The 142,652-nt window shown below is 48.6% G+C and overlaps 2 protein-coding genes and 1 long non-coding RNA gene across 4 annotated transcripts; 1 reads left to right on the top strand and 2 right to left on the bottom strand.

Moving 5' to 3' along the window:
• Nucleotides 1-44,441: 44,441 nt before the first annotated feature.
• RGMA (repulsive guidance molecule BMP co-receptor a) lies at nt 44,442-68,886 on the top strand. Its single transcript, XM_032195059.1, has 4 exons — nt 44,442-44,559; nt 50,742-50,857; nt 62,742-63,253; nt 65,703-68,886. Exons 1-4 carry the CDS (start codon nt 44,546-44,548, stop codon nt 66,411-66,413), a joined length of 1,353 nt encoding a protein of 450 aa, XP_032050950.1. The 5' UTR covers nt 44,442-44,545; the 3' UTR covers nt 66,414-68,886.
• Nucleotides 68,887-71,594: 2,708 nt separating this feature from the next.
• CHD2 (chromodomain helicase DNA binding protein 2) lies at nt 71,595-126,503 on the bottom strand. Of its 2 annotated transcripts, none has more exons than XM_032194555.1 (39): nt 125,714-126,503; nt 125,249-125,382; nt 111,843-112,074; nt 109,074-109,160; nt 103,581-103,642; nt 102,109-102,231; nt 101,671-101,820; nt 100,610-100,743; nt 99,719-99,944; nt 98,804-98,904; nt 98,132-98,176; nt 97,787-97,962; nt 96,952-97,076; nt 96,220-96,436; nt 95,547-95,636; nt 94,476-94,666; nt 93,246-93,434; nt 92,738-92,900; nt 92,200-92,352; nt 90,978-91,049; nt 89,755-89,904; nt 89,034-89,182; nt 88,427-88,523; nt 87,644-87,736; nt 86,995-87,168; nt 85,891-86,066; nt 84,418-84,459; nt 83,659-83,798; nt 82,822-82,960; nt 82,527-82,677; nt 81,120-81,242; nt 80,124-80,252; nt 79,232-79,372; nt 78,586-78,720; nt 77,005-77,183; nt 76,511-76,610; nt 76,064-76,280; nt 75,448-75,697; nt 71,595-75,306 (listed from the first exon to the last, which is right to left on the bottom strand). In XM_032194555.1, exons 2-39 carry the CDS (start codon nt 125,308-125,310, stop codon nt 74,973-74,975), a joined length of 5,517 nt encoding a protein of 1,838 aa, XP_032050446.1. In that variant the 5' UTR covers nt 125,311-125,382; nt 125,714-126,503; the 3' UTR covers nt 71,595-74,972. The 2 variants fall into 2 exon arrangements, with proteins under 2 accessions (XP_032050446.1, XP_032050445.1); XM_032194554.1 differs by having other exon boundaries at nt 125,718-126,503.
• Nucleotides 126,504-127,696: 1,193 nt separating this feature from the next.
• LOC116493420 lies at nt 127,697-141,966 on the bottom strand. The gene is made up of 5 exons (XR_004253766.1): nt 141,906-141,966; nt 139,235-139,306; nt 138,427-138,517; nt 134,403-134,455; nt 127,697-128,877 (listed from the first exon to the last, which is right to left on the bottom strand). It is a non-coding gene; the product is annotated as an uncharacterized LOC116493420 (long non-coding RNA).
• Nucleotides 141,967-142,652: the final 686 nt, after the last annotated feature.

Below are 142,652 nucleotides of genomic sequence, written 5' to 3'. Positions count from 1 at the left end.
TTAAATCTCCACTGCTCGAGGCCTGAGAGAGTCTCTGAAAAATAAATAAATAAAAAAAAAAATACAGAAGTGAATTTCCAAGTTGAATTTTCCAAAGAGAATTTCCCCATCACAAAAGCAGGATCTCCCACACAAGCTGCCGGTGGTGTTTACACCTCCCGAAATCCAAAGGAGGAAGCATGCCACCTACAAGTAACGGCAGTGATTTTAATTGGATTACGGCATCAGGACATAAATAAGCAACCAAAATAATTAGCGTCGTGGTTCCTTGTTTGCAAATTGGGGCCTGTAACACTTGCTCCAAAGTTCAGGATGTAAACCTGCTCTTCCCAAAGCCCTTTTGAACCCTGTGCCCAGAAGCAATGGGACCTTAAAAATTCTAGAGCCAGACAAAAGAAACTGTGCAAGAATTGGACTTAACCAAAAAAACACTTTAAAATGGAAAAAATAAACAAATCTGACTGCTGCTAGCTGTGGGGCACTCAGAAAATAGCAGTGCCAAAGAAAGTTTTGCTCTGTTAACGTACAGAAAAATAGCATAGTTTTATAACAAAGTGAAATAAATAGAATTAAATTAATGACTGATTTATAACAAAACAAACTGCCTCCAAAGAGCTTGGATTAATTAATAGTAGTGATCAACATAGTAGTTTTCCACTTTCTGAAGCTGTAGGTAGTAAAAACCAAGTATGCAAACTCAGATGCTTAAATCCGGGCTCCTGACTGTAGATTTGCACATTTAAAGTCCTTGTTCTAATTTTTCAAAGGATTTGTAACAGCTCTGAAACTTAGAACACCAGACTGCATTGTTAGTACTCAACCAAGGATTTTTTGAAGCTTGAGATTTGAAAGGCTATGACTAGAAATATTGGAAACAAACCACTAAAATATCATAAAGTACCCACTGACTTCCCTACTGGTATCTTTCAGCAGGTGAATCTGCTGATTACATATTGAACAGGGAGTCAATAATTCCCATTTCTATTTCCACCTCTGTCAATAAAACTGTTCGGGAGCATTTCTTCCAGGAAAGATCACCTTCGTATCCTTCCATACGGGATATCTGTTTGTCAATGTTGGCTTAGGACGGAGATCTCTGCGTTAATCAGAGAGAGGCAGCTGCTCAGCTGCTAAGTGCACGAGCTGGGTGTCAGGGAAGTTATCTCAGCACCCGTTGCCACTGTGGGCAATCCACACAGCTCCTGTGCTCCACAGGCTGGACTCTTTCAGACTATAAAGCCACATTTTGATTGCAACAGCTCGTTCAGGATACAAGCAAGTCTAATAAGACCAGCTGCTACATCTGTAATAGATAGCTATGAAACTATGTTCCTCCTTTGCATAAAATGCGAGACCCTTATCCAAGCCCACAGAAACATTTCTGCCCCCCCGACAAATACCTAACCCCATTCAAAGGTGCAGGTATGCATACATTTATTCCATCTGTGCACTCAAGCTGCAGATTAAATACCATTTTTCTGGGCTTGACAGAAAAGAGACCTGGAGAAAAATGTGAAGAAAAAAACACCAGGCAATGGCTAGGATCTGAAAGCTGCTTCCACCACAGGTGTCCCGTTTCCCCCGAGGGCCACTTTTGGCTGTTTGTCCCCCCTCGCCCCCACCCCAGAACATACAACCTGAAAAGCAGAGGGATGGGTTAATGCACTGAGGGGAACAAGTCACACTCTCCATCCCTTGCTGCTTTCCTCCTGCTAACAGAGGCAGGCCAGGCACCCCAGCATGGTGCCCACATCTACCTCAAGGTTCACAAAGCCAGTTTCACACCTTCCTCCTTTCTGCCCCAGCAAGGAGAGCAAGTGTAGAAAAGACTGACAAGGGCAGGGTGGGTGCAAAGACCCCATGCCCAGCCATACAATGCTCACAGTAATGTTTGGAATACCCCAGAGGATAGTTTTCACTGGACAAAATTATGAATGCCAAAGGTAGTAACTTCTTACCCCAAAGATGATGACCAGAGGAGACGTCATCAGTCCTACCTGGGTTTATGGGGACTGACATGTTCCCTGTAGAAGAGCCTTAGCCAGCAGGTCGCTCCCTGACCAGGGCAGTGCAGGGGCAGGACCCAGCATGGTCCCTTCAGAGGGACCTCGCTACCGCATCCAGACCCCAGCTGCTCCAGGCACCCCGAGATGCCTGCAAGCACAGTGCTATGGGAACAAGAAGGGGAGGCTGAGGTGAGAACAGGATTTTCAGCCTCAGGTGTTCAGGCACTTCAGGGGAAAAAATTTTAAAAAAAACAACTCCTTGCTTTAAGCATCAGGAGGGTTGGAGAAGGTACGATTTTCACGGAGACAAAAGGGAGAGACGGAGCTAGATCCCACATGTCCATACTTGCTCCTGTCTTGTAAGCACTGGGGGAGCAGAAGCCTTTTGGAGCTGGTCCCCATCCCCCAACAGGGGGTTTTCCAGCTCCTTACCTCTACAGTCACACGATGTCCATGCTGTCCCTCAGTGCCCAGCCTACCCGGACAAACCTCTGCCTCATCTCCCTGAGGGGCTCCTTGTGCCAAGGGTTCTGCAGCATATCTTCCCTTCCCTCAGCTCCTCACCCTGCTAAGGAAGAGACAGAGCAGTGCTCTGCTTCAGAAAAACAAAGTTGTCGTTGTCGTCGTCGTCCCTCAAAAAAAAAAAAAAAAAAAAAAAAAAAAAGCAGATAACTGCTTTTGGTTAGCAATGTGGAAACGGGAGGCCGGCCAGCTCTTACAAAATACACTTTTGACACTGATCTCCCCAGCAGGAACAGACTTGCTCAGACCGTAGGGACGCGTACGCACACCCACACGAGGGGAAAGCTCCAAGCTGGGCTCCAGCCACCAGCACCAACCCCAGCCTCCATCACCGAGAGAGGAGACCAGCCGGTGGTGCCATCAGCCTCGAAGGGGACCCACGTAGGTTGCCAATATTGCAAACACCTAGAAAAGTAAGAAGGAAGAGATCAGTCTACATCCATCAAACGAGGCAGCTAAATGAATTGCCCTTTACGAGAGCTGCGAGTGCTCTGATGGCAAATCTTTCAGAGTTTGTGACAATAAATCCCACCCCCCACCCTATTAATAACATATAATAGCGATTCTGAGAAGAATGGCCAATTATCTAACGTCTTAAAATGACAGAGCAATCAAAAGGAAGGTGAAATATAGGGCTGTGAGAAGCAGTTCCGGGGAGTTTGCAACCTCCCCTCACAGCGCACAAGCAGATTGCAATAGATTTAGTGGTTTCTAAGATAGAAAACCACCACAAAACAAGAGCCTCATATCCTAAAAAAATATATATAAATAATCCATCAAATGCACATTTTTAAACCCTTCCCGGTGCACATATGTCAATTGTTTGCAGAGCTCAGAGGCACTGCCGGGATGTGCCACCCGAGCCTGCAGGAGATGCAAGCCCCTGCCCTCCCACGCTGCAGCTGTCACGGGGTGACAAGCAAACAGGTGGCAGCGGGGACAGCGAGGGTGACGTTGGCACGTGTCTGGTGCTGCCACTACAAGGATGGGCCTGTAGCACCATTTTGGATATTTTGTCCCATGGGAAATATACAGAAAAATGGAATTTAAAGCCTGCAAATTAATTTGAGGTCAAAAGTTGTGTCTGATGTCTTTTTCCTTTTTTTTTTTTTTTTTCAGGCAAAGTATGACCAAGTCTACAGCTTGTTTTCAACTTCTTGATGCTTTTTTAGGAATATGAAATTTATGAAAATTGCCAAAAACTTTCATATTTTCCCCCCATTTCTTATGATTATGCCGTTATTCTTCCTTTCTCCTTTATTCTTTGTCTCTCCTCATCATCCAAGGGCCAAGTTCTCCAGAACACTGCTTTACTCAGTTATATAACCACTAACACACACACAAAAAAAAACACTGATCCCCCTCCTTGCATCCAGCCACTAATGCAAGAACTGCTTATGACTTAATGATGTTCCTCCACGCTTCGTTAGCTTTTATCAGGACCAAAATCAAGATTGGTTCCAAGTCCTGCAGACCTGTCATTCAAGATGGACGTGGGGGAACGGGATAACTTTCTGGCTTTCTCAGCACCATTGGGCTTGTTGCCATCAATTTCAGCGGTGTCAGAAATGTCACCCATGGAGATTATCAGCGATAGGCTGCTGATTCTGATCCAGCCCCAATTAGCAGCTGCCTGATAATTGTTGACATTGGAGAGCTATGAAGTAAATGGGGGCCTTGATCCAATGAACCATAAAAATAAATAACCATAAAACTACGTCTGCGCTATAAAATCTCACGCAACGATTGCCAGTAATGATTCCTGCTATTTATATGCGCTACCTGGCTGGGGAGGGCTCTGTGCTTAGACTCATAACAGAATCTGCCCTAGCCATCTTTACGAGAAGGTGAAGGGTTGAGCAGGCAGTGAACCTGCACCATTATCCTGCCTTGCCCCTAGTAAAACCCAAATCAGGGCTGCAATGTCGCGGGGAGATCAATCATCGTATCTCTGCCCATGGGGTCTTTCAAAAAGGCAGGTTTCGAGCACTTTTACAAAGTTCTGGGTCTCAGAGTCAGCCCCATCTCAAGCCCTAAACGACCCATTAAATGAGGTGGTGAGTCCAGGGGACAGCCTCAAATTTGCTTTGAGCACAGCTCAAACAAAACACGACCCTGCTCAAACAGACACCGGCTTGAGTTCACCTTTCCTGTCACCTCACCTTCGGTATTGCTTTATCATGTGTGAGCATATTAAAAAGAACATATCTGCCAAAAGCATTTTCATATCAAAACCTACCGAGTTATAATTGACTTTCCCCAGAGAACATTATGTGACAACTCACTTGTGAATCAACCTGGGCTTGTAAAATGATCTTGATCTTTGCCAAAGCCCAGCTGTGGCTGGCTCTTAATGAGCCACCAGCAGGGACACAACTTCGAACTCATTTAAAAACTCCAGCACTAAAAAACATGGAAACCTGGTCTGCTCTTAGCAGGTCTTCTGCCAGTCCTGCACAACCCAGTTAGTAGCACAGAGGCAACAGAAAAGCTTTAATGGCTTGTTTAGGGGTCAGTCCTACATAACTCTGTGTATCAAACTCCCATTGCCTTTAAACTGCAGAGGAAAAGCCTTAAATAAGCTTTCTTAGTGCTATTCTGTCCCTTACAAAAGAGAGATTTTAATACTTTGCTGCCTCTACCAAGCTTAATACATCATTGTTGGCCAAGAGCTGTGAGATCCCTTTGTGGAAGATGAGTACGAAGTTATCATTCGCAAACAGCCTATTGATGTTTTCTCCAGAGCAGCCAAATTAATACAATACCAACTCCTTGCCCACGTTCCACGTAATTAATTCAACACTCGGATGACATTTCATTTAATCAAGACGTATCATATCTTCTCTTTCAGATGAAAGAAACACTGAAGTTATAATGAAAACAGGTCGATATATCAACTACCAACTATTTTTCTCTGTATTTCTGCTGGACCCTGCAAGCCAAAAAAGAGCTGACTCCTTCCCTTCTTGATCAGTTCCTTGTTTGATATGCCAGTGATATGAGAGTCACTCTTAAGCAATGAACTTCTCAAAATACAAAAACTACTTTTTCATTATGTTTATTCACAGCAGAGCTGGTAACAATTCTTCTTTCCCCACAAACAAAAGCGTGTTTTCATTTAAATAATAATAATAAAAATAAGATACAATTATCAAACGAGACCTGACCATCTGGCTTTGCATCTTAACTCCGATGGGGATCAGCTCCAGCTGTTCCAAGGGAGTTTTTTCCCCAAATCCTCTGTAACAAGCCAGTTTGCATCCTGAAACAAGAGGCTTCGATCTGCTCCAAGCTCTTAAGAGAGAATTTGCAGCTTCCCAATTTCCACCCCCACCCCTGAATTTTTTACATTGTGCTTTCAGAAGGGTAGTGCAGTCAGGAGTCAGCTAGTGAAAGAACTTGATTTTTGCACTCCCTAAGTATTTACAACCTTCTTTGACATGTTTAACAGAGAAAAGCCTTTTGCCATACCAGGTATTTCCATATTCTCCGTATTTTGGCCAAGATTTCATGAGATAGGTTCAGCTGCCTTCGTATTGTATGCAGCGTGTTGCAGCCCCCTTCCCCAGGGACTGCTGGAGTTGCCTTTCTGGGTTCCTAACGAGGGAAGGAACTGGAATGCTGTAAACTCACAACTTTGTCCGCTTTGTGTAAATCAAAGCACAGCTGCAAAATTTGGGAACAGAAAAAAGGGAGGGGAAAAAAAAAAAAACACTCCAACCACACACATCCAAAATATAAATACTCCTGGCTAGTAAATGTCACTTGACACTCTCACGTCAAACCTGTCATCAGCTCCAGCATTTCAAGGAAAAACACTGTTGGGGTTGAGTTCACAAATCTGTCCCTAGTTCTAATTTACAAGTAACCCTTTTATATCAATTATTCCTAAGTACGCCGCAATGACACATTAAATTTGCATGCAAAATTCTAGTTAAAGCCTGAACAAGCCAAGACCTCTGAGAAGGCGCTGCACATAAGAGAAATGTATTGTTTTAAATAACTACCTACTGCTGAGCTGGGGCACAGAACATATTTGGTAGCAGTAAAACTGCTGGAGAGAGGCAAGAATATTTTGAAAACAATACATTTGGGTCCTGCTAACACAGGAACAAATGAATAAACATATATTAGGGAAGGTATGGGGGGTTCAAGTTGTTTTTTTTTTTTTTTTTTAAGCAAATAAATACAAGCATGTATTTGCATAGGCTGCTGATCCTTGGAAGTGGGAGTTAGCCTGTCATGGTCACAGCTGTAGCAAATGCATGGAAAATGCAGGTAGCAGAAACCATGCTAATTCCCAGAGGCCAAGCAGTTGCAGGGACTACCCGCAGTTCAGTGAAGCTTTAAATCAAGTTAGCGAGCACGGGCCCCGTTGTGATTTGCATGGACCTTCCCACAGTGCACCAGGATGTTTTTACCTCATAGCTGATACCATCAATGCTAAGCAAATTGCTTGCATAATTATACATATTTGCACGGTGCCGTCAGCTGCAGCTGATGTCACTTGCTGATTATCTTTCTCCCAAATTTTTAGTCAATGGAAGCCTGTGGGTGGTTTGCTTTTTATATATTTATTTATTCTTTTTTTATTATTATTTTTTTGGTGTGTGTGTGAGAGAGAGACTCACTGTGCCATGCTGGGCATACTTTTAACACTATTGCTCTATTGCCACAGATGTGTTGTTTCAGATGGGGATGGGGTGGGAAAGGCATCTGGCTGAATTCTCCCTTCCCACCCCATGGAATGTCATTATTAATTATAATTTACCTTTCATATTAATCACATGATCTTCATAAAGCAATCAGTCATCCACATACCACAGTCATAAAAGGATCACATCTTATCTTGCCCTGATGAATCAGTGCTCAGTACGTTTTAGGTTTCCCATAATCATCTGGTGAAAGCATTTGTTCAAGCCCTTTATTTTAGATTAATAATGGACATCAGGACCCCATAAAGAGAAATAGAGGGAGAGCCACTTCTCCAGAAAACTGATCCCAGAACAAAAAAGTCTGCCCTTAGTGGGGATGGTCACAGAAAAAGCAGTGCAGAGATAACACCTAACTGCTCATTACATCGTGTCACCTATCCAAAAGAAAAAAAGAAAAAAAAAAAAAAAGCATAATATACAAGTTTGGCCCCATCAGAGCATCCTGCTGTGCCCATGTTGTCAAGGATGCTTCCCCAGAACATAAATTCACAAGCTGACATATAAAGCTGTCCAACGGGTTGGCAGGAGGCCAGGAAGGCTGGTGGCACACATTTAGTGAGATGATATCCGAGAAGGGCTCCAGGAGATGGTGGGCTGATCAGATCCACCACCAAGTAGAGCTTTGGCCAAGCCCTGACAATTTGGAAAGTTGAAGGATGAAGGAGCTGGAGCATTGTGAGGTGCGTGGCTTTCTTTTTCCCACTTTGTTAGTTTTAAAACATGAAAATCTAGTATAAAAGCCAACGTATGACAATAAGGTGGCACTCAGGAGCTGCTTGCTTGGCTCCAAAAGCAAGCAGCCACTGAAAGCCAGCCCTCAGCAAGGCTGTACCTGTGGTTTGCAGACATCCATAGGCTTTATTCTCTGGGGACCAAGAAGGGCACAGAGCCTTTGACCTGGAGGTCACTGGTTCAAAACACAGACAGATTTTGTGAGCAATCAGAAGTGGGCAATGTGCGATGGCTGCTTGCTTCTTCAAGTGAAAGACGGGAAAGGCCCACTCCAGCTGCTCGCAGCCCGACAGCCGCCTCTCAGCACTGAGCAGCAAGATTGCCAGGGCTGCCCCATGGCCTCAGGAGAACAAATCCTACAGGGAGAACAAATCCTGCAGCCCAAGAAGAGGCACGCATGGGTCACCAGCGCAACCGCAGCCATAAAATACTTCCCCCAAGCCGGCTTAATATCTACAGTAAGAAACCAAAGGGCAATGTTATAATCCTAAATGAAGTAAAACCCAGGGAAAGAGCCCATCCAGGCAAGGTGAAGCAACACTGGGGACATGGTCCCAGCCTTGACAGCTCCTAAGCCTTCATCCTTCATCATCAAATTGATTCCTCCAGCACTGAAATGGGAAATGCAAGGTGCTGGCTATGTCTTGGGAACCTGGCTACCCCTTCATCACCACAAACCTGGAGCTTCTTGTAATAACCATAAATATCTACAGCTCGCTTATTTTGAAACCCAAAGAAGAAAGGAAAACCCTTGCTGCTCTCCCACCTCTCCTCCTTCAGAGAAAGGCACGGACAATCAGGAGTATCTGTCAGTAAGGCCAGCAACAAATGGCTCTTGTGGCTCTGAACACACATCCTTTGGCAATTCTGGAGTGTTTGGGCAATATATTACTCCACAGCAGGCTCCCCCCTATTTGTTTACCCAGCAAGCACACTTAATAAGGAGCCTGCTCAGAAGGCCATGGTTATAGCGCAGCGCTGCTCTGTCGAGCAACCAGGCTGGGTTATGTTGTTGATCATTAATTATTAGGGGGAAAAGAAAAAGCAGGCTTAAATTAAAAGCAAACCCAGAGTTTATTAGGCACGTAGTAAACCAGGCATAAAGACAAGGACACTCAACTCCTCCTACTCAAGAGCAAGGCTCTCCTGCTCATTTCTGTGCTGCTCTCCCCCAGAGAGCAGATGCACCTTTGTGCTCTGTGCCCACAGCATCCATGCAGCCCGTGGCACCCCAAAACTGCAGCCACTCAGGGAGGACAAGGCACTGATGTTCAGGTGTAATTAGGTGAAGGCAGCAGCTGCATGGACAAGATTGGCAGAGGGATATGTGAGGGGTAGTGACACAAAGAGGAAGGCGTGAGGAGATGCAAAAAGGAGACAGGAAAGGAGATTGGAGTACAACAGGAGAAATGTGAAGAGGTATGGTTGGGTAAGAGAGGGGGAATTGGGAAATATGGGAAGAGGACAAAGCTGGGGACACAGCTGGAGATACAGATTTGGAAGAGGATCTCTGTGCCCAATGGAACAGCTTGCCATGGGTCAGCACACCAGGGCAGGAAACCCTCTAAGGAACAGAGCCCATCGAGGACCCTGTGCTGAAGCAGAGGAGCAGCAAAAAGCTAAGAGGCAGAGGAGAGGAAACAAGCAGCATGGAGGAACATCAGAAAGACAATGTTATGTGCTGAGCTTCACCTCGCTGAAGAAGCAGCATCACAACGGGCACTGAGTTTGCAGACACTGCACAGGTGTCGGAGCATCCCAAACACAGGGCATGCGGGGTCTGACCAGTCAAAAACACAAGTACTTCGCTGTACATTGGGCAGCATAGAGTGTGCTAGCGAAGCTCTGACCTCTCCCTGGGTAATTACAAATTCAATCGCTTGTAAGGTTTATCCACCACTTTTTGGCCATCCTCAATGCTGCCTTCAAAATTTCTTGACTTCAGAAATTTAGCATGGGATTAGCCATACTCTGGGGAGAATCCCGCAAGCATACAGACCCGGTCTCTACAGCCTCAGTCAAGTGGACCTCATCACATTTCCATTGCCCATTCCAGTGGCCTACCAGCCAAACAAATTTGCCACCACCACACGTGTTTTCAGCATACACAGGTGCAGCACAGAAAAGAGACTGGTAATCAAAAATAAAACTTTAAAATTAAATCTTTTTTTTTGTCCAAAACCTTCCAAGAGGAGGCCCTGCAGAGCACTTCAGGCACACCCAGGTCTTTCACAAGCGGCCAGTCCAGCAAGGACATCTGGCTGATGAACAACTCAGGTCACCTCTGGCCAACCCTCACACTGAGGGAAGCCACTGACTCAAATCCGGGTTTCCTGACTGCTCTCCCCACCCATCCAGAGAACCCAGCCACTTTGTCATCCCTCTGGAGCTCTCTTGTACTCAGATCAAGCCTTCCACCCTGTTTTCCAAACCAAACTGGTCTCTTCCTGGCTTCTTCCAACAATAAGAAAAAATTTATTCAGCAGAAGTCCCAATATCCTAACATTTGAAATCAAATTTGCCTGCCTCAGAAGAGGACCCTCAGTCTCTGTAGACCTCATGCAAGATCTTTGCTGTCAAACCCCAAGAGAAGCTGAAGAATTCCTCATTTCAATAGACTGCCATTCTCAGGCATCACCTTTTCCTAGGACTAAGGGGGGAAATACAAAGCAAAACCACAGGCAGATTTTTGTCTCTGAGCTGCCAGATGTGAAAGGTTTAAAGGGAAGGATTTACACAACCGCCTTGCCAGGCCAGGCTCAGGTAAGACATACGAAAGATCCCTGTACCTCAGTTTCCCTGCCTGCTTTAATTCACAGATGGAAGAGCTGTTGACTAATTAATCTCACCTGTAAATGAGCTGCACTCCCAGGATAAGGAGTCTCCGGAACTGAAGGTGGGGTATTAACCCAGAACAAAGGCAAACAGACAGTAAGTCAGATAAGACAGAGCTGACTCCATTGTTTCTCGTGGAGTCTCTTACTTGCAAAATAACCCTAATTCACTGCACGTGTTCAGCTTGGAGGGGCCACTTTCCTCCTAGATACAGTCATGCAACTGCCTTATGTCCTGCCCATAAACGAGTGGCAGTAGAGACAAATTTGAACTGGAATTTAATGAATCTGGCTAATTCATTATTTGAAAGACTCTTATAATGTTTTTCAGTTTTATTTCATCCTTTTTTTTTTTTTTTTTTTCCTCCGAGCCAGGAGCACCAGATGGCCAATACCAGTCTCATTGCTAGGTACTAATCAGCCACTTCCATATGATATTTGCCATGAAGAATTAATACAATTAGGTCAGGATGTAAAGACATCATATTATTCATGGCAATAAGCCCAGATTTACTTTTTATTCCTCCTGCAACTGCCTGCAGCCTGAGTGAGGTCAGCATCCAGGTCCCTCTTCATTGCAGTGAGCTGAGCTGCTCCACATCTCGTTGCACAGCATTTCTCTTTGCAGCCCTGATCCCTGTTCCCTTTCCAGAAATTCAGTCAATCTCAGCTTCAGAAAGAAACCTTCCTGAGAGCTCTCCAAGTGCACGCTTAACAAAAGGACAATACCTTTATATTATCTCTCACCTTTATATAGATATATACATAATATAGAGATATATTATTTTTTTAAGTTTCATTTTCCTTTCTTTTTCAGTCACTACAAAGGATGCAAGCAATGTGAATTGAGAGCTGGTGACAATGCTGGGCAGCCAGTACAGAAGGGAGGAGAACTACCACCATTTTCTTATACACCCCATCACAGTGCTGCTCCCTGACTGCTCACCCAGAAGGAATTAAACAGTGACTTCATTATTAAATCATTGTGGGGTCTTGCCTTCCTTTTATTTTTATCTAAGTCACTCATAAGCAATTCATGCCATGGCAGAGGCTAGCCTGATAGGATGTAAGTTTGCCTGGGAAGGACATTTCCTATCTGCTCCCTCCTCAGCACTTGCCCCCAGTTCTCACTCACACTGAATTTCATTTACTTTAGTCCTTTTTCCTCTCTAAGGCTGTGAGCATAGATGGGATTGTCCAGGAGCATATGGCAGATCAAGGCTTAATTCTTCTGTCCAATAAATACATGAGACTTGCTTTTGGCCAAGTTGATTTTTTTCCCCCATGCCACAGTCTCCCTGTCTATCAAAAGCTCCAGCCAAAATCACAAACATTCACTGTGGCAGTGAATGGGGAGGCAACCACAGAGCAGAAAGCTCCCAGGCTGCAGGACAAAGCCAGCCTGGACAGCTGAGGCGCCGTGACAAGCGGCCAGTCCCAGGCAGGGATGCCTTGCCGTCCCCAGAGCTCCTTCCCAAGACAGGCACCACTGCCCCATGCTGCAGCCAGCATCCCAATGGGGCTGCCCACAAAGCAAAACCTCTCCTGCATCCTACGCGATGGCTCAGCTCTGCTTCCTCTGGCTACTTAAAATTCAAGACATCTGTGTTTGCTCTGTGACCCCTAACGAAGGATTGTTTTCCCTGGAAGGGCTCCATCACTGCCTCTCGCCTGGTGCCTACCATGTGTCCACTTATTTCCCCCTCTCAGGAAGATCTGCATGCTGCTATTTCCAGCACCCTCCCCATGTGCTAGAGGCATTTCATACTTTGGGACACATGGCAAGGGCTGCGGAAATATTTCCTGTTGTTGCAAGGAGAAGCTTCTCTCACTAACAAAAATCCATCACCGTGCTTCAAAGACCCGCACTGCAACGTGGCTGGATCTCCCCTTGCCTGGAAGAGGGAATTATTCTTTCCTTTAAAATCTTACCAACTGATATAATCTCTCCCAGCCTGAACCCCACTCTCAATTTTCTGGAGTCATATTTGGGTAGAGAAGTAGGGTGCAGAGCCCACCTGAAATCCAGCAATAGGATAATGTGGGAATGGGAGATTACCCATGCACAGCACAGTGCACTAGGCAGAGAGCGATCAAAAGCAATTTTTTATTCCTTTGTTGATAACACAAAGTGAATAAACTACTGAGAGACAGAAAGCTTAGCACGTGGGTCACACCACCTATCGCAACACAATTTCTAAGGCAAAATATATTCTGTATTATTGCATTTTTGTTACATGAGGGAACATGACCCATCTCTGGGTGGAGCAGACTACCCCAAATTCTCTGGACATGGACCTAACCCCCCAAACAGCTCAGCCAGCCTTCACAGCCAGTCCCATCTCCTACTATAACACAAGGTAGGGAAGGCACAGCCCCTTGTAGGACAGCCAGCCCTCACTCCTGCAGCTGAACACGCCTTCATTTTTCTCCTGTCTGACAGCAGGATGACCGAGTTGTCATCTCATCACCTCCTGGTGGCAGGACACCAAGGGACACTAACTCACTGACTGGGCCCAACCTCCTGAACTAACGTCCCTCACGTTCACATAAATCCTTTCTCACTCTTCCAGCCCACTTTGTGACCCCCAGGGGGGATTAAAAAACACAAGGCCAAAGCATTCCTTGTTGATACTATTATGGTATGGTGGCAGAGATGGAAAGGGTAGGAACTGGGACTCAGTGGAGCAGGATGGGTGGGAGAAGAGTTTGCGGGGTCGAGCAGCTCAGGGAGGACAGGGACCAATGAACCAGGGGTGGGACAGAAGCCTGCCAACCCTCACAGCCTGGCAGGGGAGGTTTGTTCCCGTCCTCTCCCTTTGGCCCTGCACTGACATTCCTCACCGCTGACAGCGAGGAGGTACCAGGCTGGGGCTCCACACAGGGCCAGATCCCCAAAGCAGCACGTGTGTGTGGGGAGGGAGGGCTTTGTAGGACGACAGCCTCAGGTGCAAGCGCTGACTGCAGACATTCCTGCGGAGCAGGGGCAAGAGATTTGTTACCTGCAGAGGGCTGATGCCTGACGAGTGATGTCTTCATCGAGCTGTCCAAGTGGGGGTTGCTCTGCCTGCAGGCAGCTTCTGCTTCACCAGGGCCAGGAGCCCACACGCTCCTAAGAGGCTCTGTAAGGTCCTTAGGATGTCTGGGAAAGAGGAGGGGGAAGAATTTGGTAGGGAATGGGCGCCTTCCCTGTTCCCATGTCAGCTGGGTGCTGCTGGGGGGTCACGGCAGGCGTTCAGCCTCCCGCCTGCTCGCACACTCCCAGCACGGGGCCTGCAGAAACGTGTTCCCCCTAACGAGCTCATGTCACTAATTTGGCAGCCTGCCCGCCTCAGGGGAGTGCCACGGCTCTGGAGAGCAGTGGGACACGTGGAGTTTTCAGTGCTCACCTGATTTCCAGACCTTTTTTTCCATGGAGCTGTGTTCCTTCACATGGAGAACGCTTGGCTAACGACGATATGCCTTGTTTTCTGAGGAACTCCTCAAAGACAACTTACAAAAAAATCAGAGGGAGGTTTATTGGGAGAGAATATTTGGGTATGTTGTGGAAAGGAGCAGGAGACTGAAGCTCATCCCACCACCCGGGACAGCCAGGCTCCTACATTTCATACCACCTGTACTGTCAGATGGTCCTGTGACTTCTGAAAGTGAGCGTGTTACTCCGTGCTTCTCTCCTGTTATCTTCAAATTCAGAATTCAGGCTGGCTCATTACTACTGCATTTCAGAGTGAGCACACGAGGTTTAATTTATTAGAGCCCATAAAATCCTTCACGTTGCAGGGAGGGAGTTTTCTGCAGCCCAGACCTCACTGCTCACTGCCTCCTGCTGCTGCCAGAGCACACGCATCACTTCTTAGTCTTCACCAGACCACAGCCATTGCCACCATGGGCCAAAGCAGGGCACTACGAGTGCAGGCTGAAGACTGGATAAGAATCAGATGAATAATATATATTACCTGACACTGGGAGGAACCAGAGAGGGCCTCACGCTCCTCAAATAGATTCCAGCTACAGGCTTGATCAAGTCCCATGTCTATTCCAGCAAATACATCTCTAGCTGATGCAATCCCCTCAGACACGTGGAGGCTCAGGCAACCAGAGGACTCCCGGGACTCACGCAGCTCACCCCAGGCCATCCTGAGGGGTTAAAAGGCTTCACAGATAGCCCATTGCTCTTCCTTTTATCCCCATCATGCCCAGCAGGCAAAGGAGATCTGGAGGAGGTGGGGAGAGGGTTAAACTTGAGGGAGGCAGGAAAAGAGGCTGGCGGTGGCTTTTAGCACAGCCTGCCTCCGGGGACTATTAAGGGACTATGGTGACTTTCATCTCCAGGTCACCAGTTCAAATCTGGTCCAAGGCAGGGACAACAAAGGTATTATGTGAAATTAATTGCCAGTCTCAAGTCCAATTCCTAGTACATGTGTGACCATCTCAGTAAAACTTGCAGCAGCCAAAGGCCACTCGAGCACAGGAGCAGAGCAGCAGAGAGCGATGAAGCTCCTGCCTCATCCCCAGATGGAAACCTGCCTTTGGCAAAGGTCAGCATGAGCAAGCAGCACTTGTCCTGTTCTCTCCGTTTCCAGAGGCATTCTTCTCACACCACATACACTTTTGTACAGAAATAATTTCAAGATGTGTCTCAGATTCACATACCCGAGATCAATAATTCAGAGTAAGAATTAATCCCTAATGTGATGCTGGAATTCTGCTTTCCAGGAGAAAAATGGCTGAGATAACAGGATGGAGTTAGACAGGGAGATGTAGAGGACACGAGCAGTCTTTTGGTTCTGATTTTGCATAGCCAGCAGCATAGCAGCCCCTGACCCACGAGTGCAGACTGAAGAGCCCACTCACTGCTTTGAGCCATAACAGGGAAGCACTGCTTCAGGCTCTCATGGGGGAACATCAGTGCTCTCACTTCAGTTTTCTCTCATTTCAATTTTCCATTGAATAAAAACACTTGAGATAAATCCAGGTGTTTTAAAAAAATAAAATTAAATATCAACATGTTTTTAAACTCATTTTCATGGAAAACTGCCTGAGCTGCTTTAACAGAGCTAGAAATTACTGGACACAAACAAGAGAGCCCACAGCAAACTGGAAAAAAAAATAGCAAACCTTGCCCTTTGGGCACCAGATGGTACCTCTGTACCACCACACGGGTCTAGGAAAAAAGAAAAAAAATAAAATAAAAAAAAAATGAGCCTGCCTTAGTTGTTCCTGGGGCATCTTTAGGGCTGCCAGAAAGCAGTGGTTCTGATACAAAAGGACATTTTGTAGTCTTCCTGGACAGCATGCTCCCAGACAAGGGCCAAGCAACAACTTCAAGAGCTCACTGCTTTTATTTTCCACCTTTAAACTGGGCCACCCAGGACACTGGCCAGGATCGTTGCTGGTGTAAGCAGTGGAAGGACTGCTCTCCAGCCCAGAGGATAGACTCATCCCCCACCACGCTCACCCACAATGAGCACCAGCTCCCTCACGCTAACCAGAAGCATTACCTTGTTTAATTTCTCAGTCCAAAATGACAGCAGATGGTCTCAGCTGGGAAATGCTGCTTGCCCCTGGAGTTACAGCTGCATCTCTCCTCTCCCAATTAGAAGCAAATCTGCCTCCTGTCAGGCAGGGGTTCATTTTGCACATACAGCCCGCCCCATATTGGCTTCCATTTAAAAATAAAAGATTGCCTTTCCTGAGCTGCTTATTGCTGCTTGCACTGACAATAATTCTGTGGAAATTGGTCGTTGCCACTGCTGATGACCATTAGCATGCTGACCTGCTTTGACTTTGCCATCAGCTTTGAATATCAAATCAGTGATTAATGACCCCCAGAAATGACCCTGCCAGGAGGATCCCTGTGTTTCTCCAGCAAGGTACTCTCTGAACTGGATCATTACAGGAGCTTGTCATTTGTCAGCAATTTAAAAGCTGATAAGTCAGCAGCGCACGCTCTGGGATGAGACTCTGCTGGCTTCCTTGATGTTTCTGCTGTACTTTGCTTTTTTCACCAGCAGAGGCACATACAATTAACATGGTTATGGCCCATCTTGTTTGGTTAACAGCATCTGAGAGAATACTGTGAGGAGAATCACTTCTTGCTTGCCCCCTTCTTATCCTTTTTTTTCCCAGAGCATCTATTATTTATTGCCTAAGGCTGTGACTCAAAACATTTCTTGCCACGGTTATAGCTCAAAGACATGAAAAAAGCAGCATGGAGTCTAATAAAAGCTCATTTTTCCAGCTCCAAAAATGGTGACTAATTCTAATAATAAAGTGTCTGTGTTGCCTTGGACTTCCTAGGTACTGAAGAGTAAAACCAAGTTCTGTGCACACCAATAGATGATCCAGTCAGACCTGTCACTGACTGGTCCAACACACAAAGCCAGCACGAACAATCATGGCACTACATCCTCAGAGGCAGGCTGCTGGGCAAAGCAGACCTTTGGTCTGCCCAGCTACCTTAGCTGTTCATAGAAAAATAAAGCCTTAACAGCGCAACAAAGGCCAGGCCAGAAAAGAGCATCAGAGGCAATATATCCCCCCTAACAAAAATATCCAGTCAGCCCTTTGATACTTTTACAAGGGCTTCCTAAAAAGCTCCCTGGAGTTGCATCAAGACCAAGCGCTACAGAGAGCAGGTGAGCCATGCTTGGAGGCTGCCTTCACATCTGCAAGTGCTTTATGGTCCTGGTGAGAAAAAGAGAAAGGAAGAGGGGGATCCTCTGTAATGAGGTTGTTTCCAGCGCCTGGCACCGCAGCAAGGCTGTATAATGCCTGCTGCATGCCTTCCTCCCACAGGAAAGGAAAACGCTGGGTGGGAAGGACTGAAAGGAACAACAAAGTCTCCACCAGCAGATGCACTTGCATGGCTGAAGACTTTATTTATCTGTCCAAGAAGAGGCTAAATTTACATTTGCTTGACTGTGCTTTGTTCATGACTTCTCCATGACTCAGTTTCCTTTTTACTTGCCTACGGTTGACTCTGACGGACTCAAGGACAAGCAGAAGACCGACCCTATTTTCTTTGGTCCCATCTATCCCTATAGTGAGCACAAAGTGAAACAACCAGGCCGCAAGATGAGGGAAGCCACCTCATTTTGAGCCAAACCTGCTACCCACACCAGCATCACCAGCGTTCTCAGAGCCCGCAGGAGGAAGCTGCTCTCCTGCTGACCCCATTTCTCCGTGTAACACCAACCCAGAGCCCTATACTTCACACAGCAGCAGCCCCAGAGCCATCCCAAGCTCAAGCAGGCATCCTCACCCTAACATACTGATTAACCATATCTACAACAGCACCTTCCCTGCCTCCTGTGGTTTCCCCAGGCAGCACCGCTCACTGTGTGAGCAGCAGAGCAGAAGGGGAGGTGGATCTCCAGCTGCTCCTTGCCAGCAGCTGAACCACGCAGCACCTGCCAGCAAATACTGTCAAGACTCCTTCTCCTACCTGCACCAGACAGCTTCCCTCCATGCTGAAGATATTTATTCTAAGCAGTTTTGTGTGCTCCACTGCAGCCCCATTCCCCACCCCTCACAGAGCTATCTTTTGGTTTTTAATTCTTCCACTTGCTTTGCAGCATATTTCTAAATCGTAACAGGGAAAAAGAAAAAATCAATAACCACAACCTTCCCCCCTTTTAAACAACAGCTATTTCCTTTCCCAGCCTCCTCAGTGAGGAGCCAGCACCCTCCAAGGACCCAACCAGAGCTTCTTCTCAATTAGGGTAATTGTCACCCAGCTGAGCCTGTCTCCCAATTGGGACCCATTAACACTCAATTAGGACAACCCCAGGCACTGCCATCCTCCCTGGCAGAGCTCTTCAGTCCACATGCATGGGCCTACACACAAAGCCCTCTCAAGGCAGTGCAGAATTGCCCTGTAGTTGTCCATCCATAGGATGTCTGGAAAGGCATGGATGATGTGGATGATGGTAATGAGTGTAATGAGCAGTTTGTGTTCTCAGCACATGGCTGCTCTCCTAGGGCCTGAGTGATGCAGTCAGCCTTGTCCCTATGTCCCCTCCCACCTTCTAAGGAAAAGGTAGAAATCTGAAAAGTGTCACCACACAGAGCTAGCTTGTTCTTGGTGACATCAGGCTGGGGAGCAGTCCCTGGTGCCTTCTGTTATCTGCTAAGTCCGATATATCACTGACTGAGATAACAGCACCTTGATTTCTCATGGCCCAAATCACCTTTTCAAGGGCTTTTTTTGTTGTGTGTAATAAAGGTCAGAAAGCAAACAATAGCAACCCAACACATGGGAAACAAAAGAGCTCGATAATATTCCTTAACCTTGGGCTTTCTTTAAGGTCTTGATACACTTCGGCTGGCTGTTTGAAGCTGATGTGTCGAAACACCTTCACACAGCCCGTCGAGGCAGGGAGCTGACCTGGTTGTCCTCTGTGTCCTTCCCTCCACTGCTTCCCGAGCAGTCTCCTCCATCCACGAGCACCTCCAAGGATGTAGCCCCTGTTCAGCCACATAACCTCAGGGAGAGGAGAAACCAGCCCTCTCCCCACTTGAAGCTGTCAGCATTTCGTTGCTCCCCCTCGAGCTACTCCCTAAACACGCCTTAAAAACCCTGTCAAATCCCCAGAAAAATTATGGATGGTCATTTTGCCCCTAGGGTTTAACCCACATCCACCTGCCTGCCTGTTCAGGCTGCGGGGCAGGAGCTGTGCCTCGCTCTGTTGTGTAGCCCCAAGCAAACCAAGGCTGCCAGGGAACAGCACACGTGCCTTCCTTTCTCCCCTCTGTGATTTATTTTTGTGCCACACATCTCCAAACAGCACGTGAACTTTCGGTCTACTTTTAATATATACATTAAAATCTCCATGTCTGCATTTCCATGTGTGTATAAAAATGCAGGGGGACAGGGAAAGGGAAATTTGTCAGATGACCTAGCAGCTCCAAGCCAGGCAGAAGGCATTACTTCTCCCATGTTTCTGAAAATAGCTGGTGCACAGTTGACTTCAAAGTAATAAACAGTACAGACATTTTCCAGCCATATTTATATCACTGTAGGAGGACTCAGCAGGAGGCTGGGTTACTGAACAAGTTTTTCTCTTTGCTGCTTGTGCTCTGGATGAAGCTGAAAGAGGATGTCCAGAGAAATCACCTGTTCTCAGGCGCAAATCACTTTTTCTTCCCCCACTCTCCTCTGCTGCTCAGGGAGGTTCAGGGAATACACATCAGCACCAAGCAATAGTCCTGCCATGTCACTGCTGGGACCCAGCTCACAGGAGAGGGAGGGCCTGGCGATGCTCTGACAGCTGGGTTTTCTGGCTTTGCCTGGTGTGTGGATGCCATCTGTCCTAAGTGTCTGAAGTAATTTACTTCTAATTTTCGAGGTGTTTGAACTGATGATACTAATTTATGCCCAGGGTATTAGACACCTAGTGATTCTTGTTGGGACTGACCTTGTCATCACTCTGCTAGTTAAGCCTGAAAATATTCTGCTCACGTTTTGAGATCAACCAGGGTATGCCTGAAGCCTACCACAGCCTTTGTGAGCAGTCTCCCAACTGCCACTTTGTTCTGTGCTTCCAGATGCCAGACATCCCACCAGCATGGGCATCACACTGAGAATGATCAGGCCTTCCCTAAGCGATGGTGAACCAGAGAGCTCATTCACAGGGAACAGACACCCTCAGATAAAACCCCTCTCAGGAATTTTGCACCAAACTGTGTCTCTGAGAGTACTAACTCAGGCCTTGTACAACAGGCCTGTGATCATCCCTCATCTTCATGGGCTCTGCTTTGTCCATCCTATACAAAGAACAATAAAAGATGACTTTATAGATGACTATATGTTTGTGCTGGCCTGGAAATCAGAATCTCCTGAGATCTATAGCCATCCTCAACACTTACTCTTTCAGCAGTCTCAGGAAAGCCATTTAACCATCCTGCCCCTGGTTCCTCTGTTGTCACAGAGCCCATCTATCACACCAAAGGCAGCAATCCAGGCTGTTCAGCAGGTGACTGAGGGATGCACCCTGCTTTGCCCTCTGCTGAGGCTGCCTGTATCAACTGCAGGGTGATAAGCATGGGAGGCTGAGCCCTCCTGAGTGGCACCGCTGAGTTTTAGCTTGTTTTTTAATGATGAAGCAGCAGCAGCTTCTAAAAGTCATGCCCTAAAAGCCAGCTGAATTATCAGCCAACCCAGCCACCAAAAAGGACAAGTTCTGCATAAGCTTTCCTCCCATATGTATTGCTGGGAGGAGGAATAATTCTGCCCCTCCTGCGTGAAGGTAGGAAATCATTTATAGTTTTTAATTAAAGACTTTTAAGTAGTTTTTCAAAAAGGAAAACCTTTAGCTGTTGCCGAATGGCAGCTATTTCTAGGGATAACTTGGCCAAAGAGCCGGCTGAGGACGCATCGCGCTGTTCTTCCGCAGGGCAGAAACAGGTGGAGGGGCCATCGGTCACCACATCAAAGAGGGGCTGGCCCCTTTGTAGTGCCCGTGAATGAGACTTATTTTGTCCTCCTAACAAGAGGGCCCTGGGCGGAAGGTGGCCACATCTATTCCCCAGCCTCTACTTTTAACGGAGGCGGCAAAACCAATCAACTTGGTGTCATCCACGGCTTTTGAGAGGTTGGCCAAGGATCTCCGGAGGGCGCAGGGGACAATACAACCTGGAAAGTCCTCCTTCCTTTCAGCCTGCCCTGCACTTCCCCTCGCCTTGTTCTGCCTCTCCTCTTTATTAAGCTGCCTTTGTGGGCTTTCACCCATTCTCTCCGATAGTGAAAAAGTCCTAGCGAGCGAATCGCCTCCTCCTTTTTTTTCCTTTTTTATTTTTTTTCCTTTTTCTGGCATCCTTTTTCAAAGGGGTGCTTTCAGGGGATCGCAGGGCTTTCAGCGAGCCGGGTCCCCGCCACGCCGCTTTGTTGGCTGCCCCAGCATTGTGCTTCCCAGGGCAGTGCAGGTGCAGCGGGGTTTTGTCTGGGTGTTAAACGCGGGCTAATTAGCCAGAGGGAGGGGAAGGGAGATTGCAGCATTCCTTGCACAGAGGCATTCAGGTTGCACAGGCCCCGGGATTTGCCTGGTTAGCGCGATTTCTGTCCCCACTGCAAGAAGGGAGAGCTTTCGGGAGGCAGGAGCACACCCTGCGTGGGCTCACTCGCTTCCTCCATGCTCTGCTATCAGGGATGGGGAGAATAAATTGCAATAGGCTCTCTGCAACACTTCCACGCCCCAGGAATTGCGAAACAACACATCAGCTCAGGCAGCTGGGGAAAGGAAAGCGCAGAGCCAAAGCAACCCAAATAACCCCTGCGTGAAAACACCGCGTGCAGCCCTGGCAGTGGGGGTAACGAGTGAGGGTCTGCCCGGACTGCAACAGGTTTTCTTCATAGGCTGTCACAGAAATAAATCTGTAATTTACACCACATGCATTCACTCCGGGTATTTGTTTTAAAAGACGAGCCCTACCTTGGCTTCATTCATCACTATAAAAGGAGAAAAATAAAGGGATTAAAGTAAGCAAAAATAGAAGCATTTCAACCCAGACCAAGAACACCAGCGGCAGCAATTTCACCAAATAACAAGCAGGATTTTCATCCCAGGTGCCAGCCTGTGCTAGCTCGGAGGCTCAAGGCAGCACGTGAGCTCTCACCAAGCAAAACCACAGGGACAGCCCGGGAGCCAGGGCACAAACCTCTGAGAGCTGGTAGAAAAAAAATGGGGAGCTGCTGGGATCAGCCATCCCCTTGGGCCCTCTAACCTCACATTTCCAGTGTGATGGTTTCTCTGTATTCACGTCTCCAGGTTGTGAGCCCAGCCAGGTCAGAGCAGATTCCATGTTGACTTAGCAGCATTTTATATTTATTTTGGACTCGCTTGGTGCTGATGCGATTAACTGCGTCAGTATCAGAGAATCAGGGGAGCAAAGATGTGCAAAGATGTGCAAGTGAAGCAGAATAAACCGTACCAAATCTGTAAGGGAACAGCTCCAAAAAGTCAGTATTTTTGATCTACAGAAATCATGCATCGGCATCAAGTCTTGGTCTAGGTAAAAGTTGCTAGATAACTGCCATGGGTCAGGTCACAAATTAAAAATCTCCTATTAGGCTTCCCCCGTCAAACAAAGGACAAGTTTGCAGAGATCATGTTTGTGGGAGTTTTCCACAAAGGGTTTCAGGCAACATAAAATGTTCCTGGCAGCACTTTCAGCTGTGTGTCCCAGAGACACTTAACTCTGTACTTAATTCAGGTTTAATAGGCTGCGATTATATTAAATAAATACCAGCTGAACTGATTATTTAATACCCATTATAGCTCCTTAACAGCCAAGCAATTGACTGTTACATCTCAATAAATGTACATTTTTCATCGATCACCTGGCATTTTATTTAACATCCCATAATTGGCCTCTGCAAGCCTCGGACCTTGGAAGCCCTGCTGGGGGTCACCCCAGTCTGCTGCATGCTCCCGCAGGTGGCAGCAGGAATGGACCCAATAACTTCCAAGCGACTCCTGGCAGGCAAATGTGCTTCCCCCTTCCTCTCCTGTGTGTTTTTTTGGGGGATGAAGGAGGTTTCTTCGCATCTCTCCCGACCTCATAGAGCTGCTCGGTGCCGGCAAAGCAGCTGTGTCCTTCCACCCCAGCGCTGGCCTCCCCTCAGGAAGTCAGAGATCATCCTGCTCTCAACAGGCTGTAAAGAGTTTAAAGCTTTGAGAGGCTCTAGAAATGGCTAATCCGGATTTTTATACTTTAAAATTCATAGTCCTGTGCCTGTTGGTGCTTTCAGTTCCCCGGCAGATATTTTTGTTTTCCCCTTCACTATCCTACAGCTCCTTTGAAGACGCTCACCCAGCTAGGAAGCATCTTTATTGCAGCGCTGTCAGGCATCTGAGATGATCAGAAGATGTCTAAATAAGAAGTTGCTTCTAAAACCTGCCTCCATTCGCTACCCAGCGAAGTGAATAACAAGCTGTTATTAAAAGCACATTTGCTGAGATCTGACAACTGCACAACAGATACACGCCGCTTCTGCTGCCGAGCTGTTTAACCCAACTAATCACTTCACAGCTCAAAAGGCAGTGTCAAAATACAAATGATATGTACCAGCATTTAATTACTTTCTGGTGTTGCTATGAACAAAACGGGGTTTTAAAGGATGCATTTTGCAGAGGCTTTTATCTGAGCATCCCCAGGAACTGTGAGCAGTGCCATTTCCAAACAGCAGAACCACCAAATTTCCGTGCTTTGTCAAAAATTCCAGGGCGCACAGTAAATAACAGGTTATTTGTCTGATTTGTGTGTGTCAGTGCAAGGTCAGGGAGCCTGAAAATATAGATGTCATTTGAAAAGTGAAAAAAAAAAAAGTGTTTTTGTTTTTTTTTTCCCCCCCCACTATTTAGTGCTGCCTACCCTTCCAGAATAACAAAGACAAACCTCTCCACATTGCTGGCTGGTGGGAGCTGCTCTTTCCTATTCAGACTGCAGCACTGAAGCTGGTAGTTATAAATGCTCAGGAGCTAATAAACACTTCTCAGGATTTAGCACTGGAGAACCACATGGTAAGGGATAGACAATTCGTTATCATCATCGTATGCAGCCCCCTTTCCTAAAATGCCCTGACATGACTTCTCAGGCAATAAATCAGCTTTCTTTTGCCAACATGCTAAAGCCCATCATAAAAGCATTTTTTTTTCCATATTCCATCTCCATGTGACAGCTCTATGTGCAAGCAGGCACATGTGCATGTAAGAAGAAAACACAGATCTTACATCTCTGATAAATCGTTCTTTTTGTGAGCTAATACTCCTCAGAGCAAGTGGAGAAGTCTTGTCCTCACCCAGCCAGCATGGTCTTCATTTGTTCTATATTTTCCTGACCCTGTCACAGCTCTGCACCATTCCATCATATGGTCGAGGTATTAATTCACTGTTTCCTGCATTATACAATCCCCACTTCCTTTCCAGTTTTCTCACTCTAATGATGCTATAATAAAAAACAGAGGTAATAATGAAATTGGAAAATAGTGTAATTTCTAGCTGGCAAAGGGAGTTGCTGGAATAGAGTGCAGCTCTGGAAGCTGCTTTGCTACTAGCTTATTAGATGAGGGGTTTGAACAGTGTTTGAATGAGTACTTGTGAACTGCCTCGATGACCTGCCAGAGCAGCATGCTGGATCCCCAAACCATCAGGTACAGAGCTGATTGCCAGCTAGAGCAAAGAAACAACAGGGCAGGTGGAGTTATATTCAACATGAACAGAGAAAACCCCTCAAATTGTTTCTTTTTTTTTTTTTTTTTTTTTTAATGAGGTTAAGCTAAAAGTGTTGCGTGCTCCCAAATGAAGGACTTCAAGATGCAGGGCACTGCTGTATCAGGCACAGGTTTTCTTCAGGGGAGCCACTCTTGATTGCGCTTGAATAAACAGGATCTGAATCAGGCCATTAAAATGAAGTTTTAATGAGCAATTTGGAGATAACGTTTCAGCACACCCAGAGACACACCTTCCCCTTATGCTCTGCCCCTCAGCTGATTCTTAACACTTCATTCATGTGCCTGCAACAATCCCTTGTACGGATGCCTGTTCCCAAAAGGAGTCCTCATGATGCAGTGACAGATCCCTATCAGCTGGCTGGCTTCAACTTCTAGAACTCCTAACACCAGGCAAAATGACATTTCAAAAGCTGCGTGCTCTTGGGAAACACAGCAATATCCTTCAAACCTTATTTGTGGGCTGAGTTTGTCATTGGAGAACTTGTCCAGACAATGTGAAATGCAAGGGGCTTGTTTGAGCTCTGGACGGGGGGGTGGCTGAAAGCTGCACAGATTGTTGCTGCAGTGTTATCAGCATGTCACAGAGAGCAAAGAATTTGCTGCTTTAAAGAAAAGCTGGACATTTCCCACACCAGTGGGCTCTCCTGCATGCCCTGAGAGCTCACATTGAGCATCCAGACTCATGTTGTGTCCCAGACAAGAAATCCTTGTTGGGAAGACAGAGGGAGAGCAAATGTCATCTGTCCCAGTGAAACAGGAGTCTGCAGCCAAGCCCTCAGTGAGCACCGCCTGGCTGAACCCCTGCTATCAGAGCACATTTGGGGGCAATAAACAGCACCCAGCCAGCTGCAGCACAGCCCCCAGCAGTCAGAGGTTGGGATCTGGAGGCTTTTAAAGTCCAGCAAGAGCCTATTTAACGGGAGCAGAATTTACACAGGTGATGGAGGGCTGCAGCTGGGCATGGAGGACGGGACAGCTGGGTGGGTGATGGAACAGAGGTGGGGACACCAGACCCCAGTGTCCATCTCTCTATGCCTACAGCATTCTCCAGCAGCATCAGGAAAGGACATCCCCTGCAAGGGGAAGCAGACCCCAAACCACAGCAGGTACTGGGCAGAGCAAACAGAAACATGCATTGCTTGTTTTTCCTCCAAAGGGAGTTTCACGGCATTGCTTCTGGTTTTTCACCCAATAGCTGTCACCTCAAAGTGCCAGAGTTTCCAAGCCAGTTACAGCCCCGTTCAAGACCTGCCAAAATGCCCCATGGATACAGGATCTGAGTGACCCGACCTTCCAACCCACTTCACCTCGGCTTTTCCATAGTCTGTGTTCAGATGTGGTGGTGGTTTCATTTGTTTGGGGTATGTGGGCAGATAGGTGTCTGTCAGCTGATGATATCAGGTTGCATAATTTGCTTTTAATTTATATCTGTCCTCGCAAAGAATATTTGGTGGGGGAATACAGAGATCTGAAGACAAAACAATGGCTGCAGGTGGGAGGGATGCATGGAATATGCAGTCCTCTCCCTGCAGCACAAATTGACCACTGCTAAATCCCTTAGCAGACAGCAACAGTTCCTGTGGGCTTCAGACCATCAGATAAGCTAGAAGAGGATGTCGGTAGCCTGAGTGGTTAGAGCCAAACTAGAACCGGTTTGAGAGGAGGTATCCAGAGACAGAGAAAGGCAGTTGTGCTAAAGCACAGGGCTGGGCTGCAGGGATGCTCAGGGGACAAGGACAAAGTGACAGGGGAGCAGCTGCAGCAAATGGCACATCACAAATGCACGAGTAACTGGTGGAGGTGCCCAATTATCTCTGCCAGCGATGGGGAAAGGCTAGTCCCAGTCCTGCCAGGCTGATCTGAAACTAGTTTGCCCAATAGTCTCCTCCAGACAGAGATTAATAAACAGTCTCCCCTCAGGATGCTTGTTAACTGCAGCTTGCTGTGTTTCATCTACAGCTCCTTCTACTCTGCAAACACAAGATCGGCCTGTGTTAATTAATCCCGAAATGCTATGAGTTTCCTCAGCCTCTGCACAGTCACACGACCACTGCATCCACAGAAAGACTGCCCCCTTTTTAATGTACTTACTACTAGATTTCATCCCAGCCTGCCTGCGCAGGACGGGCCCTCTGGAAGCAGCACGAGTTGTTTCCTTCCTCTGAACTTCTCCCTGCACCCACACCAGCAGCTCCCCTTCCTCCACATGGGGGAAGGGTTCAGCCCTGCTCCTTTGTGTGTGCAGCCACCACTTTTCATGGACATACGAGTAATGTCAAATCCAATCACAACAAGCAATGATCCTGTGCTGCTGCTGTCCTTCCAGCATCCCTGCCTGCTTACCAGAGCACTGGCTGCAAACAAATATCTGCATCTTCTCCATCCTGACGTCCAGTTACTCCAGTACATGAAGGGTCAGCTGGCTGTGTGCTTCCTCTATAGCTGCTTTTTAACAGCAGTGTTTCAATCTCAGCCACAAACTTTGTGTTCAGTTGTTGCTATGCACAAAACCCACTTACACCTGCAGTTTTGCCATGCAAGTCTTCGTTGGGCTTGAAATTCAGTTACAACTGGCAAGAGCACTGTACTGTTTTGGGTGGCAGCAATGTACCAGATTCTCATTCACATTTTGAATTAACTGCTCTGAATCCCAGTACAGACAGGGGAGCCAGCATGGGAAAAGCCCCAAGTAAAGCAAATGCTCCTCCAGACTGATTTCATTGCAACGCCTCCGTTCATATCAAGGCTTAGCTGGAATCTGCATGCTTATTGCCAGTGCAATAATTAGAGTAAATCTATCTCAAAGAGTCATGGTGAAGTATTCAAAGCCACCTGATAGCACCAGTGTTCCCTCGCAGCTCCATCCCCTGCAGCAGGAGGAGGACAAAGCCCTTTGCCTCGCTTGTCCCCACACAGTCTGGGGGCACAGCCAGGTCCTGCCAGCAAACCCTGTCCAGCAAGGAGAAAACCCATCACCGAACCTCGCCGTGCCTTCAGTAAGGGGTTTGACTCACCAGGTTATTGCCAAGGGCATGGAAGTCATAGCTGAAGGCAAGACCTGCAGAGAATTTGTGCTCCAGAAAGAAAAAGCTGCTTCAAAATGCTGTAAGTGTGTAGAGCACAGAACACCTTTCAGTCCTGAGAGCCAAGGCCTTGCCCTTAAGTACCAAGATCTCAATCTGATAAAGAAACAGAGAGATCCAGAGCAAGACCAGTTCCTGATGACCACCCATTGGGCTCTGCATTCCCGTTCAGCAGGCGGAGGCATCACATGGAGATGGGCTTTGCAAGAGGACGGGACACTTGGCCATAAAGAGCAAAACTGGGATGTAAGCAGGGACAGCTAGGAGATTGGACTGGATCATATAACCACAGTCCCTCCTGGTCTTGTGAGTGGTGAATATTGGATCCCAAGAGCAGGTCTCCCAAAGTGAAGGACCCCCACACCTTCATATTTGTTTTTCCAACATGAGCAAGCCTCAGGAGAGATGGGGTGGGGGAAGCTGTTCCCTGTGTAAGGTGAGGTCAGTACTCAGCATTGCCATTCAGTTATTCAGATCTAGGAACAGTGGGAAACCTTTACAAACTTCTCCCTGGGGTGTCTCCACTAGTTACCTAGAAACCCAGAGTGAGTTTTATGAGCAGAAAATATGTTGGGAGGCATGTTTGCCTCATCTGCTTTAAAAAGGAGCTATTTTCCCCTTTTCCCCACCCAGCAATTTCATTAGCTGAGAACTATTTATGGGCTTTAACCCTCCCTCTCTTCTTTGCAGCCCACATTTCCAAGCCTCAAGAGCATCCTGGCCCCTTTTACTTCCAGGTTTATGGCTTCACTCAGAAGAAATCTCTACAAGCTCCTGTGGTATCTACAGGGCTTTCTGTGAATAAGAAGCCATTTAGAAGCCTAATACCTCTGCGGCTACCCGGAGCCCTCCAAAAAGCCAACCTGAGGGATGGACTTCGCCTGGGGCTGGATGTCTGTGGGGGTAGGGGAGCCCTACCAAACCTGCAGGAATTAAATTCCAGACCATAATTGAGCCCGGCGAGTTTTTCAGCCGATTGTCCCCTCCTTTTGTCCGCAACCTTGCTGAGTTTCTTTGCAGCGTGTTTGCTGAATATCGCAGAGCAAACAGCCCAGGAGCCAGCGCATTGTCCCCACACGACAAGCTGGGCTTTCACGTTTCATTCATCATTTATGGCTTGCAGGAGCCATTCCCCAAAGTTTGCATGTTGCCTTAACAAAGCAAAGGAGGCTCAGTGGCATGCAGGGAGGCGAGTGCATTAGCCTTTCACCTTCCCAGGCCTTGGCTCAAATCCTGGCTCAGGTTACCAAAGAAAGTGGGTCTGATGGGCTCTGACCACCATCTGCAGGGCTGAGCAAGGGCTGCCTCCCCGAAAGCCAGGCAGCAGATGGGAGCATCACATCACACCCAGCCCCACAACAGGGATGGGAACAGGGCTCATACCTTCGCAAACCACCCCCATCTGTTGGGAGCATTGCACAGGCAAGCAGTGATGGGAAGGTGAAGGCAGGATGGGGAAGGATTCCCCAATCTATCTGCCTCCGCTCAGGCTGTCTGGTCTTCTCCAGCCTAACTTGACCAGCTTAAAATTGATCCTTTTTCTCCTTGCCATTTTGCCTCTCTGTGTGACACATGATGCAGCTGGAAGTAGAGGAAAAAAATAAAATGATAATTTAACTACACTGCAAAATAGCTAGGATCATCACTTTTCTTTGGGGGGGGGGGGCTCTGCTCCGCGTGGAGCTGAGCTGCGGAGGGATTTATTTCTTTAATTACACGAGGAGGAAGCAAAAAGAATTGATTCTGGAGAGAACCCAGGACCCAAAAAAATCATCTCAAGCGCTTCATACTGTTCCTGGAGATAAGGCTGAGCTTGGCACTCAGAGGTGTATTTTTAGAGAAGTTTTGACTATTCCTCCTTATATTTAACCATAACCACCAGCTGTGAGTTTCTGCAGCAGCCTTCCAGGAAGAGTATTGGGGACAAAAAACACAGCTTTAACGATGAAGGCATAGCAGTTTATGAAAGTTTAGGGTGTGCCTGCCAACAGGAGAGCAGAGTTTTTAAATTCATCTAAGATGTGGCCTATTTAGGGATCTGAAGTACGCTTAAATTACTCATGTTTACAAACCAGTAATGTTCTGCTTCAACTCAGGCAGAAACAAAGCTGAGATCCCCAGGAGCTCTCAAAGAGGACATCATCGAGGGCAAGCAGACTCAACAGCACTTCTGCAAGAACAGTGGTGTGCCCAGGCCTGGTGCACAACGAGGGCAAGCAGCCACACCAGTGAAGGATGAGGTTGGGCCAGCAGCTGGGTTTGTCTCCTCACCCATTCTCAAGGCCAGACTCAACCACCAGGCACAAAATCAGCTCCTGCACTTGTGTGTTAGAAGGAAACAGCCTCAGGTGGATCAAGAACCTGTACACCAGAGGCTTGGTCCCCCTCCAGCACATAGCTTCAGACCCTCAGCAGCTCCTCTCCCTTACTCACACCCCACTGTGGGCACCACCCAACAAACATTGGGTACAGACAACCCAGAGCCAAACAGCATGAACAGGACACCTCTGGTTGGGGGATCCAGGTTTCTGAGCCCATTTACCTTGACCATGAAGGCACCCCAGTGGGGCTGAGCACAGGATCATGTTTTCCCCACCCTCCTCACCTCGCTGCTGCATTTCCAGGAGGCAGAGACCACCACAGCTGCCGAGCAGACCCGATCCACTGGTGCTATTTTCCCTTTAGGTATTTCTTTTCCCTTTGTGGGGTTAAAAAACAAATAGAAGGCCCTTTGCACCTGGTGAGGAACGGCTGTTTGTTTAGACAGCCAAATGAAATCATCGCTGAGAAACGATGCCCTCGCACCCCCTTTAATGCTCACTTGCCAGAGACCATAATGGAGTGAAGTGACCCATTGCCACCCACAGCTGTCCATGCACCCCACAACACTGCTGCTGCTTCCATCCCCTCCGACCAGACAAAAGCCGCATTGTCCTTATCACTGGCATTTCATAAAAAAAATAATGATCTCCCCTAGGATGAAAGGGAGGTGGAAATTACTGCCCAATTTCCCTTGCAGTTTGCCCTGAGAGCACCAGGACCACAGCCCCAGCAGCACACCAACCCTCAGCCCGAGCAAAGTCACCCTAAAGGAGCTCCGTGCTGTAACCCTGCTCTGCTCCTCGAGACAAATGGAGAATGAAGCATTTTTAATTTGCATTTTAAAACAAAGGCTTCTAATATCCAGACCATTAACTTGGCTACGAGGCTCTCACAGCAAAACTTGTTACACGCTATGCGTTCTGGTGTCATTAAGGTATATTAAATGCTATTAATTGCAATGCCTTGTAATTATGCTATTTGGAGACTCGCCACAAGCCCACTTCCACCTAAACCTGTATTATGCTGTGAACCTTGGAGGCATCTTACACATCTCGTACAAAATTCATGAAGGTGAAAAGGAGCCTGCCTTCATTTCCAACAACTTGAGGGGCCAGGGAGCCTGCCCAAAACCCAGCTCGGTCCAGGGCTGATCCCCAGCACCAACAACATCTCAAACCAACCAGCCAAGCCCCCACTTGAGCCCAGATGATTACCGTGCTTTATATGCACCTTCCTTCTAATGAATATAGGCTTACGGACACCTCATGCATTATTTACCAAGGTGTGCTTATTATGATTGCAATGATTTAAGGCAGTTTGTTACAGGCACAGCTCTGAGTGATTGCGATCGATGGAAGAAACAAGAAGAAGCCAATCTGCATGGAACAACAGTCCTAGTCCTCAGGGGCTGTGCTTCCCTGCTTAACCCTTCCCAAGCTGGCAGCAAGAGAGGAGAGCGCTCCTCTGACAGATGCACCAAGCTGGTGATCCTTCCTCTTGTCCTCCCTGCTGCAGTCTAGAGCGAAGATGCATCTGAATGGGTGATGCAGCTCCTCCAGCTGCTTTTTAGGAGGCAGGATCCCTCCTGCTGGCACAACATCCTACTGGTATTTAATGTGTACATTGGATGTGGCTATAATCTGCTCACTAGCACGTGTCCTGCCACCTCCAGACATTCAAAAGCCTTCATCTCTTCTTCAGGATGGAGTTTAGAAACAGAGCAGCTTCTGCTGCTTGCTGTGGGGATCCAGGTTCGGTCAGTGGGGATGAGCAAAGTAGCAGAGACAAGGCAGTTTGTGCAGACAAGTAGCTGGACACGCTGAAAGGAGGAGGGAACTTACTTCATAGAAACTAGGAGGAGGAAGGGAGAAGGATAGGGAGCAGCTCTGCTACCTCCCAGGTTTAAAGATAGAGCAACCCCAACTCTGTGCACCTGCTACCTCTTCACATACCTAATTCTTAAGACAAATTACAGCTCAGCATTTGCTCTGTGTACCCCAGGAGCTGCACCAGATCCCTGAACAGGCCAGGATGACATGCTGATGTCGCTGTAATGTCCCTCCAAAGCAGTGTGAAGTCCCAAATGTCAGAAAGTTCATCCCCGTACCCTGAGGAGCTGACAGCTCTGCCCCCCTCCCCTCCTCAGGATGGGGCAGCCCAAGGAGGGTGCCTTAAGGGCAGCCAGAGAACACTGTTCTGGATTTATCCCACAACTCCTCACACGAGGCATGTCCAGAGATGCCTTCCCCATAGAGGACACACTGATCCTAGCCTAATGCTTAGCTTTTGCACGGGAGCTTTGGACGGGACCCGGCGCACAGGAAACATATTCATTACTTCAAAGGGGAAGCAAACAGGATGTCTGGACAAAGCACCAAATAAAAGGCTAATGACACAAATGGATATTTAATACAATGACTTCCTCCGATTATCCTATAAGGAAACACTTCAAATGCTGCCCATTTTGTACATCCTGCAGCGCTGCAATACGCTCCAGAGTCTTGGGGGGAATTTTCCACACCGTGCCCTGGCGAGGTGGGGCTGTGCTCTTACCTGTCTGCAGACGGGAGGGCAAGGAGAACAGAGCCTGTGCAAACTGCTTCCAGACCTGGGATGCTCAGCTGTGAAGCAGGACCCTTCCTCATCATCATCATTCTCCCCCCTCCCCCTTACTCTGTCCCCATCACAGCCAGCAGAGCAGCAGGAGCTGGGGATGGAGGAGCATGGGGATGCCACCACTGGGGTGAAACCCCAACACTCAGCCTCTCCAGGACCATCCCACAGGCTAAACCATCCCCAGATCAGTTCTGTGCTGGGGGGCACTGCCCAAAGGTTAGCTGAAATCCCAGCTTAGCTTAAGCCAAGACAGGATTTCATTAGCACAGCGCTTGTTCCGCATGCTGCTGTTCATCTCTCTGGAGAGAAAGCCAACTGAAGCCTCTTGCTTTATGACAGGAGGGGAGGGGAAAAAGGACAAGAAAAATAGTTCAGTTTAAAAAAAAAAAAATTGTTTCCAGAGTCACCGTGACCTGATGATTGCTTTGGGTTAAACTAAATCCAACCCAGCATAATTGGCCAAGAGGCCAGCGAGAGCGATACATAGGAGAACTGAGATTAGGCTCTTTGTTGCTGGAGAGAGAAGCCTGAAAACTCTTAGAAAATGACTTGTCATTTCTCTTTGATTTTTTGATGCTAAAAAAATATATAATCAAGTGACAATTGAGATCTATACGGTTACTGAATAGCAAAATTACAATCCCATTAGGAACACAAAGCTGAATGATTGAGAAAAGTTCCTTTCTAGTTTAAACTCATAGGTTTTGCTAACAGATATTTCACTCCAGTGCCTAGCCAGCACTTTGTTTAAAGGAGGTCTTTGTTAATATTTTGATTAAGTTAATAAACATTATTAGGCAAACCTACCTCTTCCCAGCCAAGGAAGACCTCCTAGCAAAACTCAGAGAGAAAGTTTGACAGTCCTAGAAATTCTCCAATAAAGAAATAAGCAGAAGAAAAACAATGGAAATTCCTTCAACCTAAACAGTCTTTAACTACTTCAATGAAATTAAATACATAAATAAAATAAAGACTGATTAAACAACAAATTCCATTACGGGCTGTTTTCAAGACACTGTCCTTCCATTAAAGGAAAGCCATAGTCTGGGGAGGAAAAGAAATATTTCCTAATGCCTTTTGAAATCTGACTTTCTTCCAGCAATTTATACACTGCTTGTCAGGATGATTCCACCAGGAAAAAAAAAAAAAAACCTCCTATTCTTCAATAAGAAATGTATCCCTGGAAGGAGGCTTCTTTTCCTGATGCAATAAAGATAGCTTTGACCAGTCCAGCCATCGCTGCTAGTCATTAAACTCTAGTATCTTTGAGCACGGTGTGAATTATTGTTATTTCTGTATTGGTGATGCAATAGCAGCTCTCTACCCATCTCAAGTTGTGCCTAAGCTCGAGGGAAAGGGGCTCATTCAATCCCATCTTTGCTGTACAGCTGCTTTAGGAAAGAAGCCAGTTAATGTTCCGTTCCTGGCCAAGAAAAATAATTTTTAGGGATGAGATAAGACAGAATCTGATCCTGTGTTTACAGCTCCCATCGCAACCGAGGCCAAGCTCACAGACCTGTGGGAAAACCTCGTTGTCTCCCAGAACATAGGTGTCACCACAAAGACAGCTTGTCCCACAGGGCTAACGCTGCTCCCCACCAACCGCCTTCCCTGGGGCAAGGCAGGGGATTAGCTGGTCTCATTATTTGACAGCTCACAGCTCCCCATTGATTCCCCTGTACCACTGAAACTCAAAAATTACAATTAGTTACAACCCATGTTCACAGTGGGATGAGACCCTGGCAGCATCCTTAGCAAGCAGAGGTGAAGCCTGGGGACCCATTACCTGCTCAGGAGCACCAATGGAGAAACCACGATGCAAAATCAAAGACCACCTTCACCGAGATTCAAGGTCACCTCCTCTCACAAGAGCCCTAGCCTCCACCACCTCCTCCAGCCGAATAAATAAGCTCTGCTCCCTTCGCTAACAATTCGGCAGGCTGATGCTCATCAGCCTCGTCAGCATCCACCTCCAGCTGCAAGCAGATCACCCAGCGGAGGAGGTTAAGTGTCACTGGAGCTCGGCAGCAAGATTGGACCTGCCCTTCTCCAGCTGCATCCGTTGTGCTCTTGGGGCCGGGCCAGGCTCAAGACAGAGGATCTGATGGGGTGGAAAAGGAAATTCTGTGCATTCCTCGTCCATAGCCTACATGCCAAGTGAAATGCAGCGATGAGCAGCCAGACCGGAGTGCTTGTCTGAGTCTTTGCTCGAGCTGTACGAATTGCAATGGGTTTGCAGCAAAGCTGTTGAGTTGGGTCCAGAGAAGCCAGGGCTGTGAAATCCCTGCCCTCCTGTGCTAGTGTAACAGGTGAAACATTAAGGAGATCGTAAATCCTGGGGTACACCCTCCCAGGACTGAGTTCTGGCTTAGGAAAAGCACCTGCCCTGAAATGTTCTGAACATGTGAATTTAATTTTCTTTGACCTTTTCATCTCTCCTTAGCCAGGCACAAAAATATCCTCCTCAGAGAAAAATTCCTGCCTGGAAATGATGGCCCTTTTTTTCCCAAGGCCTTTTAAAAAAAAAAAAAAAAAGTTGCTTGTCTTCCAGAAGGCTGCTGCAAGCAAGCAAATGCACCAGCTGCCTATTCAAAAAAGAACAAGTTCTCTTTTTCTATCAGTGCTCCTCCATGCTCGTACTAGCTATGTCCTAAAAACACAACTGTAATGAAATTTAAACACAAAAAGAAAATCCAACATGATTTGATGATCAACATTTGAAAAAATCAGATACAGGTTCCCCTCTCCCTCCTGGTGGTGCATTATGCAGGGCTCACAGTCAGGGTTGTGCTCAGAGACTTCTGACAACTTCACCTCTGATTCGGCAACAGCATTAGGATCGGAGGCCTGGCATTTGAAAACTCCCCAGCTGAGCTAAAATCCCTCAGGAACATAATATGGCTGGGAGATGGTGCCAGCAGTGAATGTGAAACAAGCTGCTCAAAGGAGTCTTTCAGGAATTTGGTTGAGTTTTATTGGCATCACCCACACCATGTTTTCTTCACCACAAAAACAATGTTTCTGCCACCGCTACCACTAATTTCACTCCACCGCTTGTAAGGCAGCTCCTGTCTTTGGAAATCTGTTTCCTGAAAGGGTTCAAACCCCTCCCGTTTGCACCGTTCGGTGTGGGACCTGCCTCAAGCCACAGGGCAGGTGAGGGACCCAGATGACTCCAGGTGATGCCTGGAAGGAAGGAGGATGAATTTGAGGGTGGAAAACCCAAGGGCAGCAATATGGGAGGCACCATTATAGGACTTCTCCAGGGGTTGGTGAACTCTAAGTAACAAAGTACCGGAGCATAAATTATCCCTGAGCAGAGGACCTAAGAACACTTCTGTGTCCTCAAGAGGAACAGTTTCAGGCCGAGATGTCTCTGAGTTCCAGCCAGTCGGGCATCAGTCCTGTTAGAGAAATGGATCACAGATTGCACAGGAATCCCAATGAGCAGGAAACAGTTGGCAGAGATGTCAGACAGGGACATTTGTCCACTGAAGGGTCTAGTTAACATCTGGTGACAGTGGCCATGTGCTTCATATATTTGTGCAGCATAAATGGCTTTTGGTGTTTAAACATGCCTGCCCAACACTTTTTTCAGCTGGATATGATTCTTTCAGCATCCTTCCCAAACCATCCCTCAGTTCAGCCTGCTACATGCTGAAGTCGGTGTCCATTAGTGATTGTTTCTACTGAAACATTACTCAAATTCAAAGTCAGACTCTCCAGGCCTAAACAGACAATGTTAAACTCTGGGGTAAACATCACCAACAATTTTTTGCTCCTTGGGTAGAGCGGAAACTTCCCTGGGGAAGTTTCCAGCCCACGGGAGCAGGAGACATTGCTGTTGTTGGGTTGGTGCAGGGGCTGCTCTTCTGTTAGGGGACAAGTGGTCCCCAGACCCACAGCTTCTCTTCCACATTTCTTCCCAGAAAACATCTGTGGTCAGGAAGAGACTTGCAGCACATGTGCTGAGAGTAAACAACTGCACTTCTTTTAAAGCAGTTTGCAAATGGGACTACAATAGCATAGGCTGAACTCAATGTCCTAAAGGAGTTTTTTCCAGCCCTGTGTCCCCTGCTCCTGTTCCTTTGACCTTGCCTTTCTAACGTTAACACATACCACACATTTTTCAAAAAGCAACCAGCAGAATGGGACGTTTCGCCGCATTTGATCCTCCCAGGGAGAGAGGAGAACAGAAACTCCTAATGCACGCTAATCCCATCACCGGAGCGCTGCTGAAAGACGGGTGATACTTGGGATCCGAGCACCTGCAAGGGCAGGGAAACCTATGGACCCGTCCAGGCTCCCACATCCCACCCCAACAGTGGCTGCCTGTCAGCAGGTAGTGAAGAAACTCTCAAATGTAAGTTGTCCACCATACATAAGCCCATAGCAAGGCTTATTCATGGCCACAAAGGAAGCAGCATCCAAGGGAACTTTATCAGCCTCTTGTTAAGGGAGAAGAAGCCCCCCAAAAAAAGGAACAGATCTTTTTTTTTAAGCCCAAACAGGTGACGTCTAGATGCGGGTGACACCTTTAACGGGAGGAAGAGAGAGTCAGGCAGCAATTTCCATCCTCGGGCTGGGGCAGGTGGCAGCAGCCGCCGCGGGGCTGTGTGCAGACTTGTCCTCATTTTTGTCCTTTGACCCACTCCCCCCAGCTGCCCGGCCTCATTTACCAGCATTTGTCAGCCCATCTCCTGTTTCCATTAACCCTCGGAGGAGGTGAGGGAGAGATCGGGATGGGTTTGTTGCGTGGGGCAGCGAGCTCCTCTGCCAGGATGTGTTGGTGGGGACAGCACGAAGAAAGCCTCCTGGCATGGCCTCGACGCTCTGCCTGGTGCTGAGTCTCTGCAGCTCTTGCTAGCTGGGGTGGGACTGAAAAATAAATGCCCTTGAACTCTGCAGAGCACCCAAAGCAAAGCAAAACAGAGGGAGAAGAAGTGTTTGTCTGGGTGGAGAGATGAAAGCACATCGCTGAGCAAAGCCCCTTGGCATGGGAAGAGCGGTCAGTACGAGATCAGGGTAACTCCCCGCAGGTGGGGGCAAGCAGCCACGGTGCCTATGGGGTGCTCCCCAAAACCCTTTATCCCCCCCTTCCCTCTCCAGCTGCTGTCCCTGGGCACCAGCCCCGCTCTGCCCCCGGGCTGTGTTTGTTCAGTGCAGACAGACATTTTCAGAATTCCTCCACCAAGTTGAACCTTCAGAAAAAAAAAATAAAATAAAACCCAAGGGAGCTGCCCCCGCTGGAGACCTCGCTGCCCATGGACAACCACACCCCAGAGCTTAAATCCAAGAGTTCAACACGAAGCCAAAGGGAAAATATCCTCCTGCTGTCAGTCACTCCAACTAATCTGTGCCACTGTTGGCCAAAGAGAGCAGATGAATGAGACCTGCTGCAGGCAGGGGCACTTGCACTCTGCCCCTTCTGGATCCCCCTGACAACCCTGAAGTCACCAGAGCTGTGGCTGGGACCTGGGCTATAGCACAGGGTTGTCTGTGCTGGGACAGCCCCAGAGCAGCCCAGCTACAGTCCAGGCCAGTGCTGCATCATGAACGCCCAAATAAATCCTGCTCTGGGGAGCAGAAGTCTAAGGGAAGCCCTCCCGAGTCTTCTTGTTTTCAGTCCCTAATGGGAAATGATCTCTATTTGCCCACAAGACAATCACGTTTTAGATACGTGGAGTATATGTTATTGAGTTTGAGTTTTATCTTCTTTTCTCATTTCTCTTTATGGAATTTACCACTGGCAACAAAGAGGAAACTTCCTCTTTGCAATACAGCCAACTGCAAGGCATCAGCCCTTGGCTTGGAGAAATCCCATCGCCCATTTACAAGATAAATGCTGACATTGAACCTATTGTCGAGTTGCTGCACGGCTGTTCAGGATGGATAGATGGACGGACTGTGCCTCCCTGCACGTTTCGGTGCAGCTGCAGCCAGCCAGCCAGGTATATTTGTCATTAAAGGCACCTGAATGGCAGCGAAGGGCACAGATTTATCACAATTCCTGCAAGCACGGGTTCATTCCCCACCCTGCGCCTGGGAATTACTGAATGCCACACAGGACAAATTGAGGATTAAAAGGACCCCACGGCCCCCATAATGCCCTGCTTTGCTGCTAGCCCTGGGGACAGAGCTGTCCCCTTCTCTTTGTCTCTGATCAGGACTTGGGCAGGTGGCAAGCCCCTTGCTGGACCGGAGCACAGCCTCCCCTGCCTCCCTGCCAGCATCGAGCTATTAGATATCCATCTAATTGGAACCAGGGCTTCTCCAGGCCAGCCCTCCAACTGGAGAAATTAGCTGGTTTATTCCAATAAAGATGCTAATATGGGAGGCTTTGTGCAGGGCGAGAAACTCCCATTGTCATTCAGAAGCAATTTGTAGTGGATTTGAAGCCTTTGAAAAGGTGACGTGCTGGTGGCTGGGTTTGTATAATTCCCGTCCCGAAACTCACAGCTGAGCGTTCTCCCCCTCCATCTGGCTCGGTGCTGCCCCGTCTGTGTTCCCCTGGCGAGGAGGTGCCAATTTGCTGGAGCTCCTCCACGCAGCTCCTCTGGTTTTGGGAGCTGACATCTCTCTTTGGTTGGGCCCCGCGTGCTGGTGTCTCGCACGATGCATGCAGTGGGGCTGAGTTATTCAGGGAGGGTTCGGATCTCCAACCCGCCTGGTACGTGATGTGTTTTGGGCCTTTTGTCAGTCAAGGAATGACAGCAGAAGGAACGACAGCCCGGGCTGCTCTCCAGAAGCCCAGAAGCACTCAACTCCTGTCCATCTCGCTGCCTTTATGGCCTTATGTGTGCACAGCCTGGCACCGAATTTAACAGATCCTGTGGATCACATCACTTCATTGGGTCCATGTAACTGCCAGGGGATGCTCAACACTAAATGTTGCTCTGAGGGCCCCACTCAGCCTGATACTGCAACACGTCCCTAAATCTGAACACGGGTTGAACCCAAGGAACAACAGCCCTGCCTGCTGCAAATACCCGGAGGCCAGATGGTGAGGAGGATGGCCCTCATAAGAGCTCATGGAGGAGGATTCCTTGCTGCAGTTGTAGCTGGTCTCTTTCATATCGATATGAAGACCACCAGCCCTTTGCACAGCATCACCTCTAACAGCAGTCACCATGTGATGGCCAGGGAGGCTGGCAGAGGAGCTTCATGCCCACGGCAGTGAGCTCCTGGCGTGGCAGAATTATAAATTCAGCGCTGGACGACGGCCTGAATATTTTCTCTGGGAATACCTGGCAACAGAAATGACTTCTGGCATTTCTCAGTTGCCGTGCTGTGCATTTACTGCTGGGGCTGCAGTTGCACCACTATCATTTTCTTCACGCTTAAAGCAAACATCAGATTAAAATAAGGGAAGAGTCTTAATAAATGGCCTCATAGGAAAAAAAAGAAAAAATGAATTCTGGTCCGCAGCCAGGGCAGCTGATGCATCTGCGAGGTTTTGCTTGGCCGTGCAGCCTGTCCTGCTGCGGGTCTCCCATGCAAGCGGCGCAGACGAGTGGTGGCCGGAGCGGGAGCAAGGCAGTGGGTGAGCTCTGAAATGAGCCCGGCTGAACCCTAAGCCCCCCGAGCAGGGATTACAGAACCTGTGAGTGATCACAAAGTGCTGCAGAACTGTAACTGTACGCTTCTTGTCTTATCGCACTTGTAATGTCGATCTGAATTTTAATGAAAATGAGGGGCGGGGGGAAATGTTCCTCAGACATTTTGGCCAGCTCCGCAGCAATGCTTTGCGTTATCTCCCCAGAAAGAATAGCTCTCTTAGCACAATAGCCTTTTTTTTTTTTTTTTAACCTCTTGGAAAAACTGGAGTGAAGATGCCGTTGTATTTTCTCATTTCCAGTTGGCTTCGTTTCCTTCTTGGGGCTCAGAACTGGGGAGTTTTCCCTTGTCCCTGGCCCTTGGCTGGGACAGGGCCATGGCGCCTTCCTCCCAGGTGCAGCAGGAGAAGGAGCTGGGAGAAACCGATGTCACAACAACGTGACCACCAAACCTGCACCACTTCAGTGCTGGGCTCCATCCTGGAGATATCCCTGGCCTCCCTGCAGTGAAGAAACCCCACAGAGAGCTCGAAGCACCCCACAAAACACAGGCTCCACTGCTCACCCGGTGTCAGGTCTCACCTCCTTGCATAGGGAACACAGCCTAGATGTTGTCAGCTTCATGGCACTTGGGGAATAAAAGTGTTTCTTTATTCCCCAGCCCTTTCTCTCCTTGGACATGAGACTCTCTCCACCATGCTCCTGGGCACCCCATTTGGGTGTAGGCCGTGATGCACCAAAGGGGCTGGAGGGAAAGACGTCCTTCCCCAGACAGACAGACAGACGGTCCCCAGGGAGAGGTTCTCAGTGCCGCCTCTCGCTCACCTTCCTCCTGGTCTTCGTCCCAAATTTTTCATGCTCCAAAATGAAACAGGCATGGGGATGTTTCCACCCCAAGGAAACCCATCGGCACCGGTCACTTCTCTCCCCTTCCCCTCCCTCCCTTCCAGGGCCCTGAAGCTTTCCTCTGTGCTTCTTCCAGGATGAAAAGAAGCAACCATTGATTGTGTTAATAATTCAGAGCCCAACCTCACAGACGGGTTCACGGCCCATGAGGTGGCAATCTTTCACCTCCAGATCGGGATCAGCCAGATCCTGCAGAGGTCAGGGAAGAGAGCTGCAGCACAGAAAACGCCTTCAAAATAACAGCTTGAGGTGAGTCCTGCAGAAATGGGAAAGAAAAGGAGAAATCTGTGTGTCCTGCAGCATCCGGCAGCCCTGCAGCTCACATCCTGTGATGCCCACGAACCCTTGAAGCTGATTTCCACTGATTTCACTGAGCTGTGAGCTGTAACACACCCCAACCCGCTAACGTGCCCCAGGTGGCCTGCACCTTCCTGCTGCTGGGGACAGCCACCTGCCTGCTGATGGTGGCTCCTGCCCCAGCATCCTGCTTCTCCCCTGACCAAGCTCCTCCTCTAACGGCCGCCCCAGCTGTGCCGGTGCAATTGGTTGTGGAAGGACAAAGTTTACTGGCACTGCTCGTTTGGTTTGGTTTGTGGCCAAGCAGGTCCTTGTGCGGGGAGAAGGGCAAATTCGTGTTTGGTGTGACCAGGTGAAACTGGTCACTGGCACTAAATTGGGGATGAGCAAAGGAAAAGGAGGGCTGAATCTCCTGGCTTTAATTTCCACCTGGCTGTACTTCACTCACCAGGAGTAAATTTATACCAGCACTATCGATACCAATACTCTCTTCCCACCAAGCCCTTCTCTTCTCCCACGATGTGCATCACCCGGGGTCCCACGATCCCGTGATTTGCCCATGGTGAAGCTCTCAGGGCCGGATCCTTTCCCCCCACACCTCGCTCAGCACCGCACCGGCTGCTCGTGGTGCAGGATGCAAGGTCGCAGGCACGCACCTTGCACTTGGAGCTGAAGGTGCCAGCTCCTGCTGCGATGCCAAAGATTAACGGCACGCTGATAAGGGCTGGGGGAAGTGGCCGGCGGGGACTTCTGAGAGCCCTCGCGAGTGAGGCTGTGCCTGGCTGGGAGCCTCTTGTGGTTCCCAGCCTGAATCGAGCTCAGCACCAGTTCCCTGCTGCTGGGATGCTCTGCCCCCGTCACCAAGGCTCTTCTACCGCCCTGGGCATTAACATTTCTTGGTCTTGTGCTTTGTCTTCTCAGCAAAGCACTGCTGCAGGACAGCCGAGACATGGATTGGTGACAGCAAACCCTGTGCTGTGGTATCACCATGCCCAGGGGCTGCACCAGCAGCATTTCGTGGTGTGGGGCTCCAGCCTGACCCACTGCATGCACTCGCAGGAGGGCATGGGCTCGCGGCCACTTGTCCCCCATCCTCTTTGTGGCTCACTTGGGGTCCCCTGCAGAAGCTGTTTGCCTTCCCCGAGGTGGGATCTGTGCCTAATTCCCCTCCTGTGCCATGCCCTAGGCCCAGCAGGAGCAGCTCTGCTGTGCTGCAGCACCCACACACGGTATCCAGAACAGCAAACAGCTCCAGGCATCAGCGCTGCAGAAAGAAACAGCTCCTTCTGTGGCTGCTAACTCAGGTGGCACGCATCGGACTTTCCCCCAGCCTTTTCTCTGTCCTCGCTTTAACCATTCATCCTCACGGGCGCTGTTCCTTTGTCAGGACTACGCACCAATCGCACCCACATGGAGGGAAAAGACCTCTTGGACAGCAGGGTTACGGCAGCAGGGCTGGTTAGGTTCATTGTGATTAAATCCCATCCATTTTCTCATTTGTACCTTACACACCCTCGGCTCCCTGCTCAAGCCTGAGCCATACGGGCACATTTTGCCTTCGCTGCTGACTTAATCAAGCAGCAGAGAGCTGCTGTGTGCGCTGCAATTGTTGTCTCTGGCACCGGGGAAAAAAAAATAGAGAGAGAGAAAAGGGGAGAAAGAAACACTTTGCAAAGGGCTGCTATTATCCACGCACGACGGCGACAGCATATTTAGCACGTCTGTGGCGCTGGGGCTGCAGTAATTAATTGCACGTCTGACACTCCGGCTGGCACAGCCTTGCACCCGGAGCTTTCCCAGAAATGCAGGCACCCATGCGGGCCAAACCCAGCCCCCCCAGAGCTCCGTGGGAGCTGGGTGCCCACCCCAGGCTCACCCCGATGGCTGGGGGGGGCTGCAGGGACTGGCTGGGTGCTGGTGCTGGCAGGGATGGGGGCTCCATGGGGGGCTGTCAGGGCAGCCCAGGGTCTCCAGCCCTTCCCTGGTGCCTGAAAGCTCTGTGCAGAGCATCCCCCTCCCTGCCCAGACCCCAGCCCTCCCCTCAACCCCCCATTAACAGAACGATGCTCTCAGTCACCATCAAGGGGTATCCCCCCATGTCCCCCCCAATCCCCTTTCCCCTCCACACCCCCCGCTGCAGGTGGAGCATCCCCAAAGCTCCGAGGCTGGGGGAACCATACAAGCCCCCCTGTTCCTCCCCCAGCCCCTCTGCCTGCCCAGGAGGTGCCAGAGGGGGGGGGATTCAGCGGGGACCCCCCCATCTCCACCCTGGGGAGGGGGGGGGGGGCAGCTCCTGCCCTCCCTCCCCAGCCGCCTGCAGCCGAGATGCTGCTCCTAGTGCAGAGGGAAGGAGGGAGGAGGGAAGGAGGGAGGGAGGGAAAGAAGGAGGGAGGGAGGAGACCTCCCTATCTGGCTCTATCTCCTCCGCTGCCTCTCACATGCTCCGGGAAGGCGATGCGGCTCCCTGCGTCCCGCTGAGCGAGGCCCCGCTGCACCCCACCGGGGCTGCGCTGCCCAGGGCAGGGGGGGCCACCCCCCCCCTCCCTTCCCCTTCCCCTGCCACTTCAGCTCTTTGGGCTTTTTTTTTTTTTTAATTTTAATTATTTATTTTTATTTCATTCCCTCCCCCGTCTTCCTGGAGAAATACTAACTAATAATAAGAATTCATAATAAGAACAAGCCACCGCTCCCTGCGCCAACCCCGCGGCGGGCTGGAGAGGCTGATGCGGCCGCTAAGGTAAGGGGAGGGGATTTTGGGGGGGCTGTGCGGGGCCCCCCATGGCCGCATGCTGCCCCCAGCTCCCTGCATGGCCCTGGCTCCTGCTGTGGGACCCGGCGAGGCCGCCGTCCTCCGGCTGCCTCCTCCTGCTGCCTCCGCTTTTATCCCCAAACCCGGCTCTTCTCCCTCTTGCTCCGAGCCCGGCATTTATTCCCCGCTGGTGGTTGCCACCCAAACTGCTCCCTCCTGGGCTCAGCCCGGCGAATAACCCCTTGCTAATTGGAAATATTTCCCCTCCCCGCCAACCCTCCCCAAATATTTTCCCCTTCCCGTTATAACGGTGGCCGGTGGCCGGCAGCAGGACGGGAGCGCTTCGTTTGCGGAGCTCTCCCCGAAGCCCTGGGGTCTCAAAGCTTCAGGGCGTGGGTTGGAGAGGGGTGACAGCTGCCCAGATGTGGCCACATCCCTTTGCAGGGGCAGCTGGAGCCCGGCTGGCCTTACTCCTGCTGAACCAGCCCCGTAAAAAGCCCCAAACCCCAGCTGGGAGCGGCGTAAAGCTGCAGGATGTAGCCCCGAGGCAGGACACTCCGGAGGCACCAGCCCGAGCGGCCCCTGTCGAGGCTTGCTTCCAGCCCGGGACCTGCACGCTGCTCTTCCTAACCATTATGTACGTTTCGGGCGAGCGGGCTGCTTTTGCAAGACAGGTGCTTTTTGTTGTGGTGGTGGTTGGGAGGCAGGAGATGAAAGTTTGGTGTTGTTTTGATGTGATCCTTGATTGCTGCCTGTTGGAGTAATTGCATCGCAATTGCTCAGAGGTAGAATCAATTTCCCCAAATTGAGATTTTAATGGGAGCTCGCGAGCTGCTGTTATGTCATGTGGTTTAAGGCGGCGTTGGGTTGCATTTATTTTATAAACTGGATACTTTTGCAGGCGGCGCAGGGCTAACAGCACCACCCAGTGGGGCCCCAGCCCCGGCCGCCCCCAGCTGCTCCCCCGCCACAAAAGCTGCTGCCCGGCCCAGCTTCATTTCTTCCAATACCTACAGAAGGGCTGGATTCATTTTTTTTTTGTTCTTTTTCCCCATAAGGAGCATGTCTTTCCCAGATATTCAGGAAAATATTAAAAATCAGGCGGTGCCACTGTCATTTATCATCTCATAACCGAGAGGCATCCCACGGGGGGCCGGATTGCTGGCCAGGAATCGGCAGAGGGGGACCTGGGCAAGGTGCTTGGGTTTCACCTGGGACCCTTCGAGCTCCCCTTTCTCAGCAGGCTGAAGGTGTAGATTTGCAAATGCTCGATGCCGTGCCCCACCTTTAATGGGGAGCCCCAGGAGGTGTCCTTGGCTGACCTGTCAGGTAGAGGGGCGGAATTAGGGAGCTGTGTTTGCGCTTTCGCAAGACTCCAGTAGCTGTTAACAGCAGCAGAGAAAGACAAGGCTGCCTCGCTGTCCTGTTCCATGGCCTGTTTCTGTCTCCGCTGATGAACACCCAGGTCTGGGTGCGAATCCTTCCCTGCTGTTTATTTTGGGGCGCCTGAGGTTCGCCAACCTTTCCTGCTGAGCTGACATGTGGCCATTTCAACTTGCTCTTGGGCACCTCCCAGCCCTTCTTTTTTGTTAGAGAAGAGCCTAGACGTGCAGGAGATACACTAGAGAGACAGTACTGGATATATTTACCCCAAAGTGGAGGCCAGGCCAGCAAGAGAACTAAATCCACGGGAGGTGAAGGCCAGGCAGTGCCCCAAACACCACTGAACACAGGAGGGCTGCCCCGCGGAGGAGTCCGACCCCACCAGGCTTTTGCAGTGGGAAGAAGCAAAGGAACGCCACCAGCCAAAAACAAACGGATGTGATGACCTCGATCACACTGAAAATATCCCTCTGTGTCCCGCTTTCTGTCATGGTGACACAAGAAGCTTTCCTCCAGCCCATCTTCCCCTCGCCTTGCGCAGCCTGGTGACTTTGAGGTGACTTTGTGGCACTTGGCGGAGCGAACCCGAAGCAGGATAAGCCCCGGCGACTTCAATTAGGGCCGCTGTTAATTAGTCACTCTCAGCAGATGCGAAGTTGCAAGTCAACAGCGCGCTGTTTCTCCTTTATTTATTGGTGCTACAAAGCCATATTTAATTCCACCTTCGACCCGCCGGCCTCTCTTTGCATAGGCAGATCGGCAAGTCTAATGTTCACAGAGGCAGCTGCGGGCCGGTGGATTATCTCAGCCGGGCAACTCTTTTCTGCACTTTGCCACGCAGGAGCTGGCCAACCTGCAAAGCCCAGCCCATGCCACCTCCTTCGCCTGCCCCACGAGGTCCCTGGGTGCTGGGGCATGGATTTGGTGACACCTCGGGGGGACGCCGGGCTCCTGGCTGCTGCTGCAGGTGTCCCAGAGCAGGGGCAGGTCAGGAGGGCACTGGGTTTAGACACTTGGTTGGCAGCTTCGAGGTGCCCAGCTCAGGGAGAGCTTCCATTCTTTCTGTCAGCCAGGAAAACTATAAAATAATAAAAGAAATTGGAAAAATTAGTAAAGGGGAGGTCTTTGAAATGAGCTGCAGTGTTGGCCAGCATCACAAACACAAAAGACGTGGAAAGATGAAGGGTGGGTTTTTCATTATTCTTGTTCTGAGGTTTTTTGCTCTAATAAGGGAATCTTTCAGAGCACAGGTGTTTGCTTTTAATTCCACGAGCATTTTGGAATCGGTTCCCAAACCTCCCCAGATAATCATTTGGGGGTTTCCACTACAAACTTCCCTTCCTCCTTTAGGGAGTGATTAGCTTTTTGCTGCTTAACCCAAGCACGTATCAACACCGAACGCCTCAGGATTAGCTTCCTGCCCTGCTGATCACAGCTTACCCCAGCCAGGACACGAACAGCACCCGCTGGACACCTTGTCCCGAGGCAGAGAAGTCAAAGGCACACATGCTGCAGCTCTGTGGGGTTCATTGCATGAAGGGAAGTTCACGGGAGAGTCAGGAGCAGACCAGGAGTCCTCTAACTACTAGTTACACTCCTCAGAAATACCCATATTTACTATTTTAGCCATATAATTACAGGTGTTGAATAATTCCATTAGGAAGGCAGCAAGGGGAGGCATCGCCTATAAACCTTAGGGTTCAAATTAGGCACATTCCTCCAGCCCCACTGAAGCCCACAGACATGCACGGTGTGGCATGGGGCAGAGCGCCCTGGGAAAGGGTCAGAAAAGCCAAGTTCAGACCAGCGGTGTGGGCTGAGGATCCCTTGGGAGTTGTGATCTCCCTGCAAATAGCCAGCAGGATGCTACGGGCTCACACTGGCCATGATTCTTCCGCACGTGGCACCTGGATGCTCAGAAGCTCGCACCCCTCTGTAACGAGGTTAAATGTGGGAACCGAGGTGTGGATGCCCACGGATGTGCCTTTGCCCCCGAGCAGAGCCTCAGAGGTGTTTGCAGTTCAGCGGCGGGTGGTTGCCCACACGCTGTGTGCAAGGAGCTCCGAGTCCAGGCTCCATGAAGGAAAGAAGTAGGGGAAAACGGGATCAGCGCTCCCCAGTTCTCCAATTCCAAGCTGAGACAGCCCCATCAGGCAATGCAGAGATCCAAATTTCGCCCAGCCTGCATTTCAGTGGGTGATTTTCAGCCCAGGTCTTTGATCCAGCTATCAGAAAGGTGAAGGTTGTTTAAAAAACGTGGAACGGGGAGCGGGAGCTGCAGAAGCGCACCTTATTTGGGGCCTTTTCCTGCTCTGCAGCTACGGCTTGAACACATCTGTTGTTTTCTCCAGCGAAATCCGCTGCTTTGATCAGTGCCAAAACCAGCAATCCCATTTGCAATGCGTGATGCAACTGAACAAAATCAAGGAGCAATTGCTTTACGAACTGGAGCCAGGGGCACCGGCGCACGGCTGTGCAGCAGCGCGCTTCTCCCGAAGCCAAAGGCAGAAGCTCCAACAAGGATCTGATTTTAAAAATAACGCCTCAGACTGGGTCCCAGCTCATCATTTCAATGCCTCAGCTTGCCACAAGACAGCAATACCAAAGGGGGGCTGGAGGTCAAATCCAGCTGGAGGTGCTATTTAGCAGCTGGATTTGAAAAGCTGGCCATGCAGCCCGTTTGCGCCTTAAAAACAAATAGATCACACTGTATGTCACCGGCCTGGGGAAGAGCAGGAAGGATATTTTCACAGATCGAACCAAAATCAAGGCTTGCATTGCAGGAGGGCAGGGTGAGAGCAAGGGGAAGGCATTTGGGGCCTACAGCCCCTTCCCCTGGCTTCCTCGCGGGCCCCCTCCAGCTCCAGCTGCCCACACATCCCCTCGGCAGGCATTTCTTCTTGGGTGGTAGCAGCAGCTGGCAGGGCTTGGACATATTTGCCCCTGTTTGACATCCCCCACAAAGAGGTGCTTGGGGTAGGCGTTCCTCCCACACTGCCTCTGCTACAGGTCTGGATGCGGCCTGCCAGCTTTCATCTCCTGCCCGGCTCTGGCAGCGGTCCCGCACACGCAGCTCCCCCCGACTCCGGTGGACATCACCCGAGCGCAGCTGTAGGAGGATCAGGACCGAGACGGATCTCCCGTCAGGCAGGCAAGGCCCCAGGAGTTTTGGATCCCATCTGGGTCCCAGATGGAAAAGCTTCAGCAGTTTTAATTCCGGACAAGGCCCCAGCGAAGCACCTCCTTCAGCTGCAGCACCGGGGCCAGACCTCCGTCTCCTCTTCCTCAGCTCCCTCTGCAGGGATACCTCTTGTGGCTGAATCACGGGGAGGAAAGAACAAACTCCTCTTGGAGCTGTGAAGCTGCTGTCACGCCACGAAGCGTCCTTGAGGCAGAGAAGGGGATCTCCAAGGACAGCTGGAAGCGAGTCAAGGAGCACCCCTGGCCCCTGACACCCGCGGGAGGAAGGCCCCTTGTCAGAGGGGTGGCGGAGAGCAGCCGGCATCCCTTCCTCCTTTGTATAACACCCCCGAGAGAAAGGAGATAAAACATTAAGACGGCGAGGGGGCACTCCATCAAAGGAGGGCTAATGATCTAAAACAAGGAAGTTAAAGCGCATTAATTAAAGCGTATTACACCCGTGGGCACTCTCATTCAGCACTGGAGTTTGTCTTAGCTCGCTGTGGCTAAAGCATCCTTCGAGGGGAATTTTAAGCAGACCCAAGTGGGCTGCTCGGGGGGTGCTTCCCTCCTGGCTTCGCCTTTTGCTGGGTGGAGCAGAGCCCGGGGACGGCTGCAGGTCCGACCTGCTCGCCTCGTCCTGCTGTGGCATCGCAGGGGGAGGAAAAGGGCAGGATTTTGGAGCCCAGGAGGCAAACACCCGTGTGCTCCCTGCTGCTGCTCCATCCCTGTGGCTGGGGAGCAGGGAGGGGGATCCCGGCACTGCCACCTGCCCCCTGCTGCCACAATGAGACCCCCGGGACCACCATATGGGTGCAGCCGGTGGGATTTGTCCCCCCAGAAGCAAAAGGACGGGCTGCACACCCAGGGCACAGCTCTGCATGACCTTTTGCATCAGCCAGCGGCCGGCTGGTGGCTGGACGGGGGGGTCCCACCAGCTGTCCGCTCCCAGAGCTCCTAAATTTGCCGTTTCCGACCCATTTGGGGTTTTAAAACACCTGGAAGGGTGGCAAAAAGCTTGCACCCACCCCGCAGGGTGGCACTGAGCAGCTGCGTGTGCCAGGGGCGAGGGCACGGCCTCACCTTCCCCAGCCCAGCCTGCCCCACGCCGCACCCCCAAGTCTCATTGTAGAGGGGCTGGAAAAAAAAAATACACATCCTCCCATAGTGGAGGCTCTCCCCAAAATGCCTGTACCCGGGGGGGTCTCTCCGTGCCCCCCCTGCCTCCCTCCCATGGCCGCGCTGCGGTGCCCGCCCCTTCCCCGCGGCCGGCGGCGCGCATTGGCAGGCGGCGGGGTGATGGAGGGGAGGGGAGGGGACGGCGGCTGCAGGAGGGGAGGGGAGGAGAGGAGGAGGAGGAGGAAAAAAGGAGGAGGAGGAGGAGGAACAGGCTGGGTAATCTCGCAGTGCAGAGGCCACCGGAGCTGGGGCCACCCGTCCCTGCATCGCTCCGCGGAGCCATGTGGGGCTTTTGATTTTTGTTTTTTCTTCCCCGTTCCTTCTTTCGATTGATTTATTCCCCTCCCCTTTTTTTTTTCCTCTCTTCCCTTCTTTTTTTTTTTTTTTCTTCTTCTTTTTTTTTTTTTTTTTTAAAACTCTTCTTCCAGGGAGAGGATAGTGGTTAAAGCTCGAGCTGGATGGATGGGTATGGGGAGAGGGGCAGGATCCACAGCCCTGGGACTTTTCCAAATCCTCCCTGTCTTTCTCTGCATCTTCCCTTCAGGTAAGGAACGGCCTCGTTTTCAAGATTATTTCCCCGTGTTTCTCGCAGACCTCCGGCTCAGTTCCCCTGCCCGTGGGCCTCTTTTCTCCCTCCCTCTCTTTGCAGCAGTTTGCCACATGTTGAAAATAAGCCGGGAGAGAAGGGGAGGGGGGGGCTCGGATTTTGGTGCTCCCCCTGCCTCCTCCCCAAGCCTTGGCGGAGGCTGCTGCTCCCTGCCCTCACCTTCTTTGTCTCCCCGCTGCCTCCTCCCGGGAAAGGAGACGGTCGGAAAAAGAAAAAAAAAATAAAAATAAAAGGAAAGGGGAAAAAAAAAAAAAAAAAAAAAAAGAAGAAAAACAGAAAGAAAAAGGAAAAAAAGAAAAAGGAGGGAAAAAAAAAAGAGGGGGGAGAGGAAAAAGGAAAAAAAAAAGCCCCAGCCAAGGGGCTAGAGGTGACAGGGGCCAAGCAGGTTCCGCTGTGCCCATCCCGGGGGTGCGATGAAATTTGGGGGTTGGGGGGGGGCAGATGAACGCCCCCGGTGCCAGATCCGTGCCCGTGCGCGCCCCGCCGGGGGCTCGGAGCGGAACCCCCCCGCTTTGCGCTCCGAAAGGGGCAAAGCAGAAAGGGCTCGGGGAGGAAAAGGGGGGCGCTGCTTTGGGGGTTTGGGGCAGGATCGGGCCCGGAGGGGGGGGGGGGCACAGCCCTGAGACCCCCCCCCATGGGGCCGCGCTGCGCACCTGGGGCCGGGCGGCGAAGGATGCGCGGGGGGCGCGGAGCGCGGTGTGTCCCCCCCCCGGCTCCTTCCCCGGCCTCTCTCGGGTTGTGCAGACTTCGCACCGTGTTTTGGCTGGGAAAAAAATAAAATTAAAAATCCCCCTTCCCTTGCCCTAGCCGAGGGGGGTGCAAGCAAATGGCTGGGGGGCACCCAAGGGCCCCCCCCCCGCCCGCGCCTTGCGCCTCTCGCTCGGCCCCCGGCCCGCATCCCCCGGTTGTTTGCATTGTGTCAGAAAAGGAGAGAATTTCAGAATTACAGCTGAAAACGCCATCTGTTTCCAATGAATCCCCCATAGTTTTTCACAATGTTTTTGGCAGATCTCTGCCTGCAAATTCCTTCAAGCCCTGAGTGCTTGTTTTTGTTGGGGGAGGGGAAGCCGAGTCCACAGAGGCGGATTTGTTCCTTCCCAAACTCTCCAGTTTCTTTACCTCCTTTTTTTTTTTTTTTTTTCCTTTTTTTTTTTTTTTAACATTTGCAAAGAAGGGGGGAAAAAAAGACCCGAGCGAAAGCAGGAGGGAGAAAGAAAAACCCTGGCGCTTCACCCTCCCGGTTTGTTTATCTTCTCGTTTTAGCCAAACTTTCCCTTTTTACATTTTTAACTCGCCCCTGCCTTTCTTTTGCATAACCGTAGGTGCAGCAGTCTTGCACACACATGCAGCAAATAAATAAAGAGCTGCTCTACGCCCTTCCTCCCCCTTCTCCCTCCTAGCCCAGATGCAGGAAAGCAAACCCGGCCCGTGCTGCGCTTAGCACAGGGCTGCCCCCAGCCCCGACCCTGCTGAAACCCCAATTTTTTGGGGGAAAAAAACCCTCTTGGTGCACCCATAATGCCCTTTCCCGAGCGGTTGGGGCTGGGAGATTTACGGTGCAAGAAAGAACTTGATAGGCGATCTGGCTGCCTGCTTTGTTTGATTCTCCCTTCAGCAGTCAAATAAGGTGCAAAGAACTGGCAAAACGGGGCGATCCGGAGCCGGCGGGAGCGGGGCGCAGACGGAGCCGGGGCTGCCCGTGCGCACTGCTGGGGGGCTCGCTGCCAGTTTGGGGGCTGGGAAGATAGGGAAAGGGGGATGCTTCCCTGAAGCTTCCTTCACCCTTTTTGCTTTTTTTTGCCCCAACGGGGGAGTTTGCGGGCTTTCAGCAGCACCCCAAAGAGGCGGTGTGACCCCAGTGAAGCTTCGTGGCCCCCCAAACCCAAGCTGACAGGGGCTGCTCAAGGCAGCCCACGCGGGGCCCGGCATGTCGGATCAGTGCCTGGCCGAGTCCTGCCCTATTTATTTATTTGCTTAACCCCCCCCTACGCGCACAGCCTGGGTTGGATTCCCGCTTGTGCTGCTTTCACACCAACAGCTTCACCCCGGTCTCAGCGCCGAGCACCCTTGGGTGCTGCCCCCCTGGGGTCAGGGTGAGCGGTGGGCACCTGGGGGTGTCCCACAGTGGTCAGCTGTCCCCTACCAGTGCCTCCCAGCTGGGGCTGCACCGAGTTTTCTTGCAAATCATTTTGTACCCAGCCAGCAAAACCCTTCTGAAAACCAGGCTTCAGGCTTTGCTCTCCCCTCATCCTCTGGCTCGCTTCAGCTTTCCCGGGCTGTGGCTCTCCTCGGCTGATTTGCCTGCAACGCGCCGCTGCCTCCAAAAAACAAAATGGGATTTTCTGCCCTTGGTCCTTGCAGGCAAGGTGGCTGATTCCCAGTAAGGACCCGGCCCTACTGGAGGTGTGCAGATCGGTTATAAACGCCTTTTGTCTCGGCGGCAGGGAGGGATGGGATCGCAGCGTTAAGCCAAAATCGAGGAGGGGGGCTCGGAGGAGGCTGAAAGCAGCTCCCCTCCAGCAGGGCCGGGAGGATGGCGCCTGTGCGGGACATTGTCAGGGCAGGGAAAGGAGGGAGTGATTCAAACGTAAACCTGGAAATATTTTGGCTTCCCTGTTTTGTTGCTTGCTGCTCTCGTACTTGGAACGGGGAGTCCTCTGCGACTGCCAGCCAGGCTCGGTGTGAGGCTGAGCGGAGGCGCCGGGCTTTTAACGCAGATGGGGTGGACGCCTTGCTTTTTGTCCCCAGAAATCGCTTTCCTGAGATCCCAGGCCCTTGCTTGCTGGGACCGGGGTGGTATCATGCATGACTTCAGGTTTACAATGGCAGCAGCCAAGGTTTCTCCTCCTGTGCGGCCTAAGCAGCTGCACCGAGACGGGTGTGTGCGTGAAAGTGCTCACAGAGCTGTGCAGCCCTAAAAACTTCCTGACCCCGGGCTTCGCTGGGGCTCTGCACCAACCTGCTATCCCCAGAGAGCTGGGCCACAGTGACAACGAGCTCTGTGGGCTCCCCTCAGGCTCAGCCCATGAACCACCCATGGCTCTGGCAGGGCTGCATGTCCCCCCCCCAGCTCCCTGGGGGTGAGCAAAAAATAAGGAAATTGAAAATGAGGGTGTTTGGCCCGGTTGGATGGGTGTCCTGGGGTGCTGCTGGGTTTGGTTTGCTTTGCCTGTCGCAACAAACATGCCAAACATGGAATGAGGGGCAGCAATAGGGAGTGTGAGAACCCAGGACCCAAATTAAAATTGGGGTTCCGGGTAGTTTAAAGGGGGCTCGGTGGCCTCAGGGTGGATACAAACCCAGAGGAACGTGGGGACGGATGGAGGATGCTTGGAGATGCAGCTGTGATGGGGCAGGTGAGGGGACCCCATCCTTTTCCTGGCTGTCCTGGCAGATCCTGTCCCCATGCTGCATGTCAGGAGGGAGCTGTTGGGGGCACGGCCCTGCGTGGCACCAGGAGCACGCTTCCAAAAGGAGAGCCCCTAAATGCCTTTAAAAAGCTCTGCAACCTGCACTTGGCAACTGCTCGGATTAAAAGAGCTCCCATCACCACCAAGACATTTATTCCCTTGTCCATGAGCTCTCAAAATAACAGGGCGTTCGATTGCAGCCTGGAGATTGCTTTGCACTCAAGTGCAGCCGGGCTGAGTAAATCACTGCTTCACCAGCTGAAATTCCTGCAGCAAGGGGGAGAATTGAATTATGTCCAACTGCAAAACCAGATGCCATCCCCTTGATGAAGTCATAGGGCTCTCGCTGCAGAGAACAAGCTGGCTCCTACACACACGCACCCTCTCAGGCACAGACTGAGCAGCTCTGTGCAATGTCCTGGCCGTGGTGCATGGGGCCCAGAGGCCCTGGAGATACAAGGACAGCAAGGCCTTCGGGGTGCATTGCCAGCAGGGTGTTGAGGTCTCCTTTCCACTTCTTGAGCATCGAGGAGAGCTTGGCTGTTGAGTTCCCAGCAAGCAGAGCTAGCCCTGAGTATAAGGGGGGGTTTGTGGTCAGCTTCGCGTGAGCCCAAAGTATTTTCTGCTCCCTGGGTTTTCTCTCCATCCCGGACAGCTGTTGATTTCGGTCCCCAAAGCTCTAACAGCAACCCGTGGCAGTTTGGTTTGCTGACCAGTTACCTTTTTTCTTGCTGTGTGATGCTTCTGAGGTGACGAGGACGTGTGGCAGGGACAGATCCTGGCGCTGGGCTTTGCAGCCCACAGGAGGCGAGAGCACATCTCCGGCCTCCCAGGGATGGGAAGATGAGGCTGAGCGGTGGGGAGCTGCAGGACAGGAAGGGATTAGGCCAAAAGTTACTCTAAGTTGCTTTTTCTCATAAAAGATCCACGCAGGCAGCTCGGTCCCTGTGCATCCCAAGCGTAGCCCCAGCATTTGTTTGGGTGCCCACCTGGGTTTTGGGTAGACTTGTGGGGCCGTCACAGCTGCCGTGCCACCCCACGCCCCGCGCGCAAATCAACGCCTCCGACGGAGATGCCGCAATTTTTTTGGCAGGCGTTTAATTGTATAAATTTGCCTCATCCAGATTTATGTGCTCCGGGCTTTTCTCCATCTCCTCATTTTGTGTCTCATTTACCTCTGCGTTTGAAGGGTTGAAATTTCACAAGAGCACAGCGGGGATGATTATTCCTAGAGGGAATCCACACCTGTAAGCATCAAGCGCTTCCCTGCCAGCCCTGCCGCGGCCCAGGCGAGGAGGAGGAGGGCGAGGGACCCGCTGCCACACCTGGGGGGCCCGCGGGCGCTGGTGGGTGGCAGCTGTGCCTTCAAACGCTTCTCAAAGGCACCCTGGGAAAACGGCTTCGGCGCAAGGTGCTGGAAACCCAAACCAGCCCCGTGGGAGCCGTGCTGGAGGGCTGCCCCACCGCGGGGCTGGTGGTCGGTGGAGGTGGCCACAGGCTCCTCGTGCAGCTTCTGGGTACCGATGTCCTTTTTCTGGAGGGCTGGGGACAGGTGGTGGTGGTGGAGGGGGCTGAGGGTGATGCTTTGTGCAGAGGATGAGAAAAATACCTTGCTCCCCACCGAGCTCGTCTTGAGTGAATCCCTGCATGGCCTCAGCGTCCTCACCTGTAAAATGGAGTGCTCCCGAGGAGGTTTATACACTCCCAGGAATGGTTGGTGTTGGGAGAGCAGCTGGGTCCTCTCAGGGAAGGCCCAGGTGGGCAGTCCTGGCACAACAGAGCCCCGCTTCCCATCCTGTCATGAGCCGTGGTGTTTGTTGGCATCCTTCTGCAGACGAAGACTCGAAGAAGGTCGCTTCTCTCCCTCCTCTTCTTCCATCCACCAGCTCTCAGTCTGCATCCGTGGAGCAAAACCCACCACCACAACCCCAGGCTGCTTCTTCAACAGCTGTGGCAAGGGCACTGCTGAAGCCTGAATCCCACCGTGAAGCTGAAGAGCAAAACAAGCCAACCTATAACTCTGTTGCTATAAATGCTTGTCCTTCCTTCCAGTCCATTGTGCCTCCCGAACTCATGAAGATTTGCTGATACTTCAGGGCAGCGTCTTCAGCTTGCCACAGCCCCAGCTGTGAGCTCCAAGGCTGTGGTTGCTGCCCCCTCCAGTGGTGCCAGAGATCCCATCTCCCTGCGGGGGGATGCTGGGGTGGACCTGGAGGAGCGATGCTGGCCGGGCATCCCTAGCGTGCCCAGCAGGCCTGGGGGACATGCACTTGCTCCTAAGCACGCCGTGTCTGCAGTAAGAGGATTCCAGGAGCCAAAAGAGCTGAGTAAGTGACAGGAGTGTCACGGGCTTCTTTGACAGCATCCATCGCTTTGTGCCGTGCCCGGTGAAGGCACTGACTGACTCTGCTGTTTTCCTGCACGTGCTTGCCCCGTGTTGCTGCGATGCCGGGAGAGGGGAGGTGGGGGACCACGAAGTCAGCACCGAGGACACGAGGGAGGTGCTGCAGTGACAGAGACCAGAAAACTCCTTCTGCGTCCTCCTTTTTGACAACCTGGTGAGGCCTTTCCACAGCATCCTCTTGAGCAAGATGAGGCCTGGGCTAAAAGAGAGACGCTGCAGATTCACCCAGAGCTCCGAGCACACCCTTCACCTGCCTTTAGCACATCCTCAGCCTTTGCCAGCGGGCGCACAGAGCCCAGGCCCTGGCATGGAAGGTGCCCGCACCGAGCCAACCTCCCCATGCCCAACGCCCTGCCAAATGGCAGCTCCAGCCCTTGGAGAGAAGCAGGTTTATTTTTCTCCTGCAGCTCTGTCCTCCTGGTCCTCCTCCCCCCGCTCCAGTGCAGCTGAAACCTGAGCTGATCCCTTTGCACATGGGTAATTTATTGGTCTATTGGGCTTTTCTTGATGGCAAATTGCATTGTCTTTCTTCCTGGGTTGAGGCTTTGGAGCAGTTTGCTGCATTCCTGCAGCTCTTTTCTCAGGGCTGATCTTTCACACCCCCTCTGAGCACAGTCAAATCAGTTTTATTGGGCCTCTTTGTTATGCAAACGAGGCAATAATAACCAGGCTATTATTCGGCAAGATTGGGTCTGATTAGCAGTTCAAAGGAGGTCGCTGGAAGAGCCCGGCATGGCCAGCAAGGCCGGGGACGGGTCGTGGGGCTGGATGCAAGGGTGAAGCACTCGTCCCCTTGGGTCTTACCTCAGGATCCCAAAATCTTGAAGGAAGAGGTCCCCTCAGCAGTGTTTTGAGGAGCAATCTGGATTTATTTTTTTAAAGCTCTTTTTCCCATCATCCTTTTGCAAGCAGTGGCCGGCCAGGAGCTGGAGCTGGTAGAAGTCACTGGTATTTAGCACCTCCGAGAATCGTGCCTTTCCTATTGAGGTGTCAGCATAAATATGTTTATTTAGATTACTTAAATAAATATGTGTTTAGGAGCCTAAGTCTACGTGCTCAGATGTGAGGCCAAAGGTAATTATGTTTTACTGTGTTCTCCGAAAAAAAACCCTTTTACTGCATGTGTGAGGCTTGCACATCTACACCTCAATCCATGGATTTGGAAAAACGCAGGATGATGTATTTGCATCACATGTGGGTGATGAAATACTTTCCAGCCCGTTAGTAACCAGGAGGATATTAAACAACATCTCTTAGCAGTGAACACTTTAAAATTAACAGGTCTGGTTAACATGCACCCAAGAGTCTTAAAAGGATTGGCTTTTGCTTACTGAAACTAATTTCCAGTAATTCTCATTGCTAGAGAAATTACAGGGGAAGAGACGAATTGTTGGTTTTGTGCTGGTTTTCTGAACGAGCATGATTTGGGTAAATGAAATCCCGGTAACCTGACACCAGCCGAAGGGAAAATAGGGGGCACTGATAATTAGAAGGCTGTTAAAGTTTGGCTGTTAAAGTTGGATGCGTGCGTGCAGTCGGTTTGAACGCTTAATTTAATAGCGTGCAGTCTAGCGGAGATGTGCTGTAGGGGAGCACAGCGTGGCTCTGGCCGGCACCTCCAGACGTGGCCACGTGCTGGGGCTGCCTGAAGGCTGATTTTTTGGAGCAGGGGAGCGAGCTTCATGCAATGCAGAAAAAGAAAACTGCGATTTTTTTGTGCCCAGGCAGGGGCGAGCGCACGGCCCACGTCCGCAGCGCCCGTCGGGGCGGTGAATTTTGCAGAGAAACCTCCTGCCGTGGGGAAGGGAGGCAGCAGGCTGATTGTAGGGCTGGGCAAACACCTTCCAGTGGGAACTTAAAAGTGCAAACCGTTTAGCTTATCTGGAGGATTGACAAGTGACTTGATTGCAGTGTGTAAATATCTTTGCGGGGAAACACGCTGGGTACTAACGGACTTTTTACTGCTTTGGAGAAAATTGCTGGTTCTTTTTATGTCCTTACAATGAAGTCAGATAAAATCCACTTAGGACCAAGACCTACGTTTTGTAGAGGTGATAAACTCCTGAAACAGGGGCAGCTTTTCAGCCCGCAGCCACCTCGGGCTGCGGAAGTCCTCGGGGAGGTGCACTTGAACAAACACAGGCACCAGGCTACGTGCAGGCCGACTGTCGTGGGCTGGGTGATTTAATGTTTTTTTTTCCTGACTTTAAACCTTTCTCAACTGCCAGTCTCCAGGTACTGAAGGAAATGTCATGCCTTGTTTAAGTGGCACCGAGTCCCCAAAAGGAGAAGCGCTGAGGCTGGGGAGGTGGCTGGGCTACCAGGGGTTGAAGCCACACGTCGGAGGCACCGTTTGGTCCCTGGGACAAAGGTCCCTCTGCGGCAGACTGGGGTGGCAGTGTCACCCAGCCACGAGAGCGTCACGCAGGTCCTGCAGAGCCTCGCTGGGTTCCTGGTTGAGAGGGGTTCGTTTCCGTGCTAAGTCATCTGTGGTTGAAAAACAGATCCGTTGTGAGTAGATGGAAAATAGATTACGTGAAATTGAATAAACATCGCTCCTTGGCCAGGGTACAAATGAGCCTGCGCGGCCGTGCCAAAGCTGCTGCCAGGGGACAAGGCACGGCAGGGAGCAGGGCACGTTTCCTTTCCTCTGAGGTGGCTTTTTGCTGCATCCCCAGCACAGTGGCAGTGGTGGCAGCCACGTGGCTCAACCCAAGGCTGAGTCACGCAGGTGCCTGCAAGCCCGAGGTGCCACACAATCGCCACATTGAGCAGGCGGGCACAGGAAGACCGAGGCTGTGCCAGCCGGTGACTGGGAGCAAAGCCACACTGAGCCTTGCCTGCAAACCCCCGGCCATCCGACCCCCAGTCCCCATTCCCACCCCACCATGGGGAGATGAGGAAGCGATGCCCCTCGTGCAGCCCCCCAAGGCTTTGCCAAACCACCGGGGCAATGGGAGAAGCGTCCATGGGAAAGCACAGGCGTGCACGGCCCCGCTCGCACACCGCCCCTGCGCGCCGCCGCCAAGGCACCTGGCTTGGAAATCTGGCCTTATATGGGGCCATGAGCGAAACAGCAAGAAGGGGACCGGTGCCAAAACCCGAGCGATAACATCTTAAAGAAGAACGCTCCCCCTTCAGGCCCAGGGAGGAAAGAGAGAGGCTTCCTTGTCCTCCTGTTAGTTTTGTTTCTTTTAAATTGGGACCTTATAAAGTCAGGAGTGACCCTTGGTGGTGCGGCAGCGTGGGATGCTTGGCGCAGGGACATGTTTGGCGCTGGGTATCAGGGGCAGTTTTGCAGCAGGGGCTGCTTAAGGGGTCACTGCCTGCTACAGTGCCATGGCCCCAGCTTCCTCTGTGGTGGTTTTGCAGAGACACATTGCTTGATGTCCCACCAGGAAGGTCATCATTGCTCAGAGACAGGAGGAAAACCTCTCTCCCTTGCAGCTCAGCCAGCCTGCTCTGTGCGTAGGCTGCCACAGGTCATGGCTGCATCTTCCGATCCAAGTAAATGAAGTGTGCCCTTAAAGAGCAACAGGCTGTGGCTTTATTCCTGCTACAAATCCCATCAGGAAGGGCAGGAGCAGCCCACAGGCTGGGCTGCCCTGCATAGCTCATCCCAGTGCCTTGCTAAGAGTAGGGGCTGGTGGTCCTGCCCATCCAGGGATATGTCCTTCTGCTCCTCCTGGGGCCGTGCTGCTGCCACGTCTGTCTGCAGGGGTGGTGCATTGGGTTTTGTGCAGCCTCAGGGCACCCCCAAGCACTGCATTAGGTATAACTGCTGGGAGAGCAAGGCTCCTGGGGCCATAGGTAGCTGGAGTAGCCGGCAGTGGCATGGTTGCGCTTCTCCATGTTCTTTTAGCTTGTACCTTCCACCTGGAGGATCTGCAAAGCCACGCTGCGAGTCTCTCAGCAGAGATGCAATTTCCTTATTTCACACCTCAGTAAACCAACATCCATCCTGCTTGCACTCCCCGTGCCAGCAAACTGACTTGTTCCCATCATTCTGATGGTTTCACCAAAACTGTGGCATGCATGAGATCGCCTGTGATAACGCCACTGTTCCTCAGAGCAGCCGCCTCGAATACCTTCCTTTCCTTTTCCTTCTGTGTTCAGGCACTGCGTTAGCTGTAGCAGCCATATGCATATCCTCCAGAGCCAAGATGCTCAGCATTGGGGATCCAGGCTTTTGTGTCTGTGGGTAACAAGCCGTTCCCAGCCATCTCTCATCCAGGAAAAACACCGAGTGAGGCACTGCACTGCGAGTCAGCTGGCAGTGATGGCCCACTGATAAGCAAAGTGTCCTTGGTGGAAATCCAAACGCTCAGGGCTGAGAAGGGAGGGAATGTGAATTTATGAATTCTTCTCAATCTGTCCCATAAATGCAGAAGGCTTAGCAGAAATGCCAACCCCTGTCCCAGGCTTGTTATCAGGTCACCTCCGGCTGATGGCAAGTGAAAGCAGGACACAAAGGTCTCCATTCTCGCAGGTTTTAATTGGACACTGCCAAGATGAAACAGCTCCTGGGTTCTCAGAGCTGTTGCTAGCATCTGAATTTATTAAACATGTATTTTGAAACTGCGAGGAACCTGTCACCGTTTCCTATTTGCACTTCACTCTTCTTGGAAGGAGAGAGCAGACAGGCTTCCTTAAAGCTGGACTGCTGAGTACTTTATAGCCTTGGTGTGCCCTCCTGATTTTCCAGCACCAACTATGTTTAGGTTTCCAGCACTGCAGTGTTTGAAACTAAAACATACTGTTTTCCCTGCAACAATGCCGGGTTTTGTAACTTTCTCTTTAAACAAATCTGAAATTATTTTGGCACAGATACATTGCCAGCCTCCTTCTAAACAAATGCCGAGACAGGAATATACGTGTATGCCTGCGCGAGGCACCACAAAAGCATCTGGAAATGGTGGGGCTTTTTCTCTTGTTGCTCCGCTGCCTTTTGTGCCTGATCCCATCCAGTCTGCAAGCCTTCTGAAGGGGTTGATTAAGAGGAGAGGAAGGAAAACACCATGAATTTTAAGTGGTGTGAGCCCGGGTTCACCCAGCAGGGCTCCAAATTGGCACAGGCAGAGAGCAGTGTCTGTGCGACGTTCAATGGAGGCCATGTGCTTCTGCACAGCTGCTTTCAACTCTGCTCCAGGGAAGCCACACAGCCCTGGGGAATAGGCACTGGGGAGGGAAAAAAAGCAAAAAAATAAAAATTCAGGATCCAAATTTCCTTTGCTTTCCTCCGGCTTGCCAGCAAGTACTGAGCCCAGCGGAGCTCTGCTGCCTTCGGCTTCTCCATCTGGAGAAAGGCGGGCGGGCGAGCGGGGCAGCTGGCACCCTGCACCCTGCCGTGCCGGTTTTTCTCCTCTGCGTCAGCCTCTTGTTCTCTCCCCATGGGCCGTGGCAGGGAACGGGCCTCCCGCCTCGTCCCTGGGCTCCCCCAGCACCCGTGGGGCGCAGCGTGCAGTATCATGGGGGATGCTGCAGGAGAGGGGCTCCCAGGGGTCTCCCCAAGCCAAAGAGGAGGAGTAGGAAGGCCTGCAGATTTTTGCTGTGGTGGAAATAAAACTAAACACGCAGTAATTCACAGAGTTTTCAATGTCAAGCCCTAAAAAAGCATTAAAAAATGCCACTGCATCTCTCACCACATTAATAACCCCATTCTATATCCTACCACATTAATGCCCCGGCCTTATCTTGTTAATGAATACATCCCATTGTTCCCCACCCTGGTTTTCCCCCCAAGGAGCATTCATCTAAAGGCTGGTTGCTCTTTCCCTTCTTGCCTTCAATTGGGGCAGATCCTGTTGGTTTCCTTGGCTTTGAGGAGCCTCCCGTAAGAGCTGGGTCATGTGAGAGGATCACATCTGGTGAGCGAGGTCGCATCACGCGCTGTGGCCAACATCAGGAGGTCGGGCTGTGGGAGGGGAGCACCGTTTTTTTTTGCCAGGGATGGAATTGGTAACTCAAACGTTGACCGTTTCATGTTTTCCTCCCACCCTCCATGCAGTGACGTCTCCATGCAAGATCCTCAAGTGCAACTCTGAGTTCTGGGCGGCCACATCAGGCACCCACCACCTGGGCGCGGAGGAGGCCCCCGAGTTCTGCACAGCCCTGCGCGCCTACGCGCACTGCACCCGCCGCACCGCCCGCACCTGCAGGGGTGACCTGGCCTACCACTCGGCCGTGCATGGCATAGACGATCTCATGGTGCAGCACAACTGCTCCAAGGATGGCCCCACATCCCAACCCCGCCTCCGGACATTGCCCCCTGGGGACAGCCAGGAGCGCTCTGACAGCCCCGAAATCTGCCACTACGAGAAGAGCTTTCACAAACACTCGGCCACCCCCAACTATACTCACTGCGGGCTCTTCGGGGACCCCCACCTCAGGACTTTCACGGACACCTTCCAGACCTGCAAGGTGCAAGGGGCCTGGCCGCTCATAGACAATAACTACCTGAACGTCCAGGTCACCAACACGCCAGTGCTGCCTGGCTCCTCGGCCACCGCCACCAGCAAGGTGAGCCTTGGGCACAGCCTTGTGAGCAGGGGTGGAGGTACTTTTGCACACCCTTTCTTTCCACCATCATTCTCTTCCACCATCTGCACATCTCTCTAGGGAAGTATGAGAGTGGATAGGAGCACCTCATAAACATGAGCACATGACCATAAATGCCAGATGCCCATCCAGACTTTCTTCTTCTGTCCCCACTTGTATTTATATGCCCAAGGTTTCTTCCTGGGCGTGCCCAGCCCCATCATGGTTATCAGGCTCAGGTGCTGCAGTTCAGAAGGCAATCATGGCCAAAAGAGGGAGATGGCAAATTAAGAGGGCTCCCACCTGAGAGACTCCAGGTGCACAGACAGACCAGGAATGATGGCAGCATTTACGGAGGACACCTGAGATCCAAGTAGGGAGCTAGGCTCCTCCAGCTGCCTTCCTGCTGCCCAGGCTTGTAATTGTCTCTCTGGTTTTCAGCCAGATTGTGGCATTTTGCGGGGTACAGTCTGCTCTGGCAGTGCTGTGACAGCCTGAGTAAACATCGCAGAGGAACAGAGTGAGCACTGAGAAAACCCAAGGGCAAACACGCAGTTGTGACACAGCAGGCCTTGTGTGACAGCCTCAGGTTCAGGAGAGACCAGCAGCTGACATGCTGTCACGTTGCCCTGTGGTGTGTGTGCTCTAAAGCTGAAACCACTTGTGCCAAGATATGGGAGGCTCAGGAGGAGGCGTCTTGCTCCTGGAAGGTGTCCTGTCCCACAGTGCGTGGGAGACCTGCTGGGCCCTGAGCGAGGGGAGAGCTGAGTAGCATGAGCAGTGCAGTTCCCAGAGCCACCGCTTCTCAGCTCTGCCCATGACCATTTCAGCCTGAGCTGGAGCTGGCATTTTGGTCTTGACATGTCCCTAATAAACTTCTTTAGAGATGACTGATGCTCTCAACTCCTTACCTACCCAAGTGCATTCAAAACCTGCTGATGCCTTGCAAATAAGTCTGGCTTGAGGGAGGTGGTCCCTTAAGGACAAGGGGACCTACGATTTCTAGGCAGGAACTCAAGATCACCACTTTAATTGAGCCCTTTTTCTGCCTCACGGGCTTGTGGTGAGGAGAAATTAGTCATGAGATCTGCAGCACGAGCTATGGGAAGCGTTACTGGGTCACTGCTAGAGGACCATGTGCTGCTGGAAAGGACGGGAGCCTCTTGGTCCAAGGGGCTCTTTGTGTTTCTGCTCGAGAGTCTCTGACCTTACCCTTACTCCTTCAGGCAGAGACAGGGCTGGACCTGGAGAAGGACTCTGGGAGGAGTAGTGCAGCCCAAAGGCCAGGGCAAAGTGGTGCCTCAGGACATGGCTGAGGAGGGGACAGCAAGGCTGCCGTGGGGCTGGGAGTGTCTGTGTGCTGAGGGGAGGAGTGCTGGGAGAGAGGGACGTTGCCAGAGCTCTGTTCCTGCTGGGATCACAAATTCTGGAGCCACCACCGTGCTCAGCCCGGGCCTTGGGGTGCCTCCATTTTCCCCTTTGTACCCTGTCCTCGGCCTATCTGCCATGTGGCTGCGGGAGCTGCCTCTCCAGCCCTGCCCCGCTCCCCACACAGCAGCTGGGTCTCAGTCTGCTCCTTCATGGGGGGTGTCCCCCTTCCCATTCCTCCCTCAGGGAAAGAGGAGCCAACTCCCATTTTCCTCCTCCTTGTCAGGCCTTCCCCGCAAAGCCAGGTTGGCAAGGGAGGAGGAAGGGCTGTGAGGTGAGTTATTCACCGAGGGACCCAGGCTTGAACTGGTTGATGGTGGGGAGGATGTTGGGCTCAGTCTGCACCTGCAGCCCTTCCAGGAGAGCCTGCCCACTTCAACACCCTGAATGCACGTGGGTCTGCGTGGTTGTGATGGAGCACAACATGGCCCCGGGGGGCAGAGGAGAAGACCCTGTTGGTTCACAAACAGCCAGGGAGGGGAGGAGGCTGGGCCTGTGGGATGTAAATACCATGGGAGCCAGAGAAGCTCCACCACCTACAGGAGTCAGGGCTCGTCCCCCTCTGCTGGCTGCCAGGCCCTGGAGGCAAGACGGCGCTGCGTGCTCCGGCATGCCACCACAAGCCTGCGACTAGCGATACTCCAACCAGCCCCAGCTGCATGGGAGCCGCCGTGTTGGGCCTGCTGATAACAGCACGGATCCAGGGGGGACATCACATCCAGCCTCTGGGGCTTGCCTCCACACATGGTGTCCTCAGCTCTGAAGCGGGAAGACTGTGTCTGAGTGCCTAAAAGCTCGGGGCAGCCACCTATGGGTGTATAAAATTTGGGGCAGCTTCTTAAGAGGAAGTGTTTACCCATGAGCTAGGCTGTGCTCCTGGCTGGGTTGAGCAGACAGCTCCTCCACCTCCCACACTGATCCTGGGGGTGGCTGTGTGCTCTTGGGTGGTCAGCACTGGTTGTAACCCTCTGCCTTTTTTTTCCTCCTTTCCTCCCCCTGCCAGCTCACCATCATTTTCAAGAGCTTCCAGGAGTGCGTGGACCAGAAAGTGTACCAGGCGGAGATGGACGAGCTCCCCGCTGCCTTTGCTGACGGCTCCAAGAACGGTGGGGACAAGCACGGAGCCAACAGCCTGAAGATCACCGAGAAGGTGTCGGGGCAGCACATCGAGATCCAGGCAAAGTACATCGGCACCACCATCGTGGTGAGGCAGGTGGGCCGCTACCTCACCTTCGCCGTCCGCATGCCGGAGGAGGTGGTCAACGCCGTGGAGGACCGGGACAGTCAGGGCCTCTACCTGTGCCTCCGCGGTTGTCCACTCAACCAACAGATTGACTTCCAGACCTTCCGCTCGGCTCAGGCAGCTGAGGGTCGCACTCGCAGGAAGGGGCCCAGCCTGCAGGCTCCCCCCGAGGCTTTCACGTACGAATCGGCCACGGCCAAGTGCAGGGAAAAGCTGCCCGTCGAGGACCTCTACTTCCAGTCCTGCGTCTTCGACCTCCTGACCACGGGGGATGTCAACTTCATGCTGGCTGCTTATTACGCCTTTGAGGACGTGAAGATGCTTCACTCCAACAAAGACAAATTGCACCTCTATGAAAGGACACGGGACCTAGCTCCGGGCAACGCGGCTCCCTCGGGGCTCCCCCGGGCCCCTCCTGCCCTCTGGGTTGCACTGCTGTGTTTGAGTCAGTGTTGGCTGGGTTTGTTATAGAGGTTTGCTCCCTCACACTGTGGGGAAAGGGGAGCAGGAGGGGATGAGGGACAAGACAGCAGCGCTGGACGAGGAGAGTTTGGATAGGGGATCCGGTGAGGAGCAAAAGGATCGTCCTCAGATCTCAGCCCCTCTCTCCAGCACCTGGTCCTCCCCAGTTCTTGTGCAGGAGGAACGTGATGCTTCCGGGACCAGTCGGGAGATTTTGCTGGACTGCACCTCGAGTAGTCCTTCCTCACCTCCCATCATCCTCATCCTCCTCCTCCCTGTAGTGAGGGTGCTGGGGAACCCCACCTCCTTGCACGGCACCCCTATGGTCCCGAGAATGCTCGTGGTGACTGTGATGTTGGAATGTGTGAACGTGGCTTTGTGTTAGGGAGCCGTGAGCATGACGGGGCTGGGCTCCGTTTTTTTGGGCTGTGCACATTCACACAGCCCCATCGCTGCAGGAGGCGATGCAAAAGCAGCAGGTAGGGGCTGAAACGGTGGGGCTAGCCACAGAGAAGAACAAGGCACCTTCTGGGTAGAAGGAGGACATGTTCCTCAAGCTTTGGCTTGTGTTCTCTGTGGTTCAAAGGGCATCTCCAATTTTAGCCACTTCTTTCAGCTGATTCACTCCATAGTTCTATTTCTGGCTCCCTTGTCTCTGCCCAGACCCACTGAGGACTCTTGATTGCGACAGGAGAAACCTGGCCAGTATTCAAGTGATTTCTTTAACTTCTGCCTGGCGACGGATGAGCTCCTTGCGCCATTTACTCCCCTAAAACTGGCAGTGGGGAGGCTGCTCAGTGGGAGACCCCCTCCATGCCCCCTCAAGCCCCACAACCCCTTGCCTGCCCGCGGATCAGCCAGGTCGTGGAGCAGGAACGTCCCTCTCTTGTTTGTTTGCTGCTAGGTCTCTGCTCTGCTCCTCGTCCTGGGGCCGTGACTCACAACCCCATTGCAGACCCGTTGCACCTTAAGCCCTTCTGGGCTTGACTCTGGAATGGGGCAATGTTAGAAATCCAGCCAGGAGACAGGATGCAGCAGAGGACCCCCCACCCCAACAACCCCCAAATATCTGTTCCCTGCCTCAAAATCGTTGATAATCTCCCTTCCCCACCACGTTGTGCTGCCCAACCTCTTCCTCTTCATGTTCCTCTGTGGTTCACCTCATTGCTCACTGAACAAACAGCGAGACCACCTTTGGTCTGCATCTTGGAGACCTCTTTATGAATTTCCCCTCCTTTCCTCAGGGGGAATTTCCCAGAACTCAACCCCAAAATGTGTCACCCTTGGGGGAACCTCCTGCTCAAGGGAGGTCTCTGGGCATGACGAGACAAGCTAGCACCAAAAGAGGTGGGAATAGGCTACATTTGGCAGTCTGAACTGGTGCCAAGAGGCAGCCTGGTGTAAATACTCAATGTGACTATTCATTGTGTCCTAACAGCTCTAGAGCTCCATTTGTAAAGCAGCAGAGAAATGCAAAATTGTGTCAATGGATGTAATTTATATTGTCTCTTTAATATATAGAGCCCTGGCATTGATCTCGTGTGACTGTACAGATGAAGAGATGTAATTGGTTTTTAAGTGTTTAAGGAAAGAAAAGAAACAAACATACAAACAAAACAAAAACAAAAAAAAAAAAAAAGATGTGTTTACTACTTTGCTCCTTGCTTTGTTTGCTGGTGCCCCAGGTATTCTGTTTAGGCAGATTTTAAAATAAGGATATCACAGTTTGGCAGCACTGAGGAGACCAACCACTGGACCCCACGGCATGGGACAGTTCAGCTTCCCGAAGCACTAATTGCTCAGCCAGGCTGATTTGGACTTTTTGTTTCCCATATTAAAGAAAAATCCAAATATTTGTCTCTTGAAATTCAAAACCCAAGTTTTGAAAGCCTAAATTTCTCACTGGCTATGGGGAAACACTTGTTTCTTGCCATATTACCCCATAGATAACAGCTACTGTGCAAAGCATCCCCTCTGAAGACATGCTGCTTCGCAAACAGCATCTAAGCTGGCCAAGCCACAGCATGCCAATAAGGCCATCCTTCCCATAAAACCTCCCTTTCCTATAAAGCAATCACCCTCTTACACATTTGCTGTGGCTCGGGGGTAATTTAAAGCCAAGGAAATTATATTTGATTACCACATGGCTCAGTCCCACTGTCCAGGTGAGCGCTCCAGTGGTGGTCAGCTGTCGTAGGGTGGTTGGGGTATCCCTATTTTAGAAGCAAACAGTGAAGCACTTTATTTTGGTTGTGTTTGACCCAGTTCTGGTTAAAGGTGAAGTGTGGCCAAGAAAGACCCGATACTTGGAAACAAAAGAAATACCTAGGTAAAGGGGGGACATTATGAGAATGTCCCCCGCCTCCTCCCTGCGTTCAGACCCACGGGAGTGTCACCACGTGTATATACTGTAAATTATTTATTGAGAGAAATGCAAGTAAAGTTTGAGGTTTTTTTGACAATAAATTAGTGGGTCTCGTTTTGTTCCCGGTGTGTTGTATGGTGCTGTACACCACTCGCTGCAATTGCTATCCGATTTCTGCATTCCCTCTGAAGCAGCTTGCTTCAGTCCAAAGACACTTTGACAGCTCATCTCAGGTCCAAAATCTCTCATAATTTTGCTCTGGGGTTTTATTTATTTACAGCCAAATGAGAAAAGGGGATGGTGCGGAACAACTATAGCTAATAAACCATCTGAGCCTGCCTCTCTGAGCAATGGAAGGAGCCAAGCCAAGCAGGGTGCCATGGCCCTGCTCCTCCCTCACACATCGCTCTTGGCTCCAGTCGGGTTTGTTAGTGCCCTCTGATGAGGGAAACCAAAACTGCACTTCTCTGGTTCATTTTCCTCTTTGAAAAGCTGACCTGCCGCCTGATCCAACAGCAGGAGCTGGGAGGCTGCGAAAGCCGGGTGGGACATGGGCACGGGCTGAAGGTATGCACTATTTGGGTAAATTCACACAAAGACATCAAGCACCAGAGATCTGAGAGAGAAACACAACCTTGCTCTCTGTCAGAGCCCTGAGCAGCTGGCAGGGGTTGGAAAGGGCATGGGAGGCAAACCCACCCGCTCAGCCACCACTTGCAGCAGCTCCCAAGAGCTCAGCAGGTGGGACAAGGGGTCGGTGCCCACCAAGTGGCCGGGATGCTCCCATCCTTGCTGCTCCTGTGTGGCGCTGAAGCTTCCCCATGAGAGGAGCAGCAGCAGGAGGCACACGCCGTGCAGGGACACCACGCACAGGTGCAGCAGTGACCCTGCCAAGGGTTCCTACTGGCTCTAGGTGAAGCTTGCAGGCTGAAGCTCTGCAGTCAGGGAGGACACAGCCATAATCCCTGTGGGCAGCTCCTTGGAGCTCCAGATTGGGGCTGGGGCCATTCCTAGAGGAGGGTCGTGCCAGCTCAGCTCCAGGCCCATCCCCTCCTACTCTTCTCCCATCCAAAGCACAGCATCTCATAGGGAAAAGCTGCTAAATTCCCACAGCCTGCTGTCTCAGGCATGGTGTCAAGCCCTGTTTTGGCTGTGTCTGCCCATCCCCAGGCCCCAGGCCGGAGTTTCGGCTGCTCCGAGCTTCACGTCCCGCTGCTGGGGGCGAGCAGCCCACCACGGCCACCCACGGGCCTGGCAGCCCTTCGCACGCAGGTGGCTGCGAGGAACCACAAGCACAAATATTGTCAGCGAAATATGGCTTTTCTCTGGGAACCGGCTGCCCTCTAGAGGGTCCGCTCTGGCATGGCGTGAAGCAAAGCCGGGGCCTTCCCGGCCTCCCTGCCGCCATGAGGCAGGGCTGGGGGTCCTGCTCCCACAGCGGCGCGATGGCTTCGCTGGCCACCCTGGGCGATGGGTCCCTTTGCCAAAAAAAGCCAAGCGAGCTGGCAGGAGGCTAAAAACCAAGTTTTAGCTTGCATCATGCAGACACAGCCCAGCCCCAGCCCTGTCCTGCCCAGCACCCTGGGATAGCCAAGGTCTGTGTTCTCATGGAGGAGGTGCTCCTGTGGGACCAGCTGTAGGACTTGGTGACCCGTGTGGGTGTCCCTTCTAATTCGGGATATTTTATTATCAGACCTGCCTGACTAGGAAATACAGGGGGTTGTATCATAACAAAGGATCATTTCTCCTTCAGCTTGCACAGGCACTCGTGATTTAAGTGTTCACAGCACGGTGCTGATGTCCCCAGCATACAAGTGCCACATGCATGCCCCCCATGCCCATATCCTTACCTGCCCCATTGCTCTGGCTTGCCAGGCCCATGGCTTCTCCACCTTTCCCATGGGCACCCCTGCGTAAGAGATGAGTCAACGCTGAATTAAAAAGATCCCTGTCTCAGGTGCACTCATACCGCTGTGCTCCAGGCAGGGACACCAGGACCAGCACCCCACAGCCCCCACACCAGGGCCTCCCCCCCACCGAGCCCCCTGTCGCTGCCACAGCTGACAGCCCTCACTCTTTCCATTTGGAAACCCATTTTTCAGGGGCATATAACTCAGCTGTGAAATTTCACTCCCGGCGAAAACTTGGCTCGGTTCAGCAGCAGAGAGGCTGGAGAGGGCTGGACGTCGTGGCTACAGGTGTGAAAAGCAAAAGCCCTTTTTACAATGAGCTCTTATAACTCGGGAGAAATGGCTTCAATCCCTGCACTGTGCCTTGCCAGGGGCCAGGTTATGTGTGGGCTCAGAATGAACGGGTGAAGGGGGGAAAATCAAATCCAGCAGCCTGCGGGATGCCATTGCAACCCACCTGGGGAGAGGTGCATCCTGCCCAGGAGGTGTGGGGAGGGAGCAGAGAGCTCCACCAATACACTAGGAACAAGGAAAAGGGAATTCTCCCAAGAAAGGGTCAAAAAGAAGCTCACACATCCAAAGAGATCTAGAAGAGTTGGAGGCTGGATGCACACCGCTACCATCCGGGGTGGAAATCAGTGAGGAAATGCTCAGTTTTTCCTGATCAGGTGGAAATTCCCATCCGAAGCAGGTTCCAAGTCTGGATCAGCCCTCTATCACCGCAGACTGCAAAATTATGTAAAACAGCTGAGAAGAACATGCTTATTCCTGCACGGTGAAAATACCCATCCTGGCATGCCCAGGGCTTGCAGGAAAGGGCCCCACGATCCTGTGACAACCCCGGTTTTCGGCACCCACCCCACCATAGGCAGGGGCTGCAGGACAATCCCCAGACACACCACACTGGCACGGTTCTGAAAATCTCAGGAACACTTTTTAATATACAAGAATCAAAAGTACAGCAGTTTTACAATGTAGGAAAATTTAATACATACTATATAAACAACATATTTACATCAGAAATCACTAGGACAGTGGCATTTTTTTTCACAAATATAAATTAATATTAATTACTGTTTTTTTAGTCAACAGGTTTAAAAGTCCACATTTTTACAGTAAGAGTCCTTCTCTCCCCAGCGGGGAAGTGGAGGTCGGGAGGAAATGAGTGAAAGCAGAATAGTATTTGTGTGTGGATCACTTAAACTGTTCACGTAAGGGCTTCAGAGAGCTGTTAAGTACCCACCCTGCTTGGGCACTGCATCACCTGTCTGCAGCAGGTTTTGGTCTGCAGGATTTCCATCATCTGAATTCAAAAGGTTACACCATTTCCAAGGGGTCAGGCTGAAAAATTCTTTTAAACAAAGAAAGAAACAAAAAACCCACAGCATTTTGCTACTTTCTCCTGCAAAGAGGCTAGAGGGAACCCCGCAGCTGGCTCAGAAGGAAGAGCTGTACCAGGTGCTGACACAGACACTGCAGTAACATTTTTGGCTGTGGACCTGTCCCCTCCGATCCCATTCATACCCAAGTGACTATGTCAGGTTATGGTCCCTATTTTGATGGGACATAAAATGTGCACGCGTGCGTGTGCTTGGGGAGGACTTTCCCCCAAATCGAGTTCTCCAGCTTTATTAAAGTCCAACCCAGTGAAGAACCCCCCTGCCTTGTGAGCAAACCAATCTAGGTGACTGTTCAGTATCAGGCCAATGTGACAGTGGGGACCACTTTTGCTGAATATAGACAAAGTTTTCACTGTTGCACTGGTTTCAAGAAGGAAACCCCAAACCACCTCACCCCTGTAACACAGGACGAGCAGAACACCTCACGTATGGACACAGAAAACGCCTCCCATTGGGGTTTGGCTTTCCTGCACCAACCATAACACTGGTCTGGCCAGTATTGCCTCTTGCTACGACTTGTATGGCACAAACTTTCCATCACGATAGCACCACGTTGTGAACGAAAAGAGCAATTTCTCTTCGCCCCTCTGAGGTTTCTTCCATTTTCACATTAAACGCTAATACCTCTGAAAAGAAAGGACCTCTTTGTTGAATACCACAGCAAGCGCGCCTGCAATCACAGCTCGGTGAAACACGCGGCGTTAACACGCTATCTCAACACCTCCTTCCCCCCGCCAGCCCCACGGGCCCTGTGGAAGACTTGCCTTCACCACCTCCTGTGCAGATGAGCACAAGTGTAACACTTACTCGGGGCAGCACAGTGCTGCCCATGCTGGTTCTCCCTCTACAGAAGCAAAACTGCTTCTGGGGAGTTTGGTGAAGTCTGGCAAAAGAAGAATAAAATACAGGCTCTGGTGTCCCAGAGCCATGACTTGATGTCTCTATATCCACGCTGAGCTTGGCCCCAAGAGGCCTGGTGCTTGCCCAGCACAGGGTTGTGGCTCCTGCTAAAGCATCACGGTGGTGCTGGGCGCTGTTCCGAAGGCGCAGTGGGACACAGCAGCGGGCTCCGAGCAGGGTGTGCACGCCGTGACTTCAAGGGACCCGACTCCTTCGGCTCCGGGCAGAGGGGAGAGGCAGGGGATTAGTGTCAATTTGTGTGCGCCTTCCAAAGCTGGTTGGAGCGGGGAAGCCAGCCCTCAACACCCCTCAGTCTTTCAGGAAAAGGACATCACAGCTTATTAGGGTCATATACTGGCATCTTAACAGGATCCCCAGCTTCTGCCCCCCACCAAGAAGAGCAGTCGGGAACAGCCTGATCTTTAATACTGAGCTCCAGGAGATGACGCATCCCCAGACACTGTGCTCTGGGCAGCCCGGCTGTTGGGAGAGCTTTGTAGTCTGCAGGGACGCGACTCTACTACCCAAGACCTCGAACCTAAAAAGAAATCACCCACTCGACTTCTGGCCAGCAACCTGTGCATAACCACTCACACCACACCACCAGCCGGGCACTGTTCTGCATCAGATGCAGTGACTCGAACACTTGGAGGAATGTTTGCTCTGAAGCCCACCGAGCTGGGCTGCAAACCCCTCTTCTCCCTCTGCTACGCTGGGCTTCTAAGATGTGCTCCAGGGATTTTTAAGTACCTAGTGCTGAATTCCTCATTTTCTCCCTGCTCACTTAAGTGCTAAGCTCCCGGGTACGTTTCCGATTCAGACAGACAGCAGTAGCAGTGCTGTTACTTTCAGCAATTCAGAGCTACTGCTGAACGGTGGCAGGAAGACGACAGGTGACAATTCCCTGGACAGAGACCAGTCTCTGGATTCCCATTTAACTCTGCTCTACCACCCCTTACCTTTCAGCTGTAGTACAGGTTTGTGATCACTGTTTTGTGAAGCACAGAGAGAAATGCCCAGAAACCAGAGAACTTCAGTGGCAGGGAGAGTAGGAGCTTCAAGGTCCCCAGATGCCCAGAGCCATCTTTTGTCCTGGTACCTTGCAGCTCCCAGCTAGCATCTGTGTTAATGCCTGGACATCCAAGCCGCCCATGTCAGAAGAGAAGAAGAGTTTTGTTATGAATTCCTGAGCCCTGTCCACTGGCAAATACTGCTCTCACCCCATTCTCTTTCCTAGTCATTAGAAGTGAACTTAGCTTTTGCTAAGGAAGTCTGTCTTTCTTCACATATCCCAAAGACTCCCAGAGTCAAGACTTGACAGTTCCAGCCCTGGATCCCCCACCCCTCGTCTGCTGCAGGGGACGCAATGGCAGTCAGAGCAGTTTCTTGAAATGGTTAAAGACATGAGAAATGACAATGTGGCCAGAAAAGTGATGGATTGTCACCAGCAAGGCTCCTACTCCTTTGGAGTCACTCTGAAGTGACACTGAGCCCCTCTTTCAACCAAGCCCTGTGACAGCGACAGCTTGGCTGCTGAGGGACCCTCCTGGAATATGTCCTCCCAGTGGCCTGTGCTGGTTACACACAAAGCCCAGCCCAACCAGTTTATCCCCAATCCCAAAGCAGCATCTGTCATGTAACATCAAGTCAGCGCAGGCACACGGCCTTCCGCACAATCCTAAGCAGCAGCAATCCGCCTTCTTGGTTTTGGGGAAACACTGGGGTTGGGGAAAACTCCCTTGCGCCCATCAGACTGGGGGAAACAAAACCAAAGCAAAGAATGAGGCAGTAAGTCTGGTTCCAACGTTCAATGGGAGAAAGGGGGGAAAGGAAATGGGAATCCAGAACAGAACTGAGAGCGAGGGAGAGTCTTCCACCTGCTCCCCCAAAATCCTCCTTGACCCAGCAAAGATGATAGCAGCATGTTCCGAGCTTCTGGCTGTTGCATCAGACCAAGTATTTTCAAGACGAGAGCTTCCCCCCCTCGGTCACTTTATGTTTTCCGAATGTTCCAGTTATAATCTGGATTGTTTTTCTGTTCTAACGACCTATCCAGAGGTGACCTGTGATCGAGGGGCGACTTGGAGTCGTGAGGAGATTTCTGAGAGGGGGGCGAGCGAGGGTCCGACACCGTGGGGTGAGGTGGAGGGAGAGGCTGTTTGTAATCTCCCGATTTGTCTGTGTGGAAGGACCGGTAGTGGTCCGAAGGTCCTTGGCCATGGTATCCCATGGGTGGCCTGTGATCAGACATCCGTCGGAAATCCTGCTGGTGGTAATTCTGAGGCCTGAACTCATCGGATCGTCGGCGCTTGGAGTCGTGGTGGTGCCTGCCGAGAGAAAATGGACGGACATGAGGGAACAGATGGATTGGATGGACAGAGATCAGCTCCCCATGGAAAGCCTGTCCACCACCGCTGGGTGTATCGATGTGAACTCCTCCCACCCTCCCCGAGAGGAACAAGAATTACCTGTCATAATAATCTCGGTGGCCTCTGTGGTCTCGGTCACTGTTGTACTGTTCATAGGGCCTCTTGCGGGAGAGGTTATTTGGTCTGTAGTTCCCAGAGCTTCGGTGGGGGTCTCCACGAGATCGCCGGTCCCCGTAGTGGTGGTCCTTGTACCAGTGCTGCTCGTATTGGTGGTGCCGTTCCCCTCCCCACACCTGGTTGCTGTTGCCGCCGTAGTTGAACTTTCGATCTCTCTGCCAGTCTCCCCTGTCTGCAACGAGGAAAGCATTAATTAAGTGTCATTTATACTTTAGATTAAGCACATTATTTCTGTGTTGAATTCTCAGAGAAATTATAACTATTACCATTGGAACTTTCTCCTCCCTAAGATACATGGACCTCATTTTCTTCTTTTAATTCCTTTACCATTATTCTGTCAAATCTTTCTCTGTCCAATTCTTAAACTTTTGACCTCTCCATCATCACATTTTCTAGTCTAGCAATATACAGTGAAAAAATGTGTTCCACCTCCCCACCTTCAAGCCTGACCAGCCACAAATCCTGGAATTACTTGTGTCCAGCAGCAAACAGCCCGTAGGTTAAGCGGGATGCTTTCTTCTGGTTCCCCAGGGCTCACCTGTGTTGCTGAAATGCCTCTTGTTGGGATGGCCGTAGTTGTCACGGGGGTGCCCATGCATCTGCTGTGGGGTGTGGGAGGGGGGCAGGTGGAGCTTCTGGGAATGGGGATTGTGAGGCACGTGGGACTGGGACATCACAGAATCACGGCTGGAGCCTGAAGGCTCGGGGCGGAACGGCTTCTTCATGCTGGACATGTCCTCCTTCTTCTTCTGCTCCTGCAAGGGGAAGAGAGGGTTACCGCTCAGCTGCTCTTCCACCAGAAGACTCAGACTAGGTGAGCAGTGGCCCAATCTGTCAGGCTCTGGGTTGGTCTGGAGATTCCCCACGTTGTGGGCCCCCTCCTCATCCTGAGGGCTTTGTCAATCAGCTGTGCCCAAGCGTGGGCAAGTGCAACAAATTTTAAAGAGAGCAACCAAACGAGAGGGTAAGGCACTTGAGATCTCACCTCCTCTTCCTGCGATCTTTTCTTATGAGCCATCTTGTAGAGTTTGTGCAGTTTTCTGGCATCAAATTCTGTGAACTTTGACACAAATATCCATAGGTTCCTGGAAGGACATAAACTTTTCCTGTTAGTTGCTACATGAGCTGTTCAACTGCCATCTGCTTTCAAACCAACATTAAATCACTTCTACCCTCCCTGGAAAACAGTCTCATTCCAGCTCAGGACAGGGTGTTTCAGGAGAGTTGGAACCAAGCCCTTTGAAGAAAAATAAAGGATTTTGCACTGGTTTCTCTAAACTAACTCTTAAATGAAAGAGCACAACTTGCAGACAAAACCCTCACCTGAGCCTGGCCAAGGACCGAGTGAGCTACAAAACATGAGATTTCTCTTTTAAAAGCATGTTAAATAAGAGGTGTCATTCACATAAAACACAGCAGCCTCCAACTGTCATTTTTAGATATCACAGATCAGTCAGACAAAACAGAAGGATCCCTCACCTCCTCCATAGCTTGATAAGATCCTGGTCAGTGTAGGCTTTAAGGCACTCAGAGATGCGGTCCCCGATTTTTAGGAGGCAGTTGCGTGTGTGCTCCAGCTGTTCTTGAACCGTCAGTCCCTTATCAGGCTTATCTAGTTGCTTCAGAGCTTTTTTCACCGGTCTCATCCTTTCCTTGCACTTGTAAAAGCAACAGAAAGCAGAAAGTGATTCACTTGGCACAGTGCTCTGCACTGCTCCCTTGTTAATCAGACAGAGCTGAAAGAAGTTTAATAGCATGAGATATTAGCTTTATCTGGCCATTAGGCAAGGAGGAATCAGCTATGAAAACAGCAATTTGTTAGACATGCTGCAGAAAATAATCGGGAAAAGATGAGTCTCTCCATCTCCGCTGTCCCCCAGCCTTTTGGAGGCAAAGGATTCGGTTTGCAAACAGTAAACGCACACAGGCTGCTCTTGCACTGAGTCTAGGGCAGGCAGGGAAGCAAAACCAAGCATCAATGTGCTAAACGAACAGCCCCAGCTGAATGAGTGCTCTCAGGAGCCTCCCTGCCCACCCCTGTGTGTGTTCACTTCCATCTATTGCTTTTACTGGGAGATGTAAGATGAAAGCACCTCCTTTTTCTGCTGCGTGCATCAGCACTTTGCACAGACAGTAAATCAGACAGGTTTCTACTGCCTGACTGGACCTTCTGTGCACCGTGGAGGGAAAATAAAATAAAACAAACAAATAAAGATAACACAGGACCTACAGGGGATACACACATTTGAAATTACAGAACTGTTTTTTTAAATATGATATTTCAGCATTACCCTATGCAATCACGCGAAGGAGCATCTGCCATGACAACTTTCACTAAAAGGCTATTTTTACAACAAGCCTTGCAGGCACGTTTGCTGCGAGAGCGTTTACACAGCTAGGGAAATGCTCACAGCTCAGACAACTCCGCACCAACTACACCATACAAGGTCACCCTCAAAACCCTCCTGTATTTTGCTGCGTAGAAGCTCCAGTGGCTCCTTGGCTCCTATGGCAGAGAGACTGCCACATAAGGCTGCAAGATCATCTGTAACCTGGGGCTGTCAAACGAGTAGTGGCAACTTGTCAGCTGAAGAAGAGAGCCCTTCTGCATGCTTTTGTTGACGTGGTGCCCTCCTCTGCCCTGGCTGGCATCCCCTGGCAGAGACAGGGGACAAATGTGTACGCAAACAGCAAGCTGAATGTTGAAGAGAGCTATCTGAACCCTTTAGCCATGCAATTGCGTGGTGAGAATTGGGAGTTGAAGAGCTTTGAAATTTCCTCCAGCTGATGTGCTATGTACAGCAGCCAGCTGGTGGACAACTGGTCCAGCTGGTGGGCAGGTGGACAGCTCCAGGTCAGGGTTGTTCTGCCATGCTGTGCAACCAGCAAGACGAAATTGCTGTCGGACACTACAAAGAGGTTCTCTCCCTGCCAAAGGATCAGTGCTGTGCACACACCTTGACACCTAAAACACATCCTTGGATAAAGCACAAACAAACCCTGGCTGCTTTAGTGGGGGTCTCTGCCACTGCCATCCCATCTCCCAAGGAAAATACTCACTATGCTGAATGTTTCTTGGTCCAGATCGTCGTCCTCATCTTCTCCAATGGGGATTGGTTCACTCCCCGCTGTAATGTGGACAGGACCTTGTGATCTCTTCCCTTTACTTCCAGATTTGGCTTCACCACCTTTAGGCTTTACAAGGAGAAATTACACACATCACATGATGAGCCAGACTGACAGATCCCCAGTGATCCAACTAACAACCTCCACACTATTGATACTGGCAGTTATTAAACCCTGGGCACCGCTCCTACAACTTTCCTCCCAAGATCTCAAACTGTTTTGCTGTAATGCCTCTGTTTAGCTTTATGTCATCCCTGAGGGAGCAGAGGGAAGTCAGAGCCAACGTTTTGGACATGGTTATACTCATGGAGAGAAAAAACAGCACTGAAGACTTGGAAGAGAGGTTAAGCTAAAGAATACAAGCCCCTTGCAGAGGACAGAGCTCAGAGAAGTCTCATGTCTATGAAAACCTGCAACTTCATGAAATTCAGGAGGGCTGGAAAAGGAATAAGGTCTCGCCCCACAGTGCTTCGTTGACATCTCTTCACACAGGCCCTTTAACGAATCATAGGACTTACAGCTTGCCCTTCTGCTCAGAGACTTTCCTATCTCTTTAACTGCTCCTGAAAATACTTCTTACCTTCTCTTTCTTGTCTTTTGTCTTCTTCTTCTCTTTATCACTTTCCTTTTCTTTCTTAGTGCTTGTCTGTTTTTCTTTGTTCTCTTTGTTCTCTTTCTTCTTCTGTTTCTTTTTCACTGGGCTCTTTTCCAAGCCATCCTCCTAGAAAATCAGTCACACCACAGTCAAAGCTGGAGTCCCTCAGCTCACATACATGCTCTTCCCCAAAACATGCATCCTTGAAAAGCAATCGTTTGTTGAGGCTCATCCAAATTTGCCCTCACACCTCTTTAACCAGACAGCAAGACTGGCACTGCAGTCCACCCAACTGAACAAAAGGGCATAAAACTTATACAAGCCCCAGTCTGTAACTAACTGGCAAACTGCAGATAAGCACCGCTTTCCTCTGCCAGTTGTGCTGGAGAACGCTCAGTCCATAAGGTAGATACTGATCAGAACACGAACAAAAAGCTTCAGACTACAAGCCAAACCACTCAGTGACAGGCGGCTTTCTAAGCAACAGCATGACCTTGGTAGACTCCAGCTTCACCACTGGCTGATGTACTGAAAAGGAGAGGGAAACAATTCTTCTTTCTCTCCTTTATAAGGGCAACGGGCTTTGTCCTGAGACAACCCTTCCTCCAAGTCAGTGTGTGGATGTGTGTGGCCATTCTAGCATCCTCCCAAAACATTTATGGCACTAACCTAGAAGAGTGGGTGGGAAAGGTCCTTCCTTCACCCCCACAGGTGTATATATGTTTTTGTAAGTTTGCCAGTCTCCGGTGGGAACGCATTCTGTAGCTCCCCTTAACTCCACAGGGCATTCGCCAGCAGGGTGCTTCTCAAGTTGAGCCTCTGTAGTAGCAATATAGCTCAAGGAAACCTGGAAAAGGTGCTCTCCACCTTGACTCACCTTGACTTCACCCTCTTCTGACTGGTTGTCTGAGTGCCGAGGAGAGGAGAGTTCGTTCCCATGCTCATCCTTGACTTTGGGAGCCTTGTTCTCTTTCTTTACTCGTGGTTTCCTCTTCTTTAGCTTGCCCTGGAGAAAAGACAGGACAAGTCAGAGCAAGCAAATCACTACAGCTGCTTGCTCGAGGCATCCCCCTTCTGAACATCTCGCAACCAGCTGCAGGTCCTGCAGGGTGCCAGGAAACCTGAAGAGCTGCAGGAAAGCCTGCTGGGCCCCATATGAAATTAGGTAATCAAATTGCAGCCAGCTAGAGGGATTGCCTGTGAGATTTGAGAGGTCAAGGGGGCATCTCAAGCATCTACAGACTGGTGCACACAGAACAATGACAATGAGGTGACAGGGCCAAAGCTCCCTGACTCCCCCTGTCACCACATATGTCATGGATATTTAACAGAGCACATCATGGCGCAACTCCCAGGTGGGAGAAAAGGAAGGCCAAATATATTTTAAGACAATTTATTCCAAGTTAATTTATGTCCTGTCTGAATAGCTTGAAGCACTTCTGGCTGGGAATTGAGGGAGTTTTCACCACCCAGTCTTGTCTATTCCATCTTTTTTTTTTTAAAAAAAAAAAAAAACTTTCCTAAATTGCAAGCAGCATCCACTTCTCAGAAACTGCTTAAAGAAAAGGGCACTATGTCCCCTGCTTTCCCTCAGTGGTTCGCACACTCAGCTTGCACAGCCTTTTTGTAAGTGACCAAGTTGAAAATTTAACATGGGAATAGAGTCATACTGAAGACCTTCAGCAAGTGTAATAATTAATAACTTGTCCCCCATCGATTATCATTTCAGTATCACAGTGCAATCAGACAACAGACAAGCCCACAATCTCTCATGTAGAAGACACTCAGTGACCTGGCATCACAGCCTGTCTCACCTCCCACCACCAACCAACCACTCGTCCTGAAAACCCCAGAATCAACAGCCTCATCTCACCTCTTCCCCATCTTTCATGTTTTCTTTCTTGTCCAGATCCTTCTTCAGCAGTTTCAGTAGATAATCAACTCGGGTCTGGAGCTGTTTTCCCTGAGGTTTCTTATCTGTCTCAACAGGTAGGATCTTTGATAAAGAAGAAAAAAAAATACACCCACATGCACCTATCAAACCTTGGTAAAAGAGATACACTATCAGCAGTCCCTCCAGATCCAGCAAATGCTTGGAGATGCTGCACCTCCAGGAAGGTTCTAGCATTTCTTCCAACCTGTGCACCCACACAGACTCTCCCTGCCTAGCCATAAGCAAAGATCCAAGCCAGAATCCCTCCCCCTTGGCCTTTTGCAGGTAAAAGGACCACAGCTCTCTAGATTCTCTACAAACTTTTTTAGATTAGGGGGAGGAGGGAAGGAGCAAAATATATTTGGGACCTTGCATTGCAACATTGAGTCCATTCTCCTCGATGCACCAGATTTGCTTGTGACAGCCTTGTCACAGCAGCCTTGTGCCCTCTGGTAGCTTGAGACATTGGTACGGCAATGGTAGAGAAGAATTTTTATTGGAAAACGAGGCTGCAAGGTACCACTTTGTGGAGGAAGCACAGCAGCTCGCCAGCTAAGGTTACCTTTTCATTTCATTGGAACTTGGGTGGCGTGTCTCAGGCAGTGAGAAAATTGCCTTTCTGAACTTCACGTAGGAGGGCTCCCAACCACAGTCTGATCTTTGCTAAAAGCACTCGGGGGGATGTCATGGGAATGCAGCATATTGGCAGCCAAGCAGATGTACAGTCCCAGTGTTCCTCAGCCTGATGCTGCAGTCCACCCTCCTTCCACTGTGCTGACACAATGGATAGCGGCTTATTTTTAACCTGGATCATTTCAGCATGGCCCCCATAAACAGCTCTTATGGGAATGACTGAGGAACAGAGGAACTAAATGGAGGCTTTCCAGCTGGCTTTGCTGCCAGAGCCAGTCATGTAACCATACCCTCAAAGCTAACACAGACCGGTCTTGACATAAGCAGCGTCAAATCTGTGAAAAATTATTTCCACACAGAACTCAAGCTCAGCTTCTTGTGAGATGCTCAAGGAAATATCAAGTCACGATTATGCAATGCAGCCTCTATACCGTGCATGTAACCACATATGTCAGCATTACTGTTTTCTTCCTGCAGCACTTCAGTGTGGTGCATATGGTACCGTTCAGAGAAAATTTACTGCCAATCAAACAAGACAACTCTGCTTTCCATCAAGCATGCAGCATTCCGCAGAGGTCAGTGTTTTCCTCATTATTATTTATTATTATTTTTGGAGTGGTTACAAACATAAACATCTGTTTCTGGAGCAAATCAAACATGTTCTCTATGAAGACCATAATGGACCCAATGCAAGCAACATGCAAAGCAACCTACCTTATCAGATAACTTCAATTCCGGATCTGTTTTAATTAGTTCCCAGTTTCCATAACCATGCTCGTAAATTCCCACTAACAAGCGAGAATCCTCCTCCACTCCCCAGTCTACATCAAAATGGGCAGCTTTGACACGGCACGTCAGGCGGTACCTGAAGGCATTTCAAACATGAGCTACTTTTAATGCTGCGGGGAGGTAAAGCAAATCCACATATCTAGGCTAGTTTCTTTCGACCACAAAATCCAAATTCCCTGAGCCTCTTTCTGCCACTGCCTGCTTGACTATTCAAACTCACTTCTTTCTTTCCTCTGGGTCTGCGGGGATGGATTTGTGCAGCATTTCAAACTCCTCTTCATGCTGGATGATGGATTTCACGTTGACTTGGACACCAGAGATCTTGATAGTAGGACCTCTTCTTTTCCCAGGTCCTTTCCCTGCTCAATAATAAAACACAGCAGCTAAGAGAACTCTTACAGAAAGAATGTTTATGTAAAGAAAAAAAATGTGAGACATACAGAGATCAACACCTTGCTCCAGATTCCTAAGGCCATCTGCTGAGGTAGGCCCCCAAAATTAGTTAACTTTCACTAATTGACTTAGATCTGCAACCCAAACACCTCCCAGTATCATCATGATCTTAAAAATACATCTAAGTACACTGAAGCAGTTGCTTCAGTAGTTCTGTTCACCTAGAGCAGGCAGAAGTACCTGCTTCAAGTGTCAGTGGCACAGAACAGCCACACATCGAGTGTGACACCAGCTCCAGACCCGGCTCCACCATGGAACACACACCACACGTTTGATTCCCACTCCCTGAAGCCGTTAAAATACGATCCTTCTGCATTGGGACCCAGCATTAAATAAGCTGATGACTTCAGCTTCTCCCCAGGAAAACTGACATTCAGCAGAAGCTAACAGACCCAAATGGCACTTGCCAGGTCAAGCAGAAGGTTCATGGATTTCTCTCTGCTGGTAAAAGCTGCCTGGCAGAGATGGGATGATTTCAGACCATGCTTATTTTTCTTGCCTTTGCAATGTGGCACACCACCGTCCAGCAAGGGAGTGCCTTGCTTTCATCAGCTCCACAAAGCACCACCAAAACCATTATAACAGCAGCAAACGACCCTCTTACCTTCACTTGGATTTTCTTTCAGCTGCTCCTCGTATTCTTGCATTGCTGACACACAGCTGTTGTGGATGAGCTCCCCTAACCGCTTCAGGTCAGCTACAGACTTATCCACCAGCTCCGCATCCCGGGCGATGCACTCCAGCCTGGGAAAAGGGGAAAAAAAATTGTAAGTTTTGTATCTGATGCAGCATTTCTCCTCCTGGTCATTCTCTGAGCAATTGTTTCACAGCTTTCAATCGTCAACGAGCACTGTGTATGTGCAGAGCTGATGCAGGAAACAGTTTTAGTCTTTTTTTAGGCCTGACAACTGCACCACAGTGCAGATGCAGTATAACTGGCCCAATCCTTTGGATTTTTTAGTCTTAAAAAGGTGAGAACTGTCTATCTTGGGCACACCTGACTCTCCAGCGTGCTTTATGCCCTCCCAGTGCTGTCTTAGCGACATTCAGTGCTCAGGAGCTGCCATCTGCTGTCCCTCTTGCCTGGCTGAGGTTCGTAACACTAAGGCCCATATACAAGCCTTGTGTTTCCCAACCAAAGAGTACAGCCAGCTGAAAAAGCAGTCATTTCTCAGACAACAGGGAGTTGAGGGACTGTGTGGCAGTGTTTGGGTTGCAGAGCACATGACAGCAAACTTATCAGGACTGGTGCTGCGTGGGGAAGTTTTGTCAAACACTGACAGCAGCGGGTGCATGGCAGGGCTTACAAATACAACATTGCCCCCAGGATAACTCTCTGAAGCAAATCCAGGCTTAGACTTACCGTTCAAGAGGCAGTCCAAACTTCTTGTAAGCCTTGATAAACCTAAGCAAAAAAAAAGAAAAGAGGAACTAAAGTAACTGCCATAAAAATGGGTCCAATATCACACATACACTTGAATATATTAATTACAGCCTGCCGCATTATCAACTTCACATTCCACTCTGATTAGCTAAGCATCACTCAGGACTGGGAAGTTTCATCCATTAACCCTCACAAAGAGTTTTGTGACCTCGGCTGGAGAAGAACACGACGTTATTATGAATGTTGGATGTTTGACAGATGAGGGAAAAAAAAAAAGAGGAGAAACATAACCGTAAAGAAAAATTAGAAGAAAGCATTGGCTCACACCATATTGGTAATTATTAACTTCATTTTCCAAGGAGAAAAGAGGCATTAAATCAATGTCATTAGTAATTTCAAGCTCAGGCTATAAGTAACAACCTGTCACATAAGAGCCAAATGTAGTGCAATGCGTCACAGAGCCTAGCAGACAAGGATTGTTATTTATTTTTATTTCTTATTTTTTATTGTGAAAATCTCTGCCATTACTAACACACAACTTCAAGGCAAGAGTCAGACATCACTGCTGCAACTGAACAGGGCTTTGTGCTGGAGTAGACCCAGTGGCTTCAACTGCAGAATATTTTTAAATGAGTTAATTTTTTCCCTTCTCTTTTTCATCGTGCACTCTTTCAGCCTCTTTCTGCTACAGAACTTTAACCTAAATGGCTGCTATATTCACATTGCAACACCTCCTTCCTTCTCTATGGTTTTGGGGCTGGATATGGGGCAGCTACCACAATGCACCAAGTTTGACCATTTCCTATTTAAAAATGCATTTCTCAGAGACTGAGGCAAGGAAAACTCACAAACCCTTTTCCATCTTTGGCTGAACCTCTGGGCAGAGCCTTAAGACAAAAGCCTGAGGGAAAGGCTCAAAAATGAGAAGAAAATACAAGAAGAAAAGAATACTTTGGAATTCAGCCCCCAGCTGACCTCTGGAACACAGTGCAGAGAGGATATACTACTGCTCTGATTGACTGGACCACTGCTTCTCATGGGGTTATTTTGCCTTTAACTTCAACTTGAATTGTCAGGACTACAGACAGAAAAAAGACAGGAATGCCAGAGTTCTGGGCTTCTCCAGCTCCATCTCATGGCACATAAAATCTTACGTCTAATATGGAATTAGCTCAATCCACTCAGCCCTGCTGATCAGTTACAAGGATTAATTTTAGGAAGGTACCAGTTTCGCTGCAGATAAAGATAATCTAGCCTATTTTGGCCAGATGTGAATGTTAAAGTCAGCAGCAAACTGAATTATACAAAAGTGCAGAAGCTGTCCCGAAGAGACAGCTTCACCTAAACCACTGATGTGCTTATAGCTGAATATCTCCTGGATTAACTTGGGCTTTTCTACACCTGCATGGGGTTTCTGTATTTTTCTAAGCTGTCTCTTGTGCTCACACTGACCTCCGGATTTCAGCATCAGTAAATCCTTCCACGGTATCTTTTCTAACACTCCGAGGACGTCCCCTGCGCTTTGGTCTCTTCTCATCATCGGTGTCATCAGTCTCACTTTCTGATCCAGACGATCTCTGAAGCCTTCTCTTAGTTTCTGCATCCGATTCGCTGTCATTCGTTTGTGCCTGCACACAGAAGAAAGACAGCACTACAGTTACCAACTGCTAATCTGCTAATCTTTTCCATCCTTCTCATGCACTGGCACTATTTCTTGTTGAGGCTGAAACACCTCGGCATCTCTTCCTGAAGGTGCAGAAGCCCATGTAATCAAACCAGAGTGGGTACACACACTCATGCAGTTTCTGGCTAGCTAAGGCTCCAGTGCTCATCCTCTCGTTACAGTCTTTACAGTTTCACAACTGCATTTTGATTTACTGAAGTGTGACATGTTAAAACACATTGGTTTTCTGTGGTTTTGTGCCACAGTTCCTAAGGCTTCTTGATAGCTGGGTTTTTTTAAAGACAAGGAGACCTCAGAAATAATCTGCAATCATCAGATATAAATTATCCTTCTGTTTAATTTTCACTTAAAAATTTCCCCCCTTATCCCAGAGAACAGCTCATAACACTTAAAAGTCCCAAATCCCAACAGAGTTTCCTTGCACAACCTGCTCCCTGTTGGATTTGGGTAGATCACATCACCTAAAAATGAACTTGGGATGACAGTATCGCTTTTTGCCTGCAAGAGCCACATTTAGGCAAGAATAGTGCAGAGAGCTCTGGAGCCCAAGGGAAAGCAGCAGCCTGAAAACGACATAAACCACTGAAGATCTGCATTATACAGCTGGTTATTTTTCCCTGTGCTCACTACAGGTTCTGTTTGCTAACACAGCATGAGTCTTACCAAACCCAGTATGGGCTTTCAGACTGCATTATGAACCGTGGGCCCAATGCATGATGCCAGCAAGAAACCAATGTGCTGTCTCTGTGGGTTACTCCTAACCAGCTCTGGAGAAGGGGAAGCAGCACTCAGATGGCAGGGAAGCTTCCCCTTGAGCGCTGCCTTTGCCAGCTCTGACCTCCAGCCTCTCGGCTCCTCGAGGTGTGCTGTACCTTTTTGGTCGAGCTCCGGATGCGAGGCAGCATGTAGATTTCCTCCAATTCTTTCTGCCTTTCTTCCTCCTCCACCTTTTTCCTCTGCTCCTCTGGAATGATATCGTCCCAGTCCTTCTGGGACCGCTCGTCCAGCTCTGTCTCTTCCTCCTCCATGGTTGCAAAGTTGGCCACCTTTTATAAGCAAAGGAACACTTCTAGAAATTCCCACCCCTGGCAGGAATACCCCAGAGCTGTCTTCTAAGCCTCAGCTTCTTCTCCATAGGAATTTTGCCAACATTTCCATGATTACTATATAATTGATCCCTATGTCACTACATTCCTGGGTCTTTGCCATGTCTTTGGGCTAACAGCTCTTGAGGAAGTACGTGCAGCTTAAAAAGTACTGCTGAGCCTCGCTAAGTTATCGGGTTTGTTTCCAAATTTGGTAAGTTCTACATTTTATTCACAGCCTTCATGGCCACTTAAAAGGAAAGGAATACCTACACATCTGCCCAGCTGACAAACCCAGACAGCCCCTCAGAAAACTGCTCTGTACAGGTCACTTCTCACCGGGCCTGACGTGTTCTGTCCACCACTGACCTCAACACTGTGGCAAGATGTGGGGACAGAGGTTTTGGCACCCCGCATCAGAGCCCAGAGTCTGTACCTTGAACTGTGAGAGGAGCTCGTCGGTGGCACTGGTGGACACTTCGTTCTCTCGTGTTTCAGCCAAACGCAAAATCTCGTCAATGTCCATCTCCTACCAGTCAGAAAGAAAGAGCGATAAAGCGGAGGGGCCGAGCACGGGCAGAACCGAGAGGCTTTGAGAATAGACTCGTGGGGTTCGAGAGCTAAATAGGGATTGTGCTGATACGAGCTAAATAAAGTGCAAATATCTGCAGGGTGTCATCACCCAGGGCAGGGATGAACTATCTCAAGTGGTACGAGAGAGTATAAATACAGGTGATAGAATAAAAGCAGCAAGGGAAATTTCCAGGCAGTGAGGTGTATCAGCTGTTTCCCTCAGGGGAAGCTCTGCTACTTGGGCTGTTAAGGGAAGTGGTCAGAGCACTCAGTAAGAAACTGCCAAGCAACGCCGTGCTGAGAAGGGAGGGAGCGACCTATTTGACTTTATTACTGACTCCGGCATCTCTGTGAGAACAACCCAAATGAAGCAGGCTGGAGAGATGCTCAGAGGAGCGAGCCCTCGTTAGGCCGTGCTATAGCCAGCTCGTGAATCCCAGGGAGCTGAGGGGCTCTCTTGGTGACCTTCACCCCAGCAAGGAGGCTCTTCTCAGCCCTGATCCCCACCCCAGAGCTCTCTTCCTTCAGCTGCCCGGGACTCACACCCTCCCTATTCACCAACCTGCTCTCAAGCACAGGGCAAGTACAAAGAGGGAGCAGACACAGAGGGATTACCAACAGCAATGTTATTTCAGTTTCAAACTACCTGAGGCTCTGACTCTTCCCCTTCAAGCTCCTTGAAGAGATCTTCAGCTCCAAACTTCAGAATAGCCGTCAGCTCCTCTTTGTTGAACGGATTTGAACTGCAAGCAGAAAAGAATGCAGCAGGGTTTGGAGCTGTTAACTCAGCTTTGTCACAGCACAAAACCATACCAAAGTTTCTCCTAATTAAAGCAAGAAGCAAGCTTTCTCCCCAGCACTAAGAAGAAGCCTTTTTATTCATCTTTCCTGCTCTGGCATGGGCATCTACTGTTAGAGGAGAAACCTCTATCTATTGAGGAGAATTGGGAAGAGTCTGAGGTCACTGCAGCTGTTCCCTGATACCACCAACAGCTTTTCTTAGACCAGGATGATCTCTGGGAGAAAAACTGAAGGAAAAACAGGCAATGCCTTTCAATCTCTGATCATCTTTATCCTACGTGTCCAAATTAATGACTGCATGAGCCAAATTACTGGAAGGTGCCTTTATTTATTAGTGGAAGCTCTCTTCTCCCCCATACCCTATCAAATAAATATTGGGAGGTATCAGAAGGGGAAGCTGGTTACGCCACATGCTGTATCAGAACTCTCTGCCTCCGAACACAATTGCTTACTTGGATCGCCCAGAGTTGTTGTCCAGAACAGTCCGGCCAGTGGTGTCCATACGCTGGATCACCAAATGATCCAGCACCATTTTCTTCTTGGCCCTCTCAATGATCTCCTCCTCTACCGTACCCTTTGTGACCAGCCGGTAAATATTCACCTGAAGGGTGAGAGAAGAACAAAGCTGTTTCCAGGAGCTGAACACGCTGTGCTGACACAGTAATGCCTCCCTGAGTTGTTTCAGAGGAGACTCCCCTGCTGACATGGTCCTTTCATGTACAGATGTGTCTTTTTAGAATAAAAATAAGCACATTCTTCTGTATCTCAGGGGGACCATGTAATATCAGACTGGTTAACACAGAGCTTGTAGTGTACGTAAGATAAAAATATTCTGGAAAAAATCACTCTAAATCCAAATTAGCATCAAACTTTTCATGTATCTAATAAAACCCTAAAAAAGAAGGATATCCTACTTTCTAGGGCAGAGTGAGGCAAAGAAGTGTGATGCCCCCAGCTGGGTTCTTGGTTTTGAACTATACAAGAACCAAAAGCCAACAGTTTGGGCCAATTTTTGGTTTCCTTGTCTTTAAATGAGTTTCTCTTGGGTTGATGGTACTGGGGCGAGGTTTGGGGGCAAAAAGGCCATGTTTTCAGCAGCTCTGGCAAGGGGGGAGCCCATTTACATGTACTTGCTGAAGCCACAGAGCAAATGAGCCAGATAACTCTCCTGACCTGCTTCTTTTGTCCGATGCGGTGAGCCCGAGCCTGAGCCTGAAGATCATTTTGGGGGTTCCAGTCCGAGTCAAAGATAACGACAGTGTCAGCAGAGGCCAAGTTAATTCCTAGTCCTCCAGCTCGTGTTGACAACAAGAAACAGAAGTCCTACAGGGGGAAAACAACACACAAGTCAGCCAGCCCGTAACTGTGGACGTAAAACAGTAACTGTGACTACAGAGCTGTGCAAGGAAATGGATGGAGGCTGTGGTGTGCTTGTACTTCTCTACAAAGCAGGAAAAGGCTCAAAGCCAAGGCAGAAGGGAGAGGTGTGCTGCTCCAGGAGGGGCCAGCATGCATCCTTGTGGGAGGGCAACGCAAACAGCTCAGGGCAAGGGCACCTTGGAGTCACCTCCGAAGGTCAGACCATGCCCACCAGCCCCCTGCGAAGGCAGCAGGCAGACACGTGCTTTTTGTTGTCTGAAGCCCGCTGGGGGTGAGATCAGCTCCGAACACGAACTGTTTGAGTCACTGCCAAGGGGACAGGCTGCCAGGACAGAGCCGGGATGTCTGAGCCCTGGTGGATGCCCCCAGCAGAGGGGAAAGGGCAGCTTCTACGGGCATTCCTGCTCCCTGCTCTCCTGCCGCCACTGCTGCTTCCTCCTGGCTTTTATTTGTTACCTTCCCCAGCACCACGAAGCACCTTCTGCATCGCCTGTCAGCCCTCAGTCCAGGCTCCTGGAGTGAGGCTGGACACTTCTCGTGGCTGGGAGATGGCCAAAAGCGAGCGCCCTGCACCCTCCCTGTGAGTCAGCACGCCCCAGGAGAGGCTCGGGATGCCCTCTCCTATTACACCGGAGACTCACCTCCGACACCAGACCCCACTGCCTGCCCACACTTCAAACTTCCCCTTTGCCATTTCATATTCCAAACCAGCTGCAGACTGGAGGATTTATTTAGCAGCCGTCTCATTCCCCAGACCGTAAGGAGAGAATTGCTAAGTTCAGGCTCTTCCCGGCCTCTTTGGGACTATGTGGAGCTGTGCCTTGCAGCCCCGTTATTTGGGTGTGGGAGGTTTAAAACAAGCAATACGGATGGGTGCAAAACAAGCTGTAGCTACGTCTTTAAAAGTGACAGGGGTCCTGTAAAAAGAAACGAACTGAACTTAATCCCCTCCTGGCAGCTGGGACCTGCAGCCCACCCTGACCCCTCGGGAGGCCGGAACATCCCCCCTGCCCTACCTCAGAGCCATCGGCGTTGAAGTGGTCCAGCGCCTGCTTTCGGATCTCCCCTTTGATCGAGCCGTCCAAGCGCTGGAAAAATCGACAATAATGATAAAAGAAAGAAGGTAAAGGAGCCCTGAGGAACCGTGGCACCCAAGTTCTGGGAGGCTGACAGCCCCCTCCCCTGCCCGTAGCATTTAGTCCTTAAAAATAGCCGCCAATTAAAAGGAACTGGGCTGCCTTAACCTGCTGCGTGCGAGGGCAGGAGGGGGGCATGCTCGGGCAGCAGTCACGCAGCGGGTGACACTGCAGCTCCCGTTACAGGCTCCCAGCCAGGATCTCTGTGTTTGCTATCCTCTCCTCGGGGTTTATCACGGGACGAAGGCCAAAGCAGGGGCCTGGCAGAGGAGGTGTTTTGCAGAGATGGGGCTTAATTTATTGAGGTCTCGTATGCTGGGAACGTGTCCCTCGCAGCAACCTTCAGGAAGTGGTACAAGTCCAGAAAAACAGCAAAAGGGCTGGCTAGCCAGCATCAGTCAGACAGAAACAAACTGCCCAGGACCCATTAGCCACCTCAGGTTGAAAAAATACGGATATCAACATCCCTAAATAGCTTCAGAGAGCCAGCAAGGGAAGCAAGCTCCAGGGCTGAGAGCCCTCTGCACAAAACCACCTGCTGGTAGATGTAGGGACATCTGCACACAAGGGCTTTTAACATGAGCACATCAGTTATCTCAGCTAGAGAAATGGATCACGGAGTACAAGGGGTTTCTGTTAGGCAGGGTGTGCAATCCACAAGCTGGTTTAGTGATTAACACCCACCAACAAGTGTTTGAATCCGTTGTACAGGATTCTCCCCATCATTTAGACTCTTACTTTATGAACAGCAGTACCAAGCCATTATAAGAGCAGTCCTTGTCTATAGCTCTCAAAGGATACATCATTATGCCCACTTACAGCAGGCAAAACATCCACAAAAAAGGAAGTGCCACATCCAAGGGGCAGCATCAGACAGTGAGCGAGGCATCCCACGCTCTCAGCTGGTTTCTGCCTCTCCATATGTTCCCTTCCTGGAGTGCCACACTGAAATGAAGGGACCTCCCAGTTCCCTCCAGTGTATTTCAGTGCCACCTGTAATTCCAGTCAGCCCAGCCTCCAGGAACCTGAGTGCCTCTCATTGCCCAGGCTCCCTCCTTATTTTCAGGTGAACCCCACTGTTTTCCATGCTGGTGTTTCTCACCTGAAAAGGGTAGTGTTTGATAGTCAGGTACTCTGCCAGGATGTCCAGCATCCTCACCATCTGGGAGAAGATCAGCACTCGGTTGCCTCTGTCTCGCAGCCTGGTCAGCAGCTTGTCCAAGAGAATTAGCTTTCCACTGCTCCTGATCAGAGACTGAAGAAGTAACCGTCAGTCCAGCTGATGCTTTCCAACCTTACCCTTGTGTATACCACACAGAGACACGCAGAGACCTGCTTCTTTGGGAGCCACGCTTCTCCCACACCTCTCTAATCAAATCACCTGGGTTCACACAGTGGAAGGCACACACACAGTAAATTATCCAAGATAAGTCTCATACTGCATGCTCCTCCTGCACAAGATCCCACAATATGTTGCCTATGGTGGAAGGGGAGGGCAGGAGATCCTGCGCCTCAGCTGTGAGGACTATTTCCAATGGACAGGGGCAGCTGAAGCTAAAGCCTCACCTGGTTTTATCTTGGTGAGAGGATGGGAGGAAGGGGAAAGTTAAGGAAAAGCCATAACCAAGAGCGCTGCCCACCTGCAGGGTCTCAATGCCATTCTCTTTCTCGTTTTCCTCGGGAGGTTTGATAAGGTAGCAGTGGTTGCAGCACTTTTTCAACTCCATCACAATGTTCAGGAAACCAGATGTGCTCCCTCTTGTTCCCTTCGAAAGAGCCTTGTAGTTTCTTGTCAAAATCCACCTACAGGCAGGAAAATAAACAGGCCAAATCACTTCACAGTGCAAAGAAGGCATGCTGGAGCCTGAGAGGAGCAAAACCCACAGGGACATCCTAGTTCAGGCATCAGTCTACTCTCTTCCCTCCATCTCTCCTCACTTCCTCCAGAGGATTCTGCTTTTTCCTCCTCACTAGAAACCCTGATCTTACTTTCCTCTTGATGGTATTACAGTTAAATATTAAACAGCACCACAATTCTGCAGGGAGCTTTACTGTCCCAAAATGCATTCCACGAAACATGTTCCCAAGTCACACAGAAAGCTGCTCCCATTTCTGCCGGTACTCCCAGTAACTTAATAAGCGACTCACTTGTAATACTGCTTCTGCAGAGCAGACATTTCCACCCGGAGGATCTGCTCCACTTTGGCTGGCAAAGATTTCTCCACATCCTTCTTCACTCTGCGCAGGAGAAAGGGCTCCAGGACTTTGTGAAGACTCTGGTAGCCGTTCTCTCTACCTTTCCCGTGATCTTCTTCAAAATCCTCCCAGAACTCAAACCTAGCAACAGAAATCAGTAGTAGAAAGGGGTCAGAAAATATTGTCTCATGGTATCAAAGAGCACATATCAGATATGCTCACACTGCACGACAAGACAAGAGCCCACCAGTTTGATGGAGACACAGTGGAGGATAAAATGTTTGCTCTACTCTGGTTAACTGAACAGGCTGGAAGCACAGCTAGAAGCTCTCCGGGTTTAAGTACCTTCCAAATATTTTATCTTTGAGCTCCATAGCTCCTCATTGACTCCCAGTTCCAAAAATCCCAGGCTTTCCAATATTCTCCTCCGATGTCTCCTGGTAGCATTTACCAAGTAGCAGTTTCTGAAAGTCCCACATCAACCACCCCTTAGGCAACCAAATTCTGTTTTACACTGCTCTGATGGCTTTTTTGGACTGCTGCTTCCTCTAACAGCTCCTTTGAAACTTGGAGAACTGCTCTTCTCTGTTCATGAGACCTTAAATCTCTGCTTTCAATCTTTCTGTGTTCCAACAAAAAGAATTTTGGGTATAGCTCTTTGTACAGTCAAACATCATTTGGGTGAGTCTGGGGGCATGCTCGTCCTAGCCTTAGCATTGCACACAGCCCATTTCGTTTTAAGAAAACAAAACATTTGTTATAATGTGGGCATGCAAACAATCAGCTAGACACCACTGTCCTCGAGCAATACTCCCAGGGACCGCCATAAAAATGTTTGGCGAGGATGGCTGAACCGCATTGTACCGGAAACCTCAAAAATGGTTGAGATGATTGCTTAAAACAAGTTTAGCTTTTTAGAGATGGCACTAAGACAGCAAACAGATTTGAAAGACATGTATTAGGTTTCCCCATTCAATTTGGTGCCAGAAATACTCTTTGTGTTAGTCATTTAACCTCTCGTTTCCCCTACAAGTGTTTGTTCCCTTTTCACTGGTCTAATTCCACTGAGTTTAATTCAGGGTTTCAGTCTTTCTGCTCTCCCTCCGTCTATTTGATGGACAAGAAAAGACACACAAAGGTATTTTCTGAAGCAAAAAAGTCTTTCTCCAAAAGGAGACTTACTTCTCTGGCATGATGAAATGAAGCAGGGACCAGAGCTCTTTGAGTGAATTTTGAAGTGGGGTGCCGGTGATCAGCAGCCTGTGGTTGGACTTGAAGTCAATCAACGTTTTGTACAGCAAAGAGTCGTCATTTTTCAACCGATGGGCTTCATCCACGCCTAGAAAGGCCCAGTTAATACTTCCCAAAACAGCCTGAAGGAAAAGAATTTAAATACATATATATATATATGCTGGGTCAGATGAGTCCCACCACACTGCTCATGCCTCTCTCTCCATGGCCACAAAGCGCTGTCGTGTCTCCTTTTCCAGGGAGTCCTGCCCCAGCCCCTGCGCAGAACCCACCAAAGGAGTTGGGCTCACAGGAGTTTCTTAAAAATAAAATTTGGGGACCAGGGTGCCCAGACCATAGTTGATTTGCTGTAACGGTGAAAAACAGCCACACTGCCTAGCACTCCTGCCACGTCTGAATGGCATTCCTGCAAGTACATCTATTTTGATCCACCTTTTCTTTACCCAGAGAATGCAGTCCTCTCCCAGGCCCCAGTTCCTCTCTCTCTCCATGGCCATGGGGCCCTGTTATGGCACTGGCCTCACTGACATGATCAGAGCAGTAGCATGTAACACTTTTATATATAGCTATATATAAAACTCTGTAAGTTATGGCAACCTGAGAGTTTTGATTATTTTTTTTCACTAGTGTTAAGCTTCTTGTTTTCTCCTAGGACCTGATGATGCACTGACAGAGTTGATGCCTATTTCCTAAGCAGACAGATTTTGCCTAAGTGTGAAAATCCAGATATTGGAAGCCCTGTGCCAGCAGTTCACTGTAATGCTTTGCCCTCTTAACTAGTCTAAATTAAACCAGGTAAAATCCCACTACAGCTCTGCTTGGTGTCTTATAAAAATTAATACAACTGCCACAGTACCAGGGTGAATATGCAGCGAGTGTCCAACAAACCCTCTGCCCACTACCCACACACCCTCTACCCTCTGTCCAACCCACTCAGAGGGTGGCTTCCTCAGTTACAAGCAAGAGGTGACCTAAATAAAACACCCTTGGCCCATTACTCACCTTGTCTTTGAGGAGGATCTCGTATGTTGTGATAAGTGCATTGAACTTCAACCTTTTAGACTGAGAGTGGATCCACTCATATTCACGTATCTGCAAGAGGAGACAACCAACATTACTGAAGGGAAGGAGTTAACAGGTGTTATTTGAGTGTAGCTATAGCTGGAGACTCCAACCGAGTCCAAGCCCTGTTGCTGAACGTGACATTTGATGAGCAAAGGGTGTCCAAGGAGCAGCTTGTTTTACTGCACGCATGGCTCTTACACAAGCACCAAAATAAGGTCAAACAACTTGCTGTTGTGACATTCCCCCACCATGTCACTACTGCCACCACTAGACTCACAACATTTGTGTGCCGCCTTGTCTGAATAATTCAGAGCAGATGGACAAGGTTGGCAGTTATGCCCTGCAGCACGTTTCAGCCTAGTGGTCTCCAGATCCTCTAGGGGAGGCCAGTACTCCTGTGCTCACTCTAAGGGGGAAAAATAAGGTAGCAAAGTCCCTACAGCAGGGAATTCCACCCAAGTGCTCAGCTACAACCAGCTCTAACTACCCACAGGACTGTCGGTACTCTCCAGCAGATGGCATGTCACACACACACATGCTACACAGAAGCTGCTGCATTGCACCCAGCATTTCCATCCAACCCCACGCCCTCCGCTTTCTGATTACCCACCATGTTCCTGCTCATGAGGTCTCCGATGTAAACTACCACGTTTATCTCAGGCGCCCACACTTCAAACTCTCTCTGCCACGAGGTGAGAGTCGACAGAGGTACCACCACCAGGAAAGGGCCGTACAGCTGGTGCTGGTGGAAGAGGTACGACAGGAATGATATTGTCTGAATTGTCTTCCCCAGGCCCATTTCATCAGCCAGGATCACGCTGTTGTTCCTGTGCAGGAAGAGAACACACACAAATACTGTTTGACTATGTGTTTGTGCCACTGCTAACATACTGTGCGCTAGCACAAATAGCAACCCACAACAGACAGAAAGAGAGCAGTGCAAAAACATTTGTATGAACGCTTGTGAGTGGATCCCAGAGATACCAGACAGCAGCTTGCAAAAAGGAGCAGATTACAACCACTCCAAACTGGCATGGAAGGATGAAGGCACAGGGAGAAGGGAACCAGTGGCCTAATTTTAGAAGGACATTTCTCAAAGACTTCAACAAGTGTGCAAGCATGCTGAGGCAGAAAACAGTTATTTTCTGCTTTCCTTGTTCCACCTACAATGCAACTAGGTGTGAAAAAACTTGAAATACTTCAAGCTGCAGAAGCAGGCTTCATAAAGATCTCACTTGAGAACAAGAGGGCCAGATCCTACTGCGATAAAAATCAGGACACCCAAAACAAGTGTGGCTCATTTGCAGTGCTGACCAGAGCTTCAGAAAGCATCCGTACGTACTTGCACCAGGAGTGAGCGAGCCAGTTGAGGCCCTCCAGCTGGTAGTCTCGCAGCTCCAGGTTCTCACCACCAATGTAAGAAGGCTGTTTCTTCAAGGCAACAAACCTTGGTCTCTGCTTCAGTACCTGAAAAAGATGACACCATAAGCCCACTGGAGAAAAAGACCAGGTAAGGCTGAAAATTCAGCAATGAAATCTGTGGGTTTGGTGAGGAATGTAGATTGGCTCATCAGCTAATGTTCATTTTTGTTTTCCTAGCCACTTCTTGTGTCTGCAGTTCAGACACCACTCATCAGTGTTCTGTTTTCCTGCCTTCCTCCAGTTCTGATGATCAGAGCTGCAAGTCCTCCCAAGAGTGCAATTAGCTGTACATAATGTACACTGGATGGAACAAGTTCCACTTTCCTTTTTGGCCTTTTCTGTTTTTTTTTTTTTTTTTTTTTTTTTCTCCCACTGTCTCCATCCCTCTCCTCCACTGTATCAGTGTCTTGCAGACTTCCTCTTTCCCCAGCTGTGCTGTTTTTCCGTTCAACTGATATTAAAACTTTGCCTGGCTACAGCAGCTCCTCCTGAGGAGGAAGCACTTTGCAAGGATTAATTAAGCCTCTCACTCCGCAGGGGGACATAATATGCTCACTGTGCAGAGCAAATGAAACCAAAAGGGGTTCACATCTCTGTCTAAAGTACAAGAACAGCAGACAGCGATTCAAACGCTGGTGGGAAGATGGGGACATGTTCTCTGACATTTATCCTGACAAAACTTTATGTTCCTATTGTTTGTGTCATCACCCAGCCTGGAGAAACAGAGCAAGAGGAGAGAAGAGAAACAAGCAAACCTTGCAGTCCCGGGTAGGAATTGTTTTGGAGTTGTTACGGTTGTTGAAGCTGTCAATGCAGTGCTGAAATTTCTTGCTTATCAAAGCCTCATCTTCCCAGCTGCATTCCGCGTAGGGCAGCCCCATCCACTTGCACAGGTATTCAGGGTCATTTGAGGATGTTTTGCGACTGTTTGCTGCAAAATATGCACACACCAAAAAAAAAAAGCCCAAACATCAGCAACTGCGGTTCTGTGGCTGAACCACAAGCGTAGTTCACAAGGGCAGTCTGAACCACCCCTACAACCACAAGACAGGTCTTGGCTAATAGGAAAAGTGTAGAGAGGCCAAAGAGTGCTCCTTTACCTGGGAAGTCAGCGTGCCCCGTTGCAGACTTGCTGGTCTTCACGGCTGTGGTTGGAGACACAAGGGAAGCAAGGGTTTATGTGCTGGCAGCCAGCAGGGGGAGCAGGACAGACAGAGGACCACATGCATTTTTGAGAGGAATTGGGTGGAAATAGGTTAAACAACTCTCCAGGCCAATTCCCAAAGCAACTGGATGCCGGCACCTCTGACTGATACTTCTGTAATAATAGTGAAGTGCTAAGCCCCGTTTTTATTTTTAATAAGTAAGTAATCATGAAAATCTAACCCCTGAGCTGCCTTGCAGCCTAACCACATCCTTAACCACAATGTCACGGAAAGTAGTCCTGACAGCACCAGGCCTGTGCTTCTGCAAACACCTTGATTGAAGTCAAAAGACTTCACCAGCAGCAGCAACTTCAGCGAGCCCCTGGAAGCTGGGTGTATCATCCCATACTTCAAAGCAAGAAAAGGGCAAGTGACCAGCATTGCTTGTAGATAGATAATTGTAAACCTGCAGAGCTACTGTTCAGTCCCTAAATCTCACACACTAATTCTCCAGTGATACAGGAATAAAAGGAGAAAAAGGGAGCCTTATGCTCATTTTGCTGTCAGTAGAAATTAAAGTTCCCAAGTCTTACTTCACCCCTTTACAAGAGCGTTGGGTTCACTTACCAATTACTCTCTCCACTATTTGATACTGTTTGTTCAGCTCTGAAGCCAGCTCCTGTTGGCAGTTGAAATATTCCACATCTTCAGGGGATACCTTGGCCAGCCTATATGCAAAAAGAAAAATAAAAAGAGATTATAATGCTTCTGTAACGTCATAATGCTCATTGAGGCAATGTATAGAAATTTTATTTTCTTATATGGTTATGGAATTAAGTCACTGAAGCAGACTACTGCTTATTTGATATCTATATTTCTTAAAGTTTCCTATAATTATAAAATATTACTGGGAAGCGAATGTCATAGAGGCTAATATTGTCTCCCTGGTAAATGACTCCTTATCCTGCTGCAAGAATCAGCCACAAAAATCTGAATCAAACAATCAGGGATGGAAGCTGCTACTCCAGCTTTATCGCTTTAGAAACACACAGTAGCCCCCTTTATTTTTCTTGGGGAGGTCAGACAAAAACGTACATATAGACGAGCCCATAATTAACAAGGCTGCCTTGAAGCAGCCTGCAAAGCAAAATTCAACAGCCTGCCCTGTGATGAGCCCTGTTTTCCAGCACAGCTGCTTGGTTTAGCACGCAAGGTCTCACTGCTATCCATGAGCCCTTATGCCACCTCCTGGGCCAGGTACACCTTTTATTTGTTGTCAGCTACCCAACGTATAAGCCTGGGAATTGGCAATATGTGAAGTTCTGTCTCCTCTCTCTTTTAATACCATGGCCACAGGCATCATTTCTATGATGGGGATGTTGATCAACAAGCAAAGAGACACGAGTGTTGCACACTGAAAACAGTTGCTTTGGATGGAATATGCTTTGCAAGAAAAAATCAAATGTTTTCAGCCCTGACGGTGTAAAACCTCTGGCTAAAAGATTCTCCCAAGGCGAAATCATCGGTCGAAGTAAAGCATACCATTGCTTGATCTCCTCCTCTTTTTTCTTGAAGTTCTCTAGCTTTTTCAGGCCCTTGACTTTCTGCTGCTGCAGGGACTCTTCACTCTCCCATGTGCTATGGATGTATGACCAGCCTTTCCATTTGATCAGGTACTGAACTTCTCCCTCATCCTTTTCAGGGTCAAAGTCAGCACTTGGGTTGCCATTGGCTTCAGTTGCATACACTGTGGTGGAAGCACCAGTGGCTGCAAAAGAAATCAGGCTGCAGTTGGTACCTTTGTTAAAAAGCACTGGACATGAACTGCGTTAGAGGAGGAAGTTATTTTTTCTAATGCATCCTTTGTGACAGCACAAAGAATATTCTACGGATTCGTCCACCCAATGAGACAGGCATACAAAAGTTTTCCACACAACAGGATCTTTTTAAATCTCTCTATCATAAATGCCTTTTCTTTAAATATAATTCAAAGGTCTCTTGAAAATACCCAAGACCGTTCAGTTTTACAAAAACACTTTTGTGAGGCTATGAGAACAAAACATCAGCTTTATTTCCATTGTGGCTTTGTCAATGCAGCTATGAAAACTGACTCTACTGGAAGAGCTATTTTATCTTTTAAGGAAGAGAAAAGCAAGAACTTGCAGAACAATGACTGCATCTTTAAAATGCGTGCACGCTAAAAGAAAGCTGCCAAGCACATAAACTTGACATTTTAGGTTTTTCAATGGTAGATTTTTACAAAAGCTGCTAGAAGGAAGAAATAAGAGGCACAGGCGAAAGCGTGAAGAGCACTGAAATAACCCTGAGCCCCACTGGAAGGCTTCAAAGTCGCAAAAGCATTGGACCAGTTGACGAGAAACAGAGAGTGCATGACTGAAATCAGAAATAAAGTCTTTTTCCAGAGCTACGCACCTCCTTTTTTTCCAAGCCTGATGTCCAAGACTTTCTCAATAGTTTCACTGTTGTCTTGCTGTTCATCAGCTCCTTCCCCAGTCATCTCTATCAGGTCATCAGAATCCGTCTCAAAATCATCATCTTCTTTGTAACTGAACAAGATCAAAACCAAACTGATAAAAAAGCCTTTGACTCTTCCCAGTCCAGAAACACACAGAGTGGCATGGAGCGGAGCAAGCCTTTTCCAGCATTTATCCTGGGGCTCAGTGCATGTTCAGCACACGCATCTCTTAAATCAGCCATTCAGTATTTTTCCCTGAGACACACAGATAGCAGCTACGCTTTATCAGAGCAATAGTGCATCATGTCCATGTAATGTTTCTGATCATGGCCAACACCAGATGCTTCATGAGGAAGTGGAGCAATCCCTGCAGCAGAAGCAACGTAAGACCACAACAAAGCCTCTTCTATCCAGTGACAGATTATTTTACATTTAATAACACAGGTTGCAGAGCACTGAAAGGCTGCTCAGGTGCTACGCTGCCCTAGGAACTACACATCTCATCTTTGATGAACAGTGAACAACCCAAAAATATTCTTCTGCTGGCTCTTTGCAAGTCCCTTTTGAGGTGACTGCCAGACGGCAAGAAGGTGTATTGGGGAATGGATAATGCTTTGCCTCCACCATGTCTCAATGCTCTGTCCTAAGGAATTACTTATCAGCCATCTCAGACAATTGCCCCAGTCTAACAGAGCTGCTCCCTCCTACTCATTTTAACCTATTATGTGCAATTCTTAATCTCATTTGAGAGTGTTTTAGAAACATTAAGCAAACCTCCTTGTGCTTCTCTAAGAGAAACTGGTAAATATTTCCTGCTTTACAGCTGGCAAACCAAGGTAAAGAGAAGTCAGATGCTTGCAGCGTGAACCTGTTGAAAGCCCCATCTCAGACAACAGATACCTACAGGATCTCTCTGTGGGGTCATACAGGTTGTCAGTGCCTGGGGCAGGGAATTTGGGGTGCCCTCTTCCCCAGCCCACCAGCTCTCATCAGCAAGCCACCTCACACTCCTCGTTACCTGACATTTTTGGCTGCTCTTCGTCGAGTTTGTCTCTTGGGGGTCTCATCGTCTTCATCGTCGTCATCATCTTCAGATGAGTCCGGTTTCTTTCTCTTCTTCCCACGCTGGGGTTTGTGAGGCTTTTTAACGTTGGTTTTGGCCACTGTTCTAAAATAAGTATTAGCAGAAAGCTATAATACAGTGGGTTTTACATAAACATCCATGTTGGTAAGCCTTTAAAAAAGCACAAATTTCAAATATGAGACTCCTAGAGACTTAGCCTGCTCTAAGTACCATGGCAACCACTGCATCGCTCACACAATAACTAGGTCCACAGGCTCATAATCGAGGGTAATATTGAAGAAAACATTCTTTAGCAACAAATAGAAACTGCCTCTCTCCCCCAGCACAGGCAGGAAAGACATGCAGATACAGACTGAACCAACCACTCCTTACCTCCTCTGGGCAGGTCTTCTTGCTTTAACTTTCTTCGGTTCAGGCTCACTCTCTGCACTGGTGCCCTGCTCCCCTCCATCTTCATCCTCTTCTTCACCAGAGACCTCTCTTTTCCATTTATTTCTGTGGTCAGAAATGTAGGTCATCAAGGGCCACCATATTTCAACAGAAATGCTCGGCTAAGAAGGCATCCGAGCCATCTAGGTTAATACCAGCAGGCCATAATTATGAGAAAAAAAATACTGTGATGCACGGGGGAACTGATGCTGCAATCTTCTGTTTTTAGGAATAGGTCTCGTCACCTACATCTTAGCTACACAGTGGCAATATGCCGTGAACATGAATGGCTCTCACCACGTGCTACAACACTGCATGTGGCAGGACTATGCTTCAAACAGCGGGGTGGTGAAGCACTTCAATTTATTTATTTTTCATTTCCACACATGCATTTCTGAAACGAGGTGGAAAAACCTTCAAGGTGGTTTCAAACAGACAGATATTTCTCAGAAGTGCTCGCTTTCACTTACAGTTTATGAGCCACAAGGTGCACAGATACACTTTCCCCTCGTAGCCCAGCAAACAGGGCAGGAAGTCTCATGCCAGTTAGCTTTAAGTAAGTAAAGTTTCCAAGGCTGAAGCCAAATCCCACTGGTGCTACTTGTGAAAGTAAGCAGGTTCTTCACCAGCAACTCGGAGCAAGATTTAGCTCTGACCTGCCCTCCTCTCTCCATGGGGTACATGGGGAGTCCACGGGGATTATTCCCCTTGTCCCTGCCCCTTATTCCCCTTCATCTTGTTCTGCACCGCTGTATGCAGCTGAATGAGAAATTAAAAGACAAGAAAGGAGAAAGGGAGCAGGGACCAAGGGGCATCCTGCTGTGTTTAGGTTTTCTCCAGCAGGGAGCTTGGTAGCTCTCTTCAGTACACTTGTGTGTAGAAAAACTCAGAGGTGCTCATTAGATGGAAACAGCAGCAAAACATAATTTAAATGATATTTTGATGGGACATCCGGGACATCCAAAATGTCCTTTCTGGAAGGTCTCGCATCTTATCAGAAGGTTATAAAAGATAAAAAAAGATAGTGATTTGGCATTTTATTCTCCATTCATTAAAAATGGGAGAGGAGCGAGGATTAAACTATTTGAAGTACCCCTGAATGAGAAAAAGTAACACAATGAAGTGAAAGACTGACAACAAAAAATGAACCTGACTTGTTCTGGTTCCCTGGCATAGGCAAAGTGGGAAAACAATAGAGAAGTTGGGAAATTGCAGCCATCCAAAGGTTCACATTCATACTTCATTTTAATCATCCAAAGTGTTATTACTGAAATTATTAATTAATTTTACAAGCTTTCCAACTTGACAGTGCCTGTCAAACAATTACTACTATTCTGAAAAATAAAATAAAACAATAGAACAGAAGAAAAGAAAACAAAGTGCCACTACTCAAAACCCCTTTCCCAGAAACTCACGTTTTTTTCATTTGCTTCTGGCCTCTTCGTTTGGGGCTCTCATTTTCAGATTCGCTACTTGCCTTCAATTGAAAAGAGAGAAAATCAGGTTGTAGGCTTCGCCCCGGACCGTCTCCTCAAGGACACAACTGAAAGGCATGCACGTGGCCTGACCTCAGACGCAGCCCCAGTGCTTTCACGGCGGCATTAGGGGATGTTTTGATGGGATGGGGCTGCAGAATAGCCACCAGCAGCCCCACACCAGTCCCCCCGTGCTGCTTCGGCTGCAGGGCTGGAGCCCCTGCTCTCAGCACAGAGCAGGAAAAGGCTGAAAGCCCCAATGCAATATCAACAGCAGGGTCGCTGGGGCTGGGATGTGCACGGCCACCCACCCAGCGTCCACCTCCAGCACCTGGCGGTGCCAGTGGGCAGCAGCCCTGCAGCGTGCGGTACCCCGGGGGTCACACAGCGACGGACACGTTTGAACCTCCAAACCTTGCCCTGCTCGGGTCCTGGGGACAAAGCCACGGAGAGAGGGCTGCTCAGCTAGGACACAAAGTGAGCATCAGGTCTGCTCTGTGCCCTGTGATGTTTGGGAGGGAGGGCTTTCTGTGCTTGCACTCACACAAACGCCTTACGACCCCTGCTTTCATTACAGAAACTTCCTATAAGGAAGGAAGTTCTCCTTAAAAATACACTGTTCTTATCACAAGTGTCCTCCTTACTCTCCTGGGTTTTTCTCCCATAGCAAAAGCAGCCGAGGAAGCGGCTGGGTCAGACCCTGCCCTGCTGTTTTCCTTCCTGCTCATCCCCCCCAGCCTCCCCCAGTGAAGTCTTTCTGGCTAAATATATCTCGAGATATTCTACCTCCTCGCTGAACTATTTTAAATGTGGGTGTCATCGACTCCTACGGGCTGAGATAGCTAAAAATCTTCGTTGTGCACAGCCCTATTTTTGTAAAAACTGGTCAACCGTAAAAACAGATCCCCACACAATTAACACCCCGAAACGAGCAGATGACTTCGCCCGAGCTACCTGCCACGGAACACACAAAGCACTGGGGAGAAAACCGAAGAAGCCAACGGGAGATTTTTCAAAGGGTATTAAAACGATAGAAAAAGCCTCAAAGACTGCTCACTCCATGCATCTTGCGCCTTTGAAATCTTCTGTTTAACACTGTGGTTTTTTTTTGCTGTGGTATTGAAGAAGTGACCAGAGAGACCCCAGCCTCAGCCCTGGGTGAGCTCTGGCTGTGTCTGTCCCTCTCGTGCACCTGCCGTGTTCCTGGGACAGCAGCAAGGCTCCGAGCCCAGAGGTGCTCGGACAAGGATCACCTGAAATGGCCTGAGCTGCAGTGTTAAGAAGTCAAGGCAGGGAAAAGTCATGCCCTACACTTCTGCTATCTTTCTGCAGCCTTTATTTCCACTTTCCAGCTTCCCTTTCACCAGCAGAAACTGCCCTTTGGCTTGTGCCTGTGTTTCCATTTAATGATTGGGAGTGCTAGTTGCCACATCAGACCAGGAGCTGAATCTCCCAGTGGTTTTGTGCCGGATTTAGGTGACACATCAACACCTCCAGCACGGTGTCCCAACACGAACACGTTCGCCACCTGTTGCACTGCACAGGATCCCTGTCTCATAGTCCAAGCATCCAGGAAGCGAGTGGCCGGCTAGCAGCACGGGCAGCCCTGCCCTCGCATCGCACAAACCCTCCCACAGACTGCAGCTTCAGCACAGCACAGTTCTAAAGTCCTCGCTTTTCTTTTTTAATCTTTTTCCTCCTTTAATCTCTCTTCTCCTCCCTGACATGTGCTGCTTTGTCATTCCGGCTGTGGTGTATTTCTCAGTAACCGTCCCTCGATGCGTGTTTACTTTCTGCTGTCTCTTGGCAAACCCCGAGCAGAGAGCAGTTGATTTTTCTCCCGCTCTGCGTCAGAGAAGACCAGATTTGGAGAAAACCAAACACGACCTTTGCCGCTCTCTGAAACTAACTCCACTCATTTGCCAAAATCCCATGTTTCAAGATTTTTGCCTTCACTTTCCTAACGCCTCTGCTCTCCTGCTCCGCCGCTGTTTCTGCGTAGCTGACGCTCATCTCGAGAACTCATCTTTCCCTCTTCGCCTTGAAAAATCTAACTTGTGGCTCCAGCTCGGCTGCATATCACAAAGTCCCTGCTGTCTCCTCCGGAGCTGTCTCTGCTGCAGCCTGGCCCCAGCCTGAGTCATCACAGCCTGCCCGGTGCTCCCACCCCGCGTGCCCGTGACTCAGCCTCTCCTCGCCCACCACATCACTTCTCTCTCCTCACCCGGCTCCATCTCCCTTCCCAACCCCGAGCTGCCCGGCTCCAGTTGTGGCTGAAAGCTGCCTCCTACCAATTCATATAAAAACATTTTTTATTTTTTTAAATAGCAATATCTTAATTCTGAAATCCCCATTTTGAGACCCGGCTGCAAAACCCGACGCTGACTCGCTGAGACCAGCCCACGGGGGAGGTCAGCACCTTCGCAGCACAGCCAGAGCCAGTGCTGTTGGCAGCCCACGGGCTCTGGGCAGTGACCTGCAGGGTGAAGGGAGGCAGGGTGACAGCCACGGAGCTGGGAGCACCTCCCAGAGGTCTCATCTGTCTGCAGCCACCCTCAGGAGGAAGCAGACGGGTTGGGAAATCGCTTGCAACTCGTATGTTGATAACGTCGCAACCCCAAGTGGCATGAGATGAGCTGACAACGTCCGCCCCCGGTCACCACTGGGGTTTTTGGCAGCTCGGCAGGAGATGCCAGGTGTGCACTGCTTGCTCTTGGAGCCTGTAGTGCCAGCACTGCCTGAATGCTGTGGCACGGAGCAGGGCTTAGCCTGCCCCTCCTGCAGTGGCCAAGGAGGAAGGAGATTTGCACAAAGACCGGCCTGCCCAAGCTCCCCTTCCATACCAAACGCTGCAAATGTGCCCAAACTGTTCCAATGCCACTCTTCCAATTCGACTAAAGACCAGCCTCTTCCTACCTGCACTCCTCACCTCCAGCAGAAGGGATCAGCCCTCCCTCTCCACATTTCGTCAACTCCTCCTGTCTTACTCCTTCTCTCCTAGCTCTGACAGTGCACACAGCTTTACTAGATTGTCTGTGCTGTATTTCACCATGGAGAAGTGCCATACAAGACATAATGATGCTGCATACGTTGCACCAAGACAGCAGCAGCTTTAAAGATCTGATCCTGCAGATTTTCCAAGGGTGTCCTCCCCACCAGTCCCTCGGCATGGCCCAGGGGGGCTCTGGAGCTCACCCTGCCTGCTAGGAGACACGAAGGCCCCAGACCGTAGCTCACACTGAAGTCAAAGCAAGGATTTGGCTCATTTCAGGCTTAACACAGCCCAAGTTCTGCGGAAAAGCTGGAGCCTCTCAGCTCGCCAGCTCAGTTTTCTGATGCGTGCTGAACTTCTCTTTCCTGGCGATACCGGTAACGTCTGAACTTTCAGCAAAGATGCAAGGCAGAGCATTAATCACAATGCAAATGAGCAGGGCATTTTCTGTTTTCAACAGTAAAAAAAGAAGTATTTGGGGAATGGCTGGGCCCCTCTTTCACACATCAGATGCACCATGCCATTTACTACGAATTCTAATTACAAACCGTCCTTCTTATAGCCAAAAATTTGTGTCTGTTTTGGGCATATTTCTTTCTTGATGGCCCCAGCACACTCTGCAAGGCACCTGCACTGCACGTCTCGCTTCCCCTTGCTGAAACCTGAGGCTGATTTATTAACTGCAAAGAAACCATACGGGCAAGTACAGTTTTTACTGAAAACTCACATGTGTTCTTATTCCTGGAGACAGCCCTAGTGCCCCGAGCAGCTCCGTGCCCCTATGCAAAGCAGCACTTTCGCTTCCTGCTCTTTCACAGCCCACGCCCGGCTATTGATCAGAAGTTGCCACCACCTCTGACTACATCTCAGAGACCTCCATGAGGTGCCTGATGCCTTCAGCCCAAACAGGTGGGCTCAGCAGAGACAAATGAGGAGCAGTGCGGAGAAGCTTTAAGGAAGAAGGCGATTAAGAGGTGCCAAGCGCCTCGGGCTCCTGCCAGCTGCTGCAGCACTCAGCACCAGGCAGGATCGAGCTATGCTACCTCCTCCCTCGTGGCGTTTGGGTCTTCCAGCATCAAGGCTTTCCATCTCCTGCTCTCTGCGAGGCCCCAGCACTGTGCTCCTGACACGTCACACCCGCCACCAGACTGCTGCAGACAGGAGTTGCCCTACAGGGACCAGTCAGCACTGCTTTGGGGAAAGAGGGGGGAATGGGGTGGTCCAATTTTGTTAATTCTGGCTTTCCTTTTCACAAAGATGGCAGTGGGCTCATTGGGAGGATTATTTTTTTTTGTTTTTTACAATATTTTGTGGTATAGCAAAGTTTTTGCATCTCGGATTTTTTATTTTTTTTTAACTTTATCGTACCTTGAGTAGTAAGAAATAAAGATATCGAAAAAGAAAACAACATTTGCAAAACCACGTAATATTGTAAAACAAAAAAAGACGGGACTTACCTGAGCCCCTACAGGGCACTGGGGGCTGCAGCCGAGGTCTGTGGCGGGTGTGACATCGCCGGCACAGTGCGTGCCGCCGGGGCATCGCACAGAGAGGCGGCCGGCGAGCCTGGGCTTTGCCGAACTTGAAAAGGAAAACAAAAGCTAAGTCAATGACGTGCCGCAAGCCCCTTCCTAACCTGCTGCCGTGCGGGATGTCCAGCACTGGAGGCGGGCGGCGGCGGCGACCTGCGTCACGCTCGCACCTCTCGGGTGTGCGAATGAGAACTGCGGTGCTGGAGCACAAAGAGCCTGGTCTGCACGCTTTAGGAGCAAACTCTACACCCTGAGCTTTCATTTCGGTCTCTCTCTGGTTTTCTTTCCCTTCCTCTATAACCACTCAATCTTCCCGAAGGTCTGCGGATGAGAAGTTCTGCACGCAAGGTCTGTTAGATGTAAACGAAGGCAGCTAATCCTCAGGGAAAAGGAAGCTCTGAGAAAGCACCAACTGGAAGGTCTGTCTGCCAGGCTCTACCGACTGTCACCTTCAAGTGAAGCATAAAACGCTTCCAATATTCAACCAAAGAAAAGAGATGGCTCACAAAGCTGAACACACACAAACGCATCTATCAGCGCGATCCGTCCCAGGATGGGCAGCAACGCCTGCTTTATCGCTGTGAGTTGTTTCAGGCCACTCTCCTTTATTCCTGGTTGGAAGCACGTTGTGGTTTTGTGTTTTCCAGGACGTTTCTACAGCAGAGCATGACTCGCGTTACGCCCCATACCGGCACCCAGAGCAGTGCCTGCAGAGCTCAGCCCAGCAGTGCCCCACTGATTTCGGAGCCCTGGGGCCACACATATCCACGTGCAGGACCAGGACCTCAGCTGTGCGCTCCAAATCCACAAACCAGGCTAGGACTCAGTGTTTACAAGGCGATGCAGATGCGGTTTGGTTGTTTTTAAGCGTTCGATAGTCCCTCACCTTTTCTTTTTTTTTTTTCTTACCTCATCTTTTATATTAAATCGCGATGGTTCTTGTCTGCTTCGGTTTGACCTCCTAACCCCATAAACATCAGGATATTCTTCCCACATCTGCAAAATAAACAGACCATCAGAAGGCCTGCTTCACCCCAGGTATTTCTGACATTTTAGAGAGGTTTGATGGTCAAGGTTAAAAAAAAAATCAACATAAAACCATTAGGGAGTTTTGCCAGCAGCAACCAGTAGAAGGACACTTGAAAAACCTGACTGAAACAGATCGTGATTATTATGGGCTATTTAGTAAGACTTTAAAGGACGTGATTTATCTCAGCATTGTCTGTATAGTGGTCCTTCTTCCCCACAAGATAAAAAACACTTTCCAATACGTTTAGGCTGAAGGACAGAGCACTGACAGCCAGGACAGCCAGGCTCTGCAAGCAACAGGAGGCAACTCCTTGCAGGTGGAATGAACCTACCCACACAGAGGATGAGTCACTCACAAACAGCCCTCCTGATTCCTTCCCGTAGAGAAAACCTCACCAGCTGCCTGAAGGACCCAGTGGCAAGAAGCCCCCAGCAGCAACTTCACACATGAAGCCTGTGACCCATCCCAGGTGGCAAAGGGACCAGACCACCCCGTTCTTCTCCTGAAGGCACCGATGCAAACGCCGTTTGGCAGCGCAGGACACATGGGTTACTGGGAATGGTTGTGCTCTATTTGCTGTAATCAGGCCCTGTAGCAGTGTAATAAGCTATGTACAAAAGCATGTGTTTGTTCTCTCTGGATAGACAGGAGGAGAAGGGGGAGAGCAGAACTGATGGGCTGACGGATTTAAATGTGCCTGTGTTGGTGGCAGAGAGTATCAGAAGCTTTACAGGGCAGATACAAATCCCTGCCATGCCTCCCAGACACCTACAACAGTCCCTCTGCCTTGTCCCTCAGCACAATTTATCCTTTTATAGTTTCCTAAGCCTATTTACTGTCCTTCTGCTTCTCCTCCCTCCAGTCCTCAAGCATCTCTGCAAGCCACTGGCAGGAAAATGAAATCAAAATGGGCTGCCAGATGCAGCAGTGACTTGGGACTGATGAATGCGAGACTGTAGTCTGGCACTTTCTCTGCTTCTCTTGAAGGAGTGATGGGCTGACACTGCAATGGCCAGATAGCTAAGGTGTTTATCTGTCAGGCATGAAAGCAAAGAGAGAGAGAGAAATTCAGAGGTGTTTTACTACCCCACATCAAAGAAAAATTCCAAATACTCCCCCAAACATTTGAAGAATCTGTCTTTTCATCTTTTAAATGGCACAGGTTTTGGACGGAGGACAGACTCCCATGACAAATCAGAATAGCACCTAACACAAATGAACCTCACCTTCATGGGCGTATCTAGACAGCAACACAATATAAACAATGATATAATTAATTGCATTGGTTATTCAAGGGGAACAGGCACCAACCCGCCTAGGTTAGCCCCAGCTGAGGAAAACGCCCATTAGCATCAGAATTAAGGGAGGGAGAGGCCTTCATTAGAGGGTGCCCTGACCTTTCCGTGTTCCATCCACACCAATTATCCTCTTGCGTATGGATGCGCTCCCTCGTGGGGTAATTTTAATGTTTATTGTCAGGGCCGTGCTCTTAGCAGCCTGCAGCAGAAAAGGCAGCTTCCTTCAGTCCCCACTTACCAACAGCAAAACAGAAAGGTGAAGGTTGTGTTACCACAGCTGCCTTACAAAGGCGTGCTGCCTCGCCAGTATGAACACAGGAGGTTTACCATGACCTGAGCAGGCAGCCCAGAGAGTGGCGAGAGGGAGGAGTGGGAGCACTGCAACCAAATCCCTCACCTCTGCCTCGCAGGTACGTGGGGAACAGGCTGAGAGCACTGCCCTTCCTGCTCTTTACCTACCTAGCAATTTTCTCCATTAAATCCCTCTCGTGAACGAGCAGCACAAGGTGCAAGCCACAGCTATGAAGAACAGGACAGTCACAGACCACAACACGAAGTATCACTGACCTAACCTGACTTCCCTCCCTCCAACAAACTCAGTTCACCCAGTCCCTATCTCCAAAGGGGCATTTGGGCTTTTTTTCTCACCCCACACCCCAGTCCATTACTCGGGTGCCCCTTGGGTAACGCAGGCAGCCAAGGCACAGCTCCTGCTCTGGGGAGGTACAACATGAACCAGGGGCAAACTGCACACATCAGACACCTGTAAACCCTTTTCCTCCTGTGAACCAGAAGGCAAACCTGCTTATGCAGGGCAGGGATTGCTAGGGGAGCTGTGGAGAAAACACAGCTGTCCTGGACAGAACAAAGTTATTATTTTTTTTTTGTCCTCTTTTTCCTTCCCCTTTTTTTCCAAAGAGGTGGGCAGTGATGGAAACGAACCAAAGTGGCCCCAATCCTATATATTCTCCTGGCTGTGTCCCATGGGGAAGCTTTACTGCTTCTTAAAGGGAGAAGAGACAGAAGAGAAGAGTGGAAGGATGGAGGGATAGGATGAAACAAGAGGGTTACTTATTGAGGACAGGTGTTTGCCCCTCGTTTGCTACCTGTCTAGTGCCCAAAGGGTTGTCACAGCAAGTGCACAAGCTCCTGCTCACCAGGATGACACAGGGCCATGCACACACACCAAACAGCCATCAAGGGGCTTGGGGACACCAGAGGGGGGAGGCTGCTGGGGCAATATGCAACTGAGGCTGGCCCAAGTGTCAGGGAAGGCAAAGAGCTTGGTTAACATCCTGCTGGTGGTGGGTACAGGGGTAACACGGCTCTGCAGAGCACCAGGGGCAATACCTTTTTAACATCTGCTATCCTTTCCTTCTTAGAGGCCGGTTTTTCTTTGGTTTCAGGAGGGGTCTGCTGGGATTTCGAACCCGTTGATTCACTTTCGGATTCAGACTGACTCTCAGAGGACTCCGAGCTGCTGTTTGACTCGCTGCCCTGCTCGCTGCCCTGCTCGCTGCCCTGCTCGCTCTCAGACTGGCTTGCAGAGTCAGAGCCAGAGGCTTCTTCGGATGCCGAGTGACTGATGGTAGAGAGAGAAGAGATTACATTTTAACTGTACTGTCACAGCTTCAAAATATGCAGCGAGCAAGCCTGAGCCCCATCCAAGCTACAACGGTAGGCTTGGAATAGCCTAAACACGAGTGTGAACTGCATGGCCAGCTGTTGGATGCCCAGGTGACAGTACGACTGCCAAACCAGTGACAAACCACTGCCCTGATCAAAATCACCGGTTCTCCGGGGATGATCTGGCTTGCTCAGAACAAATAAGAACAAATTCAGAGGCCACCTGGTAGCACTGCAGATGAGCAGTAGCGCTGGCGTGGCTCTCCTCCAAAGCCTGGTAAGCCCAGGGGGTCAAAAATCCAACATCCAATTTCTGAGAGGCCAGCACCAAACATGTACTCATTATGTTGTGTATTGGTAAACATCACATTCCTTCAAAAAGAGTAAATTTAGCAGAAAAGAAGCGGAAAGGAGCTTTTACAGAATGTGGCTGGGAGAGCTCTGTTTACAGGATTACACCAATGCTGTGGAGACTGCATTGCTCAGAGCACCCAGTAAGAGGAGAGCAGAACATTAAGTGCCTTTTTCCTTTTGGTTTACATCAAAATGGGTTAATACACAGAACATCCACTTAAATGCAGGCTCCTTAACAAAACAAACAAACAAACAGAGGCCAAGCTTTTTCAGGTGGCCGTGAAACAATTTCTCAAACACCTTTGTCTAATCTCTCCCAAATCCCTTTTTTTTTTTTTTTTTTTTTTTTTTTTAATTTAAAATCCAATTTAAGAAAACAGAAAATTCTTACAATTATATAACACACTTGCTGGTAAGGCAGTGTTACAGAAGCTAGAAGGCAGTGCGACAATAATAAGACTACAAACTTCTCAAACAAGGAGCATCTCTTTCCATCTCTTTCCAGCCCTTCTCTGCAGCTAAATGCTTTCATTACATTGAAGAGTTCGTTGCAAATACAACATCATGAAAAAAGAGGCAGAAAAACTTTGCAGAGGGAAAGCGGGTTTTTAATGTGTCTCCTTTTGTACAACTACAGAAGTAATGAGATACACTGAAAGCTCTGCTTGGATTTCATGATTTAAAAATCAAAATACATCAAGGACAAAAAAATATATAGCATGTAGCACAGATATCATTCAATAAAGACGAACCAGGCAGAAATCAATGTGTGCTTTAGAGGCATCACTACACACAGCCAGTGAGTGTCCATACACATCCATACACACATCCACGTGCAAACAGGACTCGTTCCCAGTGCGGAAAGAAGCTCCCCGCTGTCGGAGGGGAATGCTGAGAGCTGCTGGGAGATGCAGAGGCCTCCCTGCCGCCCCAGCAGAGCTGCGGCTGCTTTCTCCGATGGAGCGGGCAGAGGGCAGCAGCCGAGCGCAGCGGGAGCCTCCTGCAGGAATCCCTCCAGCACAGGGCACGCGGCCAAGCTCCCGGCCGCCATTTCACGGCCACCCCTCTTCCACCATCTTAGGGTTTCATCGCTCCGCTGGCTGTTTGCTCTGGTTCAGCTCGCGTGGCCTGGAGTGGAAGAGCTCAGTGTTTGCAGAAAGGGGAGGGGAAGGAAAATAAAAGGAGCTGTGGGCAAAAACGTCCAAAGGGAGAGAGAAACGGAGACTTTCCAGCAGAGACGAGGATGAATTGTCACCGATGATCGCCGGTTTCGTTGTCCCGGTTCGGTTTTGACAGGGATGTGGGTGTCGCATCGCTCCCTTCCAGCAGGACGGGACCATCAAGCAGGTCCGCAAGCAGCCACCACAGCCCCGTGACACTCAGCTCCCATCCTTCCCTCAACATTTGCCTCGCCATTTGCCCCTGCCCACTGCCAGGGCCTCACAGCTCCCCGCCTGCCCTCCCACAGCTCGCCCTGGCCCCCACAAACGCAGCCACAAATCTCCCAACATCTGCTCAGCCGCAGCCCTGGAACGCGGTCTGCTTCCAAGAAGTGTTGAAACCTCTTCACTGGAAATTTAAGATCCAGTGTTGTTGTTTTTTTCAAGAAAAGCGAGGGATTTTTGTTAGGAAACATCACCATAGCATTCAAGGAAACAATACGCTAGGGACAGGCGGTTTCCATGGGCAGGGCTCAGTAGGACACGTCCCACAGAGCCCTGACCTCCTGAGAGGGTGCCTAGAGGCGGCCAAACCTCCAATGCCACGGCACTGAGAGGCAACATCAGGCTCGGGACAAATTAAGTTGGCATCCCATGTCCCATGGGGACACGGGAAAGAGGAAAATACTTTTCTTCAGTCGCATTTATGGGCAAGAGCTGGAAGGAATTACAACAGGGCCTCGGCAATACTTGTGTGAAGGCAGAGCAATGAGCGCCGGCCTCTGGAGCAACTTCTTTCTCAAGGCCCTAAGCTCTATGACAAAGATACAGGGACAGCCGTTGTACACATGCCTAGCCATTGTTCCTGCGTGCTAGCCACGTTATCTGGACACTATCATTTTTCTCTCGATGTGAACAGAGCTGTCTGCCAAGAGGAGGGCGCAGATGAGGTACACAGCTGGTGCCCAGGTATGCACGTGCCTGCCCTAGTGCAGATGAGAAACGCCATTTCCTGTTCAAGGCTGTTGCAAATAATTTTTAAAAAGACTTTGAAATCCCTTTATCAAGGCAAAAGGATACTTAAAAGCCAATTCCGTAAAACAATCCTTTCTAAATACCACCAACACAATCAGGAGGTGCTTCCACCTGCCAGTAAGGTGTAAAGGCTTAGCAACGCGACGTGTCAAAGCAGGCCTTGCCGTTGTGCATAGCTGGTGATTTATACCTCTTTTCACACACTAGTTTTGGGATATGCCCTGCTTTAACATCCCTGAGTTAACATCCAAAAGAGGCCTACTCACAATTAAACTGTAACTGGGGGATAAGCTATAATTAATTGTGTCAAAATCCCTCGTCAGGCAGCCCAACACCCTTCCAATTCAGTAGAGAAAAACACCCATGAACATCAAAACTACAGCTGGATCGTTGGGAACTCCCTTAAAGCGAGAAACTCCCATAAAAACTGCGATCTGCTAATGCTCAGCAAAACATGCTCCCATGGCTTCCAGGAACTACTTTAGGCTATAATTCTGTTTTAATTAAGAATCTGCTCCTGATTTGATGGAGGAAAAAAAAAAAAAAAAGTCATCCCTTACCAAGGACACATTCCTTCCGAGAAATAAGTAGCTGAACGGCAATGATAAGACCTTTTACAATCAGGCATCTAAGTTTACAAGGCAATTACAGCACGTCTCAAGCCTCCCATGTTAGCGTTTAATATTTCACATCTGAGCACCATGACTTCATTTTACAGGGGATCATCTTTGCTAACAGCAACAAGACATTTTATAAGCTCTCAAGGAGGACAAACAGGGGATGCTTTCAGATGGTGCAAGGCAAGCTGACGTCCCTCAGCAGTGACCCAGCACGTTTCTGGAGTCAAGAGCTGCCACGGGAAGGGCTCTCACTGGCACCATTCTGCCCTGACTTCAAAATTGAGCTCTCGACGGACAGAGCTTGAATTCAGCCAGGGGCAGAAAGTAGGATTAATGGCTGCAGATCCTCCCACAAGGCGAGCCCCTCCTAACTTTAAGAATTGGTAAGGCCGCGCCACTTCACCAGTTTGATTCTAAACAAGTTTGAATCCAAACAGCAAAGTTCCGCTGGGCTTTGCTCTGCGAGCTGAGCAGGACCTCAGCACAGGCCAAATAACCCCAGCGCAGGCTCAAAATGGTCTTTGGCACGGGCTCCCAGAGCCGGATAACATCAGAAGCAAAGTTTATCGTTCCTTGCAGGCAAACACACGCTTAACCCTGGGGCTGAGCGAAGCTTCACATGCCCAAAAAACAGCAGAGGCCCAGCTCCATGTCAGCTCGCTGCCACAAACGCAGGGACCCGGTGGTACCCGTTCCCCTCTCCCACCCCACACACTATAGCACACATCCCCACTCACCTTGTGCCTGGGCGAGCACAAGCCAGGGCGCTGGGCGCCTCCATGAGCCACCTGAATTTAGCAGCACACAAGAGGACGAGCCCAGAAAACAATAAACACAGTCTGTGTCGGCTTGGCGAGTAAAGGCAGAACCAAGCCCTTACAGACCAGTGGCACTACACCGTGCTTGGTAGCACCAAGGCGAAAGGGGCCAGCGAGACCCCGGTTTTGGGCAGCAATGAGCCAGATGCGCGGTTTGGCTAAGCCTGGCTCCTCACCACCTGCGTCCGGCAGAGCCGAGCGGTGCTGCCGGTGCCGTTTCAGCTCCGTGGCAACCCCTGCTGCCAACACAGCCGTTGGGGTCGCGTTCTGGAACCCCGGGTCAGCCCACCTCTGCGGGTGAGCCCACCGGCCCTGCTGCTGCATGACCTAGTGGTGCAGCTGGCCCCAAAGCCTGCAGGATGTCTTCTGCAGAGCAGGTGCATCCATCAGGTCCAGTGCTACCACTAGGAGAGGTTTCTCACCCCCTGTAGGTCTTCAGCGAGGGCTGCCAGTATCGCCTGCCTGCCAGTGGTACCCGGTAATGGAAGTGACCCTGGATTTACTCCAAAGCACACAGCAGCAAAGACCATGCATGCCACCGACTCAAAACTGTTTGAACAGGTGTGTAGGTCACTTTTGGAAGACACACAAGCGGTTCTGAGGGCAAAGGGACATGACAAGTCAGAGAGGATGCGCTGACTGAACTGGATGCCATGTTGCTGCGTTCTTTTTAACGCTTCCCCTGAACATTTGATCTATAAATATGATGTTCCCTATTATATACAAACATACACACTACGCCTACAGACCCTGAAAATAAAAACAAGCATCATCAGTTAACGCTGACGTGTGCATCCAAGACACACAGTAGCTGTAAAAAAATACATATATTGAACCGTGTCGATCTCACCTCTAGCCCTGGAGAGCAACACAAGACTGACTGTGGCTGCAAGTCACTTGATGAAAGTGATAAAGGATAATGGATAAAGCATGCACCACAGGAACGAGATGATCTCCTTGGGATCCATCCCTTGTCTTGGGGAAGAAAAAAAAAACAGAAACATGAGCAAATGCTCCAGTAAGCACAGCTATTGACGTGGAGGCAGTGCATGGAGCTTGTAGGAGAGCTAAGTGAATGACACTGGACCTGTGGCACTTCAGAAAAAGGACCTTTTGAGCTCCCTTTAGATTCTGAAAGTCTACTAAAGAGTGATGGGTGCTTGCCTGTCTCCTAAGGCACAGATTTCCTTGGTGGTAAGAGTTGAGATGGGTTAGTCAATGAGGAGTTTTTCCTAACTCTGGTTAGTCAACGTTGAGCTTTTCTTAACTCATTTCCTGCAGGCAAAAATAGAAATGGGGGAAGGGAGAGAAGAAAAAAATTCCCCTGACTCTGTTACCAGCATCATTTCCAGCTCCACGAATGATCTTGCTTCAAGGCAGGAATTTAAACTAGAATATAGCAAACACAGAGATGCTCTTCGCACAGTTTAGAAGTCTCAAACACCTTTGAATATTCACAGTATATTTCAGCAAAATCTGGACAGGCTTTTGTGGGGCACAACAACCAGCCCCAGGGCTATACATACAGGGTTGCCCCTGCCAGATGACCAGCGAGTCTTTCAAAAGACGGATGAAAAGGGAAGGACTTGGGGGTAGAAAAATATTTCCTCAACCTTTCAGTGACGAGCAACTTTTGTTCTGAAATAGGCAAGTGAAAAGAGTTACCATGGAAAACACACACATTTCCCACACGTGACTGCAAACCCTGCTTGCAGAAAGTGGGTGTTAATTACATTTACGCAGCACCGGGCACAATAGGCCAGGGAGCTACAGTAACAAGCAGGGGATTATGCACCCAGCAGGTATCCTATCTAAATAACCATCTGAATTGGGCCCTGCCCCTTGCCAGCCTGGCTCAAAGGACAGGAAGGGGAGGAGGCAGAGGCACTCGCTCCCTTTCTGGCCACCGCTATTTGCTCCGGCACAAGACTCCCAAATGCCAAAGGCAAAGCAATCCTGAGCGCACAGCGAGCTAAATATATCCATCCCGGCTCTGGTGCGGCTCCCTGTATAGCACATGGGGCTATCTTGAATGACAACTATTTTCCAAAAGTTTTTTTTTTTTTTTTCTTCCCCACACTACAAAGACACCACATTATGCTTGCATAATAAAGCAAAAGCAGCAGTTCATTCATGAGCCGGAGAGCAGGCTCTCTCGCTCTCTGATCTTTGAGCCAGAGGCTGAAAATGCCTGGGATGTGTAGTGGGAAAAGAAAAAAAAAAACAGCACAGCGACAAAAGGAGTCAAAACCTGTCTGCTTGATTAAGGAGGGCCATTGAGAAGCTCCAAAGGCAGCACCCTTCCCCTTCCCAGCACCGAAAGGGAAGTACAATTGCGGTTCTCAGGGTTTTGAAAAGGAGGACTCCCCCTCCTCAGGAAGGCAGAGGGGCACCGTAATGCTCCGAGCTGCCTCCAAACCGCACCGAGCACCTCTGTGCTCCAGGGCCAAGGCATTTTTGGCACCCACATTTTTCGGTAAGGCTGAGCTAAGGAGCAGGGGTGAACTCACCAAGGCCCTCTGCCACTCCAGCTTCTGCTTTGTCACACCAGGGCACAGCTGGGCCAGCACAAAGGCAACTATGCACACAGCCAGATGTAAAAAAACATCTAGAGACACTGCAGAAAGGCTGCAGCGCACACATAAGTTAGGTTTAAATTAGTACAGTCAGGGTTTTGCATTGTTTTTTCTTGTCTCCTCCTCCCCCATCGATCACAAATTTAATTTGAGAAACAACAGATTAAAGAAATGCAATAATATGGAAAATTGGAACCCCAAAATCAGTAACAAAGAGAGGCACAAAATCCTTTTTGATTCCAGATGAAAGGAACTCGACCCAGCCTGAGAGCTGCATTCCCAGTGCCTGTTACAAGCTGCCTTTAACCACCAGATGTAAGGCTCGGCATTAAGCCTCCCTTCCACAGAGAGCAGGCACATGGCATTCAAAGCTCTCCTATCAGCGGCAACTCCAGTTAAGAGCAGAGGCTCCTCGCCATGAAAGAGCCATCAATGACCCCTGTAATTAATATATTAGGGATTACACAATCATCTACACCTAGGAGCAAAACTTGCAAGGAACAGCAATAGTTACAACATAACTTTTTTCTATGGACCCAGGTGGCCTGGAGTCGGGATTCTTGACATTGCAACACACTCGTTCAGAGCTGGGGTAGAGGTTCACGGGCAACGAAGCGTGGAGCAGCGCTGCAAGCTGCAAAGCTCCCAGAGCTTGGCAAACACGCTCCTCAGGAGCCCTGCCAAGGCGAAACGCCATGTGAGCAGTTACCAGCACAATACCAGGCGAGAAGCTGAGACAGACTGTTTCAAACATTTTATTTTTTTAACCTTCGGAGCCAAGGTCAGACAAATACATACACCGCAGCAAAAATGATTCTAAGCCCACATGTAAATATAAAGCAAACCATATATTGAAAGTTATAATTTTGTAGCAGCGTGGCACAAGCAGTGATGTAATAAAAGCTACTGCACATTTGGAAAGACTCAACATTTTGCTTCTTATTATACCCAAAATACGCTCCCTGCTCCAAGAAAAGGAGGCATTAGCAGCGTGACAGACTTACAGAAGCTTCACTGCAAGCTACTAGACATGAATTTTTCATCTAGGCGTTTTTGCTTTCCTTTCAAGGATCCTTTGCAGGATATAAAGGCAGTCTTTACAAGTACTCCAGCGCCTGTTGGAAGAGGCTCTTCAAGTGGCATTTCAGCACACATCTTTTCATAAAAATACACCCGAAGAATTTATGTAAGACACCATGTCAGTAGGGCAGTACATCCTTTGCTAGAAGGCTGCTTATATCTAATTACTGTAATCCAGGCTATCCCCTCCCCCAGTGCTGCGCTGCTTGTATTTATTTTCCTTGAAGGAGAGGGGAGATAATGCAGAACAGAACCTTTCTCCATCCATTATCTCCTTCCTGAACTGAATTTTAGCTACGGGCAACAAGAGATTGAGGCGTGTTTCTCAGTCTTCAGAACTCAGCCTAATGTAGCAGTGTAATTCCCACTGGAACCGATGCCTGCGACACAGAACAAGGTAGAGTGGACATACATAACCTGGAGGTGTGTATCAGATGCAATTTCAGCCTAAGATGCCAAAGCCACCCAGAGAAGGCTTACTGTCAACGTCTGGAGTTCAAAAGCAGCAAGACCATGGCATCAGAAGTGTCAGTTCAGGGTCTACATGCCCACTCACTGTGCCAAGTACATAATTGGAACTCACTTCAACATTCAAACATTTGTGCTCTGAATTTGATGTAAAATCCAAGTGTGGCTATTCTAGGCGAAATGCCGAAAGCCACACTGCTCACAAGGCACACAGGGGAGACACCCCATTGTCCTCGTGCCACCCCTCCACGTGCTCCGGGCGTGACCCCGTGACGCTGCAACGTGAAATTGTTCCTTGCCGAGCCGTGGGAGAGCTCAGGGTCAGCCCACGTAGGAAATGGGGGAAGGTGCAGATGAGCAACTGCTGCCCTCAGGGTGCAGCAGGTAAAACATCAACCCAACAGAGAGCAGAGCACCGATCCATGATCTCAGCCCAGCCATGGAGGTTCTGGAGGTGCAGGCACGGGGCAGTGCAGGTGGGAGGACGCTTGCCTGCATGTGTGCCCCAGCACAGCAGCGCTCTGGCAGAAGCTGCGTGCTACAGGAGCGTTTTTGCAGGGCTGTGCAATTACCCAGGTGAATTCTTTAATCCTGGCTTTCCGCTTTTATTCAGCAAAGTAGTCACACATTCAGAGAACACATAAAATTTGATTAATTAGCTTCGGATGTTTAAGTGAAGGACACAACGCAGAAGAGCTGAGAACCCAGCTTGCAGTTGCCGAGCATTTTTTACAGCACTGCACACAGCGTCCATCGCTGGCAGCAGTCACAGAACAGGAAACAGAGAAGTTTTAAGCCTGGGAATGGTGCGTTTGTAATTGGATGAGCCATTTCCTTTGAGAGGGTAATGTGAAGCAGAAGTCACAAAGCAAAGCAAGAAGAACAATCTCCTTTATGCGCCACCCGGCTGGGCTGACACCACGGTGGGATGAATGCCTCGCACATGCTCCTTTTGTCCCCGCCACTGATCCAACGTTTTCCCTTTTTTCAAAAAAGCCTCCTGACAGCTTCGTAAAGGGTTAAAGCTCGACCAGGAGAGGGGGGGGGGGGGGGCGGGGAAAAAAAAAAAAAAAAAAAAAAAAAAAACACTCATTAAAGAATAGAGCAGGGCAAGTGAAACCGAAAGGCAGGGTGCAGCAGGGCGGCCACGCAGCTACCCGGAGACTAAGCAGAGGAGGAGCTGAAAGCCCAGTTTGGAGATATTTTAATAAACACGGTTAACGTTTCCACTCAGCTTCCATAAAACCAGTTGCAAAACGTGTGCTGAAAGAAGAGTTTTAGTGAATTAAGGACGCTGAAAGCCATCGTGGTATTAAAGAGGGCCAGATGTTTCAGGAATGTTGTGTTCTGTAATTACTTTCAAGTTAGAAAGAAAAAAAAAAAAAAGCGGCACCAAAAATAGCCCAGCTCGTTTTCAAGTCACCCACTCGCTTCCGAAAATAGCCGTTAGTCTATTAAAAAAATATAAAAAAAATAGAAAAGGGGAAAAAAAATCTAAAAGCCCGCCAGACGGAGAGAAGCAAGGGAAGCCGGCAGCCGCGCACCCCCTCACACAGACAACGCACTCAGCGTACGCCACGCAGTTTGCGCAGCCGCCGCCCGGCGGGCTGAGCGCTGCCAGCGCACTCGGCGTACCCAGCATGCGCAGCGCGGGGCGCAGCCTCCACACGGGGCCGGCGGCGTTGGCTGAGCGCGCAGCCAATGGCGGCGGTGGCGGCGCAGCAGCCGCCCTTTGAACCCCCCCCCCCCCTTTCCCTTCTCTTCCCTCCCCTCCCCTCAGCAGCTTCCTGCTGGCGGCGGAGCGCGCGGAGCGCCGCAGTGTGCCTGCCTGTCAGCGCTGCGGCACAAAGAACAGCCATTTTGTGACTCGCCTGGCCCCGCACCAAAGTGCTGCCGAGCCCCGAGCCCCCCGCTCCGTCCAAGCGGCGGGGACGGTCCCGAAGGGGCAGCGCCCAGCTCCTCCCCGTCCCCCTCCCGGGCAGCGGGGAGCCGAGGGGGGTGGGTGGCCGGTGGTGTTGCCGCTCGCAGCCCGCTCGGCGCGGTGTGGCCGCCTCAGCCATAAAATGGCTGCCGCGCGCGCGGGGAGAAGCCTGAGGCGCTCGCTGAGGAGCGCCCGAGCCCCGGCGGCCGAAGGGACGCCCCTTCGGCTCGACGCCTGGCCCTCTGTGGGATTATTTTGTTCGTTTTCTGCCCCAAAACGGTGAGAGAAGCCCGAGTGCGGCCCCAAGCCTCGTGGCGACCCCAACAAGGGTAGGCGGAGGGGGAGCAGCACGCCGGGCTGCTGCTGCCCGCTGTGCCCCTCAGGGCTCACGCCCGGCCGGCTTCACGGGCCCCCTGCCCGCCTTCTGCTTCTGCAGCTCCCCTCAGGGCTGTGCTGGGAGCGTGTCCTCGCCAAGAGCATGTCATTTAGGAACAGCAGTGCAGAAGATGCTAGAAAACACACCAGGGTTGTGTTTGGTGCTGTCTCACGCACATCCCAGACACACGGGCGGTGGGCACTGAAGTGCTGCATCCCAACTTTTAGCCTAGGTGGAGGAAGTCCCGTGAGATGAAGCACTTCCCCCTGGGGCAGAGCAGCGCTGTGGGCAGTGCCTGAACACAAAGGGCAGGTGCTGCTGCTCCCCCTGAGAGGCACCAGAAAGCTCACACCCCTCAGTTTACAGGCTGAAGAGTTAACACCAGCTGTCCCCCAGGAACAATCACCTGCTCCAGGACAATTCTCAAGAGGCATTCTGATTTATTCAGCACATCCTTTCACTTTCTTACAACTGGCAACACAGGAGTCAATTTCAAACACGCTCCCCAGGCAGCGTACCAAGAGTACAGGTATGTTTTCTTCTCCCTGAATGCCTTCTCCTAGTCCTGTATTTCGGCATCTCCAGCTCAGGTAAGTGGCACACCAGTTACATCTACCTTTTCCACCCGTTGCCACCACTCAGGCCTCCAACCAAGGATTATGTAACAAGAATTCACAAATTTACACGCAGAATCTGAGCTAGTCTCACAATTGAGGAGAAAACTGGCTGGCAGCATGTGAAGTGCAGACATCAATGCATTTCAGGGCTACAGTAAAGCAAACTGGTGGCTTTACTTCCTAGAAATCATTTCCCCTGCAACTTAAAAGTCAACCTCAGGAAGTAAAGCACATTTTACGACATTCAGCTGACTCACAGCTCAGAAGCAAGCTCGACAGGGCTCACTCACAAATATCCTGTGTTCAATTGTTCCCACACTTCAGGTGAGTAGATGATACCCACAGCAAGTTTATTTTGAGGAAAAAAATTGTAAGAGGGAGGGCAACCTCACACAACAGGTGTTACACATAAATCGAGATAAACAACCTTTCAAAGAAAACAGCAAAATCACACATGTGAGACTATGCAAATATAATAACCCTAAGGACAAAGGTCTTTTTGCTGTGGAGCTACTGCTGGATGTCTCCGATTTCATCTCATACTCAGCATACTTCTAACACCAATGAACTACCTTAATTCAGATTTCCTGCACAAATTACATCTATTATTGCTTTGCTAATAATACACATTTTAAAAAATGCATGAAGACTTAAAGAAGGTGAATACCACTGAACTTCTTTTTAAAATTGACTTTTTAAGCAATATTTGAAGTTTTTCTAATAATAAGGATAGCAAGGTTTGAAAATCTGCTGTGTTCTTAAACTGCGTTGTAGAAGCACTGTATAGGTGCTATATGCAATGCTTCAACAGTCCCTGAGGCTAATTTGATTAATACTAGTTTCAAATTAAACAAACTTACCTACATCCATTTTAGGATTTAAAATCTGACTGCAGACTGAATACATCCAGAATACCATAAAAATTTACGTTAGGTTACAGTAATTCAATAATGTATACATTCCCACAGTATTTCAAGTTTGTGTTTGAGGAAGGTTAAATACTAAGTATCAAAAATACTATTCAAACACCTGCAAACATCACACAGAGCACATGTGATACAACAAACAGTTCAGAATTTTTTTTATTAATGTTACTTAAAAATTACTTAACACCAGAGGGAAAAAAAAAATAAACAGGCCACAATTCAATCAAAATTAACAAAATGCAAAACTGTATTTACAAACTAGAGAACAAAAATGCATATAGTTTAATTTCCAATATTCGAAAAAGCCGACTCATTAAATACAAAACGAGCAACCCACTAATTGTATTTCAGCATTCCTAGCAAAGAAACATTTTCAATATTCCATACTTCTCCCACATCGAGGTTAAATTTATGAAAATCTGTGAAGAATCCCATTACTTGACAAAAGTAAATAAAAACACCGAGCAAAAATACCTTAAACAAACAGGCAAAGCATTTGCACAGCCTCTTGTTAACAGTCCCGGTTTATATTTTATAATACAAAATGCTACAACCAGCAGGGGAAAGTCTGGTTTAAATTGTATCAAAATATTCGAAAATATCGAAACAATATCAAAGTTCCACAAGCTCAAATAAAATTTGAAGTAAGAAGTATCGGACAGAAAGGCACTTTCCAGTTTTTATTTTAAAATGAGCTTTTTTTCATTCATGTAACTTTTTCTTGTGCCTATTTACTATAATTTACTACTACACCAGGCTTCTGTATGGCCCTCAGTTAAAGTTTAGACTTCTGAGATTCTTCAAAGAAAAATTTGCCTTGTATGTAAAATGGTGCAATGCAGCAATGGCTAAACCGACAAGGTCATTTTTCACAGCACAAAAAACCTAAAAACTGAAATTCAAAAGGTGGAAAAACATAATACAGAGAAAAGGGCTCCCCTGAATAAAGGTACAGTACCTTTTGACTATGACATGGGCCCTTAAGTCACAACACAACTTTCAGAAATTGCTACCAAAAAAATTAGGGTGTGGCACGCTAACAATCTCAAGGTCATTCCTTAAAAAGGAAACAAAATCAGTAAAATGTTTTGTATTAAGCACTGACAGTAACCTAAGGCTGTCAAAGTAAACAGGGTATTCACAGGTTTAACAAAAAAAAAGAAAGTTGATAGATCATACCTCGATGCATTGCTGTGGACTGAACCCTCCTCTCCTTGGCTTTTGTCCTTATTTCTCATCATCTTTTTATTCTTAAATACTAAGAGGGGGCCAGGGGTGTCTGTTTGCTTTGAAGTCCTGTGCCCAGGTATTTACTGTCAAAAGTTGAAAGAAAGGTAAGGTCCCAGTTTGTTTCACTGGCTTTCATTATCAGGAACAAAGTCCTGACGCTGCAATGATATTGTTATAACAATACACAACACTGATCAACACGGCAAAACGGAGATTTAAAACAAATAATCGTTTTTAGAAGAAAAATCGGAGAATAAACACAGTAGAGGAGCATCCTGCAAACTTTCCCAAAGTAACACTGGATGCAAATAATCTCTGAATCTTATTGCGTCATCCCAATACAGCTCAAATCGGTCGAAAATCAAAGTACTCAAAACGGCAGAAATCTAAAAATTATTATTATTAATTGCTCACCTACCTGATCCATGCACCGCCGCCAGGACCAAGTCGATATTAGTTTCGGGTCGTGGAAAAACATTAGATCCAAAATATTTAGAGTTCAAATAATAAAATACGAATTTCAAAAAATGAAAAAAAATATATATTCTAATTCCAAAAATATGCTGCCGATAAAGCAAAAGAAGCGATAATTAGTACAAAAATGTCCGGGGGAAAAAGCTCATTAGGAGAGCGCACAAAAATGGAGGTACGCCATGGCTTCTAAGCTGGAAAAACAACGACCTGGGCTCTCTCCACGGCTTCTTCTTTCCAGCAAGGCACGAAAAGGGAGCCCTCAAAAGCTGCTTTTCTGCCCGAAAAAGGTCCGCTCGGCCCCCAATTAGTGCCTAGGAGAGGCAAGGGGCTGTGGGGGCCCCCTGAGGCTGCCCGAAAGTTAGGGAAAGTTGCGTAAAGTGTTGGGGAAGGCACGGAGCTGAGCGCGCTCTCTCTAAGGCACAGCCGCCATCTAGAGCTCCTTCCCAGCTCTGAGCTCTGCCTTTGATTGACACTCTCTACATTTACCCCACAACTCAGGTGATGTACCATAGACCCACCCCTTCATTTCTACCAAAAAAAGAGATAGCCTCCACCTAAAGGGTGCCTGCTACCCCCCACAGCCCTGGCTTCTTCCAACTACCCCAGCTGAAGGGGCACCTTAACCCCATGTGGCTCAGGCACCCTTTTGAAACCAGAAAGGAATGTAATTTGTGCCTTTTGTTTTAAAGATTTGCTAAATATTTCACTGCTTGGGCTAAAATTACTTCCTCCCTGGACAGGAAGTGGTGCTGTTACAAGCCATTTTGAAAGAATGGAAGTGGAGCTCACAGCCATGCAGGCAGCAACAGCCCACCTTGGGGGTCACCCCACCCAAGGGGCAGCTTTTTTTAAATTAAGTAATAGTACCCCCAGACAACAGCTCCTCCTTTTGGCACCCAACACTTGCACGCAGAGCTTGGGACAGAAGCCTCACACGCTCCTAAGAAAGCCCCACAGCACTAACAACCCCTTCCAGCTCGACAGCGCCTCCCTAGTGGTCCTGCCCAACACCAAAAATCCAACAGTTACGCCATTTTCATCAGATGCGCGAAGGCACTGCTGTAAAATAAGTCCGGCACCATTGGAAGGGTTATTTCCAATTCCCATTCTTAACCCATTAATGGTCATTAAGGGATTTTTTAACAAGACAAATGATTTTTCAAACCACGGAACAGCCAAGATGGAGACGTAGAAATCCAAGCCATATCCCATGTTCACCATCCCAGAACTGAGAGGAGCTCTCACGGAGGAGATGGATGAGATCCAAGCACCCCCACCACCAGTTGTGTTCCTTCAAGCAACCAACTGCCTAACGCACAAGGAAATCCTGCGTAATCGTGGGCATCACACCACGACAGAGAAATCAGCCACTGGGGGACTGCTGGGGGGAAGAGGGTCATGGGCTAGCTGAGACCTCTATGAGGTCCATCCACCACACAGCATCCCAACAGCTTGGCACCATTGGCTTCTACCAGCTCAACCAAGATCCTTTCAACTCCACTACACGCTTGCCATCCACGTCTCCCAACAACCTATCACGTCTCCATCCCAAGGGGTTCGAGAAGGCACGCTCTGTCGTCACACTCCATTTTGCACCATCTCAGTTTAGCGGTTATTTACAGAAAGACCCCTTGCACCTAAACTGCAAGAACTAACAAAATACAACATCAAATTCCAAGCAATTTTGACTACCACTAAAGAAATGCATTCCTCTGAACATGGCTCCCTTTAGGTTGGTCCCAGTATCCAACAACACCACAGAACACATGGCAAAGAAACTTCAGCAGGCAATCATCAAAATAGCTGTATTAAACAAGTACGAGCAATTCATTATGGTTGAGGTCAGTTATTTACAAAGAGGACTGAGGAAACCAAAGAGCTAAACACACAGCATTTGGATATTTTTTAGCCTTTTTTTTTAAAAAATAAACAGAAACAATATTGCCTAGGTTCTCAGCACCACCATAGTCTTTTGCTAGAAAACCAAAATGACGAAGACCACGTAAAGTTCAGGTAAAATGTACTTAGGAAGGCAGCTACATTTCAACTATTTCATCCATGAGAAAGTTAGAAATATCCATTTTTAAACATAAGAACCATTTTAAAATTCGTTTGTAAAGGTGACCATCATCAGTACCAGTAAGAAAATTAACTCAGTTTTTCTCATCAAATACATGCTATGGTACCAGGCAGCTAAGCCTACATTAAATAGCGGTGAAGGAGATTACGCACTTGTACAGAACAAATTTAAGACAGAACAGACTGCCGAGGAAGTATGTTGCCCAGAAAATCTGGTGAAAGTTTCTGTTCATACACATGGCTGAATCAGCATACCTAAAAAACTGACACAAAATATTTAAGTACTCCTTTATTATATCATATTTGCTATGCCTTCAAATAATATTGATTCCACCTTAAAATAACTTCACCAAGTTTAGCACAAGTACCCTGACAACACAGCAAGTACTGAAAAACGCCTAACATTAAGCACCTGAATGAACAAACCAGAAAATTCATTAGAAGTCACGGCAAAGTGAAGATAATTTGTAAATGAAAACCACATTTTAAAAGAAAATCAAGAATATAAAAAGGAAATTACCTTGCCTTTAGTGCTTGGCAGCTTTCATACCAACCAAAAATGTAAGACATTTAAATATCAACACAATAAAAAAAGATTCAGCCAGAAAGGACAAACACGAAGCATGAAAGAAACCAAAGCCTTTTATTAAATCACTTTAAAAAAAAAATACATTTTCTCCAAAGGGGTAGCAGCAGATCTTTTACCACATTCATTTCCCTTTTACGCATACATAACCTGGGAATAAATTTTTGCCACCCGATCCTCAAACAGATCCATCATTGGATTGTCACTGATACAGTCCCCTGATTAATTCAAGTGCAAAGTCCATTTTGATCAGATGATCACAACCCAGATCTTCTCTGGTTTAATAACACGGGAGTCCATGTTTTAACGTCCTTTTCTTGGACAGATATATCACAGCACTCATGCATTAGTCCATTTCCTCAACCTCTCAATCAACAGTGGAAATGCCATCTTGGTCTCATTCGCAGACTCCTTTTGACACTCTTCATCTGACTGGATTCTTTATGGAAAATTAAAAGAAAAATGCTGTTGGAATACAGATCATCTCATCTTTAAACTAGAGACATTCAACTACTGTACCTTAAAATAATTTAAGCATAAATGCTGCTGCTTTCATTCCGTATTATGCATCCGAGAACATCTACTTTTATCGTGAACTAACGAGGTCAATTCAGCAGTTCAAGAGTCAAAAATACATACTTTAACCCAAACTATAAGGAAGCATGGGACAATTGATTAGAAGCTCAAGAGCCTTTTCAGGCTCCATAAACTCCATTTAATTTTTATTCCCCATACCGAAGAAATCATCAGGGGGAAAATACAAGATTTGCTTTGGCAGCCATCTTTATTGGACTGACCCATTGACTAAGGATTACACTGCTGCGAGGAAAGCCAAATTTATTTTAATTGAGCCAAAGCTTTTAACTGCTGTCCATTCTCCTTTCTTCAAACACAGACATCCATCAAAACCAACGCAGAGGCATGAAAACTGGTTTCTTGTATAAAGATGGTGACTGAAGACAAGACATTACTAAAATTCCACCATCTTAACCCAGTTTTCCAGCTCATGGAAGACATACAAGGCAACAAAAAAGACGCGTACAAAAGGAACAGAATGGCTGATCTAGTTACTGGTGGGAAAGGACATGTCAGAAGGCAGATGAAAATGGTCACGAGTTACACTAGTTGCTTCAAGTAAGGCCACCATACTACTCCTGAGGCATATTCCAACTTTACTCTTCATGTAACAACAATCAAACCCACAGGTGAGTGACAGAAACCAAACTGATCAAATGACTTCCACGTGGATGAAAACAAACCACACATTCCCAGCTTTACAGTTTCTTTCAAGAAAAAATAAGCTGATGTACTTCAAGAAAACTACTCGTCCTCCTAACATGCAAAAATCAAGTACAGGAAATTCCAAAATGGTAAGAACATTATTTTAAAACAAATGATGACTGTAGGAGATGAGTGATACACAAGAAAGACTTTAAAATGTCTTCATGATTTTTGAGTATCTGCACTCTAGCATTACTTTCTTCTTTTGACCATGTACATCTTTAACCTCATTTTTAGTCTGAAAGCCAACTCCACCATTATGTGTTTCCCATGATAATTTTGTTCACATTCTCACAAGTGACACAGAAATTACCCAGAGTACAGCAAAAAACCAGTGGAGCCATCTAGTGGTCTCTTCACCATTCAAGTTTCTCCATTCTCATCTCAAAATAACCAGTAACAGCAAAGCAAACAGCAATGGAACCAGTGCAACAAGCCTTCCTTCATCTGACTTTCACATCTGCCCATGTGTCTTAGACTTAATACTCCTCCATATGCAGCGTTCTTCCTTGCTTTAAGCACAGTGGAAAAGCAGCACAATGCACAGAAGTGAATGCAAGATCTTGTAATTCACTTTGCTTTACATTGTGCAACAGGTACAGTACTAATAATTAGTCAGCCCATGAAATCTTTACATTTTCAAAAGCAAAAATCAAACATTTTGGTTTGCTGTATTCTGTTTCTAGCATTCAACTCATCCTCAATTAAGGCATAAATTAAATATTTGGAAGAGTTTCTTTTCCATGCTAACCTAAAGAAACAGCTTGGGGTTTTGGTTGGTTGTTTTTAATGTTTGTTTTTGCATTCTTACTGATGCACTACTCTTAATTTCAAGCTTGGAGGTTTGAAGATAATATTTTGGATATTTTTTACACTGATGTTTTAACTGAAGTACCAAAACATTAAAATTATACCACCACAACATTGTCTGTTATTGTTACAATGAGATATTCAGAGGTACTAAGAGGAGTGCAGTGTAAACTCTATAATGTATTTAAAATAATTCAGTTATTTTAAAAAATAAGTGAATTTAATTACTGATACGAGCCTTCCCTGCCTCTCAAAAATGTGATTCAGTTACACATTACTCAACCTTGTAAGACCCTTTACAGTTGGGTTAGCCTTCTGCCTTGGACACTAATGAGATCTGCCAAAAGCAATTTAAGGGCAGGTTTCTCTACTAGGCTTACCTACATTTGGTTGTAGCAAAAACTTTGTGAGTAACCCTGTCACATTCACTTTATACTCTTCTTTTGACCTTGTAAAATAATTAGTAGTAAACAGAACTGGTAATAAAATTAAGAACATGCTACAACAACCCTTGGTCTAAAAGCTGTTCATGTATTGAAGACACCACAGTAATGACCAAGTTTCTTCATGTGAAATCTACACTTGCATTAAAAGATTTCACAGGACTTGTTTACTCACGTTGTCTTTAAGGCACACTTTGCTAAAAAAATTCAATGATGTTGCTAAAATATACTCCTCCTCCACTAAGGCATATGCAGTGATCCTACATTTAATGTAAGCCACTGAATAGCCTTTTTTCCCCAGATGACATTGAATATTTCATTCCTTCCCTAGCATCAGTTGGGCAACATTCAATTTTTCAAACTTGTATTATCTACTGTTTACTGTATTTGTTTCCAAACCCAGCACTTTGGCCATGATTAATGAAGGGCCTTGGTAGTCCATACAATTCTGTGAGTTTCCCTCAGATCCCTGGTAACAATTTGACAAGTCTGTAGTAACAGAGAGAAACCATTCACTGCCACTCCTCAAGGTATATGGCAACAGTTTTTGAAACATCTAAGTTAAAAAGTTTTGCTTTAGGTTTCTGTAATTATTTTTGTGTAACTCTACCTAGTCGGGGCTCAAAGCAATAGAAGACATCCCTCATGGCCTTATGCCAGGGCCTCAATCCTTGTGTCTGCTTAAACTCCCTATTCCTGAAGTACAACATCAAAGGCCAGTAACAAATGTAAAACAATCATGGGGCAATGCAAGTGCATAAGACACCAGCACAGTTACCGAATGTTCATACTGAAGTCTCTCATGCTGGAAAGTTTGTACAATGAGATGACAAATTACTAGTAAAGGGAATTCACTCCAACAGAGGGAGCTGAATGGACAGAATGAGGTTCCGACAAAGAAAACCTCAAGTCCTACACTCCAAAGTTCATTAAAGATTTTACTCCTTGCAGACACCTCTCTGGTAACTTGCATTCTAGAGGGAAAGGCAGGTACGCCCTTTATTGACATCTAGAGCCTACAATGAGTAAGTAACTAAGTACGTATTCTGGGCAGTCCTAAGTCCTCTTCTACCTCATTACATGTGCAATAAGCACAGCACTGAGAGCACACCTCCTCCTGTAGGATCAGGTGGTTTTAGCTGAGCAAGGCTGTCTTCCAGTTTTCTCAGATTTAGAAATTAATTTCCAGTAAGATGTGAGCAAAGACTTGATGCACTCTTTAGAGGTTTTATTTTTAAAACCAAGCAACCACATTTTTTTTTTTTAAAACAGCAAGTATCATTAAGATTTGGGCCTAAATTAAGATAAACCACGTAAATGTTGTTGAATAAGCAAAGTGTGCCAATTTCAATAAAGCTCACGGTGTCTTCAAGTATTCTCCCCTTTCTAATTCAAAGAAAACTGTATTTAAACATTAGCGTTTCAACTAAGCATGATTATGTTGGCAAACAGAGAAGGGAATACTGCGCTCTTTCAAGATCCATACATTTCTATGTTCTTTTACAAATGCATTTTGAAGCAACTCATTCTGAGGACAACTATTCCTGTAGTTCAGTTTCACATCCATCCCCTCCTCTAGGTAAAGATTGCAAAACAGAAAGATGGAATAATTACTCAGTGTGTAACTTTGAAGCCAAATTCCTACACAAGACACCAAATCTGACACAGCCTATTTACAATTCAATGAGAGAAAACAGAAATGCACACAGAAAGATGCAGGAAACAGAGATAAGGATTTAATATTGAGATGGAACATAATAATGACTCACATATTTAAAGATTATAGCAGGTGACCTGGAAAGAAAGGTAACAGTGGACAGCACAGCAACAGTTTCAAGGAATAGTTGGAAGGAGCAACATTTACTTGCAACATAGTAAGAACTATGCCTTTATACATGTATCTGCACTGTGAGACATAGCTTAAAACTTTGTAAAAAGCAACATAATAAAATTCACAAAGCAGTAGAAGAGATGAGGCACTAAGCAAAGATCACCAGAACAGGCACACACAATAGGAACCGAATTCCTCAAGGTTCATCTGTTTCTATTGTTTTGCTTCAGGATTGCAGATTGCGTGATAAATTGGCTCAAAATGAAGCGTAACAAAAAGCAGCACAAGGCCACAATAACATGTTCAGGAGCGGTATGCTCCTTATCCCCACACACTCCTTTTTTCCTTCAGAAGAGCTCTACATTAGTCTTCACATCACGTGAGCAGATCAGAAGAAAGCAAGGGACTTTGGAGTACAAGCAGGGAGCGGCTGCTTTTCTGGCACCTAAGGCAGCATAGATGGCAGCTTGTACCAGTTCGGAATGGTTGCTGGAGGTCTCTGCTAACATACGTAACCATTGGACAGTTAAAAATTACCAGCTACCATCTAGCCACTGAAATGAGAGTATTTGCATCTTGGAACATTTTTTTTCAAGCCATCTGTAGTCTAAGGCAGGCATTACTCAATCAGGTACCCTTGCAAAGGGAAAGAACTGCCTCCAAGAAACTGTCTCTTTTAAAGAGACATTCTGAAGCGCAGTTCTACAGGAATGCAGAGCCTCCCACTAAAAAGTCACTTCATGTACGCAAAATCCAATGGACGTCCTAATTAAAAGTGTGGAAGAGCTGTCTCATGCTAGAGACAGCAAAAGGTTATCAAGACCAAATTTCTTTTAGTAAAGGGAACTGGAGGCAAGCCTACCCCCACATATACATCCCGTACAGAACTGAATGAATTTTTCTATTCAAGCCTGCCAGTTCTTCATTTGACTGTATGGGGAATGATTCTGAAATGAAATGTATCAGCTGGCAGTTTAATATAGCCAACTGTATCAACATTACATATGGTTTTCTCTGCAAAGCTGAAACACTGACAAACAGAAAGAGAACAATCACAAAAGAAGTACCTCTGGAGACAATTACTATTTGCTCCAAGACCCTCAGGTGATGCTGAGGAGCACAGAAATACAACATGAGGTGTGTAAGGCAAATTAATCCTACTATGATACTTTCCCCACTATTTGTTACCTCCATTGTAAGGCATGTAGGATTTCTCTATGGTGACAGACATGGGCATATCAAACCCTTCTGAACAAGCAGATCTATGATTTAAGAGTTCTCCAAGAAATACGGAGTTAACTTTGAAGCAGAAGGCCCAAGTACCACAATTACGTATGAAAGCTGTTCTCCAGCAAGACAGGTTGAGAGTGCCACCCAAGCATAGCTTTCATTCCTGAGCAGCCCAGAAAGAATGCTGCTGTGCCCTTCTCAGCGAGCCTTCCAGAAACACTCACACAAGCACACTTTAAGGAACTTCAGGATGTATTCATCCAAAAACTTTAGCAAGTTAAACATTATGGCCATGTGTGGGTTTTTTTGCATATTTTTTTTTTAGTTATTAAAGCTAAAAAGTGAATGTTATTAGGAATAACAACTTACCAGTGCTTCAACCAAGAGCAGTTATTTTGCTTACAGTAAATTCCTCAACACATCTGTAGGGAAAACAATATGTTAAATGCTAAAATTTAAGACAAAGATCTAGAAAACCTGAACATTAGCCTAAGTCTATTACAGTAGTCCTATCCCTCAATTAAAACACTTCCAGCAGACCACAACATATGGCACAGTAGACATTTTTATCAAGAAGTTGAACACGAGGTATGACTAGGCAACCTGCTATCAGAGAACCTCTGCAATCCCCCCAAAAAATCAGACCTAAACCTGCACACAAATCCCCTGGAGGAAAAACAAAGTATAAATATGCTGAAACTAATCTGTCCTCCACAGATAAATGATTAGAATACTAATTTTTCTAAAAGGCAGTATCAGTTAGGCGTAGAAGAATTGTTTAACCCACTGATACGGAATAAGTTATCTGATCTATATCCTATGAAGTTATTCATTATGTTCAAGTCCCAAATTTGAAAATTCCACTTGGAAAATGCTTACTGGCAGTCCACATTAAACATCTAACATCTAACTTCTATCACTTTACAGAGAGGTAACAGGATTAAAATAAAACCTGAAACCTATCAACTCACCTAAACCCCCTTTTTCAACTGTGAATTTCATTTGTATTAAGTAACCCGCTACCATAAGCTATACAAGTTATCCTCCTAACATGAAAAAACAAACTGCTTCTCTTGTGAACTCTCTCAATCTACTTAGAACATAGCTTCCAATAATGTAAAAAAAAATAACCTATTTGGTGACACCATACTGTGCTTCATTTTCTACAATGTTCTGATTTCCAACTTCCAACTGATGGCTACTCAGATGTGTAGGAAGAAACAAACAGATCAATAGAACAAACTTATTTGTTGATAATAAATTACTTGAAAGAATTAATATGGAAAAAGATCCCTTCAAGGAAGGAAAAATAAAAATCCAGAGTCCTAAACTGCCACTATCATGTAGTGTATCAAAGTGGGTATGAAATTTGCATGTTTAAAACATGCCTTTAAAATGTGATCCAACTGCAGTTAACAAATGGAAGCACGAAGCTGAGGTAATTGTAAAATGGTGGATGAGCACTTCGTAGAACAAACACAACATGGTTACTGGACTCTGATCCTCCAAACGGCATCTATCAGTCATTTACTCAGAGAACATTTACAAAGCTTAAGACGTGAACTAGGCAAAGAGGCTTACTTACACCCTTTAAGCCTCCTTTTCTCCTGTTATCAAATGCTTCACTCAATAAAACACTTAGAAGATGATTTCATACGTGAAGACAAGGTAAAGCTGACGGTTGAAAGATCTTCAAGTTACAGCCCTCAGTCACTTCTAGTAATTTATAGCACAGCTAAAGAGAAATTGTCTACATTTAAGTTAATTTATATTTTCTTTAAATCTGGTGTTAGCATCTAGTTATAGTAATTCCTCAGAAACTTTATTAAGCATAAAGAATCTGCCTTCGTGTCAGCACAGAGGAACAGCTTCCTCTACTAGAACAGTAAAGTTCAGACTTAACCAGAGAGCATTCTTCTCAGCTCAGAAAAAAATTGGAAAACTAATTTAGGATTTTTCAGAGTAGTATCACTAACAACTATTAGAACTTCTCTACTTTAAAATGAGTATTTGAACCAAGCAATGAGTTCTATAAATCAGCACAAAGATATACATTAATGCATATAAATGAGTGATCACTTTCCCACCATTTTCAAATATACCATTGCAATCTGAGTTTTGAAACCTTAATTCCCCAAACACATTCACTACCGAACTATAAAATGCATAACAAAAGCTGAAGGCTTATGCAAAGGACAAACTAGTGTGATATTAAAAAAATATTTTTTTCAGCTGAAGCTTAAATTTAAAACCTGGATTTTCTATTTAGCACTTTTTTATGAATGTTAATTTGAAAATCTTTTAAACAGAGCAGTCACATAACTGCTCTAGTCCCTGCATGATTAAGAAAGCTATCCCAGTTTTAAAAATAAACACAGACTTTTTAGGTAGTCCTACAGTTGTCTTGTATTTTATTTCTGAATTACAGAAGAGATGCCATAGGTACAGCACAGCCTACTCCAGAGAAAACTCCTTGCATCATAGGTCTGTTCCCCAAGAGACCAGCACTACTAGCTCTATGTATCAGGCAAGCACATCTCCTGTTCGTAGGAGGAGGTGAGGCCAGCTGATCTAAAGCTATTGACTTGGCACCAGTTTCTTTCTTGGGATACATTAAGTATTTTTTGCAAGGAAGATGCAACACATCACCATACCAGTGACTTTCCACATAAGCTGTCAGTCCTATAAATGTTATGCCTCATTAATATGCTGTAGGGTGGTCATGAACTTAAACCTTTCCTTGAATCCCCAGTAACATGCATCTAGCCTACTGAAGACTACCTACCTAAAGAGCAAGCTGCCACTTACTAGACGAAAACATGTTGTTCATGTAAGAAAAGAAGGCTCCAAAGAGCTCACAAAAGCACCAAGAGACATTTAAAGCTGTTTGTATTATAGTATCTATTCAGCACAAACAGCACCATGATGATATAGGGAATATGTAAGACAATTAAGATCGAAGTGCTCCATTTCAAATGTTATAAAATGCTCAGGTCACTCAAGATGACTCAACTCATGGACACTACTCCTTCTTTCCTTAAGAGCAAGTTAATTAAAAGTGCTAACTTCAGAAGTTTAAGAATGTAACATGAGGAATACAAATCTTGAGCTTGACAAGTCCGTTGACAAGACCCATTATTACGCTGCGGGTTTGAGCATATGCTTTTATTTGAATCACAGTCCAGTCTTGGCTTTATTGTAATGGACTGTGAAACGTGTCTGGCAATTCTGACCCTCTAAATTAAAGAGCCACAGAGGATTTCAAGTATGTTCTGCTGGTCCTCTCAAGGTGTCAGATCATTTCTATCCAGGCTTCTGTTCACAAACTTCTCGTCAGACAATTACACAATGAAGGTCCAGAACGTAGCTAACGACCTTGCTCGTTTCTTACTATTTTGTGTCTAGTGTGTATCTAATACATACAAACATAATTCATTAGTATCTTGCATATTAGCAGTAACTCACTGCACGTAAAAGTTTAATTCAATCAGACAGGTTTAAAAAGCTTAATCAAAATTGGTATACAACTCCTCTTATACGAGGCAGGCTGAAGCCTTCATCCAAGTCAAAGAGAATAGCTGCGCTCAAGTAGGAGCTCATACAATCAGTATTCTTAAGTTATATTGATAAATTGTGTATTTTTAAAAAGCAAATTATCAGGAGTATTTCTGAGAGTTCTGATACATGTCTCCACGAAGATGCCTTAAGCTTTGAGGTCCTGAATTTACACAGAACTACATTATCATGGTAAGCTGTGAAAAGGAACCAGTTAAGACAGACAAACAAGATTTACAACTTCTAATTACACAGTGGTGAGAGCATGGCCCAAGTATAACATGTTACTCTGTCACTAAATGTAGAACCCTGAAGTAAGCATAAAATATTAAAAAAATATTAGAAAGCTGACTGCTTTCTACTGCAATAAGGACAGACCTTTTAATTCAGACTTAGTGTGGGTTTAGGCTTTTAAGAGTCAATTTAAGTTGAAAAGAGAATTTCTAAGTTTATTGTATAAAATCAAAAGTTTAACAAGCGTTAGTTGCAAACAAATCAGTAGCTTGAACTTAAGTAATCAAACTCCAGAAATAAACTGGATGTCATTAGTAGCAATGGCAACCCTCGCAAGCAAAGCTTCATTCTACAGTGTGTGATGGCCATTTCAGAATCTTAAAAAAAAAAAAAAAAAGTCTTATACCTGACCATAAAAATCTTAGGAAATGTGTGAAGAGACGTTAATGTTACGTTATTTAGTACGTAGTGCACTTGAAAACTGACTTGAAAGGAAATTCAACATAGTCTTAGCTAAAGCATGTAATGTCTATTTTGCTCACCAAAATTTACTTTTATTATTTAAAAAAACAAAACAAACAAAAAACAACACAATGTAACATACCTGGTGTGCACAGTACTGAATTTTGATCAAGGTCTTTTAACTTGAACAGCCATCTGAATCTTTGGAAGTAACAAAAATATCCAGTACTACCCTTTAAAGAAAAAAGCAACAAAAGAAACAGGTTTGTCTGAAAACAAATATACATACAGATTTTACCTACAGTCCTAATGTTCTTAACCAATGCAAACTTTTGGAAAATACAGAGCGAGTCTTTCAATTGATAAAAATTGTACCTAGAGTTCTACAATGCAGTATTCTACCTTTATTTGCCAAGCGTTAACATTAAGGTCTCCAAATAGGAGAAAGAGGCCTCAAAATATTCTTCTGCACGAATACCTGAAAGTCTAGAGTTATTTGGCATTTACAGATTTTACAATGTGCCCAAGCATTAATGCTACAAACTCATTAAGTAAAAAATGTGTGTTTTTTGTAAAGCTGAACACATGTTTTCACGGGTGAAAAAGGGCAAATGGAATATTTGGGTTGATATGAACATATTGTCCTTTCCCACCAAATACAACGCTTATGTGTGTGTGTTTGTATATACGTATGATCTCCTTTTTAAAAAGCCTTAGAAAAACTAAAAACAACACAGAAGCAACATATACATCATTAATTTTATTTTTAATAAGTCTACCATACATGTAGAAAGAAGGCTTTTTATAAGTCCAGTTAATTTATAAAATGTACTCTTTACCATTTAAAAATAAGATTTTTTCCCTCCCATCCGCACATTAGTGAAAAAGCAAAAACCAAAATAGAAAAATAAGTAAATGAACATACAATCAGAAGTTGTAGCCACTCTTACCTAAGAAAATAAGGTACGAACGATTCTTCTGGAAGCCACTCAGGAACTAAGGTATTGTTCATGGAATTCTACCTAAGAGAAAAAAGAAAGTATGCGAATTTTCAGCATTTTGCTTCAGAAAAGGAGAACAAGTAAAATGCTTGAAATGTATCGATCTTTACATAATTAAGTTAGAAAAAAAACTTACGATAGCAGTAATGGTATCTTTAGAACTCTAAAAATAAAAGTATGGGTGGCTGTACATACTTGGCTAAGAAAAACATTGGAGATGAAGAGTGACTGACATACAACATGCATGATTCTGTGTTTTTGCATGAATAGCTCTGATCTGCTCTCCTGTCTCCCATTACTTTGGGTACATGATTAAATGCCTAGCCTATTTAATTTTTCCTTAGAAGTAATTTATTGCACATTGCCTCTCAGTCCCTCTACTTCTTTCACGTTAAAGTCTCAAGAAGCAGACTATGCAAAATTAAATGAAATTATTTTGCTATTGCTAGAGGTTTTAAAATGGCTTCTGTCATCAGCTTCTGTGAATTTTAAGTCACAAGTTACTTGATCTCCCCAAATAAGGTATCTTTTTTGCCCTTTCCAATAGTTTAAAACCTTCAGGTCCTTTGACCTTTAATGAGATCCCGGGCTATGCTCTTGAAGACAAGGAACACCGTATTTGCATTACCTTTAGTCAACTTTTCTCGCTTTTGTGAGAAGGCTTAATCTTGAATTTTGCAGCGGTTACATTTACCACCATTACTTCATACTCAAGAGTAAGTTCAAAAATCATTCTGTTAATATGCAGGTAAATGTAATACTACGTCAATGTTACAGGATAAAATACCTAAATTACAACTCCAGCATCCTATATATACAAAAATGCACAATCACTAAATACACGAAAAATAAAAACAATTTCTTTCCAAAGACAACTGCCATCTTGATTCCTGTAGCTAAAAAACAACTCAAAACTACCTTGAAAACCCCCCTAATACATTGAAAAATAAGAAATAAAAATACAGGAGACCCCCACCTAAAGCTAGAACTTTCTTTTCAGCAAAGTGTGTATGTCAGAACCTGTTCTACACTACAGAACTGTTGCTGGGGTTATAAAACCACTATAATCCGAATCTAAGATAAAGATACCAAACACCTCGCATAAAGGTGATAGAACTCCAATGGCTGCTCAAACTTGTATTTCTACCTCAAAAAAAAGAGAATTTAATTGTTGAAATGATGGATTCGTATTTTCAGTTAAGGACTGAAAATGTATATTTCCCTCAAACCGCAGTATTTAAAACCTGCACGGACTTTTATAACCTTGTACACAACAATACAAGAAATAAATTCTTTAAATACGGCTATACACAATCCCCAATTAAAATCGGAGTTCCCTACTTAATATTTACCTCCTGCTTTACTGGAGTGACTTTCTATACATTTGGAATTACAATTTTGCCCCTAAATTGGTAATTGTTGAATGCGAGCCAATGTAAAACAAAACATTCCATTTAAACTCGCGTTTTTAGAAAGTCTTGCAATAGGTGTTGTACAACTTCTAAATTATTAACCGACAAAACAACGATAAAAACGCTATATAAACAGAAACGACTGCAAGATCCCTGAAAAACGCATAAACTGAATACTAAAAACAAAACTGTCACCCAAGAAACGCTTTTTAAAAGCTTTCACTGTCAGACAAACCCTATCGTGTAATTCATATTTAAGCAACTACCTTTTCTTCGCCTGCTGCAGTCTAAATCACAACTGTAGTATTTTGCCAACTTTAAACTGTAGACTTGGCATGACTTTTGTTTTTTTCCTTATGCTTCTAAGTTTCTGCATTGCCACTTTAACTGCGAAATTATATTGGATTCGATTCTTAGGAGTCTTCTTTAAAGTTTAGCACCTGAACTACTGTTTTTCAAGTAAAGCAAATTTCTATCTATTGTTTCAGTAAGTAATAAGCTGTCTCATCCGCAGCCTGCTCTTTTTTCTTACTGGCTTATAAGGAGTTAAAAGCCAACACCCCACAAAAAAAAAAAAAAAAAAAAAAAAAAAAAAAAAAAAAACACCAAGTTTTATTTTTAAGAGAAAACGACATGGCGTCTTTGTTCCCACAAACTCCGCCGACAGAGCCCGGTCCGTGCAGCACCGGGCACCGACCGCTCTTTAAAGACCTACGGGGCTCAACATTTCCCCGGTGATGCAGTCCAACCCTCGGCCCCCCCCTCCACCTCCCTTCGCCGCTGCTGCAGCGGAGTTGGAAGCTGCCGTGCAGCTGCCCCCGAGGGGCTCGGGTCCGCAGCCCCCCCTCCCGTGTCCCCGTCCCCGTCCCCTCGGGGCGCACCCGCAGCCGCCCCCAGCCCCTCGCCGCAGCGGGCTGCGCGGAGCCCCTCGGCGCTACATGGGGGGGGGGGACTCGGGGAGCGCCCCGCGGAGCTGGAGCCCCTCGGCGGCGGCGGGGGGCATCGGAGCGGGGCTCCCCTCGCGGCACCCCGACCCCGACCCCCTCCAGAGCCCCTCAGGGGGGCGGCGGAGCCGAGCGAGGGCCCCCGGGGGAGCGGTGGCGGCGGCGGCGCGGCGGCGGCCCCCTCCCCCCGCGGGCTCCAAGGACATTTTGTTTTTCCTCTCAAGGACAAAGGACAATGAGGAGCGAGGGGACCCGCGCACTTACCGGCTCCGCGCTGCCCGCTGCCTGCCCGCGGGGGGCCCGGGGCGCCGCTGCCCTCCTCGCCCTGCCCGCGGCGGGGCCCCGGCTCGGCGCTCAGCCGCCCGCCCGGCCGCTCGGGGCGAGGCGCGGGCAGAGCGAGGCGGCCCCGCCGCCATGGCGCCGCGCTCCGCTCCCGGCAGCCGCCCGCCCGCCCGAGCTCCGTCTCCCCTCCAAGCCCCGCAGCGCCGGGCCCGGAGCGAAGCCCGGAGAGCGGCGGCGGAGGCCGGCGGCCGGCCGGGAGCGGCCGGGAGCGGGCGGGGGGGAAGCGGCCGGGAGCCGGGCGGCGGCGGCGGCTGCTCCCCCGGCCATCTTGTGCCGTGTGTGCGAGCGGCTCTCGCCCGTCTCCTCTCAGCGCCTCGCTCCCCTCCCCCCGCACAACATGGCGGCCCGCTCGCTACTCACTGCGGCGAGGAAGGGGCGGGACCGGGCCCCTGCCCCCTACCCGCGCCGCGCGGCGGCTCCCCCCTCCCCTCCCTTCTCCTCGCGCCCCCCCCCTCCCTCAGCTCCTTCGCGCCCCGCCCTCGGCTGCGCGCGCGCCGCTCGCCGCTCCCCATTGGCCGCGCCGCGCCCTCCCCGCCAGGCCCGAGGGCGCGCAGCGCTCCCATTGGCCGCGCCGCGCCCTCCTCAGCCCTCCGCCTCCCCTCACACACACACAGCCCGGGGCCCCCCTCGCGCGCGCGGCGGTCGCCGCCTCCTATTGGCCGCCCGCCC

This window comes from Aythya fuligula, chromosome 11 (genome assembly GCF_009819795.1).
Source record: "Aythya fuligula isolate bAytFul2 chromosome 11, bAytFul2.pri, whole genome shotgun sequence".
Lineage (NCBI taxonomy): Eukaryota > Metazoa > Chordata > Aves > Anseriformes > Anatidae > Aythya > Aythya fuligula.
The sequence above is the reverse complement of the archived record's forward strand: the minus strand, read 5'-3'. Positions and strand labels throughout refer to the sequence as shown.

Excerpts from the sequence above, each read along its gene's own strand:
- RGMA (XM_032195059.1), top strand. Across the intron at positions 50,858-62,741 it reads TCTCTGCATCTTCCCTTCAG|TGACGTCTCCATGCAAGATC; the intron begins GTAAGGAACGGC and ends CCCTCCATGCAG. Across the intron at positions 63,254-65,702 it reads CGGCCACCGCCACCAGCAAG|CTCACCATCATTTTCAAGAG; the intron begins GTGAGCCTTGGG and ends TCCCCCTGCCAG.
- CHD2 (XM_032194555.1), bottom strand. The coding sequence starts at position 125,310 with ATGATGAGAAATAAGGACAAAAGCCAAGGAGAGGAGGGTTCAGTCCAC. Across the intron at positions 98,177-98,803 it reads AATAGTGGAGAGAGTAATTG|CCGTGAAGACCAGCAAGTCT; the intron begins GTAAGTGAACCC and ends CTCCAACCACAG. Across the intron at positions 82,678-82,821 it reads GACCCAGAGGAAAGAAAGAA|GTACCGCCTGACGTGCCGTG; the intron begins GTGAGTTTGAAT and ends AAATGCCTTCAG.